Below are 144,179 nucleotides of genomic sequence, written 5' to 3' on the forward strand. Positions count from 1 at the left end.
ATTGAAAAGCAGAGACATTACTTTGCCAACAAAGGTCTGTCTAGTCAAGGCTATGGTTTTTCCAGTGGTCATGTATGAATGTGAGAGTTGGACTATGAAGAAAGCTGAGCGCCGAAGAATTGATGCTTTTGAACTGTGGTGTTGGAGAAGACTCTTGAGAGTCCCTTGGACTGCAAGGAGATCCAACCAGTCCATTCTAAAGGAGATCAGCCCTGGGTGTTTGGAAGGAATGATGCTAAAGCTGAAACTGCAATATTTTGGCCACCTCATGCAAAGAGTTGACTCATTGGAAAAGACTCTGATGCTGGGAGGGATTGGGGGCAGGAGGAGAAGGGGACAACAGAGGATGAGATGGCTGGATGGCATCACCAACTTGATGGACATAAGTTTGGGTGAACTCCAGGAGTTGGTGATGGACAGGGAGGCCTGGCATGCTGCAATTCATAGGGTTGCAAAGAATCAGACACGACTGAATGACTGAACTGAAATCTGACAAATGTGCAAGAACTGCAGAATGAAAACTATACATAAATATTTCTGAGAGAACAAACAGCCCGAACAAATGAGGAGCTGTGGCCTGTTCACAAGTCTAAAGATTCAATGTTATTAAAATGCCAATTCTTCCTCAAATGATTTATGAAGTTAAAGCAATCCCAGGCAAAATCCAGCATTTTTTTTTTTTTTGGTAGAAACTGACAAACTGGATCTAAACTTCTGAGAAATGAAAAGACCTATCAGACCCCCAGAATCATCAAGAGGACTCTGCAGAAGAATAAAGTTAGAAGATAAAGATTACCTGCAGACTTATTTTGTGAAACTGAGAGTTGCTCAGTCACGTCTGACTCTTTGCGACCCCAGGGACTATGTAGTCCATGGAATACTCCAGGCCAGAATACTGGCTTTGGTAGCCTTTCCCTTCTCCAGGGGATCTTCCCAACCCAGGGATTGAACCAGGTCTCCCGCATTGCAGGTGGATTCTTACCAACTGAGCCAGCAGGGAAGCCTTATTATGGAGTTTTGATAATCAAGACAGTGTAGTTTTGGTGAAAAGTTTGGTAGAGCAACAAAATAGAAAATCCAGAAATGACACACATGTGTATGTCAATTGGTTTTTGACAAAGATTAAAAGGGAATTCAGTGGAAGAAGAATAGTCTTTTCAACAAATGGTACTACAATAATTGGAAATATATTTTTTAAAGTGAAAAGTAAAAATAGTTTTGATGCATAACTTGATACTTTGTATCATATAAAAAATTAATTCAAAATTGATCTTGGATTTAAATATAAATCCTAAAACTATAAAGCTTCTAAAGGAAAAGATAGGAGAACATTTTGATGACTTTGACTTAGGCAAAGATAACACTGAAAGCAAGATCTTTAAAAGAAATTAATTTGGATTTATCAAAATCAAGAACTTCTTTCTGCTGTTTAAAGAACAGTGCTAAGAGAATGAAAATATAAGCCATAGACTGACAGGAAATGATTGCAGGCCATATAGCTGACAAATGGCTTGTGACCATAATATATGAAAGACTCTCAAAACTCAATAATAAGAAAACAAAGAACTCAGTAAAATTGAATAAAAGAACAGAAACATCCTATAGGAAGATATATGGAAGCAAATTATATGAAAACATACTCAGTTAGCCAAATGCAATTCATTACAGGAATGCAGTTTACAATCATGTTGAGATATTATGACTCACCTTGGAGAATGTTTGAAATTAAACACACTGACCATATCACGTGATGACAAGAATGTGAAGCAACAGGAAACCTCGGGCACTGCTGTTGGGAATGTGAAACAGTGCACGACCTCTGAGAAACAGTTTGCCAGTTTCTTATAAAGTTAAACGAATACCTATGATGTGAGAAGTTACTCTACCCCTAGGAATTCACCCAAGAGAAATGAAATATATCTATAAAAAAGCATGCATATAAATGCTCACAGCATCTTTATCTATGACAACCCCAAACTGGAAAGAACCCAAATATCCATCAGATGCTTAACAAACAAACTGCACTATGGGCACAAAAGGTTACATTTTGCAATAAATGGAACGAACATGGATAAACCCCAGTGAAAGAAGCCAGAAAAAAAGCAAGTACATTCTCAATCATTCTATTTGTATAAAATTCTAGAACAAGATGATGCTAACTCCTTGGAAGGAAAGTTATGACCAACCTAGATAGCATATTAAGAAGCAGAGACATTACTTTGCCAACAAAGGTCTGTCTAGTCAAGGCTATAGTTTTTCCAGTGGTCATGTATGGATGTGAGAGTTGGACTATAAAGAAAGCTGAGTGCCGAAGAATTGATGCTTTTGAACCGTGGTATTGGAGAAGACTCTTGAGAGTCCCCTGGACTGCAAGGAGATCCACCCAGTCCATCCTAAAGGAGATCAGTCCTGGGTGTTCATTGGAAGGACTGATGCTAAAGCTGAAACTCAAGTACTTTGGCCACCTCATGCGAAGAGCTGACTCAATGGAAAAGACTCTGATGCTGGGAGGGATTGGGGGCAGGAGGAGAAGGGGACGACAGAGGATGAGATGGCTGGATGGCATCACTGACTCGATGGACGTGAGTCTGAGTGAACTCTGGGAGTTGGTGATGGACAGGGAGGCCTGGCGTGCTGCGGTTCAAGGGGTCGCAAAGGGTTGGACACGACTGAGTGACTGCATGGAACTGAACTGGAGTGGAACATGAAAGCTGATCTAGAGGGACAGAAAACAGTAAGTGATTTCACGGGGACAGGGACGGGAGAGAACAGGAAGGGTGAGCGTGAGGGGAGTTCACAGGACACAAGGAAGCCGCTGCAATGCTGGATGTGCCACGTTGAGTTATGGGTGTTTCTGTATTTGTGTCCTATTTGTACTTGATACATGTGTCAAAACTTTGTCAAACTGTCCACTTTAAATAGCTCCCAGGTGGTGCCAGTGGTAAAGAACACCCCTGCCAACGCAGGAGACATTGGAGATGCAAGTCGGATCCCTGGGTTGGGAAGATCCCTTGGAGAAAGGGTCTTCTCTTGCCTGGAGAATCCCATGGACATTGCAGCCTGGTGGGCTACAGTCCGTAGGGTTGCAGAGAGCCAGACACGACTGAGGCATGCACACACACGTATGGTTTATTGTGTATCAATCACACCTCAATAAAGCTGTTAACATTTTGGTAGTTCACTCTAACAAATGTATAGGTTCCCATAACACGTATTTCTGAGGGTCAAATATACTTTTCATTTTGTGTTTTTTAATACAAATTTTGGATTAATTTTGTTCTTTATTATTTTTATCCCATGTCACTGTATTATGGACTTCCCAGGTGGCTTAATGGCAAAGAAAAATAGTAAAAATGAAAGTTGCTCAGTCATGTCTGATTCTGCGACCCCAATGGATTGTAACTTGCCAGGCTCCTCTGTCCATGGAATTCTCCAGGCAAGAATACTGGAGTGGATTGCGATTCCCTTCTCCAGGGGATCTTCCTGACCCAGGGGTCAACCCAGGTCTTCCGCATTGCATGTACATTGCAGGATTCCGGTCTGAGCCACCAGGGAAGCCCTCAGTGGCAAAGAATCTGCCTGTAATGCAGGAGACACGGGTGTGATCCCTGGGTCAGGAAGATCCTTTGGAGAAGAGAAAGGCAATTCACCCTAGGATTTTTGCCTGGGAAACCCAATGGACAGAGGAGCCTGGCGGCGGACAGTCCTTGGGGTTGCCAAGAGTCAGATGTGACTTAGCAACGAAACAACACTTTAGTATATATGAAAGGCTCAGCAAATTCTTTTTGTAGTAAGATGGGGTATAAAAATACACACTAGTAAATATAATAGTCCATATTTTAGCAGGACCAGGAGATGCTAAATGGTAACAAAGCTTCTGCACAAATATCTATTTAAAATGTGTCACCAACTGTTTGTATTCTTTTTTCATGAACTTCTTGTTCATTATCTTAGTCTGTTTTTATTTTGGTAAACAGGATTTAAAGTGCAAATATAAGATATAAGATACCAAGACCATCGTAACGATGACAGAATCTACTCTATGGTTGTAGTGCATGTCTTAGGGAGTTAAAGTCTTATGTTGATATCTGTTAAATGTCAAGAAGTGAAGTAGTTTCATTGTTTCTATTACTATAGTGAAAGACTGTGTGTTAATTGTATAAAATTAGATACTTTGCTTAAGTAAAAATATTTGGAATGTTTTATAATTTTTCATTTCGTTGTTGTTGTTCAGTCGCCAATTTGTGTCCGACTCTTGGCGACCCCATGACTGCAGCACACCAGGCTTCCTGCCATCACCAACTCCCGGAGCTTGCTCAAACTCATGTCCACTGAGTTGGTGATGCCATCCAACCATCTCATTCTCTGTTGTCCCCTTCTACTCCTGCCCTCAATCTCTCCCAGCCTCAGGTCAGAGTCAGCTGTTAGGTGGCCAAAGTATCTGAGCTTCAGCTTCAGCATCAGGACCCAGGGTGGTCATTTGATTACGCACGCCCAGATATTCCAAGCACAGTAAATAACACGTTTTAAAAAGTTCACGTAGCATTTATAGTAGAGGAAGTGTTCTTATCCCCAGCTCAAGCATAATAGTGACATGGAAAACTGTCGTCCGTCTTGTCATTATAAGAATAAAATGATTCACATTTAAAAAAATAAAATGCACCACCAAGAAGGAGACTCAGGACACAGAGAAGAAACTGGTGGTTGCCCCGGGGGACGGACTGGGGAGGTATGGAGAGGGAGGCTGGGGTTAGCAGCTGAAAGCATTTATGTGCAACATCCATGAACAGCAAGGTCCTACGTGTAGCACAGAGAACTATACTCGATATTCTACAACCAGCTGCAATGGAAAAGAATATATATACACAAAAAGAATGCATTAATATATACATGCATAATTGAATCACTTTGCTGTACAGCAGAAATTAGCAGGATATTGTAAAGCAACTATACTTCACTAAGAAGAAATAAAGAACAATTAAGACCAGGGCACCTCAAACAGGACTGTCCGTGGGACACGGGTCTCATTTCACACTACACCCCAACACTCCTCCAAAGGCTTGGCATCAGTAATTCCTCTATTCACTTACAAGTATGTGTTTCTTAGAGTAATACCAATATGATATTGAATTTACTTGCTGACAGATGGCTGAATCACTGTAGTTAAAGCATTGCATGTAAGACTGCCAACACCAGGTAGAAAGTTCTGCTGATGCTAGATGCAGAGTTTCACCTCTATATTATACTTTTTCTTAGCTGTTCAGTAGAATAATTTATTTTCAGAATCATGCTGACACATTCTGACATTTGAGTGGTTTGATTTTATTTGATGTATTACCCTTTTTTAAAAATAGGATACATGTCAAACGTCTCTATGAACTTCGGTGTTTCTAGCATAGAATTATTAATTAGACGTAGTTCTTCATTTGAAAAATAAGTTTACTGGATTCTACCGATTGGAGTGTGAATTAATTTAATGTAGTCTGAAATAGAGAAATCACCAAATGCAGTTACATTTGTATGTTCTTTTTTCTATTTCTTAAAGCTCATGCCCCTATTTAGAGACTTTTTTTCTCCCCAGGCTAAGAAGCATGTTGCAAATATTCTACCTCACTCTGTTCTTCAGGTCCATTGTCGTAGAGCCAATTCTTTGTTTCTCTGCTTCTCACCTGTTCTGTCTATTTATTTGTGTATAAGATGTCAAAGGAAAATGAAAAGCAACACCTCCAAATACCACCTTGAAAGAGAAAAGGCCAACAAATTCTTTTCTGCACCTGAAGCTTTTAATTCTTTAATCCACCATGGAATGTTGCTTAATTACATATTTTATTATGCATAACTGAAAATTACGTACTTTAGTTTCAACAATGATATGAAAGCACTTATTGTTTATAAATAAAGAGCGGCTGGTTTGTCTCTATTTTTTTATGTTACAAATATTTGTGGAATTCTCAAAGGTTCTCTTTCTAAAATTGGCTTTTTGAAAATTCTCAGAGAGACCCAAGAAAAACTTCAAGTTTTAATACTTTCTTTGGAAACCAGAAAATTCATTACTTTGCAAAATCAAGATGATGTCACGTCATTATGGGCAAAAGCCATTGAATAGTTTGGATATTTTCATAAGTTTCATCATAATTTTAACAAGCTTCACAAAGTATTTACTGATGGAAAAATGTTACAGTGGTTGAACCAGGTGATGAACCCTTGGAGATTCATTATACTATTCTATCTTTTTGTTTGTGTGTATTTGGAAATTCCTAATCAAATGTGTGTTTAAAAAAAACTTGGATATATGGATTTTAACCAAAGTTTTGGAGTTAATATTTCACACACTGGAATTCAATGACTTAGTGATGGACTTTTTCATAGTAGTAAAATAATTATGCTGTTTCTGGAAATGTCAAATTGCATTTAATTTTTTTCTATATTTTCTGCATTTGATAAAGCTCTTATTGAGAAGAAAAGAGAAACCTGTAGATGTAAGACTTGGGTTTGAAACCAACATGGAGCCTCCCCTCTCGTGTCTGCCGTAAGTGTGCAAGGTGGGACAGACGTGTTTGTGGCAGTGTCGTGTAAAATGAAGCCTTCCACTAATGTTGTTGCTATTATCATTTTAAGCATATTTGAGGGCAAAGCTGGGAAGGAGCCTTACAAGGTAGGAAGTCTTTGTATGAGACCTGGTAGAACAAATATTTGAAAATTAAAATCGGAAACAAAGTTGGAGTAGGTGAAGCCTGTCCCCTCATTGAGATGCTGTGGGGTAGATCTGCACACTGGACAAATGTGCATATTGCAACCCAGGGCCACAGACTCAGTGAGTCATTGCACACACTTACAGTATTTGAGCTTTCTCAACATTCTCACTTAGCACGTACTGTTGGTTCTTCTATGACTGGAGAAACTCATAGAGCAGCCCATGGGATAGCCTTTCTTTGGGGGGGAGGGGTGTAAGGGCATGAATCAGAGGTTGTCACTGTCATGAAAACTTGTACACCATACAAAGCAAATATTCAATAACAGTAAAAGAAAATGCAACAAAGAATAAAGAAATAATGTGCAACATTTAATGCAGTGCAAAATACTTTAGAGTTTCTCTGTGGTTACTCTGCAAGGCAACAAAAACAATGGGCTGCTCTTTTTCCTCATCAACCACCTCATCCGCGGGTATCAGAGAACAGGGCCCCAGTCATGTGCTTTTGATCACAATAGGGATATTAGTTGAAACAGCTGACACAGGAAGGTGACTTAATGCACAACCTTGACATAGAGCAAGGAATCAAAATGGAATTCTTGTAGAATTGATAAAATGGAATTTTTGTAGAATTATTTTGATACATTAATTTGGAAATACATATGATCCACCTAAGGAGGGTAAAGCGAGGGAGGTTTAAAATGTTCACCTTTTGAACATGAATTCCAAACGATTTTTATTTGACACGTGGAAGTGTTAAACAGGTAATAGTATTCTGGTCATACACATTTCTTAAATAAGTGTTCTCTGTATTTGATCAAAATGTGCATGGTAACAGACTGTAGTTTAGCCTTTGTTCAAAGACGTGCAAGTCTTTAGTATTTACACTAAATGGACCGCCTCAGAAGAGTGAATACATTCCCTTAAAAACAAAACAGAAAAAAAAAATATCTTTAAGGTGAACTATAGTATCTTTATCTCCTCATGTTTTAGATAGGATTAATATTCTTGAACCTCCATTGGTTTCCACACTCTCATGCAAATTTCTGGCTTGCTTTAACACAGCAGTCCAATTTCTGTTGGCTATATGACAGGGCATACACATATTAATTGCTCTTTTTGAAAATATCACCAAGCAGTTCAGAATACCTTATTTATTGGTAATATCGTGAAAATCAAGGACCTTAATACCAGCCAAAGATAACAGTGTGGGATAGGGCAGAACTGAATGATGAAATGTATGAGATTGTCGTTTTCACTCCATCTTGAACCATTTGAAAATGTTTTCTACTTAAGCTATGTATTTTAGATAAGCACAGTTAGATATAGATTTCACTAATGAAGAAATAAACACTTTTCTTTTTTTAGCTCAGAATTCCTTAGGACTAAATGTTAATTGATATGCATTTTATATATAATATGTACAGGCTTTGTAACCAAGGGTCACACAACTAGGGCACATGTTAGCTACCTCGGTTTTCAAAGGTTATGTGTCAACTCTGCAGATTATGTGCCAAGGAGATACTATCGTTATTTTTTGCATAATGTGCAAGTATTATAATGGCCACAGAGTGTAATACAAATTAGTGGCAAAGTGCTGAGGGAAGGAGTCCATGACAGATTCAGACGCACAAGGTTGAATATTACCCGTAAACTACCCGACTCTGCTGAGGCCTTAGCAGCACGGAGCGCTACGTCATGCCCAGCTTTTAAAAGCTTCTGAAATAGTTGGACACAAGGAAACTTGTTCGAGGAGTTCTACCATAGCCTCTGGCAACACCGGGACTGGTAGGAGGGATAAATGACACCCGGGAAGCAACGTGGAAGGTTCCTCAAACCTCTTGCAAAATGTACCATCTTCCCGAAGAACAATTTTGCTCACTCCATCATGACCAACATTGTTTATTGATATGTGCTTTTTTTGGTTTAAAATATATTAGCAAGATGATGCTGCATGAGTTAAAAAGAGTCTGAGAATTTTATTATCATTGTTGATTTCTTATACACACTCTTCAATTTACTGAAAATGTATTTTCAAAGAAGTTAGGAGGTTAGTGGGAAAGAAAAAAATCTTATTTGCAACCCAAATTCCCCTTAAAAAGGTATTACATCTTTGACTTCTTATATTAGGTGTTGTTCTTATGTTAAAAAAAACACAAAAAACAAAAACAACACTACCCTCTGCTCTAGCTTTTCCCTTTAAAGTCAGAGAAGATAGGTTGTTTTTCATTAAATTTCATAGCATATTTAATTACCCTATTTATTATTTTTAATACATGAAATCTGGTTTCTATTTGAACTCAAAATTATTTTGCTAAAATGATTTTCTGACCCCTAGTAATAAGTTAGAATGCTTAAAGGTGTTTTCTCATTTAATACAAAGAAGTGGTAACTTTTTCAACATAATTTTAAGTTTACAGCAAACCAGCTGCCTCTGAAGTAGTTCAGCTATGCGTCAAAAGTAGATAGTAACTCTGAAAACTGAATTGGGAGTTTTCTATTATCCCATTTTAGTTTCTTAAGTTCGGCATCGGGGGAGTCCAGTTGCCCTCGGAGGAGTTCATCAGGGTGCAGGGAAAAGAGGCAGGAAGAGAGTGGGTGATTTCAGAACCAAAGGAACCCAAACACCCCCTAACAGGTACGTATGAAATCTTAAAAAAGCAGCAAAATATAAAGTGAATGCGAACAAAAGTAACCAAAAACTGCAACACTGGCCCTGTCCTTTACATGAACATCAGCGCACCCCACTTCATATCCTGGCGTTTACTGAGTTCTACGTTGCAAGAATTCTGAAGTGCATGTTTAAATTCCAGGTTGGTGAATTCTTAACTTCTTCATGGAGTTCTTATAGTTATGACATACACAACCAAATGAGCTCAGTTATTAACCTGTATTCCATTTACAACTTAAGAAAAAATACAGTGCTTACTAAGGAGTTCTTGTACAGAAGGGCCATTTCCCCGACTTATGTTACTTTTAATGGCCTTTAAAAATGTATATACACCAGCTTTAAAAAAGTGTTGCCATGACGAGTGTATTGTGAAGTAAATGCAGGTCAATCTATTCTAAGTGCGTATCTGCTAGAGACTAAATTATGTCTTTGTTGGTGAGTCTTGACCATCCTCCTCATCAAGTAAAACGTCAATCAAAAACAGGTTATCATCTTCACTGTTTAACTTAAAAAATGAGCATATGTTCGAGATTTAAATTTACAGTGTTTCAAGTGACTTTTAAATTGCTCTTTTTCAGATCTGTAAAATGTCAAGAAAGTTTTAACATGCATCTTACTGAGAGGGCCATCTTGGACTCTGTGTGTGACTTCACATAAGCAGACAAACCCTACCATGTCATACCATACAAACAATTTTAATCGTGTAGTTACAGTCAATAACCACTCCTAATCAGAACATTTCTGCATAAAGAAAATTGTGATACACTTATAAAAACAGCCAGCTGTAACAAAATAGCTGGTGTTTTCATAGCCATAAACTCATAAAAAAGAAATAACACCTTTATACAGAAATTTTATACAGATGTAGCTTTAAAATTGATTGTAAACCAAAGGAAGACACGTTGCAAACATCAATTATTTTCACATTAATTGCATAATTTTCTAAGGTGATCTATTAGTTTTATTAACCTAAGCTTATTTGCATGATAGTAAAAATTGCATACAACAATAAGAGTGAAGCTTATAGTATGAATTGCTTGGATAACATAGAGCACTTTTTATAGGCAACTGTGTAAAGCACATTTTATCTATTTAAAACTTTTAAGACACTTTGTTTTACTGCCCATCAAAATACATTTATAAATAGAAAAGAACCAGTATGGTAACAAGAGAAGCAATATTACATTTAACGGAAACTTCCAAAAATTAATTACAACATGATGCTGCAGGATCTACAAATAAATAATGAGGACTAAATTGTGTTTCACATTTTCTTTTCATTTTTTAAAAAATCTTGTAACAATGAGAATGAAAAAAATTACAGTGAACTTTTATTTCCAAAATAAAAACAAATTTGAATTACGGCAGTGCCATATAATACAAGGCATTTGTTGGCATATGTCATCTTTAAACTGCATTCCACAGTCTACAGTTCTTTTGCAACATACAATAGAGTAACAAACTCTTTTTCTTTTTTAAAACAAGGGGCGAGTTTCCAAAGATAAGTGTGAAGTGTTACAGAAATAAAGGAAGGAAATGATAATCACAGAAGTTATAATGCTTGTTTTGAGGCTCCAGAATAATAATAAAATAAAATAAAAAAAAAACCCACTGGTTATCATGCTTACGGGTACACACACCTGGGTGTGTTCCGTGAACACAAATTTTCCATTTTTAATACCAAACAATCCGATGCTTCACCTGGGGCTGCCAAGCAGTTCGTAAAAGAGAGAGGAAAACGTTTAGTGCAGTCAGTATCAGCCTTTCTCGACGTTCCCGTTTGTGCAAGTTTCTGACGATTCCCCGGCCGAATGGCGGAGCGCGAGGCTCGCAGGGCGAGCCCGGGGCGGACCCCCCCCCCGGGGAGCGCTGATGGGGGCCCGCAGCTCAGTCCCTGGCGTCGGCGCTCGCGTCCGTGCTGCCGTCGGCCGCCGGCTCATCCTCGAGCTTCACCGCGAAGAGCGGGCTAGCGCCCGCGCCAGGAGCACCCTCGTCCGGGTCCTGCAGCAGCTCGTCGTCCTTGTAGTCGGCCACGTCCACCTCCAGGCCCGCGTGGTCCTTCAGCCGGCCGTGGTGCTTGAGGTGGTAGCGCTGGTTCTGGAAGAACTTGATGACGGTGTGTTGCGGCAGGTCCAGCTGCGCCGACAGCGTCTGGATGGCCTCCTCGTCCGGGTGCAGCCCCACGTCTTGCATGAAGCTCTGCAGGATGCCCAGCGCCTCCACCGAGATCTTGGTCCGCGGCCGCGCCTTCGGCCGGCTCTCATCCTCCGCCTCAGCCGGCGCCGCTGCGGGCGGCTGCCGCGCGGGGAGCCGGGGCCCGGCCGGGGGCGGCGGCGCCTGTGCCGGCGCGGGGGGCGGCGCGGGCTGCGGCTGCGGGGGTGCCTGCGGCGGCTGCAGGGAGACAGCGGCACAAGGTCAGCGGTGCCGCAAGTGCCCGGCCCCACGTGCGCCTGGCCGCTGCGCATGCCCAGCCCCGCACGTGCCTGGGCCCTCGCGTGCGTGGTCAGTGCCCAACACCTGGGTACTGCGCATGCGGCCTCACATGCGGCGCACAAGGGCCGGGAAGGAGCGAGCACATGACCTACCGGGCTCGGAATGTGGGGAACGGATGCTGCACAGAAACGCTGGCCAGCTGAACGGCCCACAGCATCGGGAAGAAGGTCAGAACGATCGCTAGGAAGGGAGGACCGGGGAGGGCCTGGGTGGCTCCAGGGCTTCCTCGTCAGAGGTCAGGCTGGCTCACTTACACGGCTGAAACTCAGCACTCTGCAAGTGTGAGCCACGTTCACCAGGAGGATATGCCTCCGAGGCGACGACAGCACATTGTGATGTCGGTAATTAATAAAGATTTAAAATGAAGACGGAGAAGTTAAGTGCGCCAAAGGCAGTTTAGGAAGGTGAGCTATGGACACTGGGAAGGAAATGTGTTTCGTCCCATTGCAGCAGATGGCTAAAACGTGGCCCTGGCTTCCAAGGTCTTATGTTCCAAATAAAATGGGGAAGCCAGTGCTCTTCTGCAGCAAAGTGAAAGTCGCTCAGTCATGTCCAGCTCTTTGCGACCCCATGGACTATACAGTCCGTGGATTTCTCCAGGCCAGAATACTGGGGTGGGCAGCCTTTCCCTTCTCCAGGGGATTGTCCCTACGAAGGGATCGAACCCAGGTCTCCTGCATTGTAGGCGGATTCTTTACCAGCTGAGCTCTGAGGGAAGCCATTAACTCGTGAATCCAAAGAATTTCTGAGATTCTCACGTTTGTGAATTTCCTACCAGACAGTTTCAGCCTAACAGACACACATTTCTTACCGAATTGCACTGGGCTGACACGGCAAGATTTTTTCTTTACCGAAAAATAAAGGTTTCATTCACCCCACAACAGCTAGCAAATTGTTCTGTCTATACTAAGCTCAGATGTAATCAGGATTTAAATTTAGTGTATATAGACACTTTTTCATAATAAGTATCTGTGCTGTAATTTTCCATACACAATTATACATAACAAATGTGACACACGCACACACACACATACATACACACACACACATACACACTCCAGCTCCAGGATTCTTATCAACAAAGGAAATCACCCTAAGGAAGCCTAAAATATCAGAACGTTTACACTGTGCCCTAAGCATTTCCTTAATCCCCCTAAGAAGCAATTTTATTAAAAACAATTTACATTTTCAAACAAGTACTATTTTTTTTTACTTATCTTTTTTTGTTTTTGCTAAACAGTACATTTTTCAGGCTTTCATGATTATTTTAGTGCTTGATATCCTAAGGGATTCTCTTTCTCAATTTATCTTTAATATATACTCAAGGATTCTTTTTCTTAGGGGATGGATAACCCTATTTTTGTTGTGTGTGTGAGTATCACCACCCCCCTCCCACCCCGTCCCCGCCCCACACCCCCGCCCAGCAGTACCAAGAAATAATATGCAGGTGATTCAACAAAGAGAGTGTAGAATTTTAAGACTTGGAAAAGCAATAGCATTTTCCCTTAAAGGGGAAAACGAAAAGCATCCCTTTGGATGTAACAGAAATAATTAGTACAGCTCAAGTTCAGCTTCAACACGCTTCCTAAGCAATCGAGGTCAACAACCAGCTAGGCCCAGACCTTCCCCATCTAAATGAACTGGGGGTGAATTTAGTGGATCCACTCAGTGGATGAATAGACAGGCCCCAGGTCTTGGAAGGGAGTAATTTAGGTGAGTCTGAGGCTGACCCTGCGGAAGCAGTGTATTTGGCCAACACCACTGTTAGCATGGCCTTTCCAAGGCTGAGCATCCTGACCAGGGAGCAGGTCTTGGCACCAACCTTCTGTGTGCCCCCTCTGACTGGCTAACTTGTGCCTGCTCACCTGTGGAGCAGTACCAGCCACGGGGCCGAACGCCTCTAGACTCTGCTTGCCCAAAGGCGGTGGGAGAGGGGCTCTAAGGGAAAAACAGACAGACGTGACTCACCCCTAACCTGTGCTCCCTGAGCCGGCGGGGACAGAGCTAGAGTGAAGGCAGGGCTGGGGAGTTGGAAGCCAGATGCCAATTTGGTTTCCCTCCACTCCTCTCTCTGGGACAGAATCCAAGGCATACAATTGCGATCCTACAAACTTCCTCTGCAGAAACAGCACTCATGCCCTTCCTCGGGGACAGGATCGGTGTTCATTAAAAAATAGGTGGCGTGTCTAAAAATTCAAATTTTGCGGCAATGCGGAAGACCTGGGTTCTATTCCTGGGTTGGGAAGATCCTCTGGAGAAGGGATGGGCTACCCACTCCAGTATTCTTGGGCTTCCTTGTAGCTCAGGTGGTAAAGAATCCACCTGCAATGCAGGAGACCTGGGTTTGATCCCTGGGTTGGGAAGATCCCCTGGAGAAGGGAAAGGCTACCCACTCCAGTATTCCAGCCTGGAGAATTCCATGGACTGTATAGTCTATGGGGTCGCAGAGTTGGACACGACTGAGCGACTTTCACTTTCAATATAACAAAACAGATTCTTAAGCTCTCACGTAGTTCTAACGAAGACTGGCTTGCCACAGAAGTGTGGAAGGGGGTTCCTGCCGCCTTGGAGGCTGGGGGGCGGAGAGGAACACAGCACACGTGTTGGAAAACCCAGGTCCTCTTTTTGCCCCCCGGCCGAGATGGCAGGGTATTGTTATCTCTTGCTCAGAAGCCTATGTTCAGACTGGCGGCAAGAAGAGAAATGCCCCCTTCCCTGCTAAGTTTAAGCGTCTGTTTACCCCGAGCTCTACTGCAGCGGCCGCAGTACACGAACCTGAATCTGCTCGGCGGGCACGTGGATGATGTGCGGCGGCCGGTCGCCATGGTGATGCACCGCGTTGCTCTCCTGTTCGTAGATGGCGTCGCGTTCCGGCTGTGGGAGGCTGAGGAACCTTCGGATCATGGAGAGGTTCTCCCACAGGGTCCTGTTTTCTGGAGAAGGGTCTTCTTTCCAGCGTAACAGCTCGCACAGCCACCCCTTAGAGACAAGGGCGTTAGCAGGTCAGTTCAGGTCCAAGAGGGGGCGGGGTGGGGAGCTGACCGTTCCCATTAGGAAGTAATAAGGAAGGACCCTGTGCAGTTAACTTTTTCCCAGCTCAGAACACTCCAGTCTGCTTTAAAAAAAATTTTGTAACCTGTTAAAAGACAATAGGTGTGGTTGTCGAAGAGGGGGCAGAATCTGTTTTTTAATACACAATTCATATTTGCATCTTAAAGGAGGGCTCTATTTCCATTCTCCAAAGGCAAGACCCGTTTACCTTGGACTCTGCAGAATGTGCCCAAGGAGAAAGGAAGGCTGTGTGCTTCTCGTCCGATGAGTGGCCATCTGAGGTTCTGAGGATAGTATTTACGAAGGGCTGGGACAGCTTTTAGGAATAATTTTCCTAAAAGGATTCCCTAAGTTTATGATGTTTGCATTAAAAAGGCAGCTCTGTGAATATCTGTGTGTGTGTCAATGTATGTATGTATGTGTGTTTGTATAGAAAAGGGAGAGAAAGGATGTGTGCAGTTGTGTGAGCATGAATGTTGTCCAAGGTAAGGCTTTATGTTAGAATGAGCATTAGAAGAATTCTCCAGTACAGAACTTTCCAGAAAGAGACCTCAGAGCCCTGCCTGCTGCTATGGACACACATGGTCCATCGGGGAAGCACTGTGAGAGGATCCCTGGGCTGAGGGGGACGATGTCCACTGAGCCCCGAGACCTGGGCCTCTCTGCTGCCCTCCAAGGCCCACTTTCTGACCCCGACATGCTCAATCCTGAACTGAATGGGCGGACGTGGGGTAGTGGGGCCTATGTACACATAAGTAATACTATATATAAAACAGACTGACTAATGCAGACCTACTGTAGAGCACCAGAGACCCTACTTGATGCTCTGTGGTGACCTAAATGGGAGTAAGTTCAGTCGCTCAGTCCTATCCAACTCTTTGTGACCACATAGACCGCAGCACGCCAGCCCTCCCTGTCCATCACCTACTCCCGGAGTTTACTCAAAGTCACGTCTATCGAGTCGGTGATGCCATCCAACCATCTCATCCTCTGGCATCCCCTTCTCCTCCTGCCCTCAAGCTTTCCCAGCATCAGGGTCTTTTCCAGTGAGTGAGCTCTTCGCATCAGGTGGCCAAAGTATTGGCGTTTCAGCTTCAACATCAGTCCTTCAATGAACACCCAGGACTGATCTCCTTTAGGATGGACTGGTTGGATCTCCTTGCAGTCCAAGGGACTCTCAAGAGTCTTCTCCAACACCACAGTTCAAAAGCATCAATTCTTTTGCACTCAGCTAGATCTTTATAGTCCAACTCTCACATCCATACATGATCACTGGAAAAACCATAGCCTTAACTAGATGGACCTTTTTTGACAAAGTAATGTCTCTGCTTTTTAATATGCTGTCTAGGTATCCGGTCTCATCACTTCATGGCAAATAGATGGGGAAACAGTGGAAACAGTGGCTGACTTTATTTTTTTGGGCTCCAAATCACTGCAGATGGTGATGGCAGCCATGAAATTAGAAGACGTTTACTCCTTGGAAGGAAAGTTATGACCAACCTAGACAGCATATTAGAAAGACCTAAATGGGAAGGAAATCCAAAAAAAAGGCGGGGGGAGGGTGTACATGTATGCATAGAGCTGATTCACTGTGCTATGCAGTAGAAACTAACACAACATCGTAAAGCAACTATGCTCCAATAAAAATTAAAAGAAAAAAGCGAGTTTTCCAACAAGAGTGGACAGTCTCCTGTTCTCTAACCATCATCTCAGTCCTTCTTCACTGAGCAGCAGGGCCGGGAGGCGGAGGGAAGGGGTCCCGCCCGGGGAGGGGGTGCCGCCCACAGCCGCTCCAGGCTGTCAGCTCATAACCGCGCTCTAGAGAAATGTCTGCACGCCAGCTCCCCGGGGGACGCCCGGCTGCTGCTCTGCTTCCTCCCGCCCTCCTGCCCACCGGACCACGCCCTCTACCCTCGGCTCTCCAGAGGTGCCCCTCCCCGGCCTGCCCGCCGCGCCGCGGGGCCGCGCGTCAATACAGGCTTTTCCTGAGGTTCTTCCTGGACTTGCCTCCGCTTTCCTATCGTCCCGAACTCCTGCCGGGTCCCTCACCAGATCAGGGGCCTCGGATTCCTTACCTTAGCCTCTGCTTTAGGGAAACTGACCTAAAACAACGGGGTTCCTTGGAAACTAGCTGGATGGGAATGCCAAGAAGACAGGTTAGTATTTGATTTTTAGAATTGGCCAAGGGGCCTTTTTACATGAGTTAGGATGAGATCAGAGCATGGCATGACTTTCTTTTCCAACGTGAACCACTGGAGAAATTCTCCTCTCACTATAATACACAGTGAGAATAAGCAAGGTCTATTTTCCCCAAAGTGGCCTGAGAGGTTTTAAAAGAATAGATGGGGACTGATACACGAGCTTCCCAAGACCCACCACCACCCAGCCAAGGGTGACAGCTGCTAAACCCCATGAGATCTGCTAACCCTAACTGCAGCTAAGAGGCCTTTGCTTCTCCATGCCACACATCATTTAAACATGTATGTACCTAGGGAAACGCATGCAACTGCGTGCTCAGTTGATGCCACCGAGCGCATAATTCCACGTTAACAGAACAGGCAGTAAACTGAAGGTTTACCAGAAAGAACATTAGCTCAATAAAAAATAACCATGATGACGGTGTCACTGAACATGCTTCTCTTCTAACCATGGCAGTTCTCTGCTGCTTTCCAGAATCAGAACATAGGTCACATTTCGTTCTTACCTATGAACGCAACATTAACTACAATTTGAGTAATTGAAATATTTGAGACCCACTTGCATAGGGTGCCCTGGAGACGTTTGTTTAGCTCCTACTGACAAATATTTGCTATCTGGATTGAGCCATGAAAATATTTTATACTTTTCTACATCAAAGTTATCGCTTTATTCTTCGCTTCTACATTTTGATGCAAGACAGGTTTTAGATCCATCTGCCTGAAGGCCTGACTATTAACTTTGGGTAAGATTACACCCCTGCCCTCTCCTCGTCTCTTCTTTAGCTGTGGCAACTGACAGGCCCCAGTGCCTAAACAGAGAAAACCACTACAATTTTATTTACCTTAAGAGATGCTAGAAGGTTCATCAAGAACATATTCTCTTTTTCTTTACTTAGCTAGGATTATACTCTTGTAATAGGTTTACATTGAGCGTCTAAGTCTTTTTTTGTTTTTTGTTTTTTCTTTTTTGAAATAAAAGCTTGTAACCAAAACCTGCTAAAAGTTAAATTAAGAACCATTAATGTAAGAAAATCTTCTTGAAGAAAGCTGAAGCACTCCAATGATTTTTTGAATCCTTTTAGAAACTTTTTAAAGTAATGCAGAGATCAGTTAGCACTTGGATATATGTGGGGGGAAAAAAAAACATGTGGATCACAGATGTTCTTTGGAGAAGAAAATCATTAGTTCTTTTAAAATGGCTAATAATGATAGCTAATTCCCAAACAATCACACTCATACTGGTTTCACAAATATTTCAGAAAAAGAGCCTTGACTCATTCAGCAAATATTTTGCTCATATTGTCACTTCTGTGTCTCTATACTTATGAGACAGATTCTTATTTTTATTAATTGCCCATGACTAACATAACATTTCCAGTAGTTTGCTATTAACCTCTGCCCTTAAATAATACTTCCAATTCCTTATCTAAAAATAATGTGATGAATTATAAATCTGAAGCATGTCTCCGCTAGCCTTTCAAGAGACACGATGATTTTAAGAGACTGAAATCAGATGCTTCTTAGAAAAATATTTAACGGTGCAGCTGGGAACTGTTAGTTCGACAAGGGTATTCCAAAAAAACAAAGATAGGGGGAGGGGCGGTGTGCGCTTCTCTTGATGTGAGTCGCTCTCAGCAAGTAAGGCAAAACAGATATCCTGACAGGCTAGTTCTCTGTTAGCAGAGAAATCAGCTGGCTCACTCCCAATTTACACGGCAAAAAGAAGATTAATTTACTACGATTCCACTTAAATACCTCGGAATACTCTGACTCCCTCAATCCTATCGATCGAGATGATGACAGTAATCTGGTCTACGTTTTGCAGGAAGTGACGAGAAGCACCAACGCTTTCTAATTCCCCAGTACCTGTTCCGAGGTCACTTTTCCATAAACGATACTGTTTGAGCACATAAACTTGGGAAGACAATACATGTCAGAATATAGGTAATATGTGGCGAATAAAAATAATGATTTCCCTAAGTACTCCACTGGTTCTTTTAAAATGATACATGTATAGATTTACTGGGTGGAGGAGAGACGGTGAATAAAACGCAAGCACTTTGCTGCAAAATGTGAACATAATTAAGTTTTAAGCCAGGTCTCCGGGACTTGAAATACTGTAAAAGGGGTAGGGAACTGCTGTGACAATTAACTTAGATCACAACTGTTCTGAACAGTAGAAAAGACAGGAGACTAACAGCCTGAAAATAATGAGACCAATCTATTCTCAGAGAACTAAAATGGCAAAGGAACAACCTAAACTTTAAATGTAGTAAATTTGCCAAGCAACATGACACCGCATACAAAGAGGGCAAAATATAAACAGTAGCCACATGTAAATAAATGAGGCAAACTTTCAGGATGTTCCTACTTTTCAAACTGACAAAGTTTAATTTGACACCTTCTGTTCTAAACCCTTTGTTTCTATTCAAAATCACGCCGTGAGCTGTTGCTATCAATCACAGCACTCCCCCTTTTACTTAAAAAAACTGGCATGGACCCTGAACAAGCTGCAAATGCCATGCAGATGAATTCTGAGATAATATGTTCAGACCTGTTACATACAACACAAATCCTGTAAAGTTATGTATTGTAAACCTACATTTATTGAGAACTAAAAGTCTTAAATCCATCTGCCACAAAGGAAATACTGTTATGTACTTTATAGGAACCAAGAACCATCTGTAAATGTCTTGCCACCGTAAGCAAGAAGATGGTACTGAAGATGCTAAACCTCAGACAGCATGAAATCAGGAAGTCTTTGGACTGGTTTTGGTTTAGGGAATCTATGAAAGACATGGAAGATTTGGGGAGGGTAAGGGGGGCAAAAAAAAAAAAAAAAGGAAAAGAGAAAATGCGGAACGACTGCCAACCCACTACTGAAAAAAAGCAAAACAAATTCAATGACAACACAATGGCAATTTATCATGGTCCATGAAACACATGACTGTATGCTCATTTTAAAGGAAAAATTAGCAGTTCTGAACTCAATATTCTAATGATGTGCTTTACCGACAGAATCTTGTTGTACCACACTGAAATAAAAATCCTGGCACCTTCATCTCTCAGCTGCTAATTTCCACCCAAACTCAATCTCTGATTTCCATTCCACTCTTTTTAGAACAGTTAATTCAAGTCGATTCCCTTCTACCGTTTTAATGGGTAAGGAGTACGCAATGATTTTTCACCGATTCAGGAAAGCAACCTCCTTTCACAAATGAATTTATTGTACCTAGGGAGCCTCACATACATGAAAAGAGACCCCTGGCAAGGCCGAGTCTGTGATAGTCAGGAGCATGGAACACAACTAGTTTTCCAGGGGGAAAGAGACTTTCATGTCCTCTAAGGAAAAAAAGTCACTTAATACAGGATATGTATATACTGTTGCCATGTACATATACATTTTAAACTTAAGAGCTATAAAAAGAGAAAGAAAATGACAAATAATTCTCACTGCAACTAAGAAGGAAAAATACATTAAAAAAAAAAAAAAACAGAATGGTAATTTGTGTTCTAAAAAGGAAAACATTTTATAGTCTGTATTTATTCCCTACCCCTCACCCTCATCTTTTATGTGTTATTTGCAGAAGTATTTTGTTCCAATCTCTGGGGTGTATAGTATAATAATATATGATATTAAAAGAAATCAATCTAAATAGGGAGGTATTTGATACAAACATTTTAGTGGAAAGCATGAATTACATTTTAGCAAGTAGTAGGAACAGGATTAAGTACATAATCCATTAAATAGTACTTCTCACACAAAAAAATTTCAGTATTGTAGACTAAACTACACCAGGCATTTTGAATGAGTACATTTTCAACAGCAACTAACTACAGAGCTAGCAATTTATCATTCAGCAAATAATTTTCTACTTTTAAAAGAATCTGTAAGTGTTACTTATGCTAATGAAGACAGTTTTTAATCTGCCCACAAACATGCTAATAGAGGGCAATTTTTTTTTTTTTATTTACAAAGCTGTCTGCGCTGGAGGGTAATTTCATATCAATGTTCTGTAAGGGGTGGGGGGTGAGTTCTAATTGTCAGAGCTACTGAATCTTTTACCCTATAAAGGCTTAAAGGTATCACAAAAGATGCAAGGTGACTAATGACGTTTTAAACGACTCCCTGAATGTTCGAGAAGGGACATTTTTACACTTTTTAGGTTTTATACGCACCTCCTCAAATACAGTGTTGAAACATACTACTTCTTCCGCCCCTAACACAGAGAAACACAGGTCTGATGGGGGTACACTCCCACTTGTAGGTGTGAAGCCTGCATCCTTCCTTCACACACCAACGTCTAACTTTTTTTTTTTGAGAACAATCATAACACTTTGAACAGTGAGAAACAAAAGAGCAGCAAAGCAACACTGAAAGCGTTCGCAATTATTCACTAGGTTAAAAGGGTGAAACGATACTTTAAATACATCAAATCTCATCGTCTGGGCCATTTTTTGGTAGCAAAGTGGTATTGATCTTTCCAAACGCTGAAAACTAACTATTTTCCAGAAGGTCGTTATTTGATTAAAGGCATTAAAGTTGAGGGCAAAGAAGCGGTGCACTGCTTCCTCCCCATTCAAATCATCACGTAATTTAATAAAAACCATCCCATCATGTCCTGTAATAAAAACGCTTATCTTAAGATATTATTCTTTACCTAACGTATTAACCTTTAAATGTTATGAAGTTCTTGAGGAGAAAAACCTTTGCTAAAGCAGATTATTCTATAACATAATGAGAGGCCTCCACCATTAACATTAATAAAGATACATGTTCTCTATGGAATTAGCAGGAAATACATGAATCTTCTTCCCCAGCTTACTAACATCTACTTTGTGTAAAGTAAGAATTTCAGCAGGTGCTACAAGTAACTTTTTCCTGCTAACTTAACATGGGCCTGAATCAAGAAAACATGGGAAAGAAATCTGAGCAGAGACGGAGCAGTAAATGCATTTTCCATTCTAAAAGTAGCATTCTACATCCACTGTATCCAAAGAGGGGTTTTAAAAAGAAACATACTTAAATGGAATATATGCATACGTATGAGCTCAGTCGTGTCTGACTCTTTGTGACCCCATGGACTGTAGCCTGTCAGGCTCCTCTGTCCACGGAATTTTCCAGGTAGGAATACTGGAGTGGGCTGCCATTTCCTTCTCCAGAAGATCATCCCACCCAGGGACTAGACTGGTGTCTCTTGTGTCTCCTGCACTGGCAGGCAGATTCTTTACCACAGTACCACCTGGAAAGCATATGTGTATATCCCCAAATACATTTATCTTCAGGGTGTGGTTTCTGATGCTTGTACTTTTGCTGAAAAAAAAAATCACACTGGTTTTTAAAATTAATATTATTCTGAACTACTAAACTGTTACTGTTTTAAACTCTCTCCAGATTCCACAGTTTATTTAAGGGACTCAGTATCTTAGCCAAAATCTGTGGGTTTCCATACTGAATTAATAATAGGTCATAAACAACCATCCATGAATTTCTCACTTGAGTAGATTTTTGCCACTCTGTCTTCAAGAGGTTAGATAAAGCTAGCAGAATTTCTGGAGGTTTGGCATTAACAAAAAGAAATGTTTCTACAGTTTAGGGGAAGCTCACATTAAAATTTAGTCAATTTAGAAGGAATATTCCGAATCACTGGTAAATGATTTTTATCAATTTTGCTTAAAATTTAATTAAGCAAAAAAAAAAGAAAGAAAATTACTTTTTCTCTGTGGTTTGACTGTTTACTTCCTTTTTACATTCTCAAAGGCATTGACTTGAGGGAGCATATAAATATGTGTTCTTTTCTTTTCCTATATATTGCTTGGTTCATAACAAGAGTATCAGATAGTTTGGGCAGAGTAGATAAAAACATAAAATGGTTCTCACTTAAAAAGACTGTCAGGAAAGTTTTAAAGAATATTTTCAGGAAGAATTTGAGGAGAAAAATTAATGAAGATAAAAGTATGAAATTATAGACAACATATTAAATTACCTGACAAGAAGATAATCTCTTAATTTGACTGAAACAGAATTTCTGAATAAAGCCTTCATCTTATTATTTTTTTTAATAGATCTGGAAGATAACTAATTTAAAGACTAATTTTTTCAAAGACTTCAAACTTGCTTTCAGGATGGTGTCTTCAAAGTTTAAACATAAATCTGGCTTACATGTCTGATACTTGATACAGATTCTAAAAAAGAGTATGTTTTTCTCTCTCAATCTCAATGCATTTTAAAATATTACGTAAGTTTCAGTCATAAGGTTTGGCTCTTGCTTTACATTTATACCCTCTGCCTTAAAAATCTTCCTTAAGGGAAGGGTGGGGGGGGATAGATTAGGAGTTTGGGATTAACGGATACAACCTGCTATATATAAAATGGGTTAGCAACAAGGACCTACTGTACAGGCCTAGGAATATGACTCAGTATCTTGTAATAACCCATAATAGAAAAGAATCTGAAAATATATACATAACTGAATCACTTTGTTTTATACTTGAAACTAATTCAAAGTTGTGAATTAACTAAAACTTCAATAATAATCCAAAAAAATAAAAAATAAAATACCACATCTGTTTAAAAAAAAAAAACACTTAAACTTAAGTCTTTATTCTCTCCTCCTTCTTGATATCAAGTGCCATTAAAAGACAGGAAACGCGGTATCTCCAAGGCTCCCCAAGGTTCCCGCTGTAACACTGGTTTCATCTTGGTCTCTGTTTCTACTGTAAAGACTGTTCCTTTCCATTCTGCCCACCACTGACCTGTCGGCAACTTTTCCTTGAATGATGCTCTTACGCACCAAAGAATCATTTTAAGTACATCCCAAGGATGGTTATCTTAAATTCAGAACAAAACAGCCTTTAAGTAATCATCCCCTGTCCTCTCTTAGGGGAAAGCGTATACCCGTGACGACTAGAGCTTTAGGAAAGGAGAGAAGGAGCGTTACGACAGACAGCTGTAACTCCTACAAAAAGCAAATACAATGTCTGGCTTGGCCTGTGGAACTTCCTGATAGGTAAATACACAGGTGTAACTAAGCTTTCTTGAATCCCCTTAGTCCACTTTGAGATGCCCTTGGAAAAGGGAGACCAGGATGAAATCACTGCTCTGGTCTTTGCTTTCAAACCACCCAACATTATCCTATTGCTCAAAATGACCTTGAAAGCTTCCCAAGAGGGAGAAAAAGGTTACCCTCCCTAGAGCTTCACGGGAGGGTCCTTCAGTCATGCTCGGGCTCACTCAGTCGTGCCCGACTCTGTGCGACCCCATGGACTGTAGCCCTCCAGGCTCCTCTGTCCACGGGATTCTCCAGGCGAGAACACTGGGGCGGGTTGCCATTTCCTGCTGCGGGGTGTCTTTCTGACCCGGGGATCCAACCCGCGTCTCCGGCATTAGGTGGCGGATTCTCGGCCACTGAGCTGCCTGCAAACCCAATCACACTCGGGTCCTAATTCATCGGAGCGTTTATCAGCTGTCATTTCCCCACATTCTACGCCCATTCCCCACACTGTTTTCTCAAATAGAGGAGCCCTCTCCTTTGTTTTTTCTTCCCATGTAAATACTAACTCTCCTTCCAGTTACGCTCCATCACTTCAGCATACCAGTTAAGAATTAAATCCAGGGCAGGCACTTATGTATGAGAACTTGAGCAAATCCCCCGAGTCCCCGATTCTCCTCAACAAAGTGCAGATAATAATGGCATTCATCTCACAAGACCGCGGCTGCTACAAATGGAACAGGGTTCTGTTCAGCCCAGTGCCTGGCCTATGATAACCACAGAGGGTCTGATGACTTCACCAAAAGCATCTGCCTTACGTGGCTCACAGGATAGTAGGGAAAAGGCGGAATTCAAACATAGCTATTAGAGCAAAGCAGTATATAGTGAAGGTCAATGACGGGCAGACATCACGTGGGAACCAAGGGGAGAGATGGGCTGGAATGCTCAAGGACGTCTTCACTGATGAAGAGTCATGGCGGCTTGGCTTTGAAGAATGGGCAATATTCAGTTGGAAGAATAAAGAAAAAAAAAAGAATTAGCAATAAGCTTGGGAAAATAGGTGGATAGTCGCTGTGGAATTCACCAAGCTTCCCATTCTTTCACCATCGTTCTCTGCCACACTTGCTTCAGGATGCCACTTAATCACTGTGACTTCATCTCCTCTATGTAATGTACCCCTAAGGTCAATTTGTTAAGAAATCCTATGTCTTTATTTTAACACTTATTCTAATAGTGATTGGTCAAGTGCCTTGAGTTCGCTAGACCTGAATTTACTCCTCTGTAAAATGGGGGTAATGTTACCACCGCTCCTAGGGTTTTAAGAATTGTTGAGAAAATTCACACTAGGGGCTTGGTGCACAGTAACAGTATGATGAATGATTATTTTTATCCTTGTCATCATCACAAATATAATCCAAAGGAATGTGGCTATCTGGGGAGTTAATGAAAATAATTCAGTTACCACATCCCAACCTGAACCCAGTATCTTTCCCCCACAAACACAGCTCCTTCTGTAGAGTTTAACTGTTAATGGCATCTCCACTCACCCAGTCACCCGGGTGAAAGGTTGCTATTTGAAGCATAAATTGGTATAATCTTTCCAAAGCACAACGGGAAATGATGAGTGTAGAATGAGTAGCAATTACCTTTAAAACACAAATGCTTTTTTTGATCCAATAATTTCTACTTCTGAGAATTAACCCTAAGGAAATAATAAAGATGTATACAAATATTGAACTATAATAATGTTCACATTAGCATTGTTTGTAACAGCAGAAGTTGAATGCAACTTAAATATACCTCAATAGGGAATTAATTAAAAGGTGAGTTTAGAGCATGAATGAATGAAAGGCATGTATGTGCACACATGTGTATGCATGTATATGCATAAACATACACATATGTGCATACAAAGAACACAAATCAGGCTATTTCTAGTTAATTGGGATTTGGGTATTTTTTAATGGTCTTTCCTCCTTTATGATTTCTTTAAAATGTGTTTTTCTATACTGGCTAGTACTATTTTTCAATTTTAAAAAACCATGGTAAACAGCTTCAATTAAAAAAATCTGACTTTTCTTGTTTGTTTTCTCCATAAACAATCATAAATTCCCATCAATTCTACTCCTCAATGTCTTTTGAATTTGCGTCTTCTTTTCCATTCCTGCTCTCTGGCCCCGACCCTCAGCGTTTCTCCCACAAACTGAGGCTGGTGGACTTCTTTACTCCAACCCACCCCCATCTCTGCTGAGTTACATCTGTCATAAACACACGTCAACATGGACAGCCCCATGAAGGGCATGCTTTTCACCTGCCTTCACCCAAGAGGCTCACACTTGAGTGAGTGAGTGTAAAAATACAGCAGAAGATTCCCTGCAACACTGAAGTGGCAGAGAGTTGGGGGAATCAGAGGTAAATAGAAAAATAACACAGTCCGAGCCATTTAGTTTGTGGCAAAAAACTGTATACACCACTACAGTTCCTGAGGGCACCGTGCACGATAGCAGAGTCCAGCAACTCACACTCATAATAATGCTGCCTTTCGAAGAAGCAACATCGGAAGTGAGCTCAGCCTAGTAGGGTTAGGAGGCAGAGCGGCCCCGTAACAGGCTTCTGGGGCTCCTCTGGTGGCCCAGTGGTTACGGCTCCACGTGTCCCATGCAGGGGACACGGGCTTAATCCCTGGTCGGGGACTAACATCCAACATACCGCATGGCATGGCCAAAAATAAATAAATAAAGATAAAACGATGCATTAAAAAAAGAAGGCTTCTATCAAAGGCATATACATTTGACTATTTACAGCACAAGTTTCCTGGGAAACTTATCTTTTTCCAAATCCCTCAACCCCAATAAATGTGTGCTCTTATACCATAATATTATGAAGCAAATCTCTTATGTTGCATTAAGGCACTATTAAAAACTTTCAATATTTATTTTTTTCTTCAAAATTACAATGATCATGAAAAAATGTTGTGGAATATCTGTATATGCCATATGCAAAAAAAAAAAAACCTATAAAAATATGAACCTGTAACATGAGTAATTTTTAGATGATGGTTAACTCAATACACTAGTTGTCAGCTTACAAAAATAATCTATCATCAGGTTAATTTAAACAAATATTTCTGCCATTCCATTTTTCATTGATTTATATAAAACTTTTCAACACTGCAGATATCTCCTCAAATGGGCTATACCTCTCATTATTCATATTGAGGGGCTGCGAATTAAAAATTTAAATCTTCCCTCTATGATATTCTACGAGAGATAACAAAAGAATGTTTAAAACCAGGGGAAGGCAATTCGGGATTGTAAAAGTTATGGGGCTCATATCTTAGAGGAACCATCAAGCGGGCAGGGTCATTACAAGCTCCCAAGCTGCTTATGATTTTGCTGATAAAGTAACACCCATTTTGCGGCCAAAAACCACACTGCTTTATCCATTATGCAAAGCGACTCATCAGAAGTCAGCTTAAATGAGGAACTCGAATTGGGGGATTAAAAAAAAAAGGCTTAAAAGAAAGAAAGGGTGACTATTTCTAGAAGCACCACGGAGTCGCAGTGATAACGGCCAGGTCAGAATGTACCAGTGAAAGCGGACGCGGAGGCCCCTCCCCACCGCCGACCCTGCACCGTGCCCGGGAGGGCACGTCCAGAGGGGCAGGCAGAGCCGGGCCCCACCCTGGCCTCCTGGGCAAAAGGTCTCCCCGCCTTCCTCCCACCGGGACCGCCTTAGGAGTACGCCAGCTTTTGTGCGGGCAAAACTGCGGCTGGATGAATCTACTCCTGAATCATTCTGCCCTTCCACAGATAACCACAGAGTGCCCTCTATGTGCCCTCTACCGTGAGGCTGAGACGTGGGACAGACAGAAGAGGGACCAATGCTCCCAGCACTTGCTGGCCAGTGAGGAAGATCAGCTTAAAGTTCAGACTTAAGCTGACAGCCAAGGTATAGTTTACCTGGCAAAAAGTTTCCAGCCTGAGGGCAAAGGCACTGTCCCAAATGCTGGGCATCAGAATTCTGGAGAACAGGCTGTGTGGAGGGTTGTGTTGTTGTTTGAAATGTCACTGCAGTCATCGTCACCCGTGCTTATGTACTCTGGAGTGCAGGGTACTTGAAAAATAAGCATCTGCAAAAGTAATAAATAAATCTTTCCCAGGTAAATTTAAGAACTCTTCAGCTGATGTTTTAAAAAATTAGACTTTTTTTTTTTTCTTCTAACACACAACTGATCTAAACATTGGCCTCCCCTCTTTTGTGTGATGGCCCTTCTGGTAGTCTGGTAAAGTCCATTGTTTTCAGGACAATGTTTTTATGGGCCAGAAATAAAATACGTAAAATTACCAAAAAAAAAAAAAAAATTGCACTGAAATACAGTCATCAAAATTGTATGTTATAGTAATATAACACTGTGTGATTCATTAACATATAAATAACAAGATCTAAGACCTACCATAATTTTAGAGTGATGAGCAAAAACAGTATTTTGAGATTATCTACAATAAAAATGTGACATGAAAATATTTATGATTTTTATTGGTGACAAATCCTTAGGTGTTCCTAACAATACTGTCACCCGTTGCCTATACTGATAATTAAGTGCCAAACCTCAATAAGACATCAGTGAAATAAAGCTTTTTTTACTCTAAGTTCATGCGTGGACCCTTGGGGGAAGATGAGACACAGGTTAAGAATTCCTGAAGAGGGTGCCCCCCACCAATATCTGTGTGTCCGTATACATATGTAGATACGCACCTAAATATATATGTTTCAAACATTATTCCAGAACTATCTCATACAAGCTCCTAGTAGATTAGAAAACGGTGGCATTTAGGAATTCTTGGAACAGATCTCCTTATCATGTTGCTTTTTTGTTTTTGCCGCTCAGGCACCACACCTCTTAGAGACGGGTGGAAGGGAACAGTTAATCACTAGTCAATGGTTCCCATATCGTGTTCCAAGGAGCCCCGGGATTCCACCAGGGGTGTTTCAGCAGTGCCCTGGGTGTGTGAGTGTGTGGGGTGCGCGCGCGTGCATGCATGTGTGTGTGGGACCCCACCCCCACTCAATCCCCAAGTCACTGGAGGGAAGACTTTTATCAGATCCATCTATTTCAGGTCTGGAGGAGAATGCCCTCATCAAGTGATAGTTTAAGAGCCTGAACTTTCCTAACTGACAGTTAACACCAGCACACGCGTGCACCCCTCTGTGTTTTCACCTGGTCCTGCTATGAACTCAGTAAATGGGTTTACAACCTCTGAATCAGGAAGCTGACTTAGCTCAGGTCACACCATCCCCAAACTATAAAGGTAAGCACAGTGAGCAGAGTTGCCTTTAAGAAACGCCTATCTGCCTGGAGAGGAACACTAACAGTGTTTGTCCAAAGACACCTGGGTTTCCTAAAGACGAAGAAGTAGTGGGGCAGACGCAAGAAGGGAAAGGAACGGAATTAAGGCAGGGGCGGCCTTCGGGGGTGGAGGGAGGGAGGCCTGCAGACCAGTGACTGGCCTTTCTTCTCCTCACCTCTTCAAAGAGCAAATGGCCATAAAGAGAGCCTTGCAGATTTGAGAGCAGGCAGAAGGAAGCTAGCAAAGGATTGAAGAAAGAGAAGAAAGTGAACAGGAAAGACGGTAAAGGGAGGGTGGAAACGGAGCCCGTGACCGCCTCATCCCTGTACATTCTATATACACCTCAGTGCTGAATTTATCCAAAAATATAGACGCAAGTCTCTGCCTGGAAATTAAGCTTGATGGATAAGGCGTTAGTTCTTATGGTTACCCAGGGTCCAAGTTATTTAGGCTCTTTAATCAAAATACTAAAATAAAATCATTACCCATTAGGCTATTACCCTTCCCCCAATCTCCAAACACACAAGCAAAAATTAATTGCAAGTCAGGAAAAAAGAAGGCAATTTAGACAGTAACAGCTTGGCATGGACCAAGCTGGATTTTCCTAATAGCATTTGTCTGTTTGTGAACGTATATTTTATTTACAGCCTTCACTTCCTTGACCCCACTGAAAGTAATTTATTTTTTACCTAATCTGCATTTCATTTTAACCACCAAATACTCCATCAATGAACCAGTCAAGTAACGCCCTGACAAGCAGCCTAGTGTTGGTATAAGGAACATACAGGGGAACATTTAAAGAAGACATCTGGGGCTAGGCACTCCCCAGCAGCTATCAGACGCTCCAGGTACCAGGTGACAAGCTTGCGACTGAGAGTGTCAAGATAAGTCCTGCACAGCAGCTCTCATTCCCTGCCTCCTTCACCCAGTTAACTCTCCTTTCCACCGACCTCTTCCAAACCTGTGACTGCTCGTGGACTGAGTCTATTTTTTCCTCTTCGATGTGCTATCCTGCCCTGAAGAACTTTTGTTTTGAATCAATCCCCTAAAATGAGAAGTTAAAGGTGGACTTTCAGGCATCAGTTAAAAACCCCAAAAAAGACATGTTAAAGGAGGAAGCTCTTTAGCAATCTCTAATCACAGGGCGTTGGCAACCACCACCCCACCACATAGCAACCCAAGGCCTGCCCTGACTGAACGGAGCTCGCCTCCTCTGCATGTCGGCCCGACTCTGCATGGTCCCTGACAAAGGAGGCGGCTGTTCCAGCTTTCCAGCAACAAGTCTCAGACGAGAGCACATCAATCCGGAGCCCAGTGCGCACTACGTATCACGGAGTTCACAGCCTGGATTTCAAACAGCCCGTTCTCACTACATATCCCTCATAAATAATTCTTTTAGGCTAAAACGCCCCCAAAACAGCAGTGTCCCCGTCAGCTAAGCCCTTCCATTATTCAAAACCTTGCCTCCCCTGGGACTCATCCCCATACAACATACCTGCCAGCGGTACCCTCAATCAAAACAGCATCCTTTTTCACACTCGTGCGCCTGCTTCAGCAACAAACTCACGGAATGCGGACCTGCCCAGGACGCGACAGTCTGACCCAAGCTAGTTCACTCTCCTGAAGGGGAAAGTCAGAGGCCTGGCAGGCCAAGCAACTTGCCTGGGTCTCCCCAACATGACGGACGGGGACCTGGGACCCCCTACTCTTTGCAATCCCCAAGGCCTTCTCTGAAAGACGATGTTTACGTACAAGTTGTTATAGAAACCACAAGTGACTTTGCAGATCAGTACGTTTCTGACATAGATAATCAGGAACCACTCTCTCCTCTTTCCTTCAGCTTGGAGTAAAAACACGGGCTACACGATAGATGATATTGACGACTTCAACGATGCTGGTGGAAGATGCTGACATTGAAAATAGAGTAAATATTCAAAGAACAAATTCTGCTTCCTGAACATCTTCCTGAAGATCTGCATGACCGCAGAGTGGGTGAAGGTGGACTGAGCTGACAGGTAGGATCAAGTTTATAGACTCCTTTTCTACTAATCTTCAGCCAGGACTTGTTAACAGATACATGAAAACTGTCTTTGCATTAGACAGGGATCCAGTAGGGTCCATAAAAAAAATTTCAATATTTTCCTTGAATAATGGGGATTCTTGGAGTCTTGTTAAATTTAATGGAAAGACATGTTCTTGTCTCCTACTCAAAACTCAAACTTCACATATACTCTAGCATCCCTGAACAGCTATTCTTTTTTTTTTTTTTTTGGTTCTTCCTCTTCTCTTTTGTATCCACAGGTATACTTAAGACAAAAAGAAATCCTAACCTATGAAAACTAAAGTTTGCAAACGTGGAAAGCTGGGGATGACTTCTTAGGTTACAAATGGAAACTTTCACTTGCAATGAAAAAAGGCAAGTTTCCATTAAGTGCCAAGTTCAATGACTGCAAAATGTGATTTCACTTGCATGCTGGCTCACCTATTTTGAAGTCGCTGTGCAAAATTCTTCAGGGTCATTAAAGCAGAGGCAGGACAGGAGTCACAAGCTGTAATTTCTTACCCCCACGTTTCTTATTTCTTCGACTCATCCCCATACAACTACATTACAGATACAGCAAATCTGTTTCTGGGTATCCTAGAATACACGTGACACCAGCCATGGTGGGTGGACCTCACTGATTAGCAACTGGTACTTTCACTTCTGTGTTAAGGAGGATTCTGAGGTTGTATCTGCATTCAACAGAAGTCAGTACAGTGACAGGTAGTGTGAGACTTTAACTTTCCACGATAACAGTATTGCAAAATGACTACGCAGGCCAATTAAGACTGAAGACATCAACCATGTGAACTGCTCAGCAGTTCAGATGGAAGGGGGATTCTAAGACAAATACTTTCTTTTCCTCTAAAGTGATATTCAGGCCAAAAGAAAAAGAACGAGTAGGCAGAAAAATGCTAGTTGCAAAGTTGGAAGATATTCTGAAGCAAACACAGAGCAAACGGTGAAACACTGAGAAGGAAAACTTAAGGAAATAGGAAGAGAGGTAAGTGGCTAAAGAAAGGAGAGAAAGGAGAAAAATCCACTATTCCGTGGGAAATGGCACCTCTTATCAGGGAGGAAATTTCGAAATGAGGCTCATAACTTCAGTAGTAAAACAAAAATAAAGATAAAAAGGAAGAGTGTATTTTATTTGGCATTAAAAGATATTTAACTAGCTCAATCTACATTTTAAATGGTCTCTAAAGTGGATTGTTGCAAGCCTTCTCTAGAGGCACAGTTCTACATCACCACAGAGCCTATTCCTTCCTCCTCTCTTAATTTCAGTTTTCCACCAGCTTTTGCCTTCTATGGCTCCAATACTTTAATTTTCTTATGGCTGGATTCTTCTGAGACTGGTGATAACTCTGGCCTTAACGGTTACCCGGCACCTGCACTCTCTGCCAGGCTGTCTCCACTATTTCTAAAGAAACAGAATTCACTGGTTTTCAGTTCTGCCCTTCACACTGATTCTGCAAATCAACACACCTCTCTGGGAAATAAATTTTTGATGGGTCCCTTTTTGTTTTGGGATTGTGAGGAATATGATTGCCATGCCTAAACTAACAACTTTTCATTGACAAAAATAAGGGAAACTCTCCTTTAAAAAACTGAATATACCCACTGTAGAAGTTCTTTCAGAACTTATGTTAAAAAAAAAAAAAAAGGTTTGACACTGACAAAAAGGCAGAGACTAAAGGGATATTATCATTTCCATCCAATAAATAAATAAAAGAAAGAAAAAAGAAAAACTGTGCAAAAAAAGAAAAAAAGGAAATGGAGAGTACCATCTTTTTCCATCTGAGTTTTGGCAAAAGTGAAAAAAAAAAAAAAAGGAAGTTGATGATAGTTTGGATAAAACTACCTGAAAAAAAAAAAAACAGGCAACTTCTCTATTTTTCTAGACAACTTCTGTCCACCACATTTTCTTTTTAAGAGCATCTCCAACATATGCACATGCAGACCCCAACTCTTAAAAAAAAAGGGGGGGCCTGAAATTTTAGTTACACCACATGTGGTTTTCATTTGTGAAAAATGAACAAGCTGTTTGTGGTTAAACTGTCTAATCGCCTGTTATCAATCTAGCGCTGCATTCAAGATTTACAGGACCCATCAGCTTCTGTGCTACATTAGCTGCAAAGGGGGAGGAGAGGAGGAGGAGGAGAGAGTTTATCCTGAGGAATAATATTTCCAACGCAGCCACGCTCGTACTACATCTGGTTGTGCTGGTAGCGGCAGTTAAATTGAAATATTTCACAGCGTGTGTCAGAAACGTGCAGAATGGTAATTATGACAGATCTGATTAAGCCCGAGTGCCACACGCTCCCTGGCCAGCGCCGGTTGTGCAGGTGTGACCTTGTGCGTGCCTGCGTGTGTAAATAAAATTAATTACAAGCGAGAGGGTGAAGGCTCCGGTGACATCACAAAGCGGAGGAACTCCCAAGGGGGAGACCTAATGGAATATTTTCCCTCAGTCTAATAATACAGTTCATATTGACTTGAGGTAATTAGTGGGATCATTAAAGCAGTTTTCCCGGCGTATTTGGCTGCCTGATCAGATTAGTGAAAATGTTCTTCAGAACAAGCCCTGTGTGGTCTGCCAGAGAGGAGGAAATAAAAAGCAACAAAGCATATTTTGGAATGATAAGCAGCGCTGGACTTGTACTCCAGGAAACACACACACACACACACACACACACACACACACAACTCTCCACTCCTCTCTGGAGCTTTCAGACCTCACGGTCCTGTCCGTTTTCATTCTGCTATCCGACTTGTGTATTCCTAGACACATTCTCAACTATTTCTTTCATTTCCCCTCTCTGCTACATCTGACTGCTCCATCGTGATGAGCCAGCCCAACTCCTCAACAAATCTCTTTTAAACAAGGCAGGATGAAAACTGGGGAAGAGGCTCTTTGATGACTGCCTTGCCATTAACTGACTGGATGGGACCACTGGGGGTAAAAAAAGGAAAAAAAAAAAAAGGAGAGAGAGGATGGGGGAAAAAGCTGAAAGTAAGGAATGCCACTGAAAATTCACCTGCTAAATAAAAGAGTCCTCTCTTCTGCAACCTACAACAGAGGTTTGCATATTTCTCTGCCTTCGCATCACAAAATGGGTTTTGGCGTGGGCCAAAGTTGGGGCCAGCGTTCTTGAGCTGAACAGAACGCAGGGCCCTCGTCAAGTAAAGGGCCATTTGTCTGAAACTAGCCTACTGAGCATGCTCTCGGCAGCCGCCGGGACGTGCCAAGCGCTGTCACAGATGGCAGGCTCTGACAGTTCCCATCCGCAGCGTCGGGACTCGACAGTTCAGCAGAAGATCACTGACATTCTGTCTCATTAGAACCACGCTAATTATCACAGCTAGTTTCAGGGGAAACCATGTGTTGCAATGGTCAATTTGAAGGAGTCTGTGCATCAACAAACTGGTAATAAGGATCAGACACCTTATTATACGACAGCATGCTGCCTATGATCTGATTTACAGGAGCAGAGGCGCCGAGGCGGCCGAGCAGGCGGGCGGGCTACGAGACTGCGTTTCAGCCCCATTCCTGAAGCCTACGGGCTGAAAACGGGATTGCTTAAAGAAAAGAAAACCACAAAAGGCCACTGGAATGGCTGAATCAAGAACTCAGGAGAGAATCCATTCTCTATGACCAGACAACCGAAATAGATGAAGTCTCAGAAAAAGGACAACTTCATCTCTTTAGCGATCATATGGTGACACCGCCAGCAGATTGGAGCTTTTCTTTTTACAAGATATTTAATGACAAATTATAGAATGGCTATATTCCTATTAATCTCTAAAGTCTACTTTAAATACATGTATTTTGTACGTGCAGATATAGATATTTACTTAGATATTTAAATGGGTGGTCTATGATTTAGCTGTCATTTTATCAGGCAAAAGAACAGCATGTATAGAAGCGTAACAACTACAGTTACAGGAATGAATAATCTCAAAGGTTACTTTTTAAGGTACCAAAGGTCTTCTTTTAGCAGGGCCGAAAAATCCTACGTCAGATTCATATTCCCAACGTAAGTTCTTCCATCTCTCTTTTAGGACCTTTCATTGATGTGAAATTTTAACAGTGCAGTTTCTTCCAGAGCTATTTTTCTATTGTCATTTTGCATAAATGCATTTTCATAGCTCATTCATTTCACAGGGCCTTTATTTTCATTTCTCATATGAGGGAAAAAGAAGATAAAGCTAAAATAAAACCTACCTTTACTACCCAAGCCATAAAAGACAACTGGTGAGACTTTTGAGAAAACACTTTGTCTTTTCACTTGGCAGTCTGTTAAAGAACTATATCAGTGTTATAATTACACTCGAAGTTTAGCTGAATAGCATTCCATTTTGAAATTCATTCCTGCTGAGAGTTAAAATCCCACTGGTCTGGTCTATTCTCTACTCCCATTTTGGAGATATTGGAGGCTGTCCTTTAACTCTTCAACTGTCAAGCTAATTATATTGGGTCGGCCAGACAGTTCCATTTGGGTGGAAAAAATCTGAACGAACTTTCTGGTCAAACCAACAGAAGGCTTCCAAAAAGAGGAACTTTCATAAGATATCCTGAGTCTACACTTTTCAACTTATATTACATTTTGGAACAAAAGGTGGCTTTAGAATACAGTAGATTCTACAAATGCACGCTCATACCCTAGAACGCATCACACGCTGGCCTGCCTTGAAGGACCTGCTCTGGGTCACCTTCCCCAAACTTCCCCACGTGCTCACCCTATTTAGAGAGCTGGCTCAATAGCCACAAACTGCTTCTCTCCAAATCCCGAGTAAAAATTTTTTATGCCATTTTTTGAAAGCTGGAGAACTGGGCTTAATTAGTTATTATTATACTTGTTACAATGAACTTACTAAATGGGATAATGAGGAACGCATATTTACATGACTCCAATTACTTAATCTTAAATTTTAGAAGAAATTTTTAAAGGATTTTCAGGTGGCAATAAGATAACCAAAAAGCTTTGGTTTGACTTTCTGAAATAAACAATATCAAGTATGTAGGGGGAAAACACCCCTTTAGGTGATATTTTAGCCAAAAATATAATCAGCAGATAAGTTTCTATTGAATAATTCTGAACCTACCTCTGTGATCAAACCCCAAATTAAAATACATGCTTGTTTTTATAACATAGAAATGTGAAAAGAGCTCATATTCAGATTAACAAATATAGTTCTTAAAACACTGTAAAACATACCATCATGTACCTTTAAATTGCTATATTATGTCAATGTTTATGTATTTAAAGCCTTAATTGCAGAAGTCCTGTTTAGCAATCAAGTAGACCACAGCAGTCCCCAGCCTTTTTGTGACCATGGACGGGTTTTGTGGAAGATGCTTCTTCCAAGGACTGGGGGGAGGGGCTGGCTTCAGGATGATTCAAGTGCATTTCATTTCATTTATTGTGCACTGTATTCCTATTATTATTACGTCAACTTCACCTCCTATGATCAGGCCTTAGACCCCAGAGGTTGGGGACCCCTAGAAATATAAAGATAGGTCTACACTTTCGAAAGCTAAGTCCACTTCCCAAGTGGTCCAGTGGTCAAGACTCCATGCTTCCAATGCAGCGGGTGTGGGTTCCATCCCTGGTTGGGGAGGGGGATTGTCACAAATATACCACTGATACCATGTGTACAATCGGTAACTAACGAGAACACCCTGTAGAGCACAAGGAGCCCTACTTAAAGCTCTGTGGTCATCTAAATGGGAAGGAAGCCCTAAAGGGTGGGGTTATATAGGTTGATTCATTTTGTTATACAGTAGAAAGGAACACAACATTATAAAGCAACTATACTCCAATAAAAAATTAATTAAAAAAATAAAAGCATAATTCAAGTTAAAAAAAAAGTCAATCCAATAGGGACCCTGGTATTTAGACAGAAGGGACGCTTCGAGATCACATAGTGCAGGACACCGCGCCAGGAGATGGGCAGGGCTGCACGGCCTCGTCACAGGGCAGCCCGGAGCCTCCCCAAGGCGGCCAACCTGTGGGCCAGCACGCGTTAGGCCGCCTTACTGCTCCCCTCCCGCAAGCTTTCCTCAGGCCGCCTCCTCCTCCCTGGAAGCCAGTCCAGGGAAACCTGTATCTCCGGAGGGTCTCCTCCCCACCAATAAAGATAAATGAAGATAAAACAAGGAGCTAGGTGGAGAAGGGCGGTTCCCTCCCTGGATCCTGGCTGCAGGCAGTCAGCCCAAGGCAAGGGGCTCTGGGGACGCGGGGAAAGGCCTTCCCACAGGCTGCCGGGGAAGCACGCGGCTCCGGAAATCACGGAAACTGGCAGGGGCCTCCTGCGGGTCTGAGACAGGAGGCTGCACAGGTGAAATCGTGCTGCAGTGAAGTCTGTTTTACGAGAACATTCCAAAACAATGAGTCAGCACGGAGCTTCCAAGTGAGGTTTCCACGACAGCAATTTGATTCTGACAAAATAAAAGATGCCTTTGCTGACAGGCTGGAATACAGAATGCATCTGGTATACAGAATGCACACAGTTATGTGATTTTTCTCCTGGATTTTAGCACTGTAGATTCCTATACCCAGCATTCTTAGCCCTATGCACAGAGGAGTCTGGCGGGCTACTGTCCATGGAGTTGGAAAGAGTCGGTCACGACTTAGCGACTGAGCAACAAACAGCAGCCCTATTTCCATCGCCGATGACGGGTGGTATCTCTTATTCGTGTTTAAGGCATTCCAGTCACCATCTAAGAACTTGCAAATCCAAAGATACTTTTTTTTACCTACAAGCCCAATGAGCACGAAGGTGTTCCTTCTCCTTCACTCTCCCTTCTCTCTCCCATCCTACAGATCTGACAATGACAAATGTGTCTGAAAAGTAGGTGAAAGAGTGCAAGAGGCTTTGAATTATTTGGTTGCTTTAACTGGCATGCTATTTTCACAGAGGCAGAAATTCTTTTTTTAGTGCGAAAAACCACATCCATTCACCAAAGGGTTGCAGCCAAAGTGTCCAGTAACTTGCCAGGACCGGTGGGTAGAGACTGCAAACGATTCTACTGAAAGCATGTTCAGTCAAACAGAATTTCCATCATCTGACTGCTGTACCTAAAAGAACTACCCTGTTCAATAAAGCACCAGAGAGAAATCACTTTCTAAATGCAAGCGGGGATGCGGCTGCACAGTGACAGCCCTCACTCCGACAGCATCACTGCATCTGCAAGCCCCACCTCCGCAAACTCGAAAATCAATGTAACAGCTCCATGTACAAGGCGAGGCCCGCAGCACTGCTGATGTCCCCTTGCTGGACACACACCTGAAGTCTCAGAGCTCTCAGGGGGTTTGCTGTGGAATAAAATTAGATTCCAACATCTGCCACCATTAAGGAAAGAATTCCATTTCCATCTCCCATATGAAAACACTATAACCACTGAACAGTAACTGAACCTTGATACTGTAATGGTTATTACCCAAATCAACTATTTTTTTTAACAGTAAAATTAGCGAATTCTGCTTCTGTAATTATTTGAATGTTATCAGACTAAATGTTTGATAAAATTCCAGGATGATTCACTTGGAAAAAAAACGGCTCCTTATATGAATACCCAGAATATAAAGTGTATTCATTTGTAGCTATTCGCATTATGTTTAGAGCATATCATCTTTTTAAAGTTTGCATTAGCCTGCTTTCCTACCCAAGCACAAAAAGTAGCCTACCTTCAGTCTGCACTCGCATATTTTACCCAGACATTTCTATTAGAGTTAAAAACAATCTCATTTCTATTACTCATGGAGGAGAAAATGTGATACATGTGCAATGGTGGGATCTGCAGAGTTGGTTTCTTTTCCTGAAAACGCTCTGGTGTGTTAGTCATCGCAGACCACAGTTACTCCGTATCTGGTTCCACAGCTTTCTAGGGCTGTGCTGTCTTTTAAAAGAATTCTGCTGCCTGCCATTGAGGCAACCCACCTAAAGCTTTACCTTGTAAAATGAAAGGTATCTGAGATACATAAATGGGTAAAAATAAGTCCCTCTGTGTGAAGGTCTGAGTCTCTGGCTTAACACATTACAAGCCATGATCTGTGTTACAGTGTTGTAAACTTCAGTGCTCTTTCACGTACAGGACAGCAGGAGACCCCTCCCGTCCTCCAGTGCTCTAACGCCAGTGACAGGCCGGGACCACGGCCCCCTGAGTCCTCACCAGGCACCCCTCCCTACACCCCAGCCCCAACCAGGCATGAAGAAGCTCGGGTTTCGAGAACCCTCCGATGGCGAGAACCCATAATCCATGAATACGTCAACGAAGACAGGAAGGCCCCCACCGTTGTGACCACTGATTAGCTCAGCGTCCCGAATTCCTCTTTCCTGGAAGAGGGGAGCTAGCTTTGCTCCTGCTGCTACCTGGAACCCTGAGAAGACAGGAAAAGAGGGATGCAGAGAACTTGGGGGTGGCTCTCTTACTTGTAGTCAAGCGACCCTCGTGTGTAAAAAGAGGACGTCAACGTTACAGCTCACAGGGTTCCTGAGAACTACATGCAGAACACACAGTGCACGATGGGGTCCAGCACAGAACAGGTGATGAGCGTTACGCCGACAGAGAGAATCAGGGCCAGACACACAAGCGGACGGGCCTGGACGGGCCCACACAGCACTGCCTCCAGCTCTTCCCCGGAGTCTGGCGGGACCTGCGTGCTGACGGGCCTCAGCAAGTGCCTCCAAGGCATAAGTAACTCACAATTTGAGAATTCTGACCACGCAACAGGTCAGTCTCATCTGAAGGTTTTTGTTTGCTTTGGGTTGTATTCCAGTTTTTATATTTCCTTCACAAAAACTATGGCAAGAGAACATAGCCTGTCAACAACCACCTGCCCCTGTTAAGTCAGGCTTCCTCTCTCAGCCATGTATACCGTTTTTGGATGGTCTTATTTTTCGGCAATCATCAACCTTTAGATTTTCATGAAGAGGGTAGCTAACATCTCAACTGAAGAATGAAGAGAACGACAAAAATGCTTTTTAATGAAGTTCCAGTAAATCAGTGGTTGGGAACTGCGATGTGAGGGAGTGAAAGCTAACGTCTGTTGGATCCCAACAGTCTACAGCTGGCCCCTGGGATTCTCTTCAACCAGAAGATGAGCCAGCAGCTCTGGGGGTTCCGGGGAACACTTCATCGTGGCAGATACACAGAAGCTGCAACTGACCTGGTTGAAAGTGACTCATGGGGAGCTTTGTAGGTCAGGGACACAAAACAAGGATGCTGAACCCTGCCCAGAACATCACTCATGTGACATTATCAACCCATTGCTACCACTGTCCCTTGGACTGCAAGGAGATCCAACCAGTCCATCCTAAGGGAGATCAGTCCTGAATATTCATTGGAAGGACTGATGCTGAAGCTGGAACTCCAATATCTGGCCACCTGGTGCGAAGGGCTGATTCATCTGAAAAGACCCTGATGCTGGGAAAGATTGAGGGCAGGAGGAGAAGGGGACAACAGAGGATAAAATGGTTGGATGGCATCACCGACTCAATGGACATGGGTTTGGGTGGACTCTGGGAGCTGGTAATGGACAGGGAGGCCTGGCGTGCTGCAGTCCACGGGGTCGCAAAGAGTCGGACACGACTGAGCCACTGAACTGAACTGAACCACTGTCTGAATGGCTTCAAAATCAGAAACTCAGCTTAGGTGGGCAGAATTGGCGTAGTGTTTAAAAGAAAGAAAGCATGAAGGTAGCCAAAACACTGCTTCAGAAGGAGATACGCTTTCGTAAGACAGGAAATGGGCTGGCAGGGGGTGTGGGATAGGGATTAAATGACAGATGCCAACTTACCAGAAAGTTTTAATATCTATTTCTGTTTGTGGGTTTGAAGGCTGCCCCTTACTGCAATCAGTAATGCATGTTTAGTTTCTCTGTTTATCTGTTTTGGAGATTTGGGGAAAGTGTTTGGCCTTATAGGAAGACAGTCTGTTAGTCTTGATAATTTAATTGGAAAGGTCAGAAGAGCTGTACAATCACAGAGAAAGGTGGGACAAAACACGTTGCACTAGGAGAGCCTCATCCTAATTAGACTCAACAGCAGCAAGGTGCGGCGGCGGGGGAGGGGCGACGTGCGCACAGGACGCCTCTCCTTAGGGCCGAGTCTTGGCATGTAAATGAGGACATCTGAAGAAGCACACAGGTTTGAAGCGGCTCTAACATTCTATCATAATTAGAAACATTTCAAGAGCCCTGTAATTTCCAATCAAAATTACAGTAATTTCCGATATACAAGCCATGATTCATGACAGAATTTTACATTCCATGAGAGATTACGGTGGCCTGATGTATGACACGCCGGGTACGGCGCTAACATAAACAATTCAGTTTAATGTTTAAACAGCACTTGATGTTTAGAATCTCACAATAAAAGAAACATATTATTGTAGAAATTATCACTTTGACAGTGATTGAAGGGTAGGCAGGCATGTGGCCTATAAAGCTATAATTTTTACAGTCCACAGCTTGAGTTTAACCATTTTTATATAACATTTCCAAGATACCCCTTAAGTATTTCAGCCAGCCTATAACTTAAACAAGAACAACCTCTTCTCAAGCAAAACGCCCATCAAGGACCACTATTAATGTTGCTAGAGTAAAATTCCAGAAAAAGCTAATAATGAAAGTATTACATTATAAATACATCACATTGTAAATGAGTCTCAGGATGGCATAATCTTGTCAGAAGTTGACAGCAGCCAGGCTATTTCAAAAAGGACAGTTCACTAATGATAATGAAATGTATTTGTCTAAAATTTGACTGCCTCTCAGTCTCACTTGGATAGTGTTATCAAGTGAAGTGAAAGTTGCTCAGTCGTGTCCGACTCTTGGTGACCCCATGGTCTATACGGTCCATGGGGTTCTCCAGCCCGAATACTGGAGCGGGCAGCCTTTCCCTTCTCCAGGGGATCTTCCCAACCCAGGGAGCGAAATCTTTCTGCAAAGAGGAAGAGACTTCAGTATTCTTCCAGTCCTTTACAAAGTATTCCTGCCTTTGAACAAGAGCTTGTAGATAACTGTGCATTTGTTCATGTAGATGGCCCTATTTGATAAACTTAAATTACCAATGTAGAACAATCATACTGATAAAAGACTGCATTATCTATCCTTTTTTATGTCATCTTGTAAATATTTGTAACTTCTCCAAATTCAATTCTATTCATTTATAATTCAGAAGATTTAGACAATTTTTCTGACTATAATCAAAATTGTGTACCATATCTCATACACAGCATCTAAAAGATTTAGACAGTTTTTCTAATTGTAATTAAATTTGTGTCACATATATATGCATATAAATAATTATTAATATGCAAAGACAGATACGTGTGTGTGTGAGTCTGCTTTAATAAGTGCACCTAACGGTGGTAGACGCCAGAGTTGGAACAGAAACGAACTACAGTTTTCACAGTATTTTAGGATGGAAATCAAGGTCACCCAAGTTCTAATGAAATAATAATAACTCAAGTTATTTGTTCCACTACAATAGGCCAGATGGAGAAACCTCCTACACACTACAATAGTCTTCTGGAAACAACTATTAACTGACTGAGGGATTGACTGAGAAATCTGTGATTTGGACGACGGCTGCTGGAGGAAACACAATCGAGTATCTGTTACCTGAATCTGAACCCTGTCTCATCCCATAGCTGTCAACATGCCTGGAAACCGTGGCCTCTCAGGGACACAAGGTCAAGCTGCCGACAGGCGTCCTCGGAATGCACTCTCACAGGCTCTGCAGGCCAAGGGTCTGCACGCCGAACAGAGGCGCTTACCTGGCTTTTGGTAGCTGCCACCTTCGCAAACAGAGCTTGGGAAACTTTAGCACGCTTCATTTCCTGCTGAATCTCGTCGTAAATGGAAGCATTAATGTTCATGGTATTGTTCTCTGGTTTCCCATTCCTTTCAGTGGCAATAGTAGCTGTTTTCACCTACAAAACATTTTGAACATGCCTGTCATTTACCATTGGCCAAATTGTTTTGAAGCTTCTCAGGCTCAGCATCCAAACTGGACATTGTTGCTCCTTTTATGATCAAGGTGATCAACAGGGCAGTCATTCAACATTAGTTATTAGCTGGAGATCAGATTGCTTAAGGTAAGGAAGTCATATTGTCACAGGTGATTGCATCTGTAATATGACAGCAACTGCCAGCTGACAACCAGGAATTATAATGCCATAAAGTAAGTTTTCTGGAAAGCGGAATAGTTTCAAAGACTTGAAAACCCTAAACTAATTGTTACCCAATTACCTTCCATTGCAATTCTAACAAAGGAAATTCACAATTAAAACTGCAATGCACAGTGCTGTGTCTTTGTTGGGTACCTGACGCCTAACAGACAATCACACCACTAATAGCTATTATATACTATGGCCTTTTTAATTTTAGACTCTTTTTTAATGCCTTTTCCACTTATGTTTCATTTAAAAATCTTCCATAACAAAGCCATTTGCAGAGCTGCATATTTAAATCTTCTATCCATCCATGAAACAGGTAGAATGCCTTGCTTAATTATCATAAAGGTGGTGGCATTAAACAAGTGCATGTCCAAGCTGTTCCATGTAATTATTTCATCGCTTCCTGGCACCCCTGTATAACTATTTCCTTTTAACTTGTGGAACAAGACAATAAGAAAATATTTTACAATATTTAATAGAACATGACTGCAAGTCACACAAAATATATTCAAACTATATAATCTTGACCGAGGAATCAATATCAGTCCCTTTGGTAAAAATGATAAGCAGATATCACCAGAAAAATGACAAAAAATTTAGGAGGGAAATCAACCTCAAAATTTACTGATATCATAATCTTTTTTAAAATTTAAAAAGCAATCCTTAATACTTTAAATCATTAAAGTAAAAATTTGACTTTTATTATGCAGTTACAGGAACCAGCCTGGGACATTCACATATGAACCATGTAGCTGCTTTTTACTGGGAAACTGATGAAAACGTAAATGAAAAGTTACTGGAGATGCAGGACCATGTTTCTCCTGACAACATGACTCATCGAAAACCACTTTTCTTAGCAACCTTTACAGAATCCAGATTTCCGTTCTCTACAAACTGACCATCTTGACCTTTCCTCTCATCTACTATGAACAGCAGAAACTGAAGCTCACTTTAGGATAAATGAATAATTTGGGAGCCCTAGATGACATATTCTCCCGAACAGCCAAGACTTCTAATCCTTATTTCACCTTGCCCCCAAATATTTGGTATCAAAACAGGGGCAGAATTAATTATGCAATCTAATTCCCTGCGCTTAGAAAGTAAAGATCAGCTTGCTTTAACACTGATGCCATCCGACTCCCTTTCTAACTTGCAGCCAGTTAGCAAGATAACTCACCTCTGGAGGATGTGGCTAGACTCTCCTACTTGGACACTAGCCTTGGGAGCTCAGAAACAAGGATGCTGGGAAACGGCTGGACCGCAGCCCTGGGAAGGACACGGGGCCCACCGGCATCAGAGATGGCAGGAGGCTGGACTCACAGGTGCCCCCGCCAGCTCTGGGGCTCCAGTGAGCAGGGGCACTCGGGGAGGCAGTTAAGGACCGAGGCCACCGAGCACAGACACCGGCTTTGAAGCAATAATCTGCTAAACACCACTTTAGGAGCCAGAAGAGTTACCGCATTACCATAAATTGCCTACAAAGTTGCTTTGGTGAGACTCACAACTTTGCTCTGGGGTGGTCTTGCTTTGAGGCAGAAGGATAGATTTGATCACTCCATGGGGTCCCTTTTAATACCTATTTTTCTCACTGCTTAAATGAAAGAGAAAAGAAAAGCCATTTCAATCGCTTTGAACACTGAATGTTATGGAAATGGAGGCATGGAGTCCAGTGCATTGGAAGAAATAGTTCCTTGGTAGTGATCTGCTTAGGAGTCGTTAAGAGGGCAGGCTTTGGAAACTTGGGAGTTTCAGTGTGTTTTGAAAGTAACTGTCATTCTTCTGTAAAAATGATGCTTGAGAATTTATCTTCGAGGTGGGCTATAATCGTTTGTTTCAACCTTGTGATTTTGCTTCTAAAATTTTCTTTGGTTTAATTTTTTAAATAAAGCAATTGCCACCTGAATCAACAAGCAAACATTTTAAATTATTTACCAAAAAAAAATCAAATAACCATTTCCTAGCAGCTAAAATAGTCAAAAGTGGAAAAGAAGCACATGAAACATTTTTTTTTTTAAAGTGAGAGCAGAAACTTTAAAAAATATTAACGAACTGTATTACTCATTTTAAAAATATTTAGAAAAGCTCTTCTTTATCATCTTGTTGGCTCGGATAGGCATCTTATCAGAGATAAGCTATTAGAATTCTGGAATCACATTTTTTTCCCTAAACACAAGCTATTGCTTAAGGGGAACTGACTTGGACAGCTTTTCAAAAATATGAAAGCTGAAATTTTTTCCCCAGGTAAAAATGGAAACAAAAATCTTTTATACCTCACTCTACTAAGTACTATTTTAGCTTAGCACAAAAAAAATCTTCTTTAATCCTGGTTTAGCTTTTAATATTATATCACACATTAAAATTCATAAAGTAGTTCATTCCAGGCAAAACAAACTACTCTCCAGCTCTTCTCCGCAAATAGCACAGGAGGTAAAATAAAGGCAGTTGCTTTCTGAATAGCTTTTATCAAGGTAGCGCACGCCACTCCATCATTACAGAGGCGCCGGGCAAGCAGTTAAGAAGGAGCCTTCTGCTATTCACCCTCCCACGTGGGGACAGGGTGCGGCACGAGGGCCTGCTTTTTATTTCACTGAAATTGTGCAGCAGAACACAAATCTCCCGTGGAGGTTTCTTGCTACACTGCTGAATTCCTCAAGGCGCGTACGACACACGTGCCATGCACAGAGTGGACACTGCCGGGGTCGCCCTTGGCGCGGGGAGGCGCCTGTGAGCACACGCTGCACGGGCACGAGGCTGTGCACACACACAAGTCAGAGTCTGATGCAGTTTTAACAATAATTATGATAATGAGAGAAACCGACATTAGCTGTTTATTATAAGCTGGCCACTGGGTTGATGCACATTCACCTGCATAAGAGCCCTGAGCAGGTTAATATTAATGTTCTATTATCACTCTGTTTTTAAATTGAGAAAACTAACAAGGTTAAGTCAAGTCATCTGTCCACGGGGCAAGGCTGAGACTGAACTTGGGTCTAACAGCAGTGCTTATCTTAGAAAACACCCCAGTACCCTGGAGGGGGCATTACACAGGACTTCTTTATTTGGAAAAATTCTTACTTTTTAAGACATAAGGCACCTGCTTTTTGGTGGCCCTTTGCTAAATCTAGCTCATGAACGTCTAATTTTTAGTAGCGAATGCTTTTATCATTAGTTTAAAAAATCCAGTCTAAATTTATTTTTCAAGTTAGGCAAACTATAAATGTTTTCTTAGTAATGTTATGTAAGATATGTGCTATTTTGAGGAATTCCTATTGGTGACAGAAAATAGCCTCCATTTTCAAATTTGTACAGATTAACACTGCTTGGAGTATCACAGCTCTATCCTTTTATGCTTCCTTTTGTAGAAACAATATTGGTTATTTTCCAAATACGGACTTTTCAGAAGTCCTCTGGCTTTTAAAAGATGACTATTAAGGAGAAGTATTTTCCAAGCACATATGTGATCTTAACATAAAGCTGGTCAAGAGATTCATAATAAAACTTTAATCAAGTGTGAAGTTCCTGCCCATAACTAATGTTTTATTATATTACAGAAGAATTTGTTGTAAAGAGACAGAAGGGTGAAGCTCCCAGATTAAGTTAATTACACTATATTGCGTCTATCAACTTTGTACATCTTCTGAAACATCACTATAAAACATCACAGCTTACTTCACAAGAAACCAAAGAATTCCTTAAAGACATGTTAAAAAAAATAGGAAAAGTAATTATATAATTTATGTAAAAGTTAAAACTTGATAATTATAGGCTTTTGAACAGTCCTTAGGAAGACAGCAAATGCTAATTTAACTTCAAATGTCACATATCTTAAAACACACAAATAAATCCATAGTAAGTGCACATCTAAACAGAAACCACCAACTTAACATGGCTATGTTTGGTGGAATAGACAACTCCCAGAAAGTAACAGTTAATTACTACTAACAAAATTCATCTTGTAAACTCATCTGAAAAATTTGCTAAGTGATAGAAAAGAAACCTCTCAGATCAGGGGGCTTTGGAGGGACTGGTGTCTCCCAGATATTCCTTCTATCAAAGTGGCTCTCTCCTCTACAATCTCAGAAACGCCCACTGCCCAGCGTCTTCCAAAGCAGGTCCTGTGTCAAGCGGTCGATTTCATCAGGACAGCGTTCTCACCTGCGTTCTGGCGTCTCAGCTGGTAACACAGATTCTCACCCTCTCTGACGAACAGTCTCCAAGTTCCGTTTTCTCCTTTCTAAACTGTTCTCAGGACACGGCTTGAGGCAGGGGAAAGAGCCGCAGACTGACCAGAGGATCTGAGAACTAAGTCTGTGACTCTTCTCATCTCTCTCCCACCAAAAGGTTGGTATGAGAATTCCAGGAATTCATGTACATGAAGGTGCTCAGAAAATCCGGAATCAGATATTCTTTTTGGGGGGGGCGGGGGAGGGGATGTGGACCACTTTCAAAGTCTTCACTGAACATGTTACAATATAGCTTCTGTTTCATGCTTTGGTTTTTTTGACCACAAGGCAAACAGGATCATCTTAGCTCCCAGACCAAGGATCGAATCCATACCCTATGCATCGGAAGGCCAAATCATAACCACTGGCCTGCTACGGAAGTCCCATGGTATCTGCATTTCTTGAATTAGAACACATACATTGTGAAAATATACTTTCAACAAAGCTCCTGGCGTGGCTACCTCTCTGAAGTCTGATGGACAGGGGTGCACAGGGCCATCTCACCAAGGCAAGGCCAGCCAAGAGCCTCTGCAGGATGGTCCACGCCTTCCCTAGGGGAGGCTTTCCTGAGAGTAAAGCCTGGGGCCTGGGGAAGCCCCTTCCTGCAGATGATTAGAATCCAAGCACCTCCATGGGTTAGGTCCTCGGTCTGGTACAAGCCAGGAACTTCCAATCATTCCCTATATGACCTACATTCCCCAGGGAAGGAGCTTTAAGAGGCTCCATTCTCTCGTCAGGGGCCCTGGGTCTCTGGTGAGCCACAAGGGACCTCTGCCTGCAACAGGCAGTTCTTTAGAAACAAAGCCTGTCCAGGTCCAATGCAAGCCAAAGACTTGTCTCAAAACAGCTTTCGAGTATCTTCACTTGGGGGGAAAAGAAATGCACAGTGATTTCATACAGACTCTGGCAAAATACAAAATGTAAAGAGACAGAATTCCACCGGCCTTTTCTGATCTGTGGTTTCATCCTTTCCTCCCATTTTAGTCATTTGTAAATAAGCACATGAAAACCTTATATGTGGTACTGGTTCCAGTGTAAGCGCTGCACTTCAGCTGCTCCGACAGCACTAACTCAACCGCTCTAACGCCTGTTTTTCTAAATCCAAAGTACTCATTTACACTGACAATACATTTAATACACTAAAAACTCCCCCAAATGTAATTCATTGCATCACTGCCAAAGGGTAAAAGGTGAGCAAACCGGCTGTGAGGCCTGGTGTGATAAATGAGGGAATGGACAGGGATGCTCGAGGAGGCACACCCAGTGAAGCACGTAAGATCCCTCAAGATTTATAGGAAGCAGTGGGATAAAATTATTCACACATATCAGACTCATTTCAGAGTTTTGTTAGATGGACATACTACTGTGCAAATAAAAACTTTTTTCTATCAAAGATCTTCATTAAGACTCTGCTGTATCCAAGTACATTCATCATTGGCTAAATATCCAAGCTAAAAGGCCTAATCTCAACTCCTCTTGAGAACTAACACATCAGCTGAGGGTGGCTCAACCAGTTCATCAGTAATTCAGGCCAAAATAAATGATATTTTCTAACCCACCTTGTCATCAGAGATAGTCTTTAGATATACATATAGGAGAGCAACCTGAGTATCTTACAAGTATACCAAAATAAGTATCACAGTTAAGAATTAATCTTATTTTGGCTAAAGAAAACAGTTGATGAATAAGGAGAGCAGACTCACATTTGAAAAGCAAATAAAAGCATTAAAATCCTAGAAAACAAAAGCTATAGTAGGGAACTACTAAGCCAAATATTTGAACAGACTAAAAAAAAGAAGAAGAAAGAAGCTCAACAATTAAATTCACACTGGTCTTAAGTAAGTCCTTCTTTCGCTAGTACTGCAGATTAAGTGCCCAGAGGCCCTCCAATGACGACTGCAGCAGTGAAGTCACCGATGGTACGTGAATTAACTCTGAACACCATGAACTGAGTGCTCAATCAAGTCCAAAGGAGAGTAGTTTCTGTTTAATCACTCTTACAAATGTCATATATGTATATAAAGAGTTCCTCGTTCTTATTTGTAAGGAGTATTTTACAGAAGCCTTGACAGATCAAATTCAATACGTGTATATGTAGGAGATGGGTATGTATGAATGTATATGGGAGCCATTCTTTTCTGCTAGAGACATATGTCTTTCCTACTCACAATTACAGTGCCTTCCTTACTCTGCTCTTACAGACATCAGGACCAAATTGATTTTCATTGAATAAAATGGAGAAAATGGACTTTCGTGACGTTTCTAAAAAGCAATCATTTCAGAACATCACAGTATGCAGCTTAAGACCCTCCACAAGTGGCTGTATATTACGTCTATTTCTCATTTATGGAGTTTCTGCGGCAGTTTCATCTCCTTATTTCTATACTTGGAAATGAATGGCTATTTTTTACTATGGATGAAATTAACATTAAGAGATAATTTCATTATGACATTATGTTACATAAGTACTTTAGTATTCCATATTCACTTTTTGTCATTTTAGCTGACCTTATTTTTAAGAACTGCACAAAACAGAAATTAAATGTGTAAGAAATACACTTCCTTGACGATTTTAAGTCTAATCCACTCTCATGCTTATATCTAATAGTTTGTGCTGAAATTAACTTCTTGAATTTTTATAATAGTTATAAGGCCACCTTTTAAACTTGATTTAAAAAATAATCAAGGAAGGTGACTTTTCTAAAAAGTGCAAAAATGTGGAAAACAGAGAATGTGCCCATTTCTGGGAATATGGATGGAATTCCTTATCAGTCCATTTAAAGCTGCCTTTAAGGATTGTATTAAACTTAATTATGAAAGATTACAAACGAGATGATGTGTAATTGGTACCAGCTGCAGTTCGTATCGGAAAGCATAAATACAAATGGAATTATTTATTTATTTTTATTTATTTACTATTCAAATGGTGGTTCTAAAACTGGTAGGGATAAAATGGACTTCATCACATTTTCCTGTTGAGTTTAAAACACTTTTTTACTTAATAGTAGTAGGGCTAAATATCCCATTTAAAGATCACTTTTCACTCCCAAAATGAAGCAACGCAAAGTGATTTTTCCCATCTAATTAGTAGCTTATTGTTTTTAAACCAGAGTTAGTGAGTTCAGACTAAATTCTCCTCAAGCAACTATGAATTACTGCTCCTTAAAAAATCTCCCTAAGCATCTTTCTATTTTCTTATTGAGAATCTTCCTTAGCCTTTTTTTAAACAAAAACCAAAAGCAGCAAAGGATGAGGAAGAAAACGAGCCTCACCTGGGGAGGGCGGCTGGGCGGTGTGCTTATCAGGGGGGCAGGACCCATGGCCGAGGCCGCATTCAGGCTCCTCTCCCTTTCATCCTGGTAAATTCGATCTCTCTCAGCTTCCGGTAACTGCAAGAAATTCTGCATAGCCCGAAGGTTTACCAGCAAAGACTGGGACGCAGTCTTGGGATCCTCTTCCTTTCGAAGGATTTCTGAAAGCAAGCCCTGTGGGGAATGAACGGCACAGGGTGAGCGGGTCCCTGCCCGTCCGTGGGGATGCCTGCCTTTTCGTCTCCACTCTGCTCGGAAAATGAACAGTCAGAAGCATCAATTCTACATAGGAATATATTAGTTACAATTGAAGTGGTGGAGAAGAGAGCCTCAATTGTGTTCTTAATTTTATTAAGCGTCTGCTTTACACATAACATAAACGGCAACTGCCTAATTGGTCTCCTTCCTCTGAGCAGCTTAACTTGCCATGAAATCTTTCACAGAGTGAGGATTGAGGCAAGTTAGGAATAAATGAAATGCTCATAATACAACAGCACTGAACTGTACAGTTCTCAAGCTGCCTACACAAAGGCAGCGGAATGCCAACAGCCCAACATGTAAAGATGCAAAGCCATTTCGAGAGAAGCAGGGTTTACAAAGAAAAGACTCGAAGATGAATCGTAACATACTAGGAAAGAGTATCACTAAGCCCTCATGTAAGAAGGACACGAGGTTTTCCTAGGCGAGAATTTTACGTTATTCCTTGGTTTTTCAAACGACTGGAATCAATCACAAATGATTCTATTTACCCTTAAGGAGACTATCCTGACAACCCCTACGCCTGCTATACACCACCCAAGAACAGGCTGAAGTTCTGAACTTCACAAACCACCCTTTACATGAGATACATAACCCCTTTTCCATGTTGCAAAATACCATCGTAGTACGCCATGAAAAAGAATATTATCAAATTCTGTAATAATCCCATTTCTTGAGGAATATTTTTATTAGTGCTAGAAGAAATGCACAGACCATTATTAGTGAATGCCTTTCGGGGCTCCTCCCAAACAACAGAGCATTGTCAACTACTTTAATTTTTGCAAGAATGTTTTTTTTTAAGTGGGTGGTTTTCCACAATTCTCTTTAAGGGATTATATGAAATACAAGGATTAGAAACATTTCCTGCCCATTTGGTAAGGGCTGAGTAGCCCTCACCTCTTCAATCTCCCACATAAAACAATGCAGGGAATGCCAAGTCATGTTTGTTTTCTATGTTTCAGTTTATCACAATATGGCTCAGGATAAAATGTTGTCAAGACCTCTTTGTAATTTGCAAATTTCACTTTCTGATAACCCTGAAAAAATGACGATGGGGTCCTTTTGGGGCAGGGAGGTAAAGTGTCAAAACAACCAAGCCCCGGGGTTTAACACTGGGGTTTTTTCATGGTTTTCCTAGAAGCACAAACCTGGTTTTGTTCCCAATTCCTCAGGGCTAATGTGGCCTATTGTAACAGTTGGGAACATACAATATAAAAGCGGTGTCCACTTTAAAAATGATCTGTAGACTGCTGTTAAAAAGAACCTCCAACAGGCTCAGAGGGCTCAGGGGGTCATTCTGCTTTCTCACTTGGCCCACACAAGGGAAGCCAGCTTCACCCTAAGAAAGGAGCCTGAAGGATGAAGGGTGTGTGTCCTTTCATTCACGATACTGACAGGTAATGCTGCAACTGTGTCTACACAAAAGCAAAACATCCAGTCAATTTAACTAAAATCTAGTCAAACAGGCTGTCAATCACCCAGCTATTTAATTTGCACAAGACCAACTAATTAGATTGACTGGGGTTTTGATACGTCATGTTGAAACCAAAAATGTAGGTCTCAGAAACAATCTTTAAAATAGGTGTTAAAAAAAAAAAGCCCCTGCCCTCCAATCCTGCCCACCAAATGGGGATAAAAAATTTTAAAGATATTAAAAGATGTACTTGGCAAAGCAGTCTATCTTAACCATAGGGAAAGAGATATTAACATATAGTACATATAAATACAATGTTATAAATTCCTCAAGTAGAATAATCTAATACCCTTTAATATTATCTCAGAACAATGCCTGCCACATGTTTGAAAAATATTTATTAAATGGATTATGTGTATTTGGAGCATAAAAGGAAAAAAATTACAAACAGGTGACAGAACTTAAGAACAAGTTATGCTCCCCATGGGAAAATTCTAATAGTAATTATTAATTTACTCAAAGTAAGCCTTTAGTGGAAAGCTCTGTGGCACTCTGTAAGACGTTTATATGCAGTAACTGTTCAGTAATTTAAAAAGCTTTTGTAGGAACATGGATGGACCTAGAAATTATACTAAGTGAAGTCAGACAAAGCTAACATGGCATAACACTGCTTACATGTGGGATCTAAAGTACGACACAAACGAGCTCACTTACAAAGCAGAAACAGACTCACACACAGAAAACAAACTTATGGTTACCAGGGAGGGAGGAGGAGGGGCAGGTCAGGAGACGGACTCACACACACACACTGCCATATCTAAATAACATCTATATAAATAAACAATATATACAGACATATAAACAAGGACCCAGTGCACAGCATAGGGAGCGATACTCAATAATTGATAATAAGGGAAAAGAATCTGAAAAAGAGTATACACATATATGTATGTGCATATATACACACAAACATAAAACCTGAATCACTGTGCCTCACATCTGAACTAACGCAGCACCATAAATCAACTATAGTTCAAAAAATAATTTCAGCTCAAAAGAGATCCTATAAACATTTAGGATGCTATTATATTGGGGAAATTTGAAATTAGATATTCAGAGATCTCAACAAAATATCCTTTCTTTCCACTAGAGAACCACAGTGAGAAAACCAACACATGAAAAAATCCATAACGACATCAAGGCTTGTTAACATGAGACTGAGTCATTCCTGTATAGCTTGAAGTAGCAGCAGGTCACTTGGGAGAGAATTTAGAAATTTCTCTAACCACATTTTGAGGTTGGCATGATGTCTCACTTGAGCATACAAAGTATTTTCGGGGCAAAGCGTTTTATTTTCACTTAATTATTCTAACAAGAGCAAGTACGGGTTTTCAGCTGGGATGTGTTGGAGGGTCTAGACTGAGATCGCAAATCCTGGGAGATTCCAAGAGCTCTAAAGCAGCCAGTGTAGACAGTCTCAGGTGCTTTACAAAACCTTCAGGGTTTTTTTTTTCTTTTTTTTTTTGGCCCAGGCTTTCAATGAGGGGAGTGCCCCCTGGTGGAAATGCTTGAAAATATTATTAGAAAATGTTTGATTAGAATGTGTTAATTACTTTCCAAAAAATGACGTCACTTGAGAACATTCTGGACGCGAAACGAATGCCATGAGAATTACAATTTGGGAATGTACGCTTTGCTCCTGTTCAGGCCGCGGTGACTTGAGCAGCTGCATTTATGAATTCAAGATGTATGTGCTCTTGTTTCCTGTTTCTCATGCTTGAAAATCTAGCTCAGATTGTCACATTAGGTCAAGGTCATTTGTAGTAATCCCCCATGGTGGAGAGTTCTCTGATCAAAACTCTTCTTCATGCTAAAAATACAACATCTCACAGTCACCGTGTACCATGCTTTCTATTGCTGACTAACATACATCAATATTGTGCCCTACAGGTGCTCAATAAATTTGTTGAACAAAATTAAAATCATCAGTCATTCGTGTTTCCAAAAAGAACCTGGATTTTGTATGTTATACAGTGAGTTACCCGCAACTCATGGATACCGATCTCATGGGAAATGAGAAGCTGCTTTTCACTGTACTGTGTCATCAAACCGTTCAGCATGTGCTCTGTACGTGAAAACGTGAACTTATTCTGCGTCGTCATTACACGACAGTTGTGAGAATTCCAATGTTTTCAATTAAAGAGTGAACTTGCTGATGAATTCCTAAACCTTTTTTATATTCCAGAAAGAGTTTACAAGTAAAATTCATTAGTAATTGGAAAAGAAAGAAAAACCTTCAATAAATACTATCAGTACTTCCAAAAGCTAATTATGAATTCTTGAAAACAGCAGATAAGCGAAAGAGACTGCCAATCTGAACAAAGGCCTGTCTGGCCTCCTGTTCGTCTCCTCTTTGAACATAATCACTGATTCAAATAGATTTTTATCAGCTTCATGGAACTTCAAAGCCCTCAGAAGAAAAATATGATCTGATGAAATCGCCTCCTAAAAATAAAACATGTAGCAAATTCTTCAGGGCTACCTGCTTCTGCTGTTGGGTGAATTTTTAATCACGTGTCCAGGTGAAAGACTACTTTCAAGCTCCACCTACTGCCCTGGACTCAGGCCAAGCGAGTTATAAGCAGACACATTTATCTCTGCCGTTTGGGAGGCCAAACCAGAGCTGTCACGGTGGGGTGAGCACCTTTTACCTTCTATTCAATAGTGATATGGAGAGTGGACTTTTCTTAAATTACACTGCGAAGAATTATAGGAACACAGTAGCAATTTCTGTTATACTTAAGCAGGCAAATTTCTCTCTACCACATAATTTACAGGACTCAAATTCAATAAAACATTGCATGATGGTCCATTACTGTTATCAGTTTTGAATAATCCATCTTCATTCTTTATTTTACTGGAAAACAAAGTGTGCCGAAGACAAGCGGACGGGGGTTAGGAAAAAAGCCGCTGGACGGGATCAGAGTTAACTCTGGGTTAAATTTTTTAAAAAAAGGGGGAGAGGCGCTGAAGTATGTATTTCCTTCTATAATGACCTTTAAATAGCAATAATACAGAGAAGTGAACTGAAATGTATAAGTCTAGAAGCTTCAGCAATTAATTTTAGCCATGGGTTTCCATTAAAAAGACATCAAGTAGGCATAACTGAATGAATGGCAGATGCTAAGAGCTGGTATCTTCAGTAGCAATTAAAGAACATATGCCCCTCGATTCAGAAGGTAGAGAAGTCCTCAAAACAAGAAATCATACCAATTTCATAACAAACTTTCAGAAAAGGTAGACTTTTAAAAACCTTTTAGTTTTTAGACCTTTTTAAAAAAGTGATACATGAACATCTTAAGAGAGGGATAGATTTTAAATTAGGAGACCCAATTAATATGATGAGAAAATTCTCCAACGAAGAGTTAAAACAAGAGATCCAGGATTTTAGAGTTGTACAGAGCTATCAATGGCTAAAACAGCCTCAGCTCACAGTACCATTATCTATTATATGAATGTTTTCATGTACTGTTTATAGGGGGCCAGTGTCTTTATCTGATCACATCATAGAACTCTGCATTTGTATGTACATATTTTACATCATTTTTTTTTAAACCTGGAGCTTGCACATTGTAATAAGCGCACACAAATGTGTGCGTGGTTTAACTCTGCAGAGCTCCTGCTTTATACATATGCATTAGCATGTGTATTTTCGTCCTCCAAACGCACACCATACACTCTCACGCTGCACCTGCTTTTATTGAAATGCATACACTTTGAAATAAACACACTACACGCACGCATACGAATGTATAATCATTAAACTAAACGCAGCTGCGTGTGTGCGCGTGCGTGAGCGTGGCGTTTCAGTATGACCACTGAAAAGACACGCGTGCGTGCATGCTTTAAAGTGAATTCCCCAAAAGTGGATCCTTATATACACATTAAAAAATTACTCTCATTGAAATCAGACAGCTACAAACATGGCCAAAATCCACTTTGACGGAGGAGTCCCAATTAGCAATATAAAGGTTTAAAACCAAACCCCTCTGTCACTGGGGGCTCCAGACAATTTTTCAGTAATGACTGTTTCTCAACCGGCTATTATTAATAAAGAGATGGATATCAAGCTGTACCCAGACTTCATTCGCCTCTCTCCCTCAAAAACATTAAGTCACTGTTTTCGATGCTAACCACAGAAATAACTATCCTTTGGGAGAGACTGATAGGGTATAAAAAAAGGGAGAACTCTGCCTTTTTCCCAGTAACAAATCCTACTGATATCTATGGAATCTGTCCACGTGAAAACCCAAGAAGAACAAATGGTCACTCTCCAGGGTGATGCCTGCCTGGGACATGAGAGCCCCAAAGATGAAAAAAATGCCCCGATGGAAGTGACCTAACCCTTCTCTCCTTTAGCTGGACACTCTTTACCAAATAAAACACACTTTCCTCGGTCCTTTAAGAAATAACAATTTGCTCAACTTCCAAAATTCACTCACAGTGAATCTGTGAGTCATCTGTGTCCATGTCAATGCTATCTTTGTGGTCATTCAATTCAGTTCAACAAGCGTCTTACTGAACTTTTATGCAGAGAGCTGCCTGGTTTTTGCCCAGGACTGAGAACTACTGGTAGTCAACTATTTACAAACGTGATGCTGCTGCCAGAAATGGGAGCATCAAGAAGGCTGACTTGATTCTTTCATCTGTTCACTTCATTTTTCTAAAACAATGACCCTCCAATTGAACAGGGCTGTCAGATTAAAGGGACCAGCTAATAATGAATATACTTTTAAGTTAAAGATACAAAACTAGGCAAGCGCCTACAGTTTTGCAACCTGAGAAAAAACTTTTGAACCATCCCCTTAAACACAGACAAATGATATATAAAAAAAAGTTAAAGAACCCCAAAACAAACACGGAGTTAAAGGTTTTATAAGGCCTCCTAACTTTCAACCCAGCAAAGGCAAGCCGAAAATAAGTCACAGCTGGGATTCTCCTAGGTATGGAAACTCTGCCAGCAAGGAATTAATACTAGATATTTTTGTACCAGGATTTTATTCTTATAATCATGTAATAAAATAACTTAAATATGAAAGGAAAGTATGAGTCAGGCTTAAAAAGAAAAAAACGGACCAAAGAAATACCAGAGGCAAAACAAGAAAGTTAAAAGACATCACGTCCTCACTGATAATCAGAGTTACACGTTCTCCTGGGTTGTTTTTTGGTGTGTGTGTGTCTGTGGGTGCCCGGGCCAGAAATAAACACCATATATATTGTCCTAATTGCCAAAAAAAGAAAAAAAAACCCAACCCTCTCATTCACTCTTCGTTTAGGGCTTTTCACAAGTGTTTATCTTAGGCCTTCCCCTGGATCACCCTCTCCAGGTCCTGCGAAGTATCCTCCCTGCTGATAGTATCTTCACAGGAATTTGCCCAGGAGGACAAAGGCGTGAAAGCAAGGGGTGTATGCAAAACTCAGTGAGAAGTCTCAAACAAGGCTTCCAAGGGCAAGCCTACCCGCTCCAGCGCCCGCTTTGTAAACAGTGTTACTGAAACACCACGCCCACATCCATGCGTTTACTTCTATGGCTACTATGCCCTCGAAACCTCAAATGTTTACTATATGGCGCATTACAGAAAAAGTCTGGCTGATCCCTGCTCTAGGAAAGGAAGCTAGTCAGCTAGAAGCCTGGAGTCCTACCAGTGGCCTTGACCAAGGGCTGAAACCTTTCTCCCTCGGCTACGACACTCTCTGTTTCCGTTAGGTAAAAGCACAGGTAATGGCAACGTGAAATATTTCTGACATTTGTTCTTTCAAGGCCGCTGATTCAGGATCCATCTGTACATAGCCTTCTCTTGGTAGGAGAGGTTTCTGCTAAGCAGGGAAGCGCTGAAATGTAGGCACCCCCAGGAACAGATCATATGGAGGGCAGGAGAAAATGTTAACATTACACAGCAGAAGAATAAAGGTTAGCACAGCCCGGGTGAAAGAAGGAAGAGCAAGACAGAGAAGAACCACGTTCAAATGAACAACACTGACCTGAGTTCTGTTAAAAGCCACACGTGCAAAGACTGCCTGCGAGATGCCTGCCCGCTTCAGCTCGTCACGCACCCACTGGTAGATTTCGGAAGACACCTCTGTGTTGGTGGAGACCTGCTGCTCCAACGGTTTATTCATAGACCTACTGACGGGGGGAGGGTGGTTCAAGTACTGCTGGTTTAAGGACTGCTGGGCTAGAAGTCTGTTCACGGCATACTGCTGGTTCAGCAGCTGGGCCATCACCAGCTGCTGGTTGACCAGCTGCGGGCTGATGGGCGTCGACACCAGCCCGGGGTGCAGGTTGGGCAGCGGCGTCCGCACGGAGGGCTGGCTGCCGTGGGACAGCTGGGCCGGCGAGGGGGGCTGCTCCGCCGTGCTCCCCGGGGCAGGCTGCTGGCCGAAGCTGACGTGGTTGGCGCCCTGCTGGGACAGCTCCGACAGACTATCCATTTCCACTGCAGCGGGCGAGAGGGAAAACCACGTTACAAGCGGTACTCCGCTCTGCTGAGGCGCCCTGAGCTTTCCCCAAGCACGGGGAGGCACGGGCGCTGAAGGGCCAACGAAAGCAGAGCACCTCAGGACAGAACCCCACCGGCTGTGAGCTTACCTTTCTTTTCCGCGCGCGGCCACCAACTCTGAAAGGGGGAAACACTTTCTAATGTTGTGATGTGGTTTAGATTTAAGGCCCGAAATCCATTATCTTCACATTCTACGTGACTAGTTTTGGGGTCAAATTATTATTCGCTATTACTTCTGATCCCACGAAGGCTTATAAAAGCAACATGTATTTTGAAACAGCTTCTCGGGAAATTCCCTGCGGGTCTGGTGCTTTCACTGCCGAGGGCCTGGGTTCAATCCCTGGTCGGGGAACTAAGATCCCACAAGCCAGGTGGTACAGATGCCCACCAAAAAAAAAAAAAAATTCTAGAAAAACCCTAGTTGCTTAGTGGTGACTAGAAAGAGTGAAGCTAAGAAAACATCATATGCAATTGTAGAAAAAAAGAAATATCCATATATATACACATATATATATGGCGACGCCATGGACTGTAGCCTGCCTGGCTCCTCTGTCTACGGCATTTTCCAAGCAAGAATACTAGAGTGATTTGGCATTTCCTACCCCAGGGGATCTCTCTGACCCAGGGATCAAACCTCAGTCAGTCTCTCCTATCTCCTGCATTGCCGGGTGCCTTCTTTACCACTGTGCTACCCGGGAAGCCGTATATATATGTGTATTTACAAGGAACAAATACTTGGAGATACATATATTAGACTCCCTGGTGGCTCAGCTGGTAAAGAATCCACCTGCAATGTGGGAGACCTGGGTTCTACCCCTCGGTTGGGAAAATCCCCTGGAGGAGGGAAAAGTTACCCACTCCAGTATTCTGGCCTGGAGAATTCCATGGACTGTATAGTCCATGGGGTTGCAAAGAGTCAGACACGACTGAGCAACTTTCACTTCACACATACATAAACTGTTACCACTTCAAGAAAAAGGTTTGAAAGAAAAATGATCTAAATATTATTTACGTTCAATTTTAAACCAGTTGTGAGTTTAAAAAAGTAATCCATATAATCAATAAAAGGGGTCATAATGATAAGTAATGATAACTGAGTTCAGACTGAACCCTGGGCTGAGTATTTTACACGTCCTGTTTCACTGAATGATAGCTCTCAAGTTAGGTGGCATGAAGAGCCGCAATCACCGCCTAGAACGAAGCAACCGATTTTTCATACTGCAAGCCAGTACACCCAGTCGCTGAAATCCAAATGCTTCTTGAAGAAGCTGTGGCCATCACCAGACGCTAATGACAATCTTTCAAGGGAGAGGTGGGGAGTCATCCCGGTACAAGGTGATGTTGTCACCGTTTTTCAATTAATTATCACCCACCTGGGATGAATGTTTCTCCTTTGGCTAGACACCTCATGTGGACTGGCTGAGAGTGAGCAGTAAGGCAGTCAAATGCTTTGCGGCTACAAGGAAGAGACAGCTTTGATGCTCTTGAACTGAGAGCTGACGGTGGTAGGTAAGCGAGTCCTAAACAGCACACCATGGGGCTCTCCTGGGGGCCCAGTGGTTAGGACTCCATACTTTCACGGCTGTGGGTCTAGGCTCGATCCCCAGGCCGTGCGGTGCAGCCAATAAATAAATAAACAGTACACCATGCCTCCCAGGTGTGGACTCTGGGTTGATTTTCATCATCATTTCTCTTTTTACTAAATATTCTGGCTTTATATTTAGAGGAACTGATCATATCGCTATAATCACTGATGTATGCAAAATATAACTAAAAACGGGGGAAGAAACTTCCATTTCAACCAGTGCTATCAGCCCAAGTGGGCCATTCACAGGGAATAGTAATTCAAGCAATTATTCCAAAAAATGATGTATTGTCTTCATTACAGCTCTAAGCTATAAAAGGCAAAGAATCTGTTTTGGTAGATGGATGATTTTGCTTCAAATATTAAAAGCTAAAACAGGCTCAAAATTCAGGTTCTCCTGCCTCTTAAAGTCTTAAGGAGAAGTTATTATTGCTGTTTTATTAAATCAATGTAATGGAAGTAAACAGAGATAGACTGAAACCATGACATAATGCCATGCATATTAAACATCCCATTTCTATATTATTTTAAAACATTTATTTGGAAGGGGCAAGTATGTGAAAGAAAACGTTAATAGAAATTAAAACATTAACCTTAATCACGGGATTTGCTTCTACAAACACTAACAGACTCAACAGGGGGAAAAACGTCATAATCTAAATGCTCAGGTACAACAAACAACTTTTATCTGTCACTTCACACTGTAGATCAGTTTAATGTGTTCCCTGAGTAACAAATATTGACCTAAAGTTACACGTTAAGATAGGAGGCGTGGCGTGTAGAATCGAGGAATGATGCAATGGTTCTTGGGTGATGGATGGTCCAGAAAGCAGCAGACCCACCCAAAGCCCCCATCTAGGGGACTGGAGACAACAGCTCCAATCATTACCCGATCTCCATGCGGAGACTATAAATACAATTTAACGTCTTTAAACACTGGGTGTAAAATCTGGCACTCTCCCTTCTTCTCCAACAAAACCAAGAAAAACAAAAAACAACAAAAAACCCATAAAAGCATGACCTGTCTCTGAGAACCCACAGCCTCTGTTCACTATTCCAGGCCTGGTTAGGCCCTCACTGAGACACTAAAACAAATGACAGCTCAGGCCCCACCCCCCACCTCCATCCCCTGCACGTCTGACGACCAAGTCAGTCGGGCTGATTTAAACACAAACATTTATGGAATTCAATTATCTCATTATACTCAGACCCACTCCCCACCCTCCAAGAAACAGTCTAAATCGATCTCTAATTGGGCAATCACAAGGCCTGGCTGCACACGTGACTTGGAGAAACCCCCAAACGACACGCGGCAGTTCGGAGCCACCTCTGCGACGGCGTTCTGCTTACCCATCATATCTTTTGTCTTCTTGAAATGTTTGTACCACCTTCCAAATTCTTGACATTTTGCTGCTGAGACATTTGCATAGTAAGTGCTGTTCACAATGGAGGAGATCATGCTCTGCACGGAGAGGGGGAGAGCAGTTGTGACACACAGTGGAACAAGAGAGAACATGGTCATGATTTCAGCTGTGCAAACTCGTTTTTGTTTGTTAATCCACGGAGGACCCATACGTTTTTGCTTCACACTTTAGCCTAAAGCCGCAACTTCTTCAAAGTCATTAAGTAGATCATCAAACGCTTATTTCAGTAGAAAGCTGCAGCCCACTGAGACTGCTATAAAGCGATCACACCCACAGACTCTGCTCTAGTAGGTATGGGAAATGTCATCTATTCTTGGGCAGACAACTGTCCATGCATCCCAATAAATCCAAATACTTGGAGATGACTTTCTGATTGCAGTTCATAGATAAATGCCTTTGTGGTGTGGTGCCTAAATCTCCATCCTTGCAAGTCCCAGGACGGCCCAGGGACCAGCATCATCCGGAAACTTACTAGAAATGCAGAAGGTTGGGCCCTAAGCTAGGCCAGGGCAATCAGCATCTACATTTTAATCAGATCCCCAGGAGGGCTGCCTGCACATTAAAGTTTGAGAAACACCCCTTACACTGTTTATTCATAGCATTTGGGTTTCAATCGCAGGTAAATTAACACTGTTCCAAGGCTGACTGACCACATTTAAGAAGAAACAAACTATTCACGAAGATCTTCTATCAGAAGAAAAAAAAGCATGCTGCCATCTTATTGCTAGCTTCATATAAAATTTGGGTTTTGAATTTCAAACTGAGTGTAACATTTTTAAGTCTATGCATTTCATGGTGGGTTGTTTCTTGAGGACACCACAAACAAAGAAAACAACCTGTCACTTATCCTCATCCTGCGTCTAACGAAAAGTTGTGAGACAGAATCAGCAGTTTAACACAGAAAAATGAAGAAAGAAAGACGATTTTGACGTATTACTGGGTATGTTTTTTTCTTTTTCTTTTTTAAACTCATTTTCAACATGGAAAAGTATTTTCTTCCCTGCCAGTTTTGGTCCTGGTCATTCCAATGACTTGATCCACAACACTCATATTCTCTAGTAGCGGCTAACTTTATTTCTCCATTGAGTTGTAGGAGTAACTAGACTCTGCAGCACCAATCTGTTCTCCTATATGGAGAAACAAGAGAACTTACCTTTCAGACTTCAGTTGATCCATGACAAACAATTTACAGAAGGCAATTGTTTGGGAGGTGAGACACAGCCAGAAAAGCCAGTTTGGGAACAAAAGTATCTTTCACACCATTACCTTCTTTAAGCTACTTCTAATGTAGAGCCCTTTCGGCTATCACTGATTCTCCTGACACCTCTCATCAGTGTTAATTTTGTAACACGCACACATTCTCGTAACACGTAAATCTAGGGGATCCTTGAAGAACTTCCAGGGAAGGATAAGCTGGAGTTACATTATCGATGTAAAACACGGCTATCCTAAGAGCCACAATGACATTTTTTTGACACTTTCTACTTGATAGTCATTTTCACATTTTATTTCTCTAAAAAGACATTCTTAATGTGCTCGTGATACTCTGCCATTAATTCAGACTAAGAGTGTCCCTCAGTCCAGGGTACAAAAAGATACTTAGCAAGGTTGCCAAAACCAGAGCCAGAAATCTACCTGATCCAGTTAACAATCCATCAGCTTCAATCACAGTTACTCTATTGTTAATGACGGATCAATAAAGTCAACGATAATAAAACGAAGGAGATGGCTGATGGATCACAGTGATTCTGCAAACGGGCGAGAGCCCATGTTCTTCTACTTTAGTCCAATTTTTAAAAAACTATTACTCTTCAATTTAGACGTGCAGGGAGATTCTTAAATGTTAAGGTAATAGTACATACAAATTTTGCATGTAGCTTATTCTTAATTTTAGAAAGGTACGAAATATTGAAATTTTGCTGAGGTTTTTGACAAACAAGTCCAGGCTACTTGACTTTGTGGATAGTTCTGTGTATGAGACTTGCTCTGGGCTCACACCTACTATCTGACTGGCTGGTACTAGACACAAAGAGGTGTTAAGAAACAGCCTTTGCCACAACAAGTTTACCCTCAATTAGGAAGAGACATGTACACAGATCATTTCAATTTAATGTGATTCAGTAGACCCAGAGGAAAATATATGGGGGCGGGGGTGGAGAAAAATATATAATGTGTGGGGAAAAAGAAAAAAATTCTGAAACATTCTCATAAAAGTGGAGCCCATATGTAACAGTGCTATGTAGTTCATTATTATCCATATGTGGAAAATAATATCCATATGTGCGTGATCATCAAAGCTTCCCCCTGCCCTCGTTTAACCCTAAACTGGTACGCACTGTCCTTAAGTGACTTTCTGGATGCTTTCTACTCCGTCAAGTGATGCGTGCTCAGGGAAACTCTGATTAATATAAATATTAGCCTAAGCGAGACATAAATCAAAAGGCTAATCCACAGGTTATGGAGCAGGCCAGAGCAACTTTCTAGATTCTCTTTATGTGCTTTTAGGGGGGCTGGGAAATAGCCCGTAATTCAGGTAACTTGGGGTCACCTCTATTTTTATTGGAACAATATGCAGTGATTTGGACAACCAGATTGCTCAGTCAGCCACTACATGAGACTTTTATTTTTCTTTGTGGTAAAGTCTCTATTGAAGGCTTGGGCATGGCATCTGACTAGGTCTATGAGTTCCAAGGTAGGGAAGAGAGACCTCAGAAAATTGTGAGGCACGTGGCATTTGAAAGATCACATTTGCTGTGTATTTCAAATTTGGACATAAATACCTATTGCTTTGATAATACAAAGAACAGAGTCAAGATGATAATATTTTGCTACAGGGTAAGGCGGGAAAGGGGGCGGGCAGACAAAGACCCCTGTTTCTAAGGAGAGAGGCTTGGGCTGCTTCTGTCATTCACAAGGAGATCCTGATTCAAAACGATTACCCTCTAAAAAAGACGACTCACTGACTTGTGAGTCCGTACAGGTCTGGGGCTCTCTATTTCTCTCCATCCCAAACGCCTGGCACGAATTATATACACACTACGTCTTCAGCTGGTAAGGAATCCGCCTGCAATGCAGGAGATCTGGGTTCCATCCCTGGGTTGGGAAGACCCCCTGGAGCAGGGCAAGGCTGCCCACTCCGGTGTTCCTGCCTGGAGAATCCCATGCGCTGTACCTCCGTGGGGTTGCAAAACCCCCTGGAGCAGGGCAAGGCTGCCCACTCCGGTGTTCTGGCCTGGAGAATCCCATGTGCTGTACATCCGTGGGGTCGCAGAGTCAGACACGACTGAGCGACGTGCACTTTTCACATGTGTGTTTGATGAAGCAGAATCAGCAAACCCACGTGCAGGTCCAGGGTGTGCTACACGCTGGTCAGGCGACCTTGGCTGAATTAATCAACGACCAGGACCGTCCCCATACTTAATGGGAATGGCAGCAGAAGCCGCCTCACGGGGCTGTTCTGAGAACCCGTTAATTCATTCTGCAAACAACTATGGAACCAGTGTGTGTCTACCACTGGACTAGGTCGCTGAAAACAGGACCTGAGGAGGTGCGTGGACAGACAATGAACAGCATGATGAGTGTGGTGCAATGAACACAGAGCCCGTAACACGCTGAGCATGGAGTTAAGAGAAGTTAATCACTATGACGACCCTCCACCTCCCTTCACATTGGCTTTTATCATATGATCACATTTCAGATCAGCCCAAAGACTATGCTTTAAATAACTCAAGTCTTACATACAATTTTCAAACGAAGCGTTTTTAAGTCAGAGAAATTTTCTTATGAAGAACACACAAAATACAAATTAATGATCCAATGACCAGTCGGATCGAGGGGTAACCAGAGAAAACCTCAATGGAAAAGAGCATTTCCGTTGGAATGGTCTCAATACTCCAACCTGGTGGTACCTTCTGAAGCTGGCCTGCAGGCCCCACATGGCAGACGACACCAATAAGACACACAGCTCTCCTCTGACACGTCAGCTCTGTGCCCTCTCCCATCTCTAGCTGCCGCGGCTCACCTAGGGGCTAACTTCAGCGGGAACTGCTGCAAGGCCCTTCCTGACAGCGCAAGCATGCCTTTCTTGGGCACCATGACGGTCTTGTCAAGCTGTTTCTTTCCTGCTAGGCAGTGAGCCTCAGGGCTTATCTCCGTATAGCCTGGACCCATCACAGGGCTGGGCACATTGATGGGGATCAATAAAAGGTCACTGACATGGGTCATCTCTGCAGGCTACCAGAAAGCCATCCTCTTTTCTTAAAGGTCAAAGGTTATGGCAGCTTCATTATCAGAGGAATCTTTTCAATCCATCACTTCTGGTTATCCAGCTCCCACCCAGAGCTCTTGGAACTGTTGGCTCTTGAATTTGCAAGAGATCCTGCCCCAGGCTTTTCAAGCTACATAGATGTCTCAGAAGTCTCAGAGCTTTGGGGCTTGCCTTCTCCCAGATCGCCTAAACAGATCAACAGGAGAGATCTCCCTCTCTCTGTCTCTTTCACAAAGATGTGTATGTGACTTGCCTGGCAAGTCCCATTTGGTGGCCAGCCTGCATAAAGCATCCATGTTCAGAGATGAAAATAACCAGGCTGATCAAAATCCTTTGGTTTAAATCCCAAGTTCAAACGCTACACAGACCCAGAAGAGGCACTGGCTTCCAGTGTCAGGAAATACAGTTTGGGAGTCGGCAGAAATTGGCTGTGGGTCTCCTAACCCCGGTGTGACACAATATTCTCATCCTAGGAGCCAAGTTGTAAGCTTTTCTAAGATCCACAAAGCACGTGTCTGCGCTCCATGAGGAGCTCCAGCTCTTTCTGAGAGTCTGCTCGAGTTCCGATCTGAAAGAATGCCATCTTCACAGAAACCCGGGTTCTCTAGAATGATACCATCTGCCACAGGCTGAGCTTCCTTTTCAGCCAAATACATTATTTATAACCTTTCTAATTGTGAAAAGGTAAGGGTGGAATTTTTCTACCGCCTGGCTTCGATATGGTTAGAACATTCTGAACCTTTGCTCCCAAAGACTGCCGGTCTCTGAATTTGAAAAACAAAAAGCAACCCCCAAACCCACAAGGAATTGGTGGAGGTCACACACATTTCCAAAGTATCCTATCCTTTCAAAGCCCTGCTGGACAGGACAGATACTGGGGGTATGCATTTATAACATTCAGAAACCAAAGCAAGACAAGCTTTCTCTCTCTCCTTGGTCATCTGATAGCCAAGGGAAGAGGTTTGGGAAGAGGTGAGACCTACTGGAAAAAAAGGAAAAAACGGTTCACCAACTGGGGAAAGACAGTGATCTGATTACCCTTAAAATTGCTTTGTTGTGCCTTTAACAACAACAAAAAACCCAGCCCCAAACAATGCTAATCAGGTTATTCAGTCATTTAAACCAGAACTGTTCATGCTTTTCTGCCAAATCAACCAACCACAGCAAAATCTGTTATCTGTGATTGCTCAGCTTCCAGTCAAAGAAACACTTAACCCCCACTATACCAAAAGTTTTCCAAAATACCGTGCTCACTGGAAAGAAAGAGAATGTCATGACATAGCTAGAGGGTAACTGGAGGGCTGGACCCTAAACCTGCACATTAGAATATAACCAACTCCAGTCTTACCGGAAGCCAGCAGCTCCCTAGCTTTCACGTGAGCTCCAGCCAGGCTTCCCCTGCACATTTTTTTTTTTTAAAAACAGGACGGTGATATCATGATCAAAACTTACTAACGACTTGAGGATGGTGTAACCGAGGTGGGAGGAGGCAGCCAGAGCCTCTACAAAACAGTGGGTCCCCACATTTAAAGCTTCCAGGCTCCATCAGCAGAGAGGGCAAAAGCCACAACATCTTATTTACACAATTATCTAAATACGATTAAACAGCTGATGGACAAATATTAAACTGGAAAATGTATAGTCATTTCAGCTTAATGTAATCCTCTTTCTGTAAACACCCAAGATGATTTTTTTCAACCAGAACAGTCCTGACATCTCATAAGCCTAAGGGTGAATAGCAAGAGATTGTTTTTGATAGTTATAAATATTCAAAAGACATGCAGACCATCTGCTTTCATAATACAGGTAAAGCAAGACTGAAATGGGGACTGCTGTATAAAAATGATTCTTTTAACAAAGTCTTCCTCTCCTCGAAAACTATAAAGACAGATGTCAAAAACTGTTTACACAGAGCAATCAGGAGCGTGCAAAATGTAATATTCCTTTTACACTCAGTGCTTGCTAAAGAGATTTTTTTTTCCCCTTTTTCTTCCCATCTGTGTGTTGCAACACATTTCTACAAGTTAAAAACATTTTTTTTCAAACAGAGATCTCATGAATACCCAAAAACATGCTATCTGGTTTCTGAATGCTAATTAATTTCAACTAAGGAATCTGAATATCTTCTTCTGTAGAAAGGAATGTATGTTTTGAATCGCAATACTCTAGAGACAGCAAGGGAACTCATCTTGCACAGGTTTAATTCCGTAAGGTGATTGTTCATGGTTCTTACCTTATCGGTAATATATATCTAGCCCATCCATGTCTTAAATGAAAGCACATCACTGCTAATGTCTTTGGCACAAAGTCTAAAATAATTGTTTTCTGAAATAAATGTCTGTCGTGTAAAATGTATATGCAGAAACCTTTAACCTCTCAGATGACGCAGAGCAAGGCTTTTGGAAGCTCCGTAGTTAATTTTCAGGCCTAGAACGCTAATCTTGACAGTAACCTTTTTATGTATTGTATTAATGGCACAGAGACATTAAGCACCTTTTTATAATTTTCAATAAAATGAGCATTTACTGAACAATCTGTCAAACTGCTGGCTCTCTCTTCCCTTACATTTTTATTTTTTGAGACGTGTGTAACTTCACAGGCCTGGATGGCCCTCCGCTTTCTCCAGGTCCGGTCTGCCTGCGGCCTGAATTTTCACAGCAGATTTTTCGAGGCGTGTGGGAAACTTAAAAAGGTCAAACTCGAACTTCAGATCAAATGACATCAACTCCATACTCAAACACTGTTTTCACAGGGATTCTCAGTCAGCGGGGTTTTCTCTTCATCCCAAAGGACATCAAATACTACGGACAAGCTCTAAGAGGCATCGCAGGAGGCAGGGCCATGGGGTGAATCTGCTGAAAAGGCTCAGGTAGGCCCCAGCTGGTGCTGGGGGAGGAGAAGGCGAGGTCTGGACTGGGCTGCAGTTCACGGGGAAGCAAACGGCAGGGTTTCTAAGAGTCCAGTGTGGTTTGTGATGTTAGCTCACGTTCCCCCAAATCCTTCCCTCTGGATCCTCTTCTGCTTTCTAAGCTATGCTCTCGGGAGATACAACCGGGGCATGGCCGGCATCTCGGTTTGTGGAGAAGAGACTGCTGCTGCCGCTAAGTCACTTCAGTCGTGTCCAACCCCGTGCAACCCCACAGACGGCAGCCCACCAGGCTCGTCTGTCCCTGGGATTCTCCAGGCCAGAACACTGGAGTGGGTTGCCATGTCCTTCTCCAGAGAAGAGACTAATCACTTCTAAATTTGACTTAAACTCCAGGTGTCATAGCTATGGCTTTTGCCATCTTGATCAATCTTGGCGCCTGAAAGTGGCCCCTTCACACAAAGTCACCCTTGTATTGTGCTAAAAACAGAAACTGGGTCCAAAGCTCCCGAGGAATACAAAAGGAAGCACTGCGAGAACCCACACAATTCTGTTTCAATCCTCTCACTGCAGTTCCTAAAGACAAAAATGTCATCGTTTCGAAGCACGGAAATTTTACTTAATGATTTAAATGGGCAGTTCATAATTTTTAAAGGAAATGCTGGTTCATAGTTCATATGACTTTTCTGCATAATTAAAGTAATTTTACATAGGCCCAGATGATATCTTTTGACCAAATTCTCCATGCTTTTTCTATAAGTATCCATTTAGATCTTTCTTACTGTGCTCAAACCTTCTTACTCAAATGAATTGAATATGTTGGCAAAGAGCTTAGATTAGAAAATACTTGTTAAAAAGTGTATTATTACAAAAGAGCTTGTAGTATTTCAAATTAGTTGCACATAGAGGCTTAGGCTTGTTCATCTGCAGGATGAAGGGAAATGGACTAGATAACCTGCAAAGTCCCTTCTCACAGCCTGGATACTCTTGGAGACCTCTATGTATTCCCAGACACAGGTCTTACAGGGTCTTCTCCAGCGACTGAAGATGATGCAATTGTAACACACATCATCCATTCACTTTGTAGACATGCACAACTACAGTTTTATTTTTGAGGAATGTTGGAGTCCCTTGGTATCTTGCTTAATAATGTGATTATTAAAAATATACTATTATTAAACACTATGCTACTCCAAATAGAATTTTCACAAGTTTCTCATTAGATAAATCTAAATCTAATGAGTCTTATTTGATTTTACAGTGAAAATTATTTCCCAAGATTCTAAATCTTGAGCACCTGGGATCTTGCTGCTGCTTTCTCTGATGGCCCTTATGTGGTTAAATCTCCCATTCTCTGTGATGAGTAAAATTTCTTGAATCTGTACTTAGAAATAGATACCCAATTTGTATTAAATTCCAGAGGTCCTAAATACAGCATTTTGAAAAACTTCAAGCCCCAGAGTGAAAACAAGAACTAAACTAGTTCGAGCAATCCATTTTTCCAAAGTAAATACTAGAATTAAGTTCTATAACACTTCACAGATTTTTATATTTCTTGTTTCGTTGTATGAATACCTAAAAAGTGGGGAGAAAAGTTAAGTCTGGTTTTCAGCTTCTTACAGGGCCAAGAACTTTCCTTGGGAGTCTCATGAACCCGACGGAAGCTCTTCCCACATACAAACTCCCCCAAAGAGGCTTGGAACTTCGGGGTCTGTACAAACCCTTGGGAGCAGGGCCCATGGGTCCAACTCAGATCTGATCCAATATTTCACAGGAAAGTGAGGGCTAAATCACAGCCTTGGTTTCTGTGTTTTACGAGTTGTTAGCCAAGATCTCCCATGTCTACTAAAGAAAAATAACCCAATGTCACCTCTGGATGAGGTCATAGAGAAAAATCAAAATAATCTAGGCTATCTCTATCAACATTATGAAAAAGCTTCACCATTTAGGAAAATGCCAGATCCTGGTAATCACCTCTTTGGGAGTTATGATGAAGCGGTAAAAATGTGCCGGACAGACTGTTGGTCATGAAACAAGGAGCCCTGTCCGTCCATGGCAGGGGCGTAAGTTCCACGCCGAGCTGGTGCTCCTGCAGGAGGGTGGGCAAGCCGCCCCCCGAGGCCTGCTCTGGAACGGCTGAGCACTTATCTCCACCTGCAGCTCTCCCTGAATTCCAGTGATCCTGGTCCCGCGCACAGCTGACTTTTCACACATCACATGTTTACAGCCTAAATGGAGTCTCCAATGCCAAATGTGGACCCTGGAGTCTCAGCTGATGGAGGGATGCTGCGAGCTAACACAGGGTGGTGCTAAGCGGAGCTTTTCCATTTTGGCAGCATCAGCATCTCGGGCTATAAGTCACTCGATTCTGCTACTGACATTCCCCTCCTTTATACTTTCGTCAATATGAGAAATAGACAAACAAATTGACTAACAGTAAAAAAAGCGTGGATCTCAAATATGAGATGACTGAGACAAAATGAAAACTATCAGTCAGGCTGAAATACATGATTATAAAAGAAACACTTGAAATGTGCACGAAGTAAGTTGCTAATGACTGCGCTTTCCAGTGGCGTATAATTAGGTCTTCTATAGCATTTTTTAGATCTCTGGGTCCTGTGTGCCTCCCGTGATTATTCTTCTGCTTACAAACATACAACTTTTGTACGTGTGTTCAAGAACATCGCAGTACAAGCAGAACTATGGGGCAGCTTGGAATATCAGTAGGTTTTCTTAGAGGAAAATGCAGAACTACGTTAAGTAAGCTAAAAAATCAGAAGTAAATGTAGTAGGAAAAAATATTTTGCAAAGTAAGGTATTATAGATAAGATTACAAATAAAATACTACTCATAAAACTATGGACATAGTTTATTGGTTCACAAAATAAATGTGATAAAAACTCTATGAGGTTGTTTTAGTTTCACAAATATTCCTGAGACCCTACTGTGTGCCAGATTCCTGAGTGTGATGATGGATAAAACCAAGTCCCTTTGTGACCAGTGATGGTAGTGTTTTCAGAAATCCTACTCAGTCCACCTACAATCACAGAAAACGTGGAAAGTACCACGGAGAGGGGATGAAGCAGGGTTTGGGCCTTGGATTAGGGTGCAGGGGTGAGGGTAGTTAATGTAACGCCGGGAAAAACACCCAGAGGACAGTCCCCGTGGGACAGCTTTCCCCCACTTACACTTGAAGACACATCAGAACTTTATAATGAGCTCAGGACACTGCTAAAAGCATTCCTTAAAGGTGAGCATGAGTTATAAAACAGCCCTTTAATTTTTTTCACAAATGAAAAGTTCTTGGTTGTTTCATTAAAAACAATGCTTGCCTCAAAATCTTCTAGGTAGCAACAGTCTATGAGACCTACAAGAGTGGTTTCTGAGTTGCAAGTCCCCACGTTGTAGAAAAACAAGGAATGTTATAGTGTACTTTAGAACTGAGAGCTATTCTAAATGCTCTACAAGTATTAACTTATGCAATTCTCCTAAGAGTCCTGAAAAATTGGTACTATTATCTTGCTACTTTATAGACTTAAAAAAATTGAGGCATGGAGAGCCACTTGCCTAAATTTACAGATCAGTGATGACAGAGCCACGTTCTGAACTCCTATGGAACGAACGCTATTAGTGCACTAATTACATGATGGCAAAGAGCGGTTGCTGATGAAATATATCACTTCCAAAGAGAGTTCCATTAAGAAATAAAAAGAAAATGAGATTACACTCTGTTCTACGTTAACATAACTGAAGAGATTCAATACATTTTGGGAAATACGTCTTGTGACGTTTCATAAAGTTAACACCTGTTCTGGTTAGCTCCACGTTTTTTCATTGCACAGGAATACACTCTGGATTAACAGGAAAATGGGACAAGCCTAGTCTGGATGGTACCAGTGAGGAAATACTGTCTTGTCATCTAGAGAAGAATGTGATTGCAAATGGTGCTAATAATTAAAGCTTTAATCGTTCTTAACTTTCGACACATCATCTGGTTTGCCTCTTTAACCTCTCTGAGTAAACTCAATGAGATTAGCATTTTATGGGAAAATATTGCCATACCAGAGGATAGCTTTTTTGAAAAGGAGAAAGAAAAAGGTGATGACTAAGGTGGATGAAGTTTCAGAGTAAGAATAAGAGGTGGGAAGAAGACTCTTAAAGCGTGTCGGCCACCTTCTCTAGGGTGTGGAGCTCTGCAGCCTCCTCCACTGTCCACAACAAACCAGCACCCATAACAACGGTGCACATCAGGACTCAAGACCAGCTTGTATTCCTGGAGCACCCTTTGTTGCAAGGATCCCAGGGTGCTTCACAATCACGGTGAGTTAAAATTAAAACTGAAGCACGGACAATTCCTAATAGGCCCATTTTAAAAATGCTAAACAGAGCAAATAACTTTTAAGTCTAGATTTAAAAGTCCCAACAGCCAGAGCATTCCTTACTTCAACTGGCATCGGGCCGCAGAGCTGGCTGAAGCGCTCTCCTGGTGCATTCAGGCTCTCTAATGTTTTCTTATATCAGAGCACCTCACAAGCTAGCAGTTTTCAAAGAAAGGGGAAAAAAACTGGGTGCACGTAGAATCTGCTGGTTTTGATTCTTCTGAATTGAGGGTTTCCTGTTTGTGAGTTAGTTTGGGGCCCAAATCTGACATGAAATAAAGCAGGTCTAAAAAGCAAATTCAGATAAAGCCCAACTTGAACTTGAAGTAGTCATTCCAACAAAGGAGCACTTTAAAACTTGCTCTGTTTGAGTAAGTAAATCCGATTGATTAGCATGATTTTGGTTAACTCAAAAAAATAAAAAAGCAATCAGAAAATAACATGTAATAGACTTTCTCTCAGGCCATGTCTACTCCTAAGCCTTGGCAGTAGTTATTATTCTGCACACCAGCAAAAAATAAGGGAGATGCACTCATGATATGGTAATTTTCCTTGCATTAGTGATTTTGAGGTCAAAGGAAACCTGTTCAAATCTAAAATAAAGCAAAGGTAAATATCTATTAAGTGAAGATGAAGTGCTTACACATTGTTAAAGTACTCTAAATTGGCATGGCTTAACTCTTTTAGGTTTTACTACTGTGAGAAGTCAGTGGCCATACAATATTTGAGATCCATCCATTTGAAGTTAGATGCTTTATTAAGTTTGGCTTTTTTGAAAGGTTACAGGGAACAAATATCAAGCTATAAGCCAACCTTCACATATCTAAAACAGCTAAAAATGAACCTGACAGATGAGACGCAAAAAGGAAAATTCATAATTTGGAGGACACATCTATCATAGATACTATGGATTACATTATCAACAGAAGAGCTACCTCACTGTCTAATTCGAAAGAAGTATTAGAGTGAAGTCATAGCTGGTTCAGAAAAGGAGACAGAAGAAAATGACTTGGTGGAAGTTTGCCCATAAAAGACTGGTTTACCATTTCCTTTATGGATCTCACCATTAATACAACGGCTGAAAGTGGTAATAAAATCCAATTAGTATCAAGTACTTCAGTGCCTGGCAAAGCAGATACTCATAACCTCAGATTTCCATGGGCAGTAGGGTAAAAACTGGGGAAAGTTTTGTAATTTAAAGGAGGAATGGACTTCCTCAAAATGCATGCTATTTAACAGGAAGCATTACAATAGATTTGCAATATTCTGCTAGGAAGGGACAAGCAGAAAATCCTACAAGCCCTGTCTCAAACAGTAAACTTTGGGGCTTGCTCACCGCATCAAGCCAGGGTATGACTAAGGTCTATATTTTCAAAGAAACATGGGAAACTGCCCACTGCTTCCCACGCAAATACCTAACGTTGTCGTGGAGGCCAAAACAAAGGCTCTTAGCTCAGTTATATACTTACTGATTCAGACAGGGTGTGAAGCCAGAAAGAAGTGACTGGCACAGAGCTGTTACAGCCAACCTTCTGGAACCTTCCAAACGCCACGCTACCCTAGAAGTCAGTCCCCGTGCTCTAAAGCACCCTCACACGCTCCAAATTAAGGACATGATGGTATTTTTCAAGGGAGTCCATGTAAGAATGGCATAAAGATACAAAAACAAAATACATGTTAAAGAAAAATTCCAGCAGTGAGAATAAATGCAATTGGAAAACTTTCATTATCAGCGCTTCAGAGAAATGTAAGTTCTTTTATAAAACATTAAACTAATTGGAGAAAGACTTTTTAAAGCCGTTTTCTCTCCTTCCTTCCTTCCCTTCTCTCCATCCATCTATCCATCCACCCAAGGATAGCTAATTAAGCTCACAGGTCTGGGGATGAATTGCCACCCCCACGCTTCACCCATTCCATAACCATGGGGCGCGCTTCAACATCCCATGCCTCAGGTTCCTTAATTGAAAATGAGGATATAAAACCACCTACCATTTACGGTGACAGGCATGCTCTTGATGCAAAAATACTAAAGGACAGTTACCATTATTTGAACTACTAAGATGTGTTATGCTTATTACTCCACAGGAAAACAGAATGCCTGTCACACAGCAGACTGTCGATACATACTTTTGAATGAATAAATACATGAATAAATTTCATAGGTTAGATGTGCATGTGAAATGCAATATATGAATACTGATGCTGGATGTTCTCTGGAGACAATGTGATTATTAATACTTATTGATTTTTTTTTCAGAAACATCATTCTGGTTCAAAAATTATGAGAAAATACAGAGTGCAGTTAAATATATATATATATATTTATGTCTCCTGATGAGTAGCGTTTTTTAAATTGGTGCTTTGTATAATACAGACTGAAAATCAGCTGAACACAGGGGTTTATTAATGTCTATGGAAATGATTATCAAGTTTCAGAGAGAGGACCTGGATAAACGCTAAGCTTCAGGAGGGCAAGGTGGTTGGTTTCTTTCTTTCTTTCTTTTGCCAGTACCTTATAAAAAGTCTGAAGCGTTCAGGATCCCTAGATGCTGTCAGGAAAAGGAAAACTAAAAAATCATTTTTCCCCATATTACGTTTAAATGGAACGTTCAAATTTAAATTCATTTCATGTATCTGTTGCTTGAAAACAAAAATGACAATTCTCACTTTATGGAGAACTCAGGCTTGGAGCTACTCTTCCCAGGTGAGAAATGAAACAGAAAGAACCAGCCCCTTAAAAATACGACAGTGGTGATGTGTGTGCCCGGGGAAGTGGGTGGTGAAAATGCACACGCACCAGATTTAGGTCAGGAACATCTGACCTAAACATTTCTAGAAGGAAGCCACTAGGCTGGCAGAAGTAATAACGGAACTTCTACTCATGACACTTTTAACAAATGAACCTACTCTTGTATCCAATGTCTGTACATTTACCTACTGCTGAAGTTCAATTTTCAAAACTTCAGGGAAAACTAAAATCAAGACGAAATGTTTTGTTGTAAATCAAAATATTTACTTTTTTCAAATCCCAATTTATTGATACCTTCCAAACACATGGTCTCTGAGTTCCTGTGACCTTAAACGTTCTTGTCCCCTCAAGTCAGACTTCAATCTCTCCTCCCCACTTGTGGGTCTGAATACAAAACCCACCTTATCTAAGCACCTCGACTGAAAAAAGCAAGTCTAACAACAAAATGCCCCATCTCAGAGCTCGGAGCTGATGGTTTCTTACACCTTAGAACAGTTTACAAAAGTCATCACATGGTACAAAAAACGTAATAAATGGATGTCAGTCTATCTGGGCAGATGAGAAAAAGCAGCCACAGAAACGAAGGTCTGAGCTATCAATCAAACCACACGCACACTTACGGAATTTCTACAGCTAGAGAAACCTTTGCAGAGATTACCCGAGACATTACTGCAGCCAAAGCTATGCGTCCATTTTAAAGTCAACACTTTAAAACTCAACACTGGGAAAGGACTTCTGGGTCAGTCACCAGCCAGCAAGTTGACTTTAATGTCCAGAGACACTGGCTCTGAAGAGGAGTCTGCGAAGGATGACACATCCCAGTTCTGAGATTCCGAGCGCAAACTGGGCTTGCCCTTGTCAAGCGTGGGACGGTCCTCCTGGGGGCCAGGGCAGATTGCGGGCTGCCCTCGCCTCCCCTCCCATCTCTACTCAGGAATGGGATCCACTGGCCACAGAGTGGGCATGCCGCTCGGTGTATCGCTAAGGCACCCACCAGCCACTTCTAATGCAAAACCAAAGCATTAATACACAGCAAAATGTGCACGCTGCCTGACAGGCTCAGAGTTCTCACAGGAATGAATCAAAACTCCATAGAGAGGGAGAAAGTCTTGGGCGCCCTTTCTTGCTGCCAGGCGCCCTTCTGAACAAGACTGAAGCAGCCCTTATCTGCTGGGCCTCCTTCAGCGCTGCACCTTCAGCTCCGCAGCGCACCGGGGAGGAAACAGCAGCTTTACCCCGTGCGGCACGCATTTGGGGCTGAGGTCTCAGATGCCTGTGCTTCCTCTAACTAACAGCTCCAGACACAAGAGAAAATAAAGAAGCAAATGGAAAATAGTTCATAATTAAAACATTCCGAATTGAGTATCAGATTCATAAATTCAATCTGGAGAAAGAAACAGAAGATGTTGCAGCGGAACAGAAAATAACTTCCTCATTTAGAGCACAAGTTGCCCTTTTTCATAATAATATTAATTTCAAATATTTGCTGCCACTGCTGAACAACATACATCTTTCTTTCCAAATTGTTTTGCAAAAGAAAGGAAGACTGTAATTACAGCTGATGTTGGCCTTACAGCCTGGTCTCGCCTCTGAAGGATGGCAGCGGGGTCCCCAGCCATATAGGCCCACGCGTTCCACTTGAGGCCTCTTTACAGAAATTCATCCCCATCTGACTCCAAAATCCAGTCCTGAATTTTATTTTGTCATTCTGTTTAATGCTGTAATTGTTTTATTCAATTAATTACCCATGATAACATTAAGTAAACTCACAGTTGTATTTGTAAGCTATGGTGAAGGGGGAGTTTATTGGTTGAATGTTGCTGGCATGTAACCATTAGTTCTCACCGCCTGTATCAATAAATACTCAAGCTAGCATCCTCTTCTCCAGCTCACAGGAAATGCCTTGAACCTTTGCCTGAATTCACTTCCCAAATCAACAGGACATTTAGTAACGTGAAGATACGTGAGATTCCTATGCTGGGTCTTTATACTTATTTTAATGCTGAGTTAAAACCTTTATTTCTAGGGGATTTCAAATTTCAAATCCTAGAGACCAACTGACAGATTATCTGGAGTTGTCTGCAAAACCCAAAGTCCCAGAGGTAAGAGTCACCTGCTTCATTGTATCACCCTATTGATGTAACTGTGTTTAATTAATTTAAATTATTTTTACTCGATGGTTATAAATTCACATCCTCTCTACTCAAAGAGTGAGATGGAGGACAGGAGGAGATCCATTAAAGTGTCAAAAAGACTTTGATTTTCAAGAAATGGACTTAACATCAGAGAATATTTCACCTGTGGCTACAACTTACTTTACAAGAATATAAAAAGCCAGCATTTATTATAAGCTTAATTCATTTGCTTCATTCCTATAACTGCTAACAAATACCAAAGTAAAGCTGATGGACGGTAATGCAGTAAACCTGAAATGCACAGAGTTTTCATGAAAGAAGAGCACGGACGCCCACAAGCTTCCTTCCAAAGGTACCCACGTGTCTTCACGGCCATCACGTCGGAAACACACTTGGAGAAATTCCCTACTGCAGAAATATTTACAGCAGTCACACAATTCACGTTCAAATACCTGACAGACGGGGCACTCAGGCTTACATGCTAACCTTGCATTGAAAGAAAAACGTTAGCAAAAATTTAGTAAAAATCTAGGTAGACCAGCATCTCAAGTATACTCTCCGGTGGCATGACCTTCAGGGGCGGGGCCCCCGGAGAGAGAAGGCATGAGGGCACAGTGACCTCAGGACCACACAAGCAGCGCTAGGGTGGGCTCACAGCGCCCTTTTCTTTTCAATTTAAAATCAACTGCACAGCATCAAAAGCGATGCTCAGCTTTACATCTAGAAACTGAGGGAGTCTCCCACCAGAGTTCTTATTGCCCTCCACCAAAATTCATCCTACAATAATAATAAATCTCCGTCTCGTTTCAAAAACCCCTGACAGTATGCCAGGCATCTCAGAGGAAAACATATGACCCCATGAAAGAAAAAAAAAAAAAAAGTGGGGGGGGGGGGGTTTGAACCAATGCCTAAAACTGGTGACGGAATCCTGATGAATAATAACTATCTAACCTTCAATTAGAGGGAAGAGACTTGTTTTCTCTGTACTTTTTTTTTCTAAATTCTATTTCTTCTTCTTTTTCCTTTGTGTGGTAATGAAGAAAGTACCTAGAAGCTGTTCTGTTCCTTTACTCAGGGAGCATGGTGAGGTTCTGCAAAGTAACACTTCCAGGCGCTTCCTGGCATCTAGGGGTTCCAGGAAGGCACACCACCTTTATTCCCTTAAACACAGGCCCTTAGGACAACAAGGCGGCCAATCTCAGAGCACTCAGAGGAGGGATCTACAAATGAGCTAGCACCAAGGTCAGCTGAGTGGGTTTCCCTCCCCTTTCTTTCCCACACTGCTCAGGATGAATCGCGCACACTTCTGAAAGTCACCAGTGGTCAAGTCACTTTGCATTTTGGGGAGATTCTTGCTTCCGATACCACTTGCTTTAGACTATGGCTTCCCATGACTCCTCCAACGAGGCTGCCCTCAATGACTTGTCATTTAGGACCAGTGATGCCCAGTACCTGTGAGAGGGGGCACTCCTTCGCCAAGGAGCTCTGGTTCATATCCTTCAGCAAGTCCTTCAGCGCATTCCTCACGGTCGTGTGGGACCACTGCTCGGGAGGCAGGTCTTCCAGTTTGGGGCAACTATTGGAGACACAGATTAGAAAGGGGATTATGACAAGATTGCATCCCGCTGCAGAACATTCCTTTAAGACAGACAGATTTCATTTTGCGCATCAAACAGATGCATCTGGAGATTGCTCTCGGTCTCCTGATTGTTCCGATTAGTTAATTACTTTATACAACACATCTGCTGTATCGATGCATGAATTATACATCAGCTGCCTGTGGTGGCTATTTTTCCATGTTACTTCTACCTTCCTGCTCTGATGCGCTCGGGAAGACAATTTAAGGTATACTGCTTTCTCAAGAGCCATTGTGAAAAGCACGAACGTGGGAACCGTTTTCCCTTCAGGACTCCGCTCGTACGAATTAAAATGGTTAAAAAAATTATATAACTAAATAAGAGCTCGGCAACAGTGAATAAGGCATTCTTTCACAAAGTGTACACAGATGGCACTGCTCATGATATGCAAAAATATTTTTCTCTTAAGTAAACTTTATGTAAAATGCCTTCTTGCAATGCATCATTTAATTGATTACATAGAAAAAGTCTTGTCTTTCGATAACCTGCACAAGTAGATGCGTTTGGGGGGAACACTGCTTCTAAACGATAGGCTCAAATTAGGAAGATAAAGGAGAAAGGGTGAGGTGACAAATGTCATTGGGGTTAGCCTCTCTGAAATGCAGGGCAAACCACAACTGAAGGCTGGCCAGAGATACTTTGTTGCGATTGGGGTTAGCCTCCCTGAAATGCAGGGCAAATCACAACTGAAGGCTGGCCAGAGATACTTTGTTTCAAACGATCAGGTGAGTAGAACATTCTGCCCTGGAACTGCTTTCCTGACTCACCTGTGTAACTGAATTTTCAATGTGACCACATGATACACATCTTGAAGCATGTCTGCTACTGTAGCATCGGGGGCATCGGTCACGTAAGACAGTGGGACCGGATTCCACTTCCCGACCTGGATCAGCCCTATTCCAGATAAAGAGCGCGCGTCACTGCATGTCTGACCCTTCGGATAACCTACCCAGCACAAGGCTGCTTTTCATTGCCCCCACCACAAGCAATATTGTTACTTCTGTCTGAATGATTCCCTTCCCTCCAAAGGGCAGGTCAATGAAAATATTCACAGCTTAGTTTTCCAAACTGTGAAATTATGTAAACGACGGTGGGGCTGTTTATTATTTTGGAAATAAAACCCCATCAATAAAACCTAGGCAGAGGCCACATTTTCCTAACTTACAGGAAGTTCTAATAAGACATAGCTGAACCAGTTCTAAATGGCTTTACGATTTAGATAAGATTCTCGATTGCAATGGGAATCAGCATTGAAAAATACTTTACAGCCCATAAAACCATCAGAAACAGAATAAAAGAAACAGAACTAGATATTCAGTCATAAATGCAAATTGACTCTCAACAGTCCATCTGCTCAGATACGCTCCTCACTTCCTTGTGGGTCCTCAGTGGAGCAGATTATTAAGGTCAATAAGCATACTAATGATTCAGCTGAAGTAATTTAAAAAAAAAAACCTACCTCCACATTCCACATGAGCAAAATGTGTGTTAACTAAACCAAACTGAATTAAGCCAATTTTTTAAAGCCACAGTCTAGAAGGAACCCATGTAACACACAGGCTACAGTTCTTTGAATGAGAATATTCAGATGCTTTCTCTGCAAAGTAAACAAAGGATGCCAAGCAATTTCCCCAACCCCGAGGATGCATTATTTACCTTTGGCCTGGGCAGCAGAGCTATGTGAATAACCCAGAGACAGCAAGGCCATTTCTATCAGCTGGTTGAAAAGCATGTCCTTCCTCACCAACACAAACTCTGCATGCTCCTCCTTGCAATCGTATTCAATGGCATTTTCATAATGTTCTACCACGCAGAAAACCGGGAGCATGGTTCCTATCAAGGAGACAGAGGAAAAAGAGACGCAAACCAACGAATTGCAGCAACACAGTCTGGGGGAGGAGGGAGGGAAAAAATGAAGCCATGAAAATAAATCTTCAGCACCACGAGAGAATGCGAGACTGGCACAGAGGCCCAGGCACACACACAAACACACACCTTCTTTTATTTTTATTTTTTCTTAAGTTGTAAGAGAAATGTTGAAATAGAATATGAACTTGGCCCTCAGGTAACGTGGGCTCTAATTTTAACTGAGCATTTCCCCAAACCAATTAATGCAGAATTACCTTTCTGATCAAATCATAGGGCTGACAGGAGAGGAGTAAGTGTCTGCTCTGATCTGCTGTGAGTGGTACCTGGTGTGCAAATGTAATTCACTCAGCTCGGCTTCGAAAGAACCCATCTTCATGCTTCCTACATGCTTTTGTTAGGATTCAACTTTCCCTGTCTGTGTCCAAACAAATTAGCTTTGATTATAAAATTACGAGCATTCGCCTCCTTCTTTAAGATCTTCACGTTGAGGCCACAGAAGAAACACAAAACTTAACACAACCGAAGTTCATAACACAGGATTTCAATATGTGCACACTGCAGATGACTAATATTTACTTTGATGGCTACTCATTTAACCTGCCTAAAAGGACATCACGGTAACCACAGGTCTTTAAAACGAACCATCTCTGCTCTAGCGAATGGGGTAAAGATGAGAGCAAAGGAAAACTGTCGTCATCAGGGTGTCTCAGGATACAGGAATCTGCAGAGACGAGATGTGTTCTCTGTTTACTGTAACCCCAGGTAATAACTCAGGAGCCAGATGGTTAATAAACACAGGCCACACCACACCACTGTCAGCAAAGAGGCTTCTAGAAACAGAAATCACGGAACGCTGTCGTCCTCGAGGTGTTTACACAGCGCACTGTCAGACTTCCAGTGATAAACGGAAAAGGGTTAAAAGCAGATGCAGCAGAGTGCACTGTGGCACTCTGCCAGGAGGGCACCATCCTTAGCATAAATGATGACAAAGGTTACTGCACCAGGGCACCCAGGACCCCCAATTAGTCCTGGAACGCTAATGCCTCTCTAAGCTCTGCCCTCTGCATTCACAGAAGCCAACCAACTTCTGAAGGTGTCCAGGACCGGCAAAGCGGAGCTAAAAACCCAGGGTTTCCTCCTGACACCAGAGATGCCCTTTAAAAACGCCCTATTTGCTTGTTTCTGCTGAACAAAGCCGGCAGGAAAAGCAGCCACAGTTTTCTACATGGGCGTCTACACCACAGCTTCAGTGAACTGTTCACAAGAGATTCTAGTTCTGACAAATAAACCCCTTTAGGTTTACTTAGAAAAGCTCACAAACTCATTTGGAGGGACCCAACAGGCTAGGCATGAAAAACAAGCTGCGGAGCTTGCCAATATCCTTGTCATTCATTCGGCTGTTTTTATACCAGAGAGAGAACCCGTCAGGGATCAGGAGGAGACTGGGAGAAACCACGGCACAGACAGCAATGTGCAAACTGGTGACTTCTTCCGTGGCTGGAAGGTTCTCTGGCAAAACCTCCTAAACAAACAAACAAAAACCTCCAACCCCTTTCCTTAAGGTGCGCTTTCTCAACGCAGCCACACTTACTCTCCGGCACCTGCCAAGCAGAAACGCTGCACGTGAAGAAGAAGATAAGACAGCACCACCACCAACACAAGGCTGGAGGCACTTTGTTGCTTCAAGCAAGCAGAGAACCTTCTACAATTAAAGTGCATTTTTAAAATGTCACTACAAATGCAATGCTTGGGAAAAAAATAAAAAGCAGCACTTGAGCAGGAAGTGACATTATTGTTCTTTGGTTTCTCCTCCCTCTATCCTGAGGTCTTCAAAGAGTTGGGTTACTAATACAACAAAAAACATAGGCATTGATTTTTCCTCTTATAGAATGATACAGACCTGGGCTGCTCTTTGCTGCTCCTCAGACCTGGGAGATAACTGAAGGTTTTTTTAAACTGTTGAAATAAACAAGAGTCGCTCTGGACTTTAGAGGGACCCTGTAAGATCGTTAAGGTGGCTGCTGATAAGGTGACAATCATAGACTTTAATTTTCAATCTGACTGCTTAAATCTTCCAGCAAACTGTCACGCGCCTCCTGATACTGCGAGTCAGGCTGAACAGGAGCCTTCTCTGAACCGATTGTTTGTGTGAGTGCTTGGCGAGGCTTCCAACTCCAGCAACTTCATAACCTTCCAGTATGGAAAGGGGAGTACGCTGGTCACTGCTGACTGCTAAAAATACCGCATGATTTAAACCTGGAGGCAGTCTTAGAAGCTTTTGCTGAAGGTTTATGAGCCTGTGTAAACAGCACGTCTGCCATAAGGAGCAGTGAAGTCTGTAGAATCCTTGTCTAAAACTGTCCTGGCATTAAAGTTTGCTGTGCAAATATCACATAATACCAGAGACAGCTGAAATCTCCTATTTAGGAATTTATGGAACTTATATGTTTGCAGGCGTCAGAAAGTCTTTTTTATAGAGCCCCAGCGCTTCGCAGTACAATATTAATGCACTCTGTTTGAAAAGCCATAATAAATTATATTTTTAATGCTCTTACCCTGGCTTTCTTAAGATGCATACATTCTTGGCAAACAATCAATAAACAGGGTAATCATGAGAAGAGGCCAAAGAATTTGCTGAAGTGCTGTTTTTCCATTTTTAATAGATAAAGATCTAACAATACGGACTGCTGTGTCTGTTCATTTCAGGATCAATATATTCTTTGTTTTCGCCAAACCAAGGAAAAAATAAATGATTGTATGATAAATGTTATGCATCAAACACAATGAAATTCCTCTGCCTGCTAACTTTATCTACTTAATATTCTTGGTTGTTACAAGATGGCATTTTTATCCTTTGCTTTAGCAAATGTAAGGAAAATCTGAATCCCATACACAGTTATTCAGAGACAAATAAAGACCTTCTAAGGCCCACACGTTATGCCCTGGACAGACACTGATTTACAGAAGCAACACTGCTGAATACAGTCAGAGTGGGTAAACTCCATCCCTGTGATATAAAACCGGCAAAAAGGAAGCACACAGTTGCATATCCCCTCCTGATTAATTTGTTTACATCTGCCCTTTTATCAGAAACACCCAATTATAGCAAAAGGGAAACACCAGAATTATCAGGTTTTTACCTACTAAGTAATGAAGTTGCTCTTAAGAAAACAAACCACACACACAAAAAATCACAAAACGTTTACATCATATCGCAGAAGACTTCCATTATCTGTGAAACTGCCTTACAACCAGTAATACCATGAAAAAGCTAGGTCCATCCTCAAACAATTTAAAGGTCTCATTCTCAAGCAGGGTTAGTTTCAGCAACAGCCACTTCTGCACCCCCTTCTACAACACCACCTTATCAACGGAAGCCTTGTATAACTGAGACCACTAGACTTAACTCAGTCTTTACCATCCACAACGTCCAAAGACTCCAGTCTACAGTAGAGGGAGACGCTCTGCTGAGGCACGGAGCCTACGCTTTCAGACACGCCTGACGCTGCAACCAGAAATGTGACTAATTTCAGATCAGAAAAGAGAATCAAGGAGCACACACAAAGCCAGGCGCTGCGTGTCCACCCCCGCACCAGGTGGTGCTGGGTGGACGCAGGACTCGCGCCTTCCAGGATCTGGCTTCAGGGTATTTACCTTTCCTAAGGTTGCTTTTCATCAGATGGCCCGAGTGTTTCAAAGGCACTCCCTGCATTTTTGCACCTGTACTGCCAAGCCTTCCTCTTCCTAGCGGGCTCCCGTTCTGTTCCAGGCGGGCAATCTTGGCGGGTGGACCCTTCGGATCACTCACATTGTTAGACATTTCTGAATGTTCTTTCCCCTGAGTTGCCTCGTTCAAATGATCCATACTCAGTTACTCTCTAAAGATCACCTGCGAGAATTTAAGAAGAAGACATGTTACAATTGGGTGGGGGTCTCCGCACGCCCCCTCCTTCTCTGTGTATATATAATGCGTGTACATGTTTTATCCCTGGATATTTCGCTCCACAAATATAATGTATTTGTAAGACTCCTTAACCAGATATATAATGCAGAGGTTACTCTACTTTCTAGATCACAGCATTATATTTCCATTCAAGTTAACAGAATAATTTGTGGGAATTGTATCAACACACATGAACGAAAAGATAATTTGTCACCTACCAGCAAAACTATGTGTGCAGGGGGGTGGGGGGGGTGGGGGATTATTTTTAGAACAAGAATTACTACAAGTGTAGCTAAAAGGAAAATAACAAATTGTATTTATGTAGTCCCAATTTTTAAAAATGAGAAACTTAATACAGAACATAATAATGACACTTTAGTCAAAGATGGAAAGATTATTTTATCAGTCCAAGAGATTAGTTAGATCTGTTGTCTTTATATTTTTATATACATTTTAATTCTCATGAAGGAAAAATAGATTCATATGTATATATACCACCTCAAAGGAGGGAGCAGACAACTGCTTTTTAAACTCTCTATTGGCTTTATGGTTAATGTGTAGAAAAAGTTTTCTACTGTCAAAGTATCAAGAGTTACATGACCTGTTTTAGAGATTCAGTCAAGTCTTGGCTCAAACATGCAACTGGATCATTCCATCCCTAACTAAGTGGATACAAGTGGAGGATTTCTACAAAGAGCCCTGATACTGAAGTATTACAACTCATGTATCTTAGAGTTAATATTTAGGTATTCTTTTGTAATAGAATGCTATTAACAATTTAAATACCAAAAATTTTGAAAACATTTTGTAACATACACATTAGATTGAAGTGCTAAACTTGCTTTGAAAGAAAGCTTGTTAATTTTGGTAAAACAAAATAACCAGTGTTCAAAAATAATCTCAGCAGGCAATGAAGTCAACATTTCATTAACTCCAGAAAAAAAATGAACAGATAATGATTGTTCAGTTGTATTATACTTTGGACATCAATTTTCATACTGCTTATAGTAAAGCAGTTAGTACATTATCAAAATCGCTTCTGCAATAGTTCTAACAGTGATAAGAACAGGTGAGTAGAATTATTTTATGAACTTTCATGCTGCTTGAAGTATTAAGTTCACCAATACTAAAGGAAAGAGAATCATACTCAGAAAAAACAGAGAGAATATGATAATTATCACTTTCCTCCAGCTGTTTGGTAATTTGACATATCTTGCACATTTATATATATATATGCGTATATATAAAATATGAACATGCTACTTAGATACAGATTTGAAAGCGAGCTTATATTATTAGCAGGGCCTTTCTGTAAGCATTGCTTTCCCCTCTGTTTAACCGGTACTATATCCATTATAATGAAGGAAAGAGGTGATGGGGAGGGGGAAGCAATGATAATCTGTAAGTTTAAAAGCAACCTCAAGAATGCCAGTTAAAGAACTGTGAAGTTAGAGAAATAATGGCTATTTATCCTTGTGCTCCACGGTGGCGCACTGAGACCAAAGGTTTACCATTGATCGCGGTCCCATCTGGTTTTGGTTATGAGGTTCATTAACAATAAATGTGCCTCTTTTAACCACTTTTTATCAAGATTACTCTTTCCATTACATTAAACTGTAGTCTAAAGCCAAAATTAGTGCTGATTATTAACTTACTCAAAACACTCTTTATAATGCTTCATGTGGGTTATAATACAGAACTACTTTCCCTGAAATTGGCTGCCTTACCCTAAAGCAGAAGATGAATTTTAAAGCATATGATTTGAAAAGAAAATACTTAACCCGTGTAGCAATTTAAGTGCCAAAAAAAAAAAAAAAGAGAGAGAGAGGATGAGTAGGCAACAGCATCAAAGTTAATGCTACAAAACGTATTAAGTAGTCATGAGGCTTAACAGCATTATAAACTGTGAAGTGATAGATGATAATTTAGTTAATGTATTGACAATCAAAACATCATATAGGTCATGCAAAATTGTCCTTCGAATGAATACCCACCTATAAGCAGCTATTAAACACTCAGTCATCTTGTAAAAAGCTTTACATTATAAAGCAAAATTACATGCACATAAAACACCCAATTTACTCATTTAAACTCTATGCCCAAGGCTAAAGTTCACCAAACCTGAGTTTGGATTTGCAAAGAGCAACCTCCGCGGGGCCTGCTGGACAGACTGTATGGGAACAAACTAAGGTCTCAACAGATGCCAGGCTGGAGAGTTTCTTGTGAGTTACACATTTTAAAAACCGATTTCACTGTGATGTTTGGCTGGCACATTGAAAGCAGACTACTTTCTCCAAACCCCACTTCCCTGTCCATAAACGAAGTCCATATATGATCATTAACGAATTAAACAGCGAACTCAGACACAGCAATTATTTCCTTTAAAAAGAAAGAGAAAAGCACGAAATTCCGGTTTCAAGAACCTATTTTTTTGCAGTGTGGGAGCCTTTTCAACGAGTTCCCTGCTGAATCGCCTCCTTCGCCCCCACACAACCCCATAATCACATTTTAAGAGACTGTGCCCTTATCCGTTCCATATGGCCGGCACGATCCAGGCCAAGCTTTCACTGTGACCTTTTAAAGAGACAAAGAAGCAAAGTACTATCTAGAAACAGAAACGCTGCAGTTTTACTGAGTGAAATTAGCAAAACCGACCTGAAACTCACCACTTCAAAACTTGACAGCATATAAATAACAAAAACAAAGGAGATTTCCTTTGCAGCCCGGGTTCTCGAAGAGAAGTTCAAGAATGATGTTTTCTATGTCCTTTTTTTTTTTTTTTAAATTAAAAAAAAAAAAAAAGAAGCAGCAGCAGCCCTGAAGGCGACTTCCCCTGAAATTGTATTATTTTCTCTTCCTTTACCCTCGCCCCCCTAAGCGGGGTGAGGGCAGATAAGCGTCTGGAAGAGTAGCCATGGGAGAGAGGGGTTAAGGGGGGGGGGGCGGAATCACAATTGGACAAACAGCATATATGGTTTGTAAAATGTCTAACCTCGGAGAACGGGGTTTTCGATGAGGGAGGAGGGGAGAGCGGGAAGGAGGGAGGAGGGGGAAGACAGAATTGATCTGACAAGTGATTCGTTGGGGGGAAATCGTAAAAACAAAGCCAAACCCGTTTGGAGCAGTACGCGGCGGCGGTGCTGGGGAGGCGAGGTGGGCACCGGGGATTCTCTTAAAAAGAAAAAGGAAAAAAAAAAAAACCCAAACAAACCTCGGCGGCCGAGGTCTGCAGAAGCGCCCCCCGCCCGCCGGGGCTCTCCGGGGCGCCGGCCGAAAGTCCGCCCGGCCGTGGCCCGTGGTCCCCTCCTCCTGCCGCCCCGCGCGCGCGGCTGGGGGGCCGGCTCGCCTCCCCCTGCCCGCTCCCCGAGAACCGCGCCGGAGAGTAACCGACCTGCAACTTTCTTCCCGCAGCCTTGGGCCCCGCGCGGGGCATCTAGCGAGGGGCCGGGGGCGCCGGGGGCCGCAGGGCACGCAGGAAGCCCCGGCAAGGCACTGGGGCGCCACTTTGGAGCCGGCCCTCGCGGACGAGCGCCCCGAGGACCCCCCCGCGGCCCATGGACGCGGGGCCGCGAGCGTCTGCGGAGCCGGGAGAGTGAGGCGTGGGGGGAGCCGGGGAAGGGGGCCGGAGGGCGCCCCCGCCGCCCCCCGAAAGTCGCGGAGCCCTCGCTCAGCCGGAGTCCGAGGTAAACACCCGGCCCCACAATGGCCCCGGGGCGCGGGGGGCCCGGACGCCCCACAAAACTGAGCAGGAGTTTCGGCGCGCGCGGGCTAGGGGCGCGGGGCGCCCCCCGAGCCGCCTGGGCCCCGCGCCGCCTAGAGCGCGGCGGAGGCGACGAGGCCGGCGGGCGCCGGGCGGCGCGGCGCCGAGTGCGCGCGCGGGCCGCTCCCCGCGCCGGGCCGCTCCGCTGCCCCCCGCGCCGCCGGCGCGGCCCCCATCAAACGCGGGGCGCGCTCCTCCCGGCCGCCGCCGCCGCCGCGCCCCGCTCGGCCCCGCGCGCCCGGCCGCGCCGCCGCCGCTGCTGCCGCCGCCGCCGCTGTGGCTGCCGCTTCCCCGTCCTCGTCATCTTAACGCACGGCCCCCGCTCGCAGCCCCCGGGCCGCCCGCCGCCCGGCCCTTCCCCAGCGGGGCCGGCTGCGCCGCGTCCGGGCGGCGGGAGCGAGCGGGCGGGCGGCGCGGGGGCGGGGGCGCGGGGAGGGGCGCGGGGCGCGGGGGAGGGACGCGGCTTAAAACCCGGGCTGGAGGGCCGGGAGCGCGGAGGGGCGGCGGCGCGGCGGACGGGCGCGGGGAGCCGGCCGGGCGGGCGGCACACAATGCCCGGAACGGCGGGGCGCGCGGGCCGGGGGCGCGCGGGGGCAGGTGTGCGCGGCGGCGGCGGGGCGGGGAGCGGCCGGCGGGGAGAGCGGGGGAGGCGGGGGCGAGGCCGGGAGGCGAGCCGCCCCCCGCCCCGCGCGCCGCGGGAACACCGAGAGGGGAGCGGCGGGAGCGGGGCGCGCTGGCGCCCGGGGACGGGCGAGGGCGCACCGGCCCGCGCGGGGCTCCGAGGCCGGGCCCTTCGGGACGGGGCCGGGGGACGGCGGGGCACCGGCTCTCGGGGAGCGCGGAGCGCACGCCGGCGGCGGCAGAAACGGAAGGGCCGGGGCCCCCGAAACCCCCTGCGCAATGTGATCACTCCTCACGGGAGGGGGAAGCCCCAGCGAAGAGCCAGAGGCCCAAAAAGACGAGCACTTTCCGAGCTCATCGGTGCCCGTCCACTCTGCGCTGGGCGCAGGTAGATGCCAACGTCCCTCACTTCTGAGCCGGAGAACTCGGAGGAGGGAATACGTGGCCCACGGTGGCCGAGTTAAACAAAATTTGGGTCACTTTCTTGAAAGAGACCTGACTAGTTAAAAGTTACTACAAAGGAAAACATGCCACCTTTACCCCTGGTGAAAGACGGTAACGTTGGGGGGTGGGGGGCGGTTAATACCTGTGTTGTAGCAATAAATACTTCTGTAATCTAAGGTAAATTACCCCGGTAGATAAATGGTCATTAGCACCCAAGTATGATCCTCTTATTTAGATAATCTATTAAATATAGTTCCTATAAAAATGAAGACCATCACAGCCTTGCCCGAAATGGGGATGTAGCGTTCATCGTTTAGGTTTGAGTGCTAACGCCTTAAGACCCTGAAGGCAGTTAATCATTACACAGAAACAAAAATGTTCGAATTATTTTTTCAGAATACAGTAGGAGGGAAAAGAGAAAAATCAGTGAGATAAACATTTTGTTACACATAAAAAAGCAACAAGTTAGCGCAAGTACTGAGATAAGAGGGAAATATGCAAATGAAGCTATTTAAAGCTACCAATACACTCTCAGACACTGTCTACACTAGAAATCTTAGACAAACAGAAGGTAAAACAGAAGATAAAGGAGAGGAAATAATGGCCTCCTGGGGAGGACAGGTTCAGGAGGAACACAGTGAAAATATATCACTCTAAGGGCACCCACGTTTCACCCACAAAACCAGAAAGGTTATTGAAGGCAGCAGTGAATCTTGGTGTATAAACCCAAACCCAGAGCTAAAGAATGTGATGATAAACACAGTATCAAAAGCAAGAAAAGAAAGATAAGGAAATCTTTATGAAAAAGCTCAAATGATACCGTATTTTCAAAAGTTGATATGCAGGAAAGTATGGAGGAGGGTATTTTGATTAAAGTATAAGAAATACAATCAATAAGGAAACATGTAACACTGGTGGCAGAGTTGTTATTGTAGATGGAAGTACTTAAATTTTTTTTTTAATGTTTGATATTCAGAAGAAAAACATGGATAACACTCATCTTTATAATGAGAATGATTTTTGCAATGTGATGGGTTAAATTGGGAATTTCCAAGATGTATATTTTAATAGTGCTTCACACTGGTGATGCCTGACATGTTTCCCTGAAACCTGCCTGGTTTTTCAGTAGGGACTGTGCATTCTAGTATCACAGTGTATAAATTTACAAGCAATAGCAAAATCTCAAAATAGAGGAAAAGTATCGTGTACTACAAAGAATCATTCAGGCAAATGGAACTCAAATGGAGTGTTTAAAAAGAAAGAGAAAGGAAGACTAAAACAGGTTACTGAATATATCAATATTAAAACACACTGGGATAAAATACTGTAAGTGATGTTTATCCCATTATTTCCACAAATAAGACAGAAAGCTTTCTGATTGCCTTAGCCTCCTATTGATGTGGGGGTTAAAATATTAATCTTTAAATTTGAGTAGCAGCTTTTATCTAGGAATTCCAAGCTAATTCTCAAACACAAACATAAAAAAGTGTAATAAGGATGGACATGGCCTCCGAAAATGATAAAACAGAATAAATGAGGATAAAGGCATCTAATAATAACTTTACTACATGATTATAAGTCTATTAATCATATACACATATTAATTTCCCTCAAGCACATTCTTTATTTCAGAACTATATAAGATATAAGCAAAAGGGCACACAGGCGTATGCCCTCCAAGTAATAGTGCACTGGTGAACTTCCTATATATTATTTACTCTTTCAGAATACTCACTAAACCACTGAGTACTAAACGCAGATTAAAACAAAGAACAAAAGAAAAGTAATAAGGAAAATTCCCCCTTCCCAGACATATGTGAAAATAAACCATTGCGATGGGGGGCATCAGTTTTATTCTACAAAGTCTCTTAAATTTGGCAATAAAGGTGCAAGCCAAGTATTGAAAAAAGTTAAGATAAACTTTATAAATCCAGCTACGAGAATGGAAAACCTCAGGAACATGAAATATTACAAGTCAAATACATGAGCTATTAAACATGTGGGTGTACAGTTAAAACAGTGCATCAATTTTTTATCACAGGAGAAGGAAGTCAGTCTGGCCACACAAAGGTAGCAGAGATAAAATATTGTAACAGAGATACAAGATTTTTAAAAAACAATGACAAAAGGACTACTGCATGCTTCAGGGGGCCCCATATCAAGATAAATATGCTGGCAGATATCCGGAAGCATTAAAACACATTCAGAGTTCTGAATAGCACATACATTTGTAATAAACAGAGAAAGCATTTAGAATTTGAACGCTTTTAAGACACGGCAACTCCGCCAGTGACTATGTTAGCAAAGCAATGTTTACTACCATAGCACTTTCTAAGGACATGGTAGGTTTTTTTTTTTTTTTCATCTTTTTAAATTCAAATACTGTTGGCTATCTCTCCACATCTTAGAGCAGCACATTTCACGTGGCATATTGCTCTTTTTGTCGTGTCGACTCTTTGTTTTTGGCTTTAGCTGCAGGTGGCGTTTTCCATATATGAATTTCTGGGAATACGGTCTGTGTTGGCCATATAAGGATGCCTCTTTGAGCCATATGTTCTGCCGTCATGTGTCTCGTTTTGTCTGTCTGGGATGTCAGGACTGATTTCCACATCGTTTCTTGAATGGACCAGATACAAATTTGTAAGAGCCGAGAAGGGGGGATTAAAAAAAAAAAAAAAAAAAAAAACTGGGGCTGGAGCCCAAACAACTTTGTCAAAACATACATTGGAGAGGAAATGCAATATCCTGTAAACATTCACACCCTCCTTCTCACGTCTTATCTGTGACTGACATCATCACAACTGCATAGCTTGAGAGGGGATCTGTGCGATCGAGTGCAGGAGTCTACATGTGAGCATGTGCAGCTGAGCCAGAGGGACCCTGCGCCTCTGGAGGTCACGGCAGGCACAGGGGGACTGCCCTGCTCCAGAGTCCCAGGCCCTGCAGCCAGCCTGACCCGGCCTTGAACCTGGGGAGGGAAGCCACCTCACGCCTTTCTCCTTTAGTGAATCAACAGGACTCGGATTAAACTTTCAGGTGAATCACGCAGGAAGGCCTGGTCCCCGGTTTACACTCTCATAGCCTCCGGTACTTCTCCTTTGTCGCAGTTATCACCAGTGAACAAGCTGGATGATCACTGGCTTAATAAATACCTTCCATCAGTCCAGTTCAGTCTTTGCGACCCTGTGGACTGCAGCACGCCAGGCCTCCCTGTCCCATGCTAGACTGTCATCCCTATGAGCACAGAGACTGTGTCTTGCTCACTGCCCTATGACCAGGGATTCATACCGCATCCCTGCAATGTTTACATTCTGAACAAATAAATGAGAGCCAAAGGCTCAGTGTCACATGCAACCAAATGCTATGGCTAATTGGAATGACCGTTCCTCTTAGAGACTGTGGAAGTGAGGTGGAGTTAACAGTGGGGAAAGCGGCTGTATCGTTGAAATGTGAATTCACTGGAATTAAATAACATTTACAGTTTAGTTCCTCAGTCACACATCAAGTGTTCAATAGCCGCATGTGATGAGTGGCTATCCTATGAGACAGTGTGGGTTAGAGAACCCTTCCACCATTGCAGAAAGTTCCATCAGGCAGCACGAACCTAGAGAACTTCTACAACAGAAGACTCAGTAAATCCAGGACCTTGCCTGGAGGAGTCTTAGAGGTGCTGGACAACTTCCAGACATCCCAATGAAGTCCAAATTGAAGTCCTTTTCCACTTTAGAATGGGCCCGTGGATCTGTGAAGCTGCGTGGAACGAGACATGGGCAGTGCTGCACAGAAATCTAAGACAGCTTTCTAGACACGTCTGTATGTAAAAGGGTCTCAGAGTACGTTTGGAATAACATGCATTTACCCCCAAAGGCTGCTTTCCATGAACATTTCAACAGCTCGCAGGTGAAGCTGAAAACCACAGAATTGTTCCACACCCTCTCCCACCCCCACGTTAAAAAAGCAGAGTTGCCACTAGAAATGGCTTTTTTGGAAGCTTTAATGTAGATATCTACTCAAACCGGGAGGGCATCCAAATACCGACAAATAATGGTGTGCTGCAGAGAATCAAAGCAAACGGCTTGAATATGTTTCAGGAGAGAGAAAGGAGGAATAATAAACGCTAAACATGGGCCTAAGGTTTTCGGCTTTTGTTTTTTCCCCAATATGTGGGGTTTCGGTTACAGCCGGACTGATAGCGATCAAAAGTTGTTTCCTAATTACTTTAAGGTGAATGTAAATACCCACTGGTAATTTGGGTTATGGTTTTAATTGACAAAGGTCACTATTAAAGTGAAGCAAAGAAAGGCCGATGTTTAAGCTAGTTTGAGGAGAGGGCGCTGAGGTAAATGAACGGCCATTAGAGTTGGCTTCTAGAACCTGGTGAGATACCTGGGACTTTGAAATATCTGCAATGTTTACATTCTGAATAAATAAATGAGAGCCAAAAACTCGGTGTCACTTGCAACCAAATTCTATCGCTAATTGCAATGACCGTTCCTTTTCGAGACTGTGGAAGTGAGGTGGAGTGAAGAGAAATATTACCTCTTTTTAAAGCAAGAATTTACTGGACAAAATTTTATATCTTCCTTCCACAGATATCAGTATGGACCACAACATTGACATGGACAGTGGAAATAACCCCATCAAAATTGGTTCTCTCTGCCTAGACCCAACTCCAAAACTGAGTAGGGCTCAGGTTCCAATAGTGATGCTGTTGAGACCCCCGCATACCTCCGTATTAGCCTGTGTATCAATAGCTATCACCACCAAATCCGTGACGAGTTTCAGACTGTCTTCTTCCCCCATTGCTTCTGGAGAGCAGGGCCTCCCTCTTCTCTCTTGGGAACCCCTCTTCTGCCACATTCTTTGATATGTGGCCTGATTGCACCTTTTCTTTCCAAAGCTTCCTCCATCTATTAGCCACTTCCTCCTCGATGCCCCATCCCAACTCTGTCCTCCAAGCGTAGCATTTCATATTTGCATGCCTGCCCTTCCCAACTGCACATCTGTCAACATCTTGAGGCTGGACTCCTGTCTGTATTCCAGGAGTCTCTCACAGTGCCGGCAATTAACAGGGAAAGGAAGCCAAGAACTGTTTTGGTGAATGAGTGCTGGTAAAAATCTTAGAAAGATTCTTGCACTCCTAGGCAGTAAAGCCAAGGATAAGATCAGAAGTTAGTTCAGTGGCTCCTCAAATCTGCTGCATGTTAATATTGCTTGGTATGTCAACAGTCCAGATACCCAGGCTGCACCCATTGCCAAGGGTTGGAGCCAGCGTTTGAGAGTTTCCAAGCTGATTCCAGCATACAGCCAGGTGTAGCATCCATTGGAGTAGGTAATGTGTTAGAGACAAGAAATTAAATATACCTGTTAGGACATCTTCCAAGAGTATGGAGATCCTGGAGTCACTTGGAAAAGTTAAGGCTCTTTTAAGAATCAGAGCTCACCCCAAATTTAAGAAATTTATGTGCAGGCAAGCTACTTGTTTCAAATTTAAAAAAAAAAAAAAAAAGGTAGGGAGCAAGCTATTAGATCATTGATTTGGTGAATAAAAGTCTGCTGTTTGAGGAACCATGATAAATTAGCATTTGGGTACTGGCTTGAGATTTACAGGGGTGCCAGAAATCCTGTGCGAGTGTATGATTTATCATCACAGACATAAGAGACTAACCACAAAATTACACATGGAAGTTAAGTTCCAAAACCAGTCTATTATTTACTGGAGCCAGAACCATCCTGGTTTTCTCTAATTCTTTTTATTTTTTTTCCCCCCCAACATATTTGAGCAGGCTCTTTCTCCCAGAAAATTTCAACCTTGAGTGGGATTCCCTTTGAAACAGCTGAAACCGTTCAACTCCTTTCTGGCCCTAGTCATGGCACTTGAGCAGGACTGAAGTGCCCAGGAGCCGGTGCAGGGCTCCTCACTGCTGTGCGGAGCCCCCAGGAAGCCCATGGGATTTTAATTCCAGCGCAGTCGAACAGAAACCATTCTCAACCAACCTTCCGTCAAGACAGACCAGCCAAGTCTCCTTGGTGATGTCAGTGCTATTCTGATCTTTCCCAGCTTACCTGAGGGAAAAACAGTTTGAGGTTGCAACAGGCCTGGATGCTGGTCCAGATTGTTTTTGGGAAAAGGATCAACCAAGGGCAAGATCAGATTCTGCACCACCGTGCCCAGCACCACAAGCAGTGGACAAGGGCCATCACTGGGGGAAAGAAGCCCATTCATTGGGGGAAACAAGTGCAGCGCACCTGGACAGTGCTTAAATACCTCTATAGTGCCGGAAGCCCACTGAAGCAGAGGAGGAGTTTAATTCAAAACTAAAGCACATTCTCTTTGGGATGACGGCGAAGACCTGGAAGAGACAGCGGCGCTGGGCACACGATAGTGTGACTGTGATCAAGGCACTGAACTGTCCACTCACACACTGTCCAAATGGCACGAGGTATGGTACCTATCTTTTACCCCAATTTAAACATTTGAAAACAACAAAACTAAAGGAAAACAATCCTCTATTCCTAAGACTGGCAGATGTATATTATCATGAAAACATCACGCTATGCACAAAACAATAAGCTGCAACACATTGGCAACTGCCTCCGACCTTCCACTGCTTTGCCCTTACCTGCCAACAGCCGCGGCCCAGTCTCCGCTGGGTAATTCATTCAGACGATGATTACCTGGCCCAAGGATAATTAACATGGGTTGGTAATCAGAGACCCAACATCCCACCCAAAGTAGGTAATTTGATGGTCCTCTGATGCAAGAAAATGTTTCTCTTTTCAGATGTTCTTCTATATTCTTGTATCTTAGCAAAAGAAGAGAAAGGAGGGACAAAAACCAGGCCTTCCAAATATCCAACATTCAAATATCCAAACATTCTATCTGGATATTTTTCAAGTGAGTAAAAATTAACTACACTCCTGAGACAGCAGACAGTCCCCAGGTGGCGTCTGCAGGACACTGACACTGCAGTCCAGTCACAGAGCCGTGACAACTCCATGTAGGTACTCGATGTAATAATCTATAAACTCTCCATGTAGATATTTTAGGTTGCACTTATTAATAAGAGAATGCAGTTTTAGTAATAAGCTCAAAAGGCTTTCAAATTTATTTTTATCAGTCACTTTTTGTGATAGTAATTACAATTATTTATTTTTGTATGCAGTAATCTGTAATGATATATTTTTTATAGTGTATTGCCTGATACTGTTTCCTATCATCTGTTCTCACTGATTTTATATTAGGGACTTTTATATTAATGATGCAGTTTTTTTTTTAATGTATTGGAAACTCATATCTAAATTGTATCTCCCTGAAGTTCATTCCTGCATATATGTATTTTTCTGATGCATGACTAAGGAATATGATTACATAGTAGAGCCAAATTAAGATTACATATTTATTGGTCTGAAATAAAATACTAAATAAAAGAAAATAATTTAAAGTCTAAATAAAATACTAAAAAATAGTTTTACAGCATAACTGTAGCTAAAGGATATCCAGTTACCTATTTTGCAGGTGCAGCTTTCTTTATTAGTGTGTTTATTGTGGAATTTAATTCATTGGATAACTAACAGGGACTATAAATACACATGCAAATTTCCAGCTGATAAGAAGCAAAAAGTTGATAAATAATGCTGCAGTATAACTTTAAAAACAGAAGTAGTGGGCCTTCAGGCTATTTTTTTAATCATTTATTTTTATTTATTCTGTAAAGACTATTTTCATTTGTATTTTTTAAATCTGTATATAAATACACTTGGGAGAGAAACAAACAGCACATTTATGAACATTTTTGACGGGGACCAGCTTGTAGCTGTTTTGAGGCTGTAACTGCTGTACAGACGGACAATACCCCACAGTTCTATCACTTCTGCAGCTGAAAATCTACTACACATTCATATCATATTTAATGAAAATCAAACTTATCTCTCTGTGGAGGTAACAAGACTCTCCAAAATAACTTTTTAGTTCACTCTACACAAAGGGGTTTTGTCTCTAAGAATTTATAACACCACAAGCTAGTGTAAAGGCATCTTTGTAACTGGCATATGCTGTAGTTTTGGATATAAACCACATCTTGGGGTATTTTCAATAGATTTGGAAAATCCAAATGTTGGACCAACAACCTAGTGTGAATAAATGTATATATAATACACATCTAGCATAGCATGGTATACACACTCACAGATACAATCCACACGTCATACAAGAGAATGTTACATCAGTTAAAACTAGTCAACCACAGTTTCCATCAGAAATTCTTTAAAACCCAGAGTTAGTGTGACAGTGCTCTCTATCAGTAAGCGACTCCTACAGGAAAGAATCAGTGACATAGTGGGAAAGAAGTGGAGGACAGCAGAAGCCTTAGATCCAGGTGGTGGTCCTTCCTCTGCCAACTGTAAGAGTCACCCTTCGTGAGCCAAACGGGACCCGGTTCTGTATCCACGAAGTGATGGAAAAGAATCTGATCATCTTTAAGACCACAGAAAGTCTCTGCCCTTAAATTTAAGTTAAAAAAAAATCAGGTTCATTTTAAAGAGAATACAAAGATATGAGGGAATTTCTCACATGCTACATTAGATGTTTATCTCTATATGAGACAGGTGTCAAACAAACAAATTAAAAAAAAAAAAACCACTAAGGCAAAGGGAAACTTTAACTCACAGATTCCATCTGTTACATCCGAATTCATGCATAATTGATTATCCATGACTGGTAAGTTCTTCTCTCACTAGCCGACCACAGTTTTCTAAACATTATGTATTAAATCACTAGCAAAGTAGACTACATTTCAGAAACAGCAAGGGCAGAATAAGAATATTTTAAATGAAAAATTACATGCTGGTTAATAATAATACAGCTGACCTATGTTTAAGGGAGAGAAATTTTAATCATGTGCATATTAAATATTAATAACCTATTCTGTTATTGTTATAATAAGGTTAAGTAGGCTTCTCCATGCTTAAGGAAAGAGGGAGAACTAGGAATGCATAACTGTGCAAAGAGATACAGAGACGGGAGACAGACAGAAGGAAAATGTGTCAACAATAAACGAGAGGAAATGAAAAAGAAGGAAAAGATGAAGGTGGAAACTAATCTCTATGTGTCATTATGACTGCCAGAGTACTGGCAAAGAAGCAGCATCCTTTTATTTCAATTTTAATCATTTCTGAATTTTAATACCCGGCTCCTTTTGTAATTCTCCTGGCATTCCCCATATGCCTCCATCCCAGCCAAAACACCAGTGTAAATTAAATGGCAGGCAACCACACCACTGATGTAGCCTCCCCAAAGAAGCTACCAGGTGAACAAAAGCAGAAAAGGTATGTCTACCTTACATCCCTGAGGACCTCCAGCCAATTAACTGGCTGAATGTTCTCTGTTTTCTCTAGTTTTGCAAAGAAGGACAGTAGTTGGGTAATCTACAGATAGAGAATCATTAAAAAAATAAAGCAAGCCAGTGGTAATACAATCATCAGTGACCATCAGGGCCTGGAAAAATGAGTTTGCTCTCACTGGCACTAAGGAGCATCACATGATTATTTAATTACAGCTCTAATTTTTGTCTCGTGGATGGCAACATATCAACAATTAATAGGGCAAATAGAGGAGACTGTTTTTAAAGAGACAGAATGTGCATGACAATGGACTGGGTCACACAGCAGTCTGCTGCTTCAGGAAGACTTTTCTTTGTGTAACTAAACAGCACTGTCTTGCAAAGAGCCTCACATGTGGAAATAAATTTAAAGAGGAAGTGTCTTTTTTCTTTAAAGATAACTTTCTTAGAAGGCTGGCAACTTTTCAGAATGTTTCAGATGCACCTAACCCAACCCCACCGCAATGCGAGCATTAATTTTAAGGAAGAGAAGGAAATCATCTTTAACATAAATACCCTAAATCTCAAAACAGTGTTACACAATGGATATAAAAATCCATTTTATATATAAGTGGATAGAAAAATATCTGTTATGCAATTAATCATGGCTGATATGCATCCAGAGAGGTCCTGGAAAACATCACCGTCGTAGGAAAGAATAGAGGCCAGTCAGACGTGGGCTGCTGCGCACACAGGATTTTTGGCCCCAGAAGATCAGAAGGACCTTCACCTGGTAGCCTGACTCCAGGGACGACAGAGCAGGTTGTGAGCACCACCCCACACCAAAGGACCAAAAGCCTTGACAGAGACCCTGGCCCATCCTCAAGGTCGAAGAGGAGGAAACAGACCCTGGTTCTACTGTCTAAAAAGGGCACAGCAGAGAGAGGAGAAAACCACTCAGTTATCCAGAACACTGGCACATGTGCAGATGAAGTGTGCAGACAACCCCAGTGAAAAGAGAAGACTGGAGAGAGAAGCCTTTTCCCACTAAACCATATCGGCACAAGCTAAACGCACTATTCTGTTATTAATTTAGCAGATCTTTAATGAGTGCTCTCTATGCAAAACAGAATGTGAAGTTACTATTTTCTGTAACACAGACATGTACCTTACACTGATTTTTTTTTTTTTTTGTAGTTGAATAACTTGTTGGAATAGAGGCAGCAGCACCTAAAAATTCATAAAGTGGGAAACTCAGTACATTTTTAAGCGCTGTATTACAAGGTTACAAGGTCAACATATCCAGATTAGCTGAGAGTTCAAAGAGTCCACCAGTCTGAGAGATGTCTAAGGCAGGCTCAGTCCAGCTTTCAGCCTCACTAGTAGCAGTCACCCATCGTTTGCCATGCCAGAAGCCAAGGCTAAAACCCAGGCTTTAGATCTGGAAAACAAAATAGTCTTAGAACCACTGCTGTGATCAACTGCTCTCATGTATCCTACATATCATGCTTTACAGAATTGTAAGACAGCACAGCCTGGCTCAAGAAATAGTGACTAAAAAGATGCTGTAAAGAGAATCAACTCAATAAGCTTTGAATGGCTTATATTGGCCAAAGTCATCACAGAACAAAAATGTAGGCATCTCAAACTACAGTGTGGGAAGGCTAAACTGCTGAGGGACACTGATTTCTGAACCTACTAGCAGAAGTGCTCAAGTCAATGCTAATATAGAGAAAGGGGAAAAAAGAAAATTAAAACTCTTACATCCCAGTGAAAAGTGTAAAATTAAGTTACTTTATTAGAAAACATTCTGATAATTGTGGACCCAAAATCTGACTCCATACATTCTGAAAGACTATTTTGAAAAGAGTCTAGCAAGCAGCAGCTTGTATGTAACAGTATACATCATTCTTTTTTAACATGACTGTTAATATACAGTTAACATGTCTCAGAAAAGGCTGTAATTAACTGTCTACTGCTCCAATAACACTAATAAGTGTACAGTATTATTAAAATACAATGACTCCTTGCAAAGTAAGGCTGTCATTTTTAAACTTATAAGATAATGTTCTAAATTGGTTTTGAGTCTTCTTACACCACCCCAAAGCAAGCCCACCTCTAAGAAAAAGAAACTTAAAGCATAGTTATTAAAATATTATTCCTCTCACAGTCTGGAGAAATCTATTAGAAAGAACGTCTAGGTATCATTTCAGTTGGCGAAAATACAATGAGAAACACTTGGATTATTTCATCAATTCTGGATGTCCTTTTAAAATTTAAAATTGTAAGCATTTGAATTGAGTGCTTTATTTACTGATAAAATATTTTTATCAGTGAACAAGGAAAGAAAGGTTTGCTATATCAAGAATCATTACATAGCCCTGCTGTTAATCCCCAATGATTTCCATTGTCTGGTTCACTGGATCAGGAAAACTCAATTGCATTCAACATCAAACAGCTAATTATGGAGACACCATATTCAGGACTATCTCTATTTCAAAAGATATCTGCATATACTAGGTTGTATTTTATTTATAATAATTATTACAATAAAATATTTATAACAGACAACCTCTTTTACCTTAAAGTCCTTAACACTGTAAACGTTAAAAGGCCAAATTATCGTTTGCAGGCTCTTAACGGCATATCAGAAACCATTGAGTAAGACTAGAAAAGAACCTCTAGCAATCCACCCTACTCTGCCCAGCTTCCTGGAAAAGTGCATCTAGAGAGTTGCCCCTCTCACAGATTACTGAGTACCTTTTCTTTAAATATCTCAAGAAAGGAAGATGTAGTAATTTCTCCTGGGAGCTCTCCACCACCTCTCACCACCCAGAGTAGCACGCACGCTGCAGAATTTCTGCTGCTCTCTGGTTCCAAATCACCTCTCACCAAGAAATAGCAACATCCAGACATGGAGACTTCCCCTGGACACTCAGTCCCGGTCTCTCCTGGGGGCTGGAGCCCCTGAGTCCCCACATGGAACTAACAGGAACTTTTCTGGCACTTACCCTCCAAATACCAGAGGCTGCTCTCAGAATCTAGCCCTCCAGGAGAGCTCTCAAGAAGGAGTCTTTGACGAGGTGACAATGACGAAATTGTCTCTGGCACTGCTAGCAAGGCAGAAGCATCCCCAAATGAGGTGGATACCAGTTGCCTGCAAAGCAGCTGGACCATTACTGCAGTTCTGAGGGTACGTCACAAATCAGGTCATAGCTCTGGGTAGAGTCCACCCACTTCACCGGGTACAACGCCCTCCATTTCCTGCACACCTGGGAGAAGAGGTCGGCGGGAGGTGCGGGGGGCAGGGGTGGGGGGTGTTGCAGCAGGTCCACAGCACCCTAACAGAGGCAGGGCCAGGTGCAGCCTGCCATCTGCTCCTTCTGCAAGCATCTCAGCTTCATTTGGGGGACCTGCACCCCTGAGGTGCAGCAAAAATTCATGTCACGATAAGCGGGCTCTCAAATGAGTGATTAGTGCAATAAAATACTGCACAGTTAAAGGTTTTATCCAGCAAGACCGTTTCTCCACTGGAAAACTGAACCAACTCTTAATGTTTGATTACAAGACACTTCACTACCAAATATCAAATAACTGGACTGAATAAATGTCAGCCAAATCTAGGCACATAAATGCTGGGATACTGGTTAACTGATTTTCATGTCTCATAACTAAGCTGGGATTGCCACATAAACCAAATTACATCCTTGAAAGTCCATTGAAAGAGGTGATGAGAATTTCTATTTACGAACCTTCAGACAGCAACAACTGTGGAAGAGATACAGAATAACTTCAAAGCATAAAAATAGGCCAATATGCTGGAGAAACGCTAAGCTACTAAATCTCACCCTGAATATATATACACACAATCTGTATCTATTTACTCTGAAATGAAATATCTGATCTTAAAAAAGACTTTAAAAAATAAACAGCAAAAGGTACCATTGGCATAAGTTCAAAAGTACTAAATAATGTGTGTTAATGTGTTGATCACACTCTATGAAGACATCAAGTTGAAATAGACTTACCATTGAGAATAGCACTTAGGAACGATATATAAATTACCATAGAAGACACTTTTTCTTTGGGAGGGAAGGAGAAGAACCTTGTGTAACAGATTTGATTTATATGCTGCATTAAGACCACATTCTGCTCTGATGTCAATGGAGTATGTGATTAGAGGCTGACAACTGGGTGGACAGGCTGAGTGTTAGAGCTACTTACAGAATGTCCTAGATAACAAGCATTTTCTCAAATTAATTACAAGTTTTGGAGCTCAACTTTAACTGTATTTTGATGTTTCCAGGGGTCTCCAAAGAGAATGGGCTTCCAATTTAAAAGAAAAGATCCCTGAATTTAGTATTGTAAAAAAGTTGAAATCCAAGGTTGGCTGCTTAAACAAAAAGATGAAGGAGGCAAGAATATTTTCAGAGGAAAGTTAACTGTACCAATCCATCCATCCATCAGTGTGTCTCACTTTATATTCATATTTGCAGATCTCCATTAAAAACTGAAGCATTCCATCTAAGGCTTGGGAGAGAAGACATTTTATCAAAGCTATTATCTAAGTAATCAAATAGTTGAAGTTATCTCTTTGGAACTTTGTAGAGAGTTTAATTTAGCAAACATACACTTGAATGTGTTTGAACATATTTGTCCTGAGGTTGCTCTAAGATGACTATTTTAAGTGGCATGCGGATTCTTTTGGGATTTGGATGTAACAGTTGAGGTATGTAAAGTAAACATGTATAATATCTGTTTCAACTGATTCTTGCAGGACAGAAATGAGAAGATGAAATAACTCTTTTTTTTTTTTTAAAGTTTAGCCACTGGGAAATGATAAGAAAACTCTTCTCGACCCCTACCCCCAACCAGGAAGAGTCTAAAGCCCTGGATTAGAGTACAGGTAGATATTAAAGTGGAGACAGGGCCATTATTTAGTGGTGACAGGAATATAAATACGTGCACTAACCTATAAACTGGTATTTACTTCAGGAAGGTAAGTAATATTTTTCCTCTGATTGCTGAGCTGTCAGTTTAATGCAGCGTAAATAAACAGTAGGTGCCTGCTAGCTCGAAGTAGGAAGTGTTCATTCCACACGAGGAACAGATTACTGAAGCCTGATGCTCATCGTGCTGAAACATAACTTTCATTTTACCAGAAAATACACCCTACATGGAGGCTTTTCCGTGCCTGATCTATTAATTAACTTAACTCTGTTCTGTCAAAATGTAAACCAATTTGTTAAAAGCATCCCAGAGTTTTGGAGTTTGCAAACCAAATCAACTGGAAAAGCAAGAGGGATGACGGTTCTGTAATCTGATCACAAATGCTAAAAATGACTACTTAATAAGCAGAAACTACACCAAACCAAAAAAAGACAAAGAGCATATTTAAATAGAGAATTTAATCATCACGGTTACCGAATTTACTCAAAATCCTCCTCCTTTGATAATTAAAAGCAACTGGCACCTTTTATACTTTGCAACCTTGTGCTACTGAGGTCTGTTCACTATGGATGCTTATTCTGCTCTCTGAAATATCTAATGGCAAACCATTCATAAAAATCCAATCACATGCCTTAATTCTAATCAAAATACTACTGAACTCCCTTGAGAGAAGTGGCAAGTTTGGAGAGCAAGTGATGATACCCACCCAAACAGCACTCATGTCAAATGCGCTTTTCTTCTCCTTCTCCATTCACCACAAAGCTCTGTCAGCATGGAGCAACTCCTGTTCTGTACAAGCACCAAGCAAAATATTTCCTGGCATCATTTACAGTGGGAACTCACCTTATCTAAAAAGCATAAAAGGCAATTTGGGGAGGTTTCTATTTAAAACCTGAGCAAACTCTGATCATTAATCAGTGGACTGTAAAGGAATAAGAGGGGGTTGAAAAAATAATATTTTGACTAGATCTGCACTTGACTACAACAGGCTCAGGCAGAGTCAGTCACATGCATTTACATACTCCATCAGTCTCAAGCATGAAAATGATACAAGAGTCATCCGAGACAACACGTCTTAGAAGAAGAGGTGTTTGTGTGAAGGGCATGTCTGTGTATGGCCCTTTTGGAAATTTCCAGAGCGGATGAAAAACCACCAGAGTGCTGTACAGAGTTCCTGCTGTATATCCATGTTGTGTTTAGCTTAACAGTGTTTGTAACCAAAAGGTTTTAACAATAATGAGGAACAGGTGCTTGTCACCTGACCTTTTAGGCCTAATTTAGGATCCTCAACCTATCACACGAACAAAAATCACTGAAGATCTCCCCCAGATATTTCCCTTTTTGCTAATTTAATGCAGACTTGCTGAACCATCACTCAGCACATCATCTTATTCAATCGCAGGTTCCTATAGCTGGCAGCAGACTTCTGTGCAGAAATAAACCAACATTCATTTTGTTGCTGTTCTCATTTAAGATGCTGTGAGACAAAAGAACTACTTTTGTAGATTATCAACCAAAGAATATATTAATTTATTACAACAACTGAACAAAAGGCATTCCTTTGGAATACTTTTACATACAAAGAACTATTATTTATTACATATTTCAGCTTGTGGGAAAATGAAGAATGCATTGATTCTGGAAATAACTATTCAGACTTTTGGAAGTTCTTTAAGTCTGCTTTCTCTGCTGATCTTTCCCCTGCTTCTCCCCCTTGTCCCCCTCTGCCCCCTGCCCCCTCCCCCCACACATTTTAAGGCACTAGTACTTCAGGAGGGAAATCCCTATCTGTTCTTTTCTCATCCATCATGTGTATTCATTATTCAGAAAGGAATACAAAATTGAGCAGGGATTTTTATTTCTCCTGTATAATCTTGTTACAATGTAGCCATGCTCAAATTTAACAATGCTTTGTATTTTATAGCTACTGTTTACATATTATGTATTACATATGACTGAACAACTCTACATTTAAAATATTGTTTCCATTAGGAAAAATATAAAGTAATAAGTGTCAAATGGAGATGAAGAATAAACATGCCTGGTATATTTATAAAATGCATAGTCATTTAAAATGTACACAAATAGGATACATATTTCGCTACTGTTACATTTTATATACTATTCACATGGTTTAAAGTGTATTTAATAATGTGCCTAACCAAGTTAATTACAGTATTTATGTCTGCTGATTGTGTTAAACACTTGGAGAGGTAGTGAAAGATACAGCCAGTTACTTCTGCTAACTAAAGTTGAAATTATGCACTTATTATAACCTTTTCTAACAATGTGAGAAAAACAGAGTAAATATATTAAATTTGTTTCACAACAGATGCTTAGGTTGTTAATATTTAAGATGCCTATTCATGCTATTCCTGTCTGCACATTTGTCAAAAATGTAAGCCTGAATGCTAATGTTTGCCAGCAGACTGGAGCAGTCAGTATATGAACGTACTCCTGTTCTACTAAAATAATATGCAAAAGAAATAAAGGACTGCTGCTAAATCATAGCAGAGTACCACACAGATTAAAGATTTTTAGAGCAAACACCTCAACCTTGGCTGTCTCATCTTTTTCTTTTTTTCCCAAGCTACGTTTGACTGCAGAATAAATCTTAATTCCCGACATCCCAGAAAAATTCACTTTAGATTGGGTGTAAATTTCAATAAAATTTCAGCGGCATGAATGACTGTCGGCAGCACAAACACTGGATTTCGGGACCTGCTTGGGACAAATCCTGACCCCAGCAGTCGCGTGTTCCTCGGTCCTAACCCCTTCTCTGTCCTCTTGGGAAAGTAAGGTCCCCTGGCCTCCCAGGAGGGAACCCCAGCCAGTAGGGGCAGAAAGGTTCTCTCCTGAGACTAGGACTTGTTTCGTCTTTCGCTTTTCTCGGTCTCCTTACAACCATGTGGAGTCCAAGACTCCCAGCGTTTGCCTGAAAATCCGGAATGCTGCGGAGAAAGTTCGCCAGGGTCCAAGTTGCCAACCAGGGCGCTCTGAGAGGCGATCATGAGGCTGACACTTAGAAGTGAAAGGTGCTACGCTCTAGTGGCGATCCGGGCCGAAACGTCTAGCAAGAGCCCCGAGACCCTCTCCGTGGCTTCTGGGGGCGCCCGGGCGTCCAGCCCAGTGGGTCTCCCGGGTCCCGGCACGCGCCTGTCACTGCCCGGAGCAGCCGCCGGCCAGCCCTGCCCTCTCCCCGAGGTTGTGCAAACCCGCGCCCCGCCAGCCCCGGAGCCTGGGCGGCGGAGCGCCCCGCGAAGGCCGCGGCGCCCGGGCCGCGGCCGCGGGGGGAGACTCGGCGCGGACCGCAGGCCGCCCCGGTGCGGTCCCGGCCCTCGGGAGGGGGGGGGCGGCGCGCCCTGCGGCCCTCAGCCCGACCCCCAGCCCCGCCCGCGTTCGCCCCGGGAGCCGGTCAGGACCCACCTGCCTACCGCCGGCGAGGGCTCGCCACGCCGGGCGCCGCCGCTTTCCAACTCCCGGCTCCAAGTTGAGCGCCCCGGCGCCGAGCGGCTCCGGGCTGGAGAAGTTGCCGCAAACTTCCCGCGCCCCCCTCGCCGCCCCCGGCGGGCGCGCGGGCCGGGACGGATGCTGAGCCTGATGCACGCGGCCGGCCGACGGGACCTTCCCGCTCCGCGCCGGGCGCCGCGCGGCCAAGCCGGCTCCGGGGCGCACACAGCGGGTCCCCGCGAGCTCCCGGCGCGCTTCCCGAGTCCCCTTTTCTCTTGCCAAAGAGGGTCCCACGGCGGGCCCGGAGGCGTTCGTTCAGCCGTAGTCTGTCGGGGCAGGTGTGTGCGCGCGTCCACACCCCGAGGGAGGGCGAGTGAGCCCCCTGCGGCCCCGGCCTGGGCGCCCCCTCCCCTCCCCGGCCCCCGGCCGTCCCTCCGGATCCCGCCGCGCGCGGGAGGAGGGCCTCGGGGACCCCTGTGGCCGGGCGACCCCCACGAGGCGCCCCGCGCGCGGGTCCCGCGGTGAAGTTTGGATCGCTTCCGAGCAAAGCAGAGACCGAGGGAAAAGAGCACGAATAGGGCCAAAAAAAAAAGAGAGAGAAAGGAGCGAGGGCGGGGAGGGAAGCGGCACTCACTCAGGCTGGGGCGCCGGGGGCGGCGGGGGGCGCGCCGGCGTCGGGCTCCAGAGGCGGCGGGCTCGGCCTCCAGTGCCGCCGCCGCCCGGGCTGCGGCCGCCGCGGAAGTTAATTGCAACTTGACTGCAAGTTGTCTTCTTTTCCCATCCGGAGTGGGCGTTTAAAGGGGAGAGCGAGGCGCGGAGCGAGCGCGCGAGCGCGCGGGGCCGGGGGAAGGAAGGGGGAGGGAGTGCGGCCGGGGGGGGGGGGGGGGGGCGGCGGCGCCCGCGGTCTGGAGGCACCGGGGCGCCCCCCGCGGGAGCCCGCAGCCGCCCGGGCGCGCATCCAGCCGCAGCCCCGGGCCGGGCACGCTGCGCCCGGGGCTCGGCGGACCCGCGCGCCGCCGCCGCCGCCGCCGCGGCTCCCGCCCGGTTCTCCCCCTGGCGGCGGAGCCTCGGCGGCCGCCCGCCCGCAGGGCGCGCCGGAGCCCTAGCCGCCGCCGCCGCCGCCGCCGCGCGCCGCTCCCGGCTCCCTCCCCGCGCGCGCCGGCCGGGCCCGGGGCGCAGCGGGCGGCCAGGGGCGCGCGCCGAGACGGGCGCCGGAGCCGCGACCACCCGGGCGCGAGGGTAAGTGTGGGCGCGCGGGGGGCGCGGCGCGGCCCTGGGCGCCGCCAGCCCGGCCCCTCGCCTCTCCCGGGCCCCCCGCGCGCGCACCCCGCCTCCTGCAGCCGGCGGCTTCCTCCCGCGGTTCGCTGTTTGGCTGGGCTTTTGGGGGGTACGGGGGGGCTCCGGGGGTGACTGTGGCTGAGTGCCAGCGGAGGAGGAAGTCAGGGCAGAGGACCCCCGCGCCGCGCCCCCACCCAGGCCGGCCGGTGGGCGGAGGCTCGCCCCCCGCCCGGGGCGCAGGACCGGCTCTCCCCTCCGCGGCGCTCGGTGGAGACGATCCCGCCTAGAGGGCCTCCTTGCCCGCCAGGCGGCTCCGCTCCCCTCCCCGCGCCCCACCCTCGGCCCGCAGCGCCCCATCCGGGAGCGCAGTGCCCCCTCCGCGGAGCACGTGGCGGGCGAGTCGGGGTCCTCCTGCAGACCCCCTCCCCCGCCGCCACTCCTCGTTCATTGAATGTCCTCCCGGGGCAGCGCTCCTGCTTTTCACCCCATTGGCCAAAGACGCCTAAACTGAGGGCCACTCGCTCCACAGAGCAGGGAGCACAAAGGGCAAGTCAGGAGGCTGAAATGACTGGGGACTCGGGGAGCGGGGCGAGGGGACCTTTCCAGAGGGGACTGAGACGCCACAGGCCTCGGGGGGCTGGGTGACCGAGGACCCCGGGCTGAGGAGAAGCGGGAACTCGGTTTGTCCTCTTTTCCTAAGGGAGCTCACAGGTCTTTTGTGTCGTTTTGTCTTTGGGAAATTCTCAAGGAGTATAACCACAGAAAATGACTCCTGTTTACTCAAAGTTAAGGAAATTGGGGAAACGAGGTGTTTTTCTGTGTGTGTGTGTGTGTGTGTGTGTGTGTGTGTGTGTGTGTAGTTAAGTTTGTGGCTTGAACTGTCAAACGTCAGTTTGTAACAGTAAGGACCGCAGAGGCGCCCCGGTGTATTTTTTAGAAGCTGCACTTTCTTGAGTTCCGTTCACTTACGGCTGGCTCTCTCATGAAGCCCCGGTAAATAACTGTGCTTCGAGGGAAGCTCCGGGAGCAGGAGGCAGAAGGCTCAGATCTCCGTCCCGCCAGTACAGAGCACTGTTTGCAGGGAAGTTCCTGGAAAGTGGCTGTGGGCTGAGAACTCAGCTTTTCCTCAAAGCTCTGTGAGGTCCTCTTCTGTCAGATGTCTATGAATAAGGCACCCTGGGAAAATCCTGATGTCCTTGCCGGCTTGCTTTATCTTTTACACGGTGGTTGAATCTACTTTCAAGTCCTGGTAACAGCACATCGACTGTGCTGTATTTCTGTGTGGTTTTTCTAAATAAAAGGAGGGCAGCGCTTGTCTTCACCCTGGCTTCTGATATGCCCATTCTTTTCTATTAATGGGTATTGAATTCACTGAAATTGATCCGTCTTTTTCAGTTGATTGTCATTTTATGCAGAGTCGGCAATCGCAAAGACGGAAGAATGTAGAAAGTTCATGAATTAGTGTTCTTTTAGAGAACTGGCACCTTGCTTTTTAAGACACAGGTGCCCACCTCAGCTCCTGGTTCTAAAGCAAAGCAAAAAGGTGTAAATGATCCCAGTGGGCAAAACAAAATCAAACACAAGTGTTTCTTCCTGGACCACTTTTCTGCCTCCACAGGATCCAAAAGACACCAAATCCTTCTGCCTTCATTTACCAAAATGCTGAATAGCCTAACTAGTACCAATATCTCCATCTGGGGATGACATCAGGTTTGGAATGGAAAGAATAAATTCTCAGTCTTTAATTGCTGCTTATTAGCAATTTCTTATAGCAGGCAGCTGATTCTCCAATTCTGAAAGCCTGAAATGAAGCTTAGCAGAAATGGAAATATTGAAAAAAAAAGGTTGTTTCTTCTCCCTTACATACTTTTACATTACTCATCTACTACCCCAAGTCATTCACCACACCCTCAGAATTTAAGGTGGTAAACCAAGGGAATGTTTTGCTCCAACTTTTTGAATTTGTTTTTCCCCTTGCAAATAGTCTTATACAGAGAACTCATAGGCACTATTACAACATAGAATTGTGTAACAATGGGTACAGTACATGAAATAACATATCTTGTAAACTCTTATGTAAACCTTTCCCCCTGGCACATAGTAGGAATACATTAAACACTTACCCAATTAAGAAGTTAATGAAATATTGTAATTGGCCACAAATTCGATAGTACAGGGCTAAGGGTTTTTTTGTTTTTTTTTCAGAAGGAAGAATCATTTTGCCTGAAAATTATTAGGGTAATATATTTGTGCTCCTTGGTGTCTTTTGTTTTGTTTTGTTTTTGTTTTTTAAACAAGTCCAAACCTAATTTAAATGGTTGAAAGACAAGTATATCTGAAACATATCAATCAGTTAATAATAATAGCTAGTGTCAAATGCTGACTATTTTCCTAGGAGGACAGACAATAAACTATTGTGTCCTAAATAGCATGAGAAAGATGCAAAGGAAGAATAAGAGTATTGGCCTGCAAGGGACTTATTTGCTGGGAAAATTACATTAAATTCAGACAACTCAGTGGGTCAGTAAATGGCTTGAGGCAAAGGAATACTTTAAATAAATAGATTTTTTTTTTCTTTTTTAGACCAGAGGAAATAGACATCCTGAAGTTCCAGGTTGGCAGGTATTTTTAGAGTTAATTCGTTGAGTCAAAACTTTCGGGGCCATCCAAACAAACATCTTGAGTGAAAAGAAGCTTGCCCCTTACCTCCAAAGAGATGAGGATTTTGTCTATAGAACACTTACCCAGGGTAGAATTTAGTGTACACTGTATGAATGAACAATAACCTAAGTAGTTCATTCCATCTTTGTATACTTTGTACATCTTTTTCTTAAACTGCAGAGAATCAGTCTTCCTAAAATGTCCAGCTGTCAGTCTTAGTTCTGCCACTTGCTGCAAACCAGAGCCATCTGTTGTATCAGTCAGGATAGGCTGTGTTAGCTGGAGTGACAAACAGTCCCAAGAATTAGTAACCATGATGGCACAAGTTGTCTTGGTGTGTGATGTGTCTGCTGCAGGTTGACTGGTCTCTTCCGTGTCCTAGGCCGACAATGTTGCTCTGGGAGAATGAAGATCACCCTGGAGGGTCTCATGCTGGTATTTAAATGCTGCGGCCACAAGGCACACCTCTTCTGGGCTCACGACTCACTGTCCAGGACTAGCGACGTGGCTGCATGGAATCATCTCAAGACCAGATAGGGCAGTCTGTCTTGCTGTCTGTGCTCCATAGGGGAGAGCTGTGCTGCACAGCTCTAAGGACTGCTTTACTCATGGCGGCTTGTGTCCACATGCCCACTCCAGATAAATGATTTCTTCCTGCCACTCGGGGGCCCAGATGTTCCGCTCCTCAGGGCAGGCGCTCCCAGAGAGACCACTAGCTAATAAGAGACACGCTCTGGGTCCTTTCACCGTCAGCTCTCTGAATGCAGCATGATCATTCGCCCCTCCACACCAAGACGTGGTGCCCTATTGATTTTAAGTCTCTTTTACTTAAAATGCACTTACTTCTGTTGTTTATATTTCATTGTCTCAAGGCTTGTTTTCCCTGAAAGGCTGCGATGAACAGGAACTTTTAAGAGCTGCTATCTGGAGATGTCATGATGATTATCAAACTTTGAAATTTGGTTTCAAGTCATGACTTCCCTTATTTTAAATGTCATAGTCTTGTGACACAGATAAAGCGTTCTCCTGGAAGTATCCATTCATGCATCCGTTCATCCAGCTTTTTGTGCATTCGGTGAACACTGTGTGCCTACCAGGTGCCGGGCACCATATGAAGAGCTGGGGATATGGAGGTGGGTTGTTGTTGTTTAGTTGCTAAGTCGTGTCTGACTGTTTTGCAACCTCATGGGCTGTAGCCCGCCAGGCTTCTCTGTCCATGGGATTTCCCAGGCAAGAATACTGGAATGGGTTGCCATTTCCTTCTCCAGGGCATCTTCTTGACCCAGGGATCGAACCAGCGCCTCCTGCTTTGGCAGGTAGATTCTTTACCCCTGAGTCACCTGGGAAGCCCTATGGAGTGGATAGAGTCCTCCTTTGCAAGAAATATATTTTCCAACTGGACAAATAGAATTTTGAATTTTGATTTCTATTAGAATTGCAATAGTAATAGAGCCACCTAGTGCTGTGGGAACACTAGGATAGAAGCAAATAACTCTCTGGTGGGATTGAGGAACGTTCCACGGAGACATTGGACTAAGTCTTGAGGATAAATGAGATTCCTTTAGGCAGGAAAGGAAGCTGGAGGGAGGGTTGTTGAAGCAGAGAGTCCATCATGAGTCAGGGGCCTGAGGATGACAAAGCTTGTCATTTAGTGAACTACAGAGAATTCACTGTGGCTGGAACGGGGTCTTTACAAAGGATGAAACCAAAGAGCTTCAAGCTGTGAAGATCCTCGGAGACATACTCTGCATAGACGTTATCCCGTCCCTCAAGGGATTTCAAACTCTTACATCTCCCTTGGTCCAAGCATGAATGTAAATGAACAAAGCAGGTGGAGCTGAAGCCATTAGGGACTGTGGCAAGCAGGAGAAGAGGTTCTTTGTCTAAATGTAGTGGTCAGTTTGGCCAGTGGTGCCGGATGTCAGACCTTCCAACTTTTAAAGAGAAGCTGCTGATTCAGATTTATATGAAAAATTAAAACATTACATGTTGAGGACTTATCCACATTTTAAAGAACACACATAGAGGGAAAACATGTCTATGGGTCAAAACCAGCTTAAGGATCCCCAGTTGCATGTCTCTTGCTGCAGGAGCCAGGGAGTCATTAAAGCGTATAAAGATAGGATAATACCGTCAGGTCCCTCTAGAAGGATCCCTCTGGAGGCAGAGTGGACAGGAAAATCTTGGAGCCAGGAGAGTCTAGCCGATACTTCATAACCATTTGAGTGATGATGCAAAGCCCTTGATAAGGACACAGCCTTCCGAGTATATAGGGTACATGCGTGCTCAGTTGCTAAGTCACGTCAGACTGTGACTCCATGGACTGCAGCCCGCCAGGCTCCCCTGTCCTTGAGATTCTCCAGGCAAGAATACCAGAGTGGGTTGCCATTTCCTCCTCCAGGGGATCTTCCCAACCCAGGGACTGAACTGGTGTCTCCTGCATCTCCTGCATTGGCAGGCAGATTTTTAACCACTGCAGCACCTGGGAAGGCCATGCATGGGGGAGACCCAATAAATATTTACAAAACTAATGAACGAAAGAGAAGAAATGTTCAGAGGAGGGACACACGTTTTGAGTCCTCCTTATGTTATGCCCTTCCTTTGCTAGACTGTTTGTTTTTCAAGACCACAATGATGGTTTATTTTAATGACTTAAAAAAATTTCTTTGCATATCGTTGTTTTCAGCATCGTGTTGGTTTTCGGCGTACAGCATAGTAATTCAGTTACACGTATGCATATATTCATTCTTCTTCAGATTCACTTCCCGTATTGGTTATTATGGAATATTGAGTAGAGTTCCCTGTGCTGTACACTAGGCCCTTGTTGTTGTCTGTTTTATATATAGTAGTGTGTGTGTTAATCCCAAGCTCCTAACTTATTCCTCCTTGCTGCATCCATTTCCCTTTTGATAACTGTAAGTTTATTTTCAAAATTTGTGTGTCTATGTCTGGAAACATGTTCATTTATATCATTTTTTTAAAACTTCACATATGAGTGATATCATACTTGTCTTTCTCTGCCTGACTTAGTTTTCTCTGACAGATGGATGGATAAAGAAGATGTGGTATGTGTAAGCAGTGGAATATTACTCAGCCATGAAGAAGAATGGAGTAATGCCCTTGCAGCAATGTGGATGCACCATGATCTTTTCTTGATTGGATACGATTTTTCTGTATCACTCTCTGATAAATATTACTGTTTGTTTGTTTTTTAATGCACAAATCATTCAGTGCAGGACACAAAGATCAGCAGCTGTAAGAATATCTACTCTCTAGGACTGAACTTTCTGATCTGTCCACCTTCTTAAGGAATGCCAGCTGAACAGATGGATCTTATTCTAGGCCCTACAACTGGACTCTCGGGCTCCGTGAAACTGTAGAGACCCATTTGGATAGCTTATGTATGTTTCTAGTGAAAGCCAAGCTCCTTATTACTATCCCCCAGAGTATATTATAACTCAGTCTGTCCTACCCATATGCCTAAGACTGTCTCAATGTTGTTAATTTTTCAGTTAAAAAAGCGTGAGTCCACTGAACTCTTCTTTCTCACAGCTTCTCTCCTGCTTTGAAACCATACTTGTATGCCGTTCCACAGTCAGCAGTCTGAAAGAACTCCCCACACTCTCCCATAAACTCCTATAAAATCTTAGAATCACTGGGTATTTTTTCATAAGGTGTGGCGGTTTCTTGTAGGTTCTATCCCCCTGGGCACATCCAGATTCTCCAAGCCACTCGGTTCACTGGACAATGAAATCTTTAAATTCTCAACAACTCGCTCTACAAATTGTCATTTTTTAGCTCAGCTTTCCTGAGGTTTAATCTCTATAGGATAAAACACACCTATTTTATATATTCTGTGAGTTTCGAAGACAGTGGAGCAGCATGAACAAACTATACTATTTTCAGCAAACTTCAGAATAAATCAATGGGCAGAACAGAAAGTGAAGAGGAGCTAAACAGCCTCTTGATGAACATGAAAGAGGAGAGTGAAAAGCTGTCTTAAAACTCAACATTCAAACACTAAGATTATGGCATCTGGTCCCATCATACCATGGCAAATAGATGGGGAAACAATGGAAACAGTGACAGACTATATTTTCTTGGGCTCCAAAATCACTGCAGATGGTGACTGCAGCCATGAAATGAAAAGATGTTTGCTCCTTGGAAGAAAAGCTATGACCAACCTAGACAGCGTATTAAAAAACAGAGACATTACTTGGCCAACAAAGGTCCATCTAGTCAAGGCTGTGGTTTTTCCAGAAGTCATGTATGGATGTGAGAGCTGGACTATAAAGAAAGCTGAGCACCGAAGAATTGATGCTTTTGAATTGTGGTGTTGGAGAAGACTCTTGATAGTCCCTTGGACTGCAGGACATCCAACCAGTCCATCCTAAAGGAGATCAGTCCTAAATATTCTTTGGAAGAACTGATGTTGAAGCTGGAATTCCAATACTTTGGCCACCTGATGTGAAGAACTGACTCTTTGGAAAAGACTCTGATGCTGGGAAAGATTGAGGGCAGGAGGAGAAGAGGACAACAGAGGATGAGATGGTTGGATGGCATCACTGACTAGATGTTCATGAGTTCAAGCTCTGGGAGTTGGTGATGGATAGGGAAGCCTGGCGTGCTGCAGCCCATGGGGTCACAAAGAGTCAGACACAACTGAGCGACTGAACTGAACTGAGCCTTGGGTGTCTGACTACCTAGATTCTAATCCTGGTTCAACTACCTGTATGACCTAGAGCAAGTCTCCTAATATTCTGCCTCAACTTTCTTATCCTTGTGATGGAAATAATCATTTTAACCACCTCCTCTGGTAAGTATATGCCCAGTGTTTCAACACAGCTGGTACTCAATAAAGGCTCACAATTGCTTCTTTTGTTAATGTTTTCATTATGAATAATTCTAGTAGAAAAGAAATCCTGGGGTTTAAAGAAAAATAAAAATGAATTGACTGGAATGTAAGTGGGGTAGGAGCAAGTCCCTCCTGGGTGACTTGCTGGTGTGCCAGGGGTAAACAAAGCCCCGGAATAATGATGGCCACTGCTTCTGGAATATTTATTTTTTTACTTAAATATTTTGGAAGAAACTCTTTTTCTGTTACATACCCTGGAACTGAATACAACGTTTTGCATGCATTTTTAAGGAAAAGAAGTGTCTTTGAGACTTGGACAGGGAGGGGTGGGACCTGCGTGGGGGCTGCCTTTGTTTCTTTCTGCTGCTCTGTATCCTCCATTGCTTTGATGGAAACATTTGCAAATTTCAGACCGTCCACCTAGCAGCATTTACCTCAAGGTGGTTAGAATACCTATTTTTATATGCCGTGAATGCTGCCCAAATGCAGAATCTTTGCCATTAGTCAGCGTTCACAGTTTAGATGAAAAGTCAGGAAGAAATGTATTAAAGCAGAAGCTTGGGAAGGTCAGGTCACCAGGAACAGAATTCTAGTTCTGGTTCTGTAACTCATCAGCTCGTTTGTGGATGTCTTCCCAACTGTCATTCCCACATACCTAGAATAAACACGTGCTGTTGAAAGAGCTTGTGATGGACACCTAATCTTCATTATCTCAATTTCCTAAGCCATAAAATTGGAACAGCAGATCTCAAACTTGAGTGTGTTCAGGAATTAGCTAGAATGCTCATTGCAATGCAGGTTCCTCGGCTCTAAGTCCGTGCATTCAGGTTCAGTAGAAACAAGCTGGGATCCAGCAATCCCCACGGATTTGAGAAATGAGGGCTGTAAGGGGGAAAATGCAACCCAAAACTGAGGTGCCTACTTCCTTGTTTACCCTCCCTGGTACATGCACATTCTCACTCGCACCCTCACGCTGAAAATGCTGTGTGAGGACTGCTTTCGGCATAGGTAGATCCAGCTGCTCAAACAGTGTCACCAACTATCTCTTGGTTCTGCTTTCTTCTGTTTTAACTTGATTCTCGGTCTGATTGTCCCTTCGCTGGAGCAAGCTACCCTTCCAGGCTTCTATTCTTCTGACATAGGAACCCCAGCCCAAAGAGCTTCCCTCTTTCTCAAAGTTTCGAGCTAAAGAATTATACCTGGTTGTGACTGGATCAACTTACATCCTATACCCAGACCTGGGCTCATCGCCCTGGTCAGGGGCTGTGGTACTCTGACTCACTAGTCTTGGGTCAAATGCCCGCCTTGGATTCATGAATGTAGCCATCCTACCCAAATCAAGTAGTCTGCAGTTAAGGAGATATGATTCTCCAAGATAAATGGGATTATGTTTCCAGAAACAGGAAAAATGATTACAAATTGACCAGAACTGTAGATTTCCAGCCACTACCTTACGTTTTTTGGAAGCACTTAGATGAGAATGATGGAGAAGGAAATGGCAACCCACTCCAGTGTCCTTGCCTAGAGAATCCCGTGGACAGAGGAGCCTGGTGAGCTGCTATCTATGGGGTCACACAGAGTCGGACAGGACTGAAGTGACTTAGCAGCAGCAGCAGCAGCAGCAGATGAGAATGAGCCAACTGCTCTGTTACAGACGGACAACATATGTGTCGATACATTGAGGCCTTCAGCTTTCCAGGAGATCCAACAGGGCCTGGGAAAGGCTTGGGTTATTACAGTCCCTGACCCAGTTGCCTCATCCACTTACCCCAGTGTTTTTCAGTTCAGTTCAGTAGCTCAGTCATGTCCGACTCTTTGCAACCCCATGGATTGCAGCATGCCAGGCTTGCCTGTCCTTCACTATCTCCCGAAGTTTGCTCAAATTCATGTCCATTGAGTCAGTGATGCCATCCAACCATCTCATCCTCTGTCGTCCCCTTCTCCTCCTGCCTTCAGTCTTTCCCAGTATCAGGGTCTTTTCCAGTGAGTCATTTCTTCCCATCAGGTGGCCAAAGTGTTGGAGTTTCAGCTTCAGCATCTGTCCTTCCAATGAATATTCAGGACCGATTTCCTTTAGGATTGACTGGTTTGATCTCCAGTGTTTTTGGCTGATATTAAACATTTTCTATGTGTTCCACAAGGATGATTTATATGCAACTCACCTGTGACTTGCATATTGCAAATCAATGGATTTTGAGAGTCATTCATAGTTTGGGGTCCTTTCTAACACATTAAGGTTATTTAGATCTGAGTAATTATTCTAAGATAACTTAGGCGTTGATTTATCCAACTGAAAGGACAATAAAAGCTCCAGTGATGTTGCAAAAAAGTGGGACAGAGCGAATGAACAAGCAGGGCCAGCATTTACTCCTACTTGGACCTGGTTTTCAGCTTGGTTTTACTCAGTACTCTTGGGCAGATACACTCTATCCCACCTGACGGGTACAGTCCTCCTCTCGATCTCAGTTACTGTCTGGAACACTAAGGGATGCACGCTATACCCACAATGCAGAAGGATACGCTGCCAACAACATACGGCAGAAAGCTGAGCTAACTCCTGGCCATCGGACATGTTTCAGGTGGATTACGTGCAAGTTCATGGCAGAAGGGAATTCTAATGAATGGACTGTCAGCCCATTCATTTCTTTCTTTCTGTTTTTTTCTGAGTAGTTTTTTTTTTTTTTTGATTTTTGATTTTTTAACTTTACAATATTGTATTGGTTTTGCCATATATCAACATGAATCCGCCACAGGTATACATGTGTTCCCCATCCTGAACCCTTCTCCCTCCTCCCTCCCCATACCATCCCTCTGGGTCATCCCAGTGCACCAGCCCCAAGCATCCAGTATCGTACATCGAACCTGGACTGGCAACTCACTTCATATATGATATTATACATGTTTCAATGCCATTCTCCCAAATCATCCCACCCTCTCCCTCTCCCACAGAGTCCAAAAGACTGTTCTATACATTAATTTCTTAAGTGAAGAGACTACTGTGTTTTCTTAAACTCAGTAAGATGAGTAAAATAAGCGAAGTCTACCTCTTCATTTCAGTATTGTCATTAATTCAGGTTCAGATGGTCTCTCCATGCCCTCCCTTCCTGGTTTCATCTTCTCCAAAGCAGCCCATTGTGCCAGAGGAAGTGTTTTCAACCTGTGGTACTAGAATGACTAGACATCCACAGGGAAAGCAAACTAGAAGCCCTTGATCCCTGCCTCACACCATACGCAGCAGCACATCAGCAACGAATTACAGCTGTAAATGTGGAAGCTGAAACCCTGAACTTTTAGAGCTTTATGTTTTAAAGCATACATTGAACATAGACCAAGTTTGCTTAAAAAAGCCTGAAAAATGATAATCATAAAGAAAAAAACTAGATAAATTACATATTAAAAATTCTCCTCATTAAAGAAAAGGGAACGACTAAAGCCTCAAAAATCTGTATGCAGGTCAGGAAGCAACAGTTAGAACTGGACATGGAACAACAGACTGGTTCCAAATAGGAAAAGGAGTCTGTCAAGGCTGTATATTGTCACCCTGCTTATTTAACTTATATGCAGAGTACATCATGAGAAACACTGGGCTGGAAGAAGCACAAGCTGGAATCATGACTGCTGGGAGAAATGTCAATAACTTCAGATATGCAGATGACACCACCCTTATGGCAGAAAGTGAAGAAGAACTAAAGAGCCTCTTGATGAAAGTGAAAGAGGAGAGTGAAAAACTTGGCTTAAAGCTCAACATTCAGAAAACGAAGATCATGACATCCGGTCCCATCACTTCATGGCAAATAGATGGAGAAACGGTGGAAACAGTGGCAGACTATTCTGGGGGGGCTCCAAAATCACTGAAGATGGTGACTGCAGCCATGAAATTAAAAGACACTCCTTGGAAGAAAAGTTATGACCAACCTAGGCAGCATGTTAAAAAGCAGAGACATTACTTTGCCAGCAAAGGTCCCTCTAGTCAAGGCTATGGTTTTTCCAGTAGTCACGTATGGATGTGAGAGTTGGACTATAAAGAAAGCTGAGTACCGAAGAATTGATGCTTTTGAACTGTGGTGTTGGAGAAGACTCTTGAGAGTCCCTTGGAATGCAAGGAGATCCAACCAGTCCATCCTAAAGGAAATCACTCCCGAATATTCATTGGAAGGACTAATATTGAAGCTGAGACTCCAATACTTTGGCCACCTGATGCAAAGAACTGACTCATTGGAAAAGACCCTGATGCTGGGAAAGATTGAAGGTGGGAGGAGAAGGGGGCGACATAGGATGAGATGGTTGGATGGCATCACCGACTCAATGGACATGAGTTTGAGTACACTCTGGGAGCTGGTGATGGACAGGGAGGCCTGGCGTGCTGGGGTCCATGGGGTCGCAGAGTCGGACACGACTGAGCGACTGAACTGCACGGAGAGCCTGGGAATCCATGATTAAGCAAGCGTCGCCGTCAAGAGGATGTCCTCTCTCGTGCCTTGGTTCAAACTGGTTTGACTTGTAAATGCTAGAACAGACTCTGAGCTTGAGCAGAAAATGGAAAAGCCCTCTGGGGCTTTTCATGAGATCCAGAGTCAGGGGTGTGATGGGGCCACCAGGACAGGAAGTGCTGAAGCACTGAAGGGTGGCCATCAGTCTCCTTTCTCCGAACCTCCCCTTTGTCTTTCTTCCTGTGGCTGTCCCGCTGCTCCTCTCCTGCTTATGTAGCTGAGCATGGTTGCAGGTTGTTACTGAGCCTTGGATATCCCAGCAGAGCCACCCAGAGACAGGACTGCCTTTCTGTCTCCCACAGTTCTCAGGGAAGAGTCTGCTTGCTGCACCTGGGGCCATGACCACCCCTGGTCCAACAAACTGACCAAAGGACTGTATTTAAGGAAACACAGCAGCTCTTTTCGTCTCTGAGGCGGCAGGGTGAGAAGAGACTGCATTTCAGCTGCTGTTCACTTGACATTCCCTCGTTACAGCACTGGAGTCAGAGTAGATGAAGTTTGTACTTGGTCAGTTTTTAAGGACTGCAAGTTTTAATGTGTTGATATACTGTCTCTTTGGTTATCTAATCTCAGCATCTCTGCATTTCTATCAGTTGACTGATACATATTAAAGACCATGAACGAAATTAGTTTATTTTTTAAATGGGCAAATTTATTTTTGAATTATTAGCCAAGATCTATCCAAATGCAGACATGCTTTGTTCTAGTCTGGATATGCAATAAAATTAATTTAAATAACTTTAATCAGCTTCAAAAACAGCAAATTTCAAGACAATTAGGTTAACTTTAAGAATTCATATTTATTGAGTTAACAGATGGTAAATTAAAAAACAATGAAGTTAATTTTTTAAATCATTCATTGGATTAGAAAAACAGACATTTAACGAAAGTGTTTTTAAGCTGGATTTTTTTTTCATCCCAATATGCATATTTTAAGATTCCAATTTGGGGGACTTCTGTGAAGACACCGAATGAGTTGCAATATATGAAGACACTCCTCCAGCAAATTACTTTTTTAAAGGCTTTAAAACCATCTGCAAAAGAATTTTGTGCATCAACAATAAAAATATGAGAGAGAAGTGTATTCCAGATATTGGAAGGAGTGAAGAGTCTACTTTGTCACATTCCTACTGTAAGCTGTTTCTGGGCCTTCTGTGTTGCCTGCCCTGGCATACTTTGGGAGTTTCCTACGCTAGCAGAGTAAAAGTTACTCCTGGGCAGAATTGCATTTTAATGGTCAAACACAGGACTCCCCTTCGATGACTTCTTGGGCCTTGTGCATGAATGACTTGAAATATCTGAGCATCCCCAAATGTGCTCCTTCGTTCTTTTTTGTTTTCTCCTTTGTTTTCTTTGTGAGTGCTACCAGTTGACTCTGTCGGCTTATAGGAGACGGGGAATTGCGTGGAAGTACGCTGAAGGCACGGGAGCTTTTCCTCTGTAGGTGGAACTGGAAATAACACCACTAATAGATTAAGATAATCTTTGCATTTTTCCAAGGGAAAACCACTTGGCTCAGATGGTAAAGCGTCTGCCTACCATGCGGGAGACCCGGGTTCGATCCCTGAGTCAGGAAGATCCTCTGGAAAAGGAAATGGCACCCCACTCCAGTATTCTTGCCTGGAAAATCCCATGGATGGAGGAACCTGGTAGGCTACAGTCCATGGGGTCACAGAGAGTTGGACACGACTGAGCGACTTCACTTTACTTTGCATTTTACTGGCCATTGTTAGTTTTAACCGATGGCATATTTAGAACCTGAGTTATACCTGTGGAAGCAAATTATTCCATACAAATAATTGGATTAGATTTGTTTGAATGGCTCATTGTTCAATTGCTGTTATAGTTCTTTCCTCACCTCGGATAGTTGCAAACTGTAACAATTTATTTCATGGTCCTAGAAACCTCTTATCTAAAATGTGGTCTTACTTTACATTGTAAATCTAACATTACTTGGTCAGTAATGTTGAGAACTGTATTTACTGATTTTGAAAGAAAAATTTATTAATCATAATTTGAGTTAAAAACAGAGATATAAAAGCACACTTATTGACATTACTGTGGTAAAAATTATCTTATTTTTGTGCATTTGAAACTGTTCAGCCCCTAGTCCCTTTTCTCCTTGAAATAACTGTTTTTATAATAGTCTTTTGATAATACAAGTCTTCTTAGGAATGCAATTATAATAGTATAGCAGGACAGACTGTATTGTTTTTAATTAAACAGGTAAAAATAAGAATAGATTGTGATCAAATAAAAAATTCATTAGATGAAATTTCTGTTTTGCAAAAGTGGAAATAAGGGTTACAGAAGAAAAACCGTAACTAGTCTAAACATCCAAAGAAAATGAATAAAAGTTCAAAGGAGAAGAGAAAAATGGGCAAATTATGGAGCTCTGACTTAGAATGTAAGCTTCTTGAGAGCAATAAACATCTTATTGTAACCCTACCCCTAACAGAGCAGTTAATACACAGTATATACTATTAGTGTTATATAAATATTTCTTAAATTCGTGAATAAAATAATGGATGTTTCCTTGAAAATAAAGCAAGTGGATCAGAAGTAAAAAAGTTATAACTGAAGAACATTTTCTCTATATAAAAACTATAATGATATTGTAAGGTTTCTTTTGGGCAAAATTAAGGAATGGAGATAAATGTCTGGTCATAGGCTGGTTAATTTTTAAATTTTAGGACAAACAAAATTCCTTCAAGTATCTAAGAATACATTATACACACACACACATACACTTGTAGATTACCTTCATATTTCTTATTTAGAACAAGAACTTTTTAAGACCATTGGTCAATTTCTACACAATTTTAGAGAAACAAGTTTGATTCTGCAAGTTTATGCCTACCCAATTATTGCCTTACGTGTAAAAACAACAGAAGAACATTTTAAAATCGGCAAAGTATCAGAAAATAGAACAACTAAGAGTATTGTCTGTAAAAATCGCAAAGATATGGCTTCTAGATGCCTAAGAAGTGAGACAATATAAAAAGTCAAGAATAGGAAATTTCAGGGAAAATGATTAGTGCTAACTAAGCCTTGAAGATAAAGATAAAGTAATAAATGAATAAAGTGCAGTGAACATTGAAGTGATTAAGAATTGATGCTGGTGACTAGATTTTTTTATTAAGGAAGCAATATTTTCAATAAAGTAATTCTGAAAAGGAGGTTTTAAAATTTTTAAATAAAGAGGCTGTAGCTAATGATCACCATGTGGAAAGAGAAACTGGACAAAACAAAAGAGATCATTACAAGTTTTGCTTTCTTTTTAAATAATCAGGTAAGAATGTATTTAAAGATCATTGTGAACAATTTATTATAGATACTAATTGAATGGGAAACATAATATCTGTTTTATAAGTAATTGTGGAAGACAAAAATAAATAAGACATAGTCCATGCAACAGGCAAGATGGAGAGAAAGCAATAAGAAATTGTTGAAGAAAATATAGCATCCAATCAATTATGGGCGGTTTGTAGCACAGTTCTATTTCTTTTCTTCCATCTCTCACATTCTCAAACTTTGGATAAAGTTTCTTATATTAAAAAATATACCGTTGTTTAAATACAAGAACTTGCAGCATTTATTGGGTAAGAGTCTGGGCTGTGGAGCCAGGCGGCCTATGTCAGCGCTCGTCAGGTGTGTGACCGTGGGCACGTTGTTGAACTTTTGTTTCTAAGTTTATCCTGTAAAATGAGGATAATTGCAGTACCTACCTCGTTGGGTGATTGAGAGGATTAAATGTGCTTAGAACACTGTGTGGAACTTAAATATGTGTCATCTAGTATTGTTATTGTTAATTTACAAATAAACCTCACTGCTTCCCAGCTCCTTAGTGATCAGACAAGATGACATTTCCCTTTAGCTGGTCCTTAGATAGGACATCCATTAGTAACAAGTTTCATTTTTATATATAGATTTTACTGTCTTTACTATGAATTACCCAATGCAGAGATTTCTAGAAACCTACCTACTATTAGTTGAAGGCACACTTGTGACTTCTCTCCAAGGAGTATTGTCAAAAATCAAATTTCTATTTTTTTTTTCCACTTTCCAGAAACTCAATCTCTCTGCTTGTGTCTGTCTCTGAGGACATGGGCGTGAGCAATCGAAACTGTCCACTGAAGCCAGGATTACATTAATTTCACCAGCCTTGAGTTAGAGAAAATATGTATCTACTTCTCCGGTTTTCACCTTCCTCTAGCTGCGTGACTCTTTCCAGCTCCTTGATCTGAGAGTAGACAGCTGTTTAAGAAATGGGACATTTGTTGTGACTTGAGTTTTATGAATCGCACACCCTATAAAGCCTGAAGATGTGCCTTGAAATGTTATCCCACTCGGCAGATCCAAAGAATTTAGATTTTGGTAGAGTTTATTCACAACTTGAAACAGTGAAGTAAAAAAATCAAAACAAAACAAAAAACCAAACCAGAAAGCCCAACAACTGTTAAGATGCCAGGATGTATTAACTATCTTAATGGGCTGATGGAGCTACAAGACCTTGTAATGACCTCTGCCAATTATAGTGACAGGTGTTGACAAGGTAAAGTATTGGGGTGCCTGCAAGAGGAAAGGTGAGAATTGGCATTTTGCACATCTGGAGGAGCAGTCCCTCTGAAGTATCTGCTTGGGTTTCAGGGCAGCTGCCCTCTGCTCTTCTGAGCCTTCAGCTTGTAAGCGCCCAGGGGTGAACCCTCTGAGGTGAGCAGCGCTCTGCTTAATGCCGGCGCTCTCCTTACCTGTCTCACCCAGGCCCTACGGCGTTCACGAATAATATCCCTTGGTTAAACTCCCTCATAATGATCGGCTCTATGAAGTGGTAAATGCCTAACAAACTGCCTTAATGTCTGAGTTTCTCATTTTTGCTGGAGTTGTTATCGCCTTGATTCATGAAGGCAGGCTTGGGTTTATCCGCCTCCACCTCCTTCCAGGATTGACCCTAAGCCTTTCACGCTCTCTCTTCTAATAGTTAGGTTCTATTAGCACACAATACCACTTTTGAAGACGTTTGTAAGTCAGCAGGTAGCATTTCACATTAGTGATGATTGACCACGTGAAGAACAAGAAAGTAGTAACAGTGATAGTGACCGTGAAACCCATGTCCTCTTGGGAAAATGGCTCCAAGGATTCACTCAGGTCAGTTCAGTTCAGTTCAATCGCTCAGTCGTGTCCGACTCTTTGCAACCCCACGGACTGCAGCACGCCAGGCCTCCCTGTCCATCACCAACTCCCGGAATTTACCCAAACTCATGTCCATTGAGTCGGTGATGCCATCCAACCATCTCATCCTCTGTCGTCCCCTTCTCCTCCTGCCCTCAATCTTTCCCAGCATCAGAGTCTTTTCTAATGAATCAGCTTTATGCATCAGGTGGCCAAAGTATTGGAGTTTCAGCTTCAGCATCAGTCCTTCCAATGAACACCCAGGACTGGTCTCCTTTAGGATGGGCTGGTTGGCTCTCCTGGCTTCACCCAGAAAATGCTAACCCAGTGAATGACAGGGTGACAGGCTGTGTCACTAAAAGGTGACCTCAGGATTATTACTGTATTTTGAACTGGTTTCTTACATAGCCAAACGCTAGACAATTTCTCATTCTTACAGTACAATTGGAGGGGATTTCTTGTGTTTATGCTACCACACGAGGTGGAATGGAACTGAGTTTGGTCCTCTCTTTAACCAACCATCAGTGTCTGAACTTGGGGAAAATCTCTAAACAATTCTGGGCCTCAGTATCTCCACTTGAGAATAGGAACAATGGTATTTATTAGGGTATGAGAGCAACATGTCATACCATAAAAGTCCTGGTACCCAGCAGTCACTTCATAAATTCTGGTCCTCCCCATCCCTGTTTATGTAGCTAACACACAACTCAGGTGTCATCTTCAAATATATTCTAAATTGATTATCATATGCATAGAGCTGTTGATTCTGAAGATAGGTGAAGTTCCCATCTCTCCAGCCTTCATGCCTTGATTCATTTTTCAGTGCTTTAATGAGCATCTACCGTAAGAACTGACTACTTTGGAAGACAACAAAGGAGAGTGAACTATCAATCCTGTTACCAAGGAGATTGGGGTTGAGAAAGGGAGGCTACATATTTTTTAAATGCCAGTAGAGAAACAAGGTAAAGTACTACCTTTATAAGAAGGAGAAATTATTAGTTTTTAAACTGGAGTTAGTTGATGTACAATGCTGTGTCCGTTGCTAGTGTACAGCCCAGGGACTCAGTTATACATACACATGTATATTCTTTTTCATATTCTTTTCCATTGTAGGTTATTACAGGGTATTGAATATAGTTCCCTGTGTTATACAGCAGGTCCATGTTATCTGTCTTAGATGTGGTAGTATGTATGCGTTAATCCCACACTCCTCCCCTTTCTCCATTGGTAACCAGAACTTCTCTATGTCTGTGAGTCTATTTCTCTTTTGTAAATAAGTTTATCTGTATCTTTTTTTAGATTCCACATGTAAGCAACTTCACGTGATATTTGTCTTTGTCTGACTTCCTTCACTTGCTTCCCTGGTGGCTCAGATGGTAAAGAATCCGCCTGCAATGTGGAAGACCTGGGTTTGATCCCTGGGTTGAGAAGATCCCCTGGAGGAGGGCATGGCACCCCACTCCAGTATTCTTGCCCGGAGAATCCCATGAACAGAGGAGCCTGGTGGGCTACAGTCCATGGGGTCACAGAGAGTCCGACATGACTAAGTGACTAAGCACAGATTACTTCACTTAGTGTGATAATCTCTAGGCCCATCCATGTTGCTGCAAATGCGATCATTTCTTTCTTCTTAATGACTGAGTAATACCCTGTCGTATGTAAGTATCAAATCTTCTTTATCTTTACATCTGTCAATGCACATTTAGGTTGCTTCTATGTGTTGACCACTGTAAACAGTCCACCGTGAACACTGGTGCCATGTATCTTTTAAAGTTAGAGTTTCTCTAGAAGGAGAAACTTTATCAACTAGGGTTCTCAGGGAAGGCTTCATGGAGGAGGTAGGGTTGCACTGGGCTTTAAAGAAGAGGTACAGTTCAGACAACAGTGAAGGTGGGGATACAATGAGCCAAGACTAAAGCTGTGGACTTGAGCAGAGGAAACACTGACCTGGGACTGGCAAGACCTAGGTTGGGATTACCTTGGCTGGACCGCTTCCCCTTCAGTTCCTTCATCTGTGAAATGTGTGCAATGATCTGCACCCATTGGTCTTTCAGGGCTCTGGAGAGGATCTAATGGGAGCTTGAGTGTGGAAACTCTTTGGAAACCATGAAGCACTCAGTGAAGGAAGATGGTACATTTTTTTCTTCTCTTAGCCCGTAAACTTCACGACAGCAATAGACAGGATGATTGTGTCAGCCTTTAAAAAATGCTCCATGGAGTTTACCAAAAAGTTATATTGTAAACCTTCATCAGTTGCTCAGTTGTGTCCGACTCTTTGTGACCCCATGGACTGCAGCACACCAGGCCTCCCTGTCCATCACCAGCCCTCTGAGCTTGCTCAAACTCATGTCCATCGAGTCAGTGATGCCATCCAACCATCTCACCCTCTGTCATCCCCTTCTCCCACCTTCAATCTTTCTCAGCATCAGGGTCTTTCCCAATGAGTCACTTCTTTTCATCAGGTGGGCAAAGTGTTGGAGTTCCAGCTTCAGCATCAGTTCTTCCAATGAACATTCAGGACTGATTTCCTTTAGGATTGACTGGATTGACCTCTGTGCAGTCCAAGGGACTCTCAAGAGTCTTCTCTAACACCACAGTTCAAAAGTATCAATTCTTCGGTGCTCAGCCTTCTTTATGGTCCAAATCTCACATACATATATGACTACCAGAAAAACCATGGCTCGGATTATATGGACCTTTGTTGGCAAGTGAGGTCTCTGGTTTTTCATATGCTGTCTAGGTTGGTCATAACTTTTCTTCCAAAGAGCAAGCGTCTTTTAATTTCATGGCTGCAGTTATCATGTGCAGTGATTTTGGAGCCAAAGAAAATTAAGTCTGTCACTGTTTCCATTGTTTCCCCGTCTATTTGCCATGAAGTGATGGGACCAGGTGTCATTATCTTAGTTTTCTGAATGTTGACATTTAAGCCAGCTTTTTCATTCTCCTCTTTCACTTTCATCAGTTCAGTTCAGTCACTCAGTCGTGTCCGACTCTTTGCGACCCCATGAATCACAGCACGCCAGGCCTCCCTGTCCATCACCAACTCCTGGAGTCCACCCAGACTCACGTCCATTGAGTCAGTGATGCCATCCAGCCATCTCATCCTCTGTCGTCCCCTTCTCCTCTTGCCCCCAGTCCCTCCCAGCATCAGAGTCTTTTCCAATGAGTCAACTCTTCGCATGAGGTGGCCAAAGTACTGGAGTTTCAGCTTTAGCATCAGTCCTTCCAAAGAAATCCCAGGGCTGATCTCCTTCAGAATGGACTGGTTGGATCTCTTTGTAGTCCAAGGGACTCTCAAGAGTCACTTTCACCAAGAGCTGTTTATTTCTTCTTCACTTTCTGCCATAAGGGTGGTGTTATCTGCATATCTGAGGTTATTGATATTTCTCCCAGCAAACTTGATTCCAGCTTGGGATTCATCCAGCCCAGCATTTCTCATGATGTACTCTGGATATAAGTTAAATAAGCAGAGTGACAATATACAGTCTTGACGTACTCCTTTCCCAATTTGGAACCAGTCTGTTGTTCCATGTCCAGTTCTAAATGTTGCTTCTTGACTTGCATACAGGTTTATCAGGAGGCAGTTCAGATGGTCTAATATTGCCATCTCTTTCAGAATTTTCCACAGTTTGTTGTGATCCACACAGTCAGAGGCTTTGGCATAGTCAATAAAGCAGAAATAGATGTTTTTCTGGAACTCTCTTGCTTTTTCTATGATCCAGCGGATGTTGGCAATTTGATCTCTGGTTCCTCTGCCTTTTCTAAATCCAGCTTGAACATCTGGAAGTTCTCAGTTCACATACTATTTAAGCCTGGCTTGGAGAATTTTGAGCAATACTTTACTAGCATGTGAGATGAGTGCAATTGTGCAGTAGTTTGAACACTGTTTGGCATTGCCTTTCTTTGGGATTTGAATGAAAATTAACTTTTTCCAGTCCTGTGGCCACTGCTGAGTTTTCCAAATTTGCTGGCATATTGAGTTCAGCACTTTCACAGCATCATCTTTTAGGATTTGAAATAGCTTAACTGGAATTCCATCACCTCCACTAGCTTTGTTTGTTGTGATGCGTCCTAAGGCCCACTTGATTTCAGATTCCAGGATGTCTAGCTCTAGGTGAGTGATCACACCATCGTGATTATCTGGGCATTAACATCTTTTTTTGTATAGCTCTTCTGTGTATTTTTGTCACCTTTTCTTAATATCTTCTGCTTCTGTTAGGTCCATACCATTTCTGTCTTTTATTGTGCCCATCTTTGCACGAAATATTCCCATGGTATCTTTAATTTTCTTGAAGAGATCTCTAGTCTTTCCCATTCTATTGTTTTCCTATATTTCTTTGCACTGATCTCTGAGGAAGGCTTTCTTATCTCTCCTTGCTATTCTTTGGAATGCTGCCTTCAGATGAGTATATCTTTCCTTTTCTCCTGTTCCTTTAGCTTTTAAATATCTAATTTAAATATTGTAAGTCTTAAATATTTACAGTTTTTTTCAACTATACCTCAATAAAACTGAGAGTAAAAAACTTTTATGAAATAAAGAACTATTGATTGAATGAATGATTCCATGAGTGCTCTGGGTTGAATGTCTGCACCCCCCACAAAGTCATATGTTGAAATCCCCAATGTGGTGGTATTAGGAGGTGGGGCCTTTGGAGGTAATTAGGTTTAGATGAGGTCATGAAGGTGGAGCCTCTTAGAAAAAGAGGAAAAAACACAGCATACAGTGCAAAAGGGGTGGTCTACCAGCCCGAAGTATGTCTTCAGTTCAGTTCAGTGGCTCAGTTGTGTCTGACTTTTGTGACCCCATGACCTACAGCATGCCAGGCCTCCCTGTCCATCACCAACTCCCAGAGTTCACCCAAACTCATGTCCATTGAGTCCATATGCCATCCAAGCATCTCATCCTCTGTTGGCCCCCTTTCCTCCTGCCCTCAATCTTCCCCAGCATCAGAGTCTTTTGAAATGAGTCAGGTCTTCGCATCAGGTGGCCAAAGTATTGGAGTTTCAGCTTCAGCCTCACTCCTTCCAATGAATATTCAGGACTGATCTCCTTTAGGATGGACTGGTTGGATCTCCTTTCAGTCCAAGGGACTCTCAAGAGTCTTCTCCAACACCACAGTTCAAAAGCATCAATTCTTCAGTGCTCAGCTTTCTTCACAGTCCAACTCTCACATCCATACATGACCACTGGAAAAGCCATAGCCTTGACTAGAAGGACCTTTGTTGGCAAAGTAATGTCTCTGCTTTTAATATGCTATCTAGGTTAGTCATAACTTTCCTTCCAGGAGCAAGTGTCTTTTAATTTCATGGCTGAAGCCACCATCTGCAATGATTTTGGAGCCCAGAAAAATAAAGTCAGCCACTGTTTCCACTGTTTCCCCATCTCTTTCCCATGAAGTGATGAGACCGGATGCCATGATCTTACTTTTCTGAATGTTGAGCTTTAAGCCAACTTTTTCACTCTCCTCTTTCACTTTCATCAAGAGGCTCTGTAGTTCTTCTTCACTTTCTGCCATAAGGGTGGTGTCATCTGCATATCTGAGGTTATTGATATTTCTACCGGCAATCTTGATTCCAGCTTGTGCTTCATCCAGCCCAGCGTTTCTCATGATGTACTCTGCATATAAGTTAAATAAGCAGGGGGACAATATACAGCCTTGACAGACTCCTTTTCCTATTTGGAACCAGTCTGTTGTTCCATGTCCAGTTCTAACTGTCGCTTCCTGATCTGCATACAGATTTCTCAAGAGGCAGGTCAGGTGGTCTGGTATTCCCATCTCTTTCAGAATTTTCCCCAGTTTATTGTGAACCACACAGTCAAAGGTTTTGCCATAGTCAATAAAGCAGAAATAATGTTTTTCTGGAAAACTCTTGCTTTTTCAATGATCCTGCGAATGTCTTCACCAAGAAGCAAACCTGCTGGCCCCTTGATCATTGACTACCAGCCTCCAGAGAGATGAGAAATAAGTGTCTGTTGCTTAAGCCACCCAGCCTGTGGTATTCTGTGATAGCGGCCTGGGCAGATTAAGACAACGAATGAGTGAATCCAGGAATGAAATGAAATGATAGCACAGAGTAGGAAAGCTACAGCATGAACTGGGAATCAAGGGCTGTCTTTGAAAACATGTCCTGTCACTGGGTGTTAGGACAGCAATCTGTGATGGGATAGAATGGGTCCACTAGGCTGGGTCCACAGACTGTGGTCTGTGAACCAGCAGCATCTGAATCACCTGGGAACTAGTTAGAAATGGAAGTTTCTGGGCCCCCAGCCAGGCCAACTGAATCTGAAACTCAAGGGTGAGGCTGGTAATCTGTGTTTTAGCAATCAGTCCCTCTAGGTCATTATGATGCATAGTAGATTTTCAGAACCTTTGCTTTGTACTTCTGTGGGGATTTTAGAAGCGAGTCTCCTGGAAATTCAGTGTTAATGAAGGTGGTTGGCTATTGATGGACATAATCAGAGCTGTATTTCTGATATGATAAGGCATGAAGTTGTGCCTAGAAGAATTCATAGTTTCAATGTACAAAGGACTAGTAGCAACACTGGAAAACATGTATCTGCTAATCCTCAGAGTTGAATTTTTTTTTTTTTTTCTAATTGCAGATAACGTCCACATTGTCACCTAAGCAGCAAAACAGAATAGGCATTGCTCCCAGGCACTGGGCAAGCTTGCTGGGTCTGCAGAGACAGAAGGGATGAGGACGCTTATGTGAAAGCACAGAAATTAACTGTCCAAATGGGGCCCAGCCAATCTCAGAGAGGCCTCCTAGTTCTGATGAACTCTGGGGAAATGCTACATGGGACCTTCCAAACCAAGTTACATGGGCAGCTCTTCCTGAGACGTGGCTAACTAAATGCACAGGGTGAAAGATCGGTTTTGTCTTCAGGGCTGGTGGAGACAAGTCTGCCAAAGGACAGGACATCTCATGGAAGAGAAATGAAGAGCCTCAAGAGAAAACATTTATCTTAAGAGTCAAGAAGCAAAAATCCAAGTGTCGGATGGGGAGGAAGTTAGGGAGAAGCAGAATGAGGACTATTTAGAGTGGCTCTGGGGCTTTGGGGATGACCAGTCACTAGGTTTGCCCCGGACTGGACAAGCGCTGTCAAACTAGGACAACTGGTCACCCCATGGCTACACTCCCTAACCTATATTAAACGCCTGGGGAGAAGATGTGGTGAAAGCAGAATAAGTACTGCTCTAAAGCTGTTTCTCAAAGTAACTGTCTGCAGATGCAAAGGCAGCATCACCTGGGAGCTTATTAGAGGCGCAGCTTCAGGGCTTCCCTGGTGGCTCAGCTGGTAAAAAAATCCACCTGCAGTGTGGGAGACCTGGGTTCAGTCCCTGGGTGGGGAAGAGCCCCTGGAGAAGGGAATGGCTACCCACTCCAGTATTCTTTTCTTGAGTATTCCACGGACAGTCCATGGAGTCACAAAGAGTTGGACGTAACTGAGCAACTTTCACTCACTTCTAGACCTGCAGGACTAGACCTGCACTAGAGCAGGAGCCCTGAGTGATTTGCAAAACATCAGTTTGAGAAAGACGGCCTTAGAAGATCCTGTGAGCTCCAGGTGGCTTCCCCCAATAAGAAAATGTAGCGCTGGTGGAAAGTGTAGGGAATTTCTTGGCTGTGATGCAGTTTATGTCCAGGTCAGCCAGATTCGAAGCCAAAACTGTATCAATCATCCAGAGAAGGAACAGAAGCATCAAGGAAGATGAGATGCTGGAGTCTCCAGAACAGACAGCAGAGAGGGAAGAGATGGATGACCCAAAGCAGCCAAGAGGGGCCTCCTGAGCGATTAATGGTGGTAATTGTAGGGAACACGAGGAAAGCCAGAAATAGTGAGAGCAAAGCCGAAGCAAACTCTCTTCTGTTCCTACTACTGTGACCCTTTTTGGTTAAAATCAAGCCTCAGGGGACTGGGAAATGAGTGATACTTGGAAATGTGGAACCGCAGCCCTGTTGCTAAGCTTGTAGAGAAAAGTGAAAAATCATCATCCGCTAAAAGTATTCAGCTTTACTATTTGCATATCACTCTGATATGCAAAGAAAGTTGTTTTCTCTGTTTTTTCCTCTACCTGATCTGTTCTTTTTCATGGGCTCCAGCTCTCTATTCTAGTGGACATAATTTGCACTTAATTAATCATGTTTCATTTTCTTCCAGCTTGAACATAATTCTTTCACTTAAAACATCCTAACCAGTAGTTCTTAAATGCAGGCTTGCAACTGAATCACCTAGGGGGCTTGTTAAAACACAGATTTCTGGGCCCAACTCCAGGGTTTCTGATTCAGTGCAATGGGTGGAGACTTAAAGTTTGTGTTTCTAAGGTGTTCGAGGATGACGCTGATGTTACTGGTCCAAGGCACACACGCTGACAACCTCTCATTCAAACGACTCGGCATTGTCTTCCCATCCGAAGGTGATGATTTCAAAACCGTCCTCTCTGAGAAGAATGCTTCTCGAATTGATTGATCTTTCCAGTGGATCATGGATCCAATGCATGGTCTTCCAGTATAGGATGAGGATGCAGCTTACGCCAAGAGCGCCCGGCCACACAAGTTCAGCACCTGAACTGGTCTATGTCTTGTTCAACAATCCTCATCCACTGATCACATGCTAGGATGTCAAGGCAGTGTCATTTCATGACACAAATTCCTGAACATGACTCGCCTGTATGTATCTCACCTCAGGTAGCTAACACACTGGCCCTGCTGATGGACTGCCTTTTGAGTAGCTTTATGTAATTTGAGATAACTCTCAGATTCTCTTTCTCCCTTGTCTGTCTCTTTCCCAAGATGGCACCTGGGTATATGAGGGGGGTGTTTTTGTATACTTGTGGCATCCTTGGATTATGCATTGTTTTCTGGAGGCTCCAAATTTTTTCTATAGAAAGTGAAGCCACTCAGTCGTGTCCAACTCTTTGCAACTCCATGGACTGTAGCCTGCCAGGCTCCTCTGTCTGTGGGATTTTCCAGGCAAGGGTACTGGAGTGGGTTGCCATTTCATTCTCCAGTGGATCCTCCCAAACCATGATCAAACCCAGGTCTCCCGCATTGCAGGCAGACGCTTTACCATCTGAGTCACCAGGGAAGCCCTTCTATAGAATTTTTTCTATAGAAGGGCTTAATTCATCTTCTGCCTGAAATTGAGATCATTGAAATGTGACTAGATTCCACTGCTCTTTCGAGATGATGTGTGCTGGCCACTTCTGTTGCTGTAACTTTGGACTTTTCCCCTACTGTCAAAGTTCCACACCTGCCCCATCCCAGCCCATGGTCTCTTTCTTGGACCTTAGACCTCTGCTAGTCCACCAATGGTCTCAATGTGGGAGTGAGAAACTCCAGAGACCCCTGCTTCCCACACTAAGGCCTCAAGGAGACAGGATCACTTTCTAAGTTCTGTATACCTTCTACAGCTGTCTCTGCATCCTTCTTTCTGGTCTACATGGGATATGGTGCTGGGCCAAATGCTCAGAATCCCCTAGAAGTAGGGACATGCTGGAGGGAGCTTGCAACTCAATTTTTTTTTGGAAATTTGCACTCCAACTCTTTCTGTTTGTGTTTGTTCAGTTGTTTAGTCGTGTCTGACTCTTTGTAACCCCATGGACTGCACCACACTAGGCTTCCCTGTCCTTCACTATCTACTGGAGTTTACTCAAACTCATGTCCATCGAGTCGGTGATGCCTTCCAACCATCTCATGCCCTATCGTCCCCTTCTCCTCCTGCCTTCAATCTTTCCCAACATCAGGGTCTTTTCCAATGAGTCAACTCTTCACATCAGGTAGCCAAAGTATTGAAGCTTCAGTTTCAGCATCAGTCCTTCCAGTGAATATTCAAGGCTGATTTCCTTTAGGATTGGATGATTAGATCTCCTTACGGTTCAAGGGACTCTCAAGAGTCTTATCCAGCATCACAGTTTGAAAGCATCAATTCTTTGGCACTTAGCTTTCTTTATGGTCCAACTCACATCCATGCATGACTACTGGAAAAGCCATAGTGTTTACTATATGGACATTTGTCTGCAAAGTGATGTCTCTGCTTTTTAATATACTAAGTTTGTCATAGCTTTTCTTCCAAGGAGCAAGCATCTTTTAATTCATGGCTGCAGTCACCATCTGCAGTGATTTTGGAGCCCAAGAAAATAAAATCTGTCACTGTCTCCATTGTTTCCCCACTGATTTGCCATGGAGTGATGGGATGAGATACCATGATCTTAGTTTTTTGAACATTGAATTTTAAGCCAACTTTTTCATTCTCCTCTTTCAATTTCATCAAGAGGCTCCTTAGTTCTTCACTTTCTGCTATTAGGATGTGTCGCCTGCGTATCTGATGCTGTTGTTATTTCTCCCAGCAGTATGGATTCCAGTTTGAGCTTCATCCAGCCCAGCATTTCGCACCACGTACTCTATGTATAAGTTAAATAAACAGGGTGACAATACACCACCATGTTGTACTCCTTTCCCGATTTGGAATCAGTCCATTGTTCTATGTCTGGTTCTGACTGTTGCTTCTTGACCTGCATAAAGGTTTCTCAGGAGGCAGGAAAGGTGGTCTGGTCTTCCCATCTCTTGAAAAATTTTCCACAGTTTGTTACAATCCACATAGTCAAAGACTGTAACGTATTCAATGAAGCAGAAGTAGATTTTTTTTTTTTTGAATTCCCTTGCTTTTTTGATGATCCAACAGATGTTGGCAACTTGATCTCTGGTTCTTCTGCCTTTTCTAAATCCAGCCTGAACATCTGGAAGCCTAACTTGAAGGATTTTGAGCATTACCTTCCTAACATGTGAAATGAGTACAATTGTGTGGTAGTTTGAACATTCTTTGGCATTGCCCTTCTTCGGGATTTGAATGAAAACTGAATTTTTCCAGTCCTATGACCACTGCTGAATTTTCCAAATTTGCTGGCATATTGAGTGCCACACTTTCACAGCATCATCTTTTAGGATTTGAAATAATTCAGCTGGAATTTCCTCACCTCCACTAGTTTTGCTTGTAGTAATGCTTCTAAGGCTCACTTGACTTCACACTCCAGGATGTCTGGCTTTAAGTGAAACAGAGCCATTATTACAAGTTAAATGATATAGACATATCTTTAAATGAATTATATTAAAAGCCAAGTTGATTAGTACTCAGAATCATCGCTTTCTATTGTTTTACTGCATTTTACTATTATCTGTATTTGTTATGGCTTCCCAGGTGGCTTACTGGTAAAGAATCTGCCTGCCGATTCAGGAGATGCAAAATCAATCCCTGGTTTGGGAAGATCCCCTGTAGAAGGAAATGGCAACTCATTCTAGTATGCTTGCCTGGGGAATCCCATGGACAGAAGAGCTGGTGGGCTGCAGTCCATGGGGTTGCAAAGAGTTGGACATGACTTAGCAACTAAACAACATACTTGTTATAGATGTGTGGTGGAAGTATTATGTAAGAGTGAACTAAAACACAGTTCTTCTCACTTCTGTTCAGTAACATTAAGTTGATAGTTTCACATTGGCCAAGGCTAGAGTGCTTACACCATGGAAATGAGCAAACATTATAATCAGGGCTCCAGCCTCCCACATCTGCACCCCTGCCCCCCACTCCCAAGGCCAGTTATTCAATGTTGACCAGCACATCAATGCCTACAGTCTAAATCTGGGAAAGCGACCCCCTAACCCAGTGGCCTCTCTCACACTACACTTAACTAGATGTTGCAAAGATGCCCTTGCCCTGACGATTAGCCCCAAAAAGTGTGTGGAGGAGATACTGAAAAGTCGATCCCGTATTACCCTCTTATCTACTTCCTCTACTTCCGTCTCCCTCTCTCCCTACTTTCTCTTGGGACCAGAAGCAGCAAACTTCTGGCCTTTTCTTTCCTCCACATCTTGTCTTTGTTCATTAAGAATACCACTCATGGCTTAACATCACCTTTCCGGGATTCTTCCCCAAAACATATACATTTAGCCTTATTGTGAGAAAATATTGGATTAACTCAGATTGAGGGACATTCTAGAAAATTTATCCCATTTGCTTTAAAACTATAGAGATCATGGGATTTCTCTGGCAGCCCAGTGGTTTAAGGCTCAGTGCTACCAAGGCATGGCTTGGGGGTTTGATCCCTGGTTGAGGAACTAAGATCCCACATGGCACACAGCTTGGCCAAAAACAAACAAACAAACAAAAAAAACTGTAGAGATCATGAAAGACAAGGAAAGACTAAGATATGTACATAATCACAGCTTAGAGGATACTCCGGAGAAGGCAGTGGCACCCCACTCCAGTACTCTTGCCTGGAAAATCCCATGGGTGGAGGAGCCTGATAGGCTGCAGTCCATGGGGTCTCGAAGAGTAGGATAGGACTGAGTGACTTCCCTTTCACTTTTCACTTTCCTGCATTGGAGAAGGAAATGGCAACCCACTCCAGTGTTCTTGCCTGGAGAATCCCAGGGACGGGGAGCCCGGTGGGCTGCCATCTATGGGGTCGCACAGAGTCAGACACGACTGAAGCGACTTAGCTTAGAGGATACTCATGCACTAGATTCAGGGTGATATCATGAATTGAAAGAAAGAAAGAAAATTAGTAGAAAACCAGGAAATCCAAATAAAGTCTGAGTGTGGTGCCAATGTCCATTTCTTTTTTTTTTTTTATTCTTCCAATTTTATTTTATTTTTAAACTTTACATAATTGTATTAGTTTTGCCAAATATCAAAATGAATCCGCCACAGGTATACATGTGTTCCCCATCCCGAACCCTCCTCCCTCCTCCCTCCCCATACCATCCCTCTGGGCCGTCCCAGTGCACCAGCCCCAAGCATCCAGCATCATGCATCGAACCTGGACTGGCAACTCGTTTCCTACATGATATTTTACATGTTTCATTGCCATTCTCCCAAATCTTCCCACCCTCTCCCTCTCCCACAGAGTCCATAAGACTGTTCTATACATCAGTGTCTCTTTTAATCATTATGCACAGCTGGGGGAAGGGTACAGGAGAACTCTCGGTACCCTGTTTGTAGCTATTCTGTAAATATGTAGTCACTTCCAAATAAATAAAAACACTGAAGGGAAAACTTCACAGTCTAAGTAACAGGTGGAATACTGATCATTTCTACTCTATGGAAAATTCTTATGCTCTGCATTCACCTGCTTCTTGATAAGATGAAACAGGGAAAGATGGGGCTGGTAGAAAATCTTCTCTTAACAAAGCCTGGCCTTCAAGTCTTATCTTTTACAGGATAAAACACTTTGCTGTGGATGTTGTAGGCTGAACTCTGGGATTCCGTGGTGGCTCAGTAGTAAAGAATCCGCCTGCCAATGCCAAGATGCAGGTTCAGTCCCTGGGTCTGGAAGATCCCCTAGAGAAGGAGACGCAACCCACTCTAGTGTTCTTGCCTGGGAAATCCCATGGACAGAGGAGTCTGTTGGGCTGCCGTCCATGGGGTCCCAAAAGAGTCAGACACAATTTTGGACTAAATGACAACAGTCTGAACATTAACTATCTCCCTTTGTCTTTACAATCTTGCAGTAACAACAACAAAAACATCACCGTGCCCTGAAAGTGGACTTCCTCGGACAGTGAGGGAAGTCACGACGTAGATGGTAGGTTAATATAAACTCCCTGATGATGCTTTGCTGCTGGTGTCTGAGCAGAAGGAGTCAGGGCTCTTTCTGGGGTATCTCTGCTTCCCTTAGCACAGGAAGCATCAGGAAAGTGCTTATTGATCACAGCCTTGAAGAATAGGAAATGCACAGTACCTCCGCAAGACCAGAAATAAAACACACAAGTTAAAGAAGAAGCACACGCATCAAAATTTGACATTATTACACACAATGAGACGGAGTGAAAGATGGACCATACAGGCATTCACTGAATATTAGTGAAGCTGTTTGTGAAGTTTACTTTAAGGCCCCAAATAAGAGTCATTGTATCTAGTTATATCCTTTCACTAGAAAGAAAAACTTCAACATCTTCTATTAAGGAGGAAGGAAAGCTCTCAAAGTACTGAGTTGTCAAGTGCCAATTTACACAAATCTCTTCCCTCCTCCAAAAGTTTCTGATGATTATGGTTTCTGGAAAATAATGGATCATTTTTTTTTTCAGTACACACTCAATCTATGAAAAAGCTCTTCCAAAAATTTAAGCTAGAAAAACAGGTAATTTGCCAGTATCGTAGAGATAACTCACTCCAGTTAAAAAACACATTTTTAGAATTGGGAACATTGCAAGGAGAGTTCAGGGTTTTGCGTGCGTCTGTGCATGTTCTTACCCCTCACCAGTGAATTCTTCCAAGGTGTGACGTGCATTTAGAGTCCCTCTCCCAGCATTGAAACTGTGAGGCATTTTTCTGGAAGATTTGTTCAGTCGTCCTGTAGGCACGCTGGCAATCACCTATGTGATTTACAAACATTCTGATGTACTTGTCAGAAGTAGACCTGAGTCTGCTAATCACTCATCACATCTTTCACCCACTACTTCTTCGTGGAAGAAGCGATGTTGCTTATCTTACCGATACACAGTATCCAACTTGCAGAAAATATAAATAATACGGAAAACAGCAAAAGGAGATCCTGTGTGCAGATTCCTACATCCTGGGCAGCACAGATCTATTTAGAACTGATAGCTCTTTCCTGCGCTATTAGTTCAGTTGCTCAGTCATGTCCAACTCTTTGTGACCCCATGAATCGCAGCACGCCAGGCCTCCCTGTCCATCACCAACTCCCAGAGTTCACTCAGACTCACGTCCACGGAGTCAGTGATGCCATCCAGCCATCTCATCTTCTGTCGTCCCCTTCTCCTCCTGCCCCAAATCCCTCCCAGCATCAGAGTCTTTTCCAATGAGTCAACTCTTCACATGAGATGGCCAAAGTATTGGAGTTTCAGCTTTAGCTCAGTCCTTCCAAAGAAATCCCAGGGCTGATCTCCTTCAGAATGTACTGGTTGGATCTCCTTGCAGTCCAAGGGACTCTCAAAAGTCTTCTCCAACACCACAGTTCAAAAGCATCAATTCTTCGGACTCAGCCTTCTTCACAGTCCAACACTCACATCCATACATGACCACAGGAAAAACCATAGCCTTGACTAGACGGACATTTGTTGGCAAAGTAATGTCTCTGCTTTTGAGTATGCTATCTAGGTTAGTCATAACTTTCCTTCCAAGGAGTAAGCGTCTTTTAATTTCATGGCTGCAGTCACTGTCTGCAGCGATTTTGGAGCCCCAAAAAATAAAGTCTGACACTGTTTCCACTATTTCCCCATCTATTTCCCATTAAGTGATGGGACTGGATGCCATGATCTTCGTTTTCTGAATGTTGAGCTTCAAGCCAACTTTTTCACTCTCCACTTTCACTTTCATCAAGAGGCTTTTTAGTTCCTCTTCACTTTCTGCCATAAGGGTGGTGTCATCTGCATCTCTGAGGTTCTTGATATTTCTCCCGGCAATCTTGATTCCAGGTTGTGTTTCTTCCAGTCCAGCGTTTCTCATGATGTACTCTGCATATAAGTTAGATAAGCAGGGTGACAGTATATAGCCTTGACGAACTCTTTTTCCTATTTGGAACCAGTCTGTTGTTCCACGTCCAGTTCTAACTGTTGCTTCCTGACCTGCATACAAATTTCTCAAGAGGCAGATCAGGTGGTCTGGTATTCCCATCTCTTTCAGAATTTTCCACAGTTTATTGTGATCCACACAGTCAAAGGCTTTGGCATAGTCAATAAAGCAGAAATAGATGTTTTTCTGGAACTCTCTTGCTTTTTCAATGATCCAGCGGATGTTGGCTATTTGATCTCTGGTTCCTCTGTCTTTTCTAAAACCAGCTTGAACATCTGGAAGTTCATGGTTCACATATTGCTGAAGCCTGGCTTGGAGAATTTTGAGCATTCCTTTACTAGTGTGTGAGATGAGTACAATTGTGGGGTAGTTTGAGCATTCTTTGGCATTGCCTTTCTTTGGGATTGGAATGAAAACTGACCTTTTCCAGTCCTGTGGCCACTGCTGAGTTTTCCAAATTTGCTGGCATATTGAGTGCAGCACTTTCACAGCATCATCTTTCAGGATTTGGAATAGCTCAACTGGAATTCCATCACTTCCACTAGCTTTGTTCGTAGTGATGTTTTCTAAGGCCCACTTGACTTCACATTCCAGGATGTCTGGCTCTAGGTCAGTGATCACACCATCGTGATTATCTGGGTCTTGAAGATCTTTTTTGTACAGTTCTTCTGTGTATTCTTGCCATCTCTTCTTAATATCTTCTGCTTCTGTGAGGTCCATACCATTTCTGTCCTTTATTGAGCCCATCTTTGCATGAAAAGTTCCCTTGGTATCTCTGATTTTCTTGAAGACATCTCTAGTCTTTCGCATTCTATTGTTTTCCTCTATTTCTTTGCATTGATCACTGAAGAAGGCTTTATCTGTTCTTGCTGTTCTTTGGAACTCTGCATTCAGATGCTCATATCTTTCCTTTTCTCCTTTGCTTTTCACTTCTCTTCTTTTCACAGCTATTTGTAAGGCCTCCCCAGACAGCCATTTTGTTTTTTTGCATTTCTTTTCCATGGGGATGGTCTTGAACCCTGTCTCCTGTACAATGTCACGAACCTCATTCCATAGTTCATCAGGCACTCTATCTATCAGATCTAGGCCCTTAAATCTATTTCTCACTTCTGTGGCTCAGACCATGAACTCCTTATTGCCAAATTCAGACTTAAATTGAAGAAAGTAGGGAAAACCACTAGACCATTCAGGTATGACCTAAATCAAATCCTGCGCTATGGCCAGTGCCAAATAGACTGCTTATGTAATTCTTGGCTTTCTTCGTGTCTTTTTGGGCATCAGTAGAGTTCCTTTTTCCCTACACATCAACTTCATCTCCTTTATACTTGAAGAATTCAGTATTAGTTTAAAG

General features: G+C 42.6%; 1 protein-coding gene and 2 long non-coding RNA genes across 9 annotated transcripts in view; 2 read left to right on the plus strand and 1 right to left on the minus strand.

Annotated features, from left to right (window-relative positions):
* Positions 1-9,562: 9,562 nt before the first annotated feature.
* SATB1 (SATB homeobox 1) lies at positions 9,563-109,679 on the minus strand. Of its 5 annotated transcripts, none has more exons than XM_061425330.1 (11): positions 109,475-109,679; positions 86,007-86,241; positions 82,140-82,316; positions 81,251-81,377; positions 80,299-80,422; positions 62,377-62,488; positions 58,924-59,378; positions 51,171-51,383; positions 43,274-43,429; positions 14,631-14,834; positions 9,563-11,753 (listed from the first exon to the last, which is right to left on the minus strand). In XM_061425330.1, exons 2-11 carry the CDS (start codon positions 86,215-86,217, stop codon positions 11,250-11,252), a joined length of 2,283 nt encoding a protein of 760 aa, XP_061281314.1. In that variant the 5' UTR covers positions 86,218-86,241; positions 109,475-109,679; the 3' UTR covers positions 9,563-11,249. The 5 variants fall into 5 exon arrangements, with proteins under 5 accessions (XP_061281314.1, XP_061281320.1, XP_061281329.1 ...); XM_061425336.1 differs by lacking the exon at positions 109,475-109,679 and adding an exon at positions 108,817-108,898; XM_061425345.1 differs by lacking the exon at positions 109,475-109,679 and adding an exon at positions 103,452-103,703.
* A 319-nt stretch (positions 109,680-109,998) lies between these two features.
* LOC133252617 (uncharacterized) lies at positions 109,999-117,652 on the plus strand. Of its 3 annotated transcripts, XR_009738000.1 has the most exons (3): positions 109,999-112,356; positions 112,702-112,740; positions 113,162-117,652. It is a non-coding gene; the product is annotated as an uncharacterized LOC133252617 (long non-coding RNA). The 3 variants fall into 3 exon arrangements; XR_009737997.1 differs by lacking the exon at positions 112,702-112,740; XR_009738001.1 differs by lacking the exon at positions 109,999-112,356 and having other exon boundaries at positions 112,370-112,740.
* Positions 117,653-140,260: 22,608 nt separating this feature from the next.
* The window catches only part of LOC133252623 (uncharacterized), an 8,905-nt gene continuing 4,986 nt past the window's right edge, over positions 140,261-144,179 (plus strand). The window contains exon 1 of the long non-coding RNA XR_009738003.1: positions 140,261-140,879. This is a non-coding gene — a long non-coding RNA (uncharacterized LOC133252623). The remainder of the gene's footprint in view (positions 140,880-144,179) is intronic.

Source organism: Bos javanicus, chromosome 1 (assembly GCF_032452875.1).
Source record: "Bos javanicus breed banteng chromosome 1, ARS-OSU_banteng_1.0, whole genome shotgun sequence".
Taxonomy (NCBI): Eukaryota; Metazoa; Chordata; class Mammalia; order Artiodactyla; family Bovidae; genus Bos; species Bos javanicus.

Excerpts from the sequence above, each read along its gene's own strand:
- SATB1 (XM_061425330.1), bottom strand. The coding sequence starts at position 86,217 with ATGGATCATTTGAACGAGGCAACTCAGGGGAAAGAACATTCAGAAATG. Across the intron at positions 51,384-58,923 it reads TGGCTTTTAACAGAACTCAG|GGCTTGCTTTCAGAAATCCT; the intron begins GTCAGTGTTGTT and ends CATTCCCCACAG. Across the intron at positions 11,754-14,630 it reads TGCCCGCCGAGCAGATTCAG|CCGCCGCAGGCACCCCCGCA; the intron begins GTTCGTGTACTG and ends GTCTCCCTGCAG.